The sequence below is a fragment of the Antennarius striatus genome, chromosome 3 (genome assembly GCF_040054535.1).
Source record: "Antennarius striatus isolate MH-2024 chromosome 3, ASM4005453v1, whole genome shotgun sequence".
Taxonomy (NCBI): Eukaryota; Metazoa; Chordata; class Actinopteri; order Lophiiformes; family Antennariidae; genus Antennarius; species Antennarius striatus.
Genome location: NC_090778.1, coordinates 28524053 through 28663991, shown reverse-complemented (window position 1 = coordinate 28663991; position 139939 = coordinate 28524053). Strand labels below are relative to the sequence as shown.

Sequence of the window (139939 nt, the reverse complement as noted above, 5' to 3'; positions counted from 1 at the left end):
AAAAAAATTTTTGTTCGTTTTTCGGTCGGTCTAAAAAATATTTTTTTTCCAGTCAAGCCATCTAAAAAAATTATTTTTTTCGTTTTTCGGCCGGTCTAAAAAAAATTTTTTTTTAGGTTGTTCAGTCTAAAAAATTTATCTTTTTAGGTTGGTCGGTCTAAAAAAAATTTTTTTTTAGGTTGGTCAGTCTAATTTTTTTTTCGTTTTTCGGTCGGTCTAAAAAATATTTTGTTTTAGGTTGGTCAATCTAAAAAAATCGTTTTTTTCATTTTTTGGTCGGTCCAAAAAATATTTTTTTTCTAGTCAGGCCATCTAAAAAAAATTTTTTTTTCGTTTTTCGGCAGGTCTAAAAAAAATTTTTCTTAGGTTGTTCAGTCTAAAAAAATTATCTTTTTAGGTTGGTCAGTCTAAAAAAATTTTTTTTTTTCGTTTTTCGGTCGGTCTAAAAATACATTTTTTTTGAGGTTGGTCACTCAAGAAACAATTTTTTTTCGTTTTTCGGTCGGTCTAAAAAAATTTTTTTTTTCCGGTAGGTGTAAAAAAACGTTTTTTTTTAGGTTGGTCACTCTGCTTTATCACATGAAAATGTGAAATGCTCAAACACACACTTTCTATGTGTGGACGCAGGTGGCTCAGCCTGTTAAGGCGCTGAGCAGGTGTGCAGACAGCATAGGTTCAAATCCCACCATAAAAAATTTTTTTTTGGTCGGTCTAAAAAAAAATTTTTTTCCAGTCGGGCCATCTAAAACATTTTTTTTATGGTCAGTTGGTCAGTCTAAAAGAAATATTTTTTCATTTATCAGTCGATCTAATAAAAAAATTTTTTTAGGTTGGTCAGTCTAAAAACTTTTTTTTTCGTTTTTCAGTCAGTCTAAAAAAAAATTTTTTTTACGTTGGTCTAAAAAATTTTTTTTTTCGTTTTTCGGTCGGTCTAAAAAACATTTTTTTTTAGGCTGGTCACTCTAAAAACTTTTTTTTTTGTTTTTCGGTTGGTCTAAAAAAACTTTTTTTTCCAGTCAGGCCATCTAAGAAAATTTTTTTTTGTCGGTTGGTCAGTCTAAGAAAAATAGTTTTTCATTTTTCAGTCGGTCTAAAAAAAATGTTTTTTTTGGGTTGGTTAGGGTTAGGGTTAGGGTTAGGGTTTTTCAGTCGGTCTAAAAAAAATTTTTTTTTAGGTTGGTCAGTCAAATTTTTTTTCGTTTTTCGGTCGGTCTAAAACAAATTTTTTTTAGGTTGGTCAGTCTAAAAAAAACGTTTTTTTTTTAGGTTGGTCACTCTGCTTTATCACATGAAAATGTGAAATGCTCAAACACACACTTTCTATGTGTGGACGCAGGTGGCTCAGCCTGTTAAGGCGCTGAGCAGGTGTGCAGACAGCATAGGTTCAAATCCCACCATAAAAAATTTTTTTTTGGTCGGTCTAAAAAAAAATTTTTTTCCAGTCGGGCCATCTAAAACATTTTTTTTTTGGTCAGTTGGTCAGTCTAAAAGAAATATTTTTTCATTTATCAGTCGATCTAATAAAAAATTTTTTTTAGGTTGGTCAGTCTAAAAACTTTTTTTTTCGTTTTTCAGTCAGTCTAAAAAAAATTTTTTTTTACGTTGGTCTAAAAAATTTTTTTTTTCGTTTTTCGGTCGGTCTAAAAAACATTTTTTTTTAGGCTGGTCACTCTAAAAACTTTTTTTTTTGTTTTTCGGTTGGTCTAAAAAAACTTTTTTCCAGTCAGGCCATCTAAGAAAATTTTTTTTTGTCGGTTGGTCAGTCTAAGAAAAATAGTTTTTCATTTTTCAGTCGGTCTAAAAAAAATGTTTTTTTTGGGTTGGTTAGGGTTAGGGTTAGGGTTAGGGTTTTTCAGTCGGTCTAAAAAAAATTTTTTTTTAGGTTGGTCAGTCAAATTTTTTTTCGTTTTTCGGTCGGTCTAAAACAAATTTTTTTTAGGTTGGTCAGTCTAAAAAAACGTTTTTTTTTTAGGTTGGTCACTCTGCTTTATCACATGAAAATGTGAAATGCTCAAACACACACTTTCTATGTGTGGACGCAGGTGGCTCAGCCTGTTAAGGTGCTGAGCAGGTGTGCAGACAGCATAAGTTCAAATCCCACCATAAAATTTTTTTTTGGTCGGTCTAAAAAAAAATGTTTTTCCAGTCGAGCCATCTAAAACATTTTTTTTTTGGTCAGTTGGTCAGTCTAAAAGAAATATTTTTTCATTTTTCAGTCGATCTAAAAAAAAATTTTTTTTAGGTTGGTCAGTCAAATTTTTTTTCGTTTTTCGGTCGGTCTGAAAAAAATTTTTTTTAGGTTGGTCAGTCTAAAAAAAATATCTTTTTAGGTTGGTCAGTCTAAAAAAATTTTTTTTTTTCGTTTTTCATTCGGTCTAAAAAAAATGTTTTTTTAGGTTGGTCAGTTTGAAAAAAATTTTTTTTCGTTTTTCGGTCGGTCTAAAAATACATTTTTTTTTAGGTTGGTCACTCTATAAACAATTTTTTTTCGTTTTTCGGTCGGTCTAAAAATTTTTTTTTTTTCCGGACGGTCTAAAAAAACGTTTTTTTTTTAGGTTGGTCACTCTGCTTTATCACATGAAAATGTGAAATGCTCAAACACACACTTTCTATGTGTGGATGCAGGTGGCTCAGCCTGTTAAGGCGCTGAGCAGGTGTGCAGACAGCATAGGTTCAAATCCCACCATAAAAAAATTTTTTTTGGTCGGTCTAAAAAAAAATGTTTTTCCAGTCGAGCCATCTAAAACATTTTTTTTTTGGTCAGTTGGTCAGTCTAAAAGAAATATTTTTTCATTTTTCAGTCGATCTAAAAAAAATTTTTTTTTAGGTTGGTCAGTCTAATTTTTTTTCGTTTTTCGGTCTGTCTAAAAAATTTTATTTTAGGTTGGTCAGTCTAAAAACTTTTTTTATTCGTTTTTCAGTCAGTCTAAAAAAAAATTTTTTTTAGGTCGGTCTAAAAAACATTTTTTTTTTTTAGGCTGGTCACTCTAAAAACTTTTTTTTTTTTGTTTTTCGGTTGGTCTAAAAAAACATTTTTTTTCCAGTCAGGCCATCTAAAAAAAATTTTCTTTGTCGGTTGGTCAGTCTAAGAAAAATAGTTTTTCATTTTTCAGTCGGTCTAAAAAAAAAATTTTGTTTTGGGGTTGGTTAGGGTTAGGGTTAGGGTTAGGGTTAGGGTTTTTCAGTCGGTCTAAAAAAAATTTTTTTTTAGGTTGGTCAGTCAAATTTTTTTTCGTTTTTCGGTCGGTCTGAAAAAAATTTTTTTTAGGTTGGTCAGTCTAAAAAAAATATCTTTTTAGGTCGGTCAGTCTAAAAAAATTTTTTTTTTTCGTTTTTCATTCGGTCTAAAAAAAATGTTTTTTTAGGTTGGTCAGTTTGAAAAAATTTTTTTTTCGTTTTTCGGTTGGTCTAAAAATTTTTTTTTTTCCCGGTCGGTCTAAAAAAACGTTTTTTTTTAGGTTGGTCACTCTGCTTTATCACATGAAAATGTGACATGCTCAAACACACACTTTCTATGTGTGGATGCAGGTGGCTCAGCCTGTTAAGGCGCTGAGCAGGTGTGCAGACAGCATAGGTTCAAATCCCACCATAATAAAAATTTTTTTGGTCGGTCTAAAAAAAAATTTTTTCATTTTTCAGTCGATCTAAAAAAAATTTTTTTCATTTTTCAGTCGATCTAAAAAAAATTTTTTTTTAGGTTGGTCAGTCTAATTTTTTTTCGTTTTTCAGTCAGTCTAAAAAAAATTTTTTTTAGGTTGGTCTAAAAAAATTTTTTTTTTCGTTTTTCGGTCGGTCTAAAAAACATTTTTTTTTAGGCTGGTCACTCTAAAAACTTTTTTTTTTTCGTTTTTCGGTCGGTCTAAAAAACATTTTTTTTAGGTTGGTCAGTCTAAACACTTTTTTTTTTCGTTTTTCAGTCAGTCTAAAAAAAAATTTTTTTAGGTTGGTCTAAAAAAATTTTTTTTTTCGTTTTTCGGTCGGTCTAAAAAACATTTTTTTTTAGGCTGGTCACTCTAAAACATTTTTTTTTTTGGTCAGTTGGTCAGTCTAAAAGAAATATTTTTTCATTTTTCAGTCGATCTAAAAAAAGTTTTTTTTTAGGTTGGTCAGTCTAATTTTTTTTCGTTTTTCGGTCTGTCTGAAAAAATTTTTTTTAGGTTGGTCAGTCTAAAAACATTTTTTCTTTTTTTTTCAGTCAGTCTAAAAAAAAATTTATTTAGGTTGGTCTAAAAAAATTTTTTTTTCGTTTTTCGGTCGGTCTAAAAACATTTTTTTTTAGGCTGGTCACTCTAAAAACTTTTTTTTTTTGTTTTTCAGTTGGTCTAAAAAAACATTTTTTTTCCAGTCAGGCCATCTAAAAAAATTTTTTTTTGTCGGTTGGTCAGTCTAAGAAAAATAGTTTTTCATTTTTCAGTCGGTCTAAAAAAAAAATTTTTTTTTGGGTTGGTTAGGGTTAGGGTTAGGGTTAGGGTTTTTCAGTCAGTCTAAAAAATATTTATTTTCCAGTCAGGCCATCTAAAAAAAAATTTTTTTTTCGTTTTTCGGTCGGTCTAAAACAAAATGTTTTTTCCAGTCAGGTCATCTAAAAAAAATTTTTTTTTTTGTCGGTTTGTCAGTCTAAGAAAAATAGTTTTTCATTTTTCAGTCGGTCTAAAAAAAAATTTTTTTTTAGGTTGGTCAGTCTGAAAACTTTTTTTTTTCGTTTTTCGGTCGGTCTAAAAAACAATTTTTTTTAGGTTGGTCAGTCTAAAAAAAATTTTATTTTCGTTTTTCGGTCAGTTTAAGAAAATGTTTTGCTGGGCGGTCTAAAAAAACTTTTTACATTCGAGCCATCTAAAAAATTTTTTTTTTGTCGGTTGGTCAGTCTAAAAAAATATTTTTTCGTTTTTCGGTCGGTGAAAAAAAATTTTTTTTCCAGTCAAACCATCGAAAAAAATTTTTTAGTTGGTCCAATTATATAAAAAAGTTGGGTCGACTAGAAAAAAATTTTTTTTAGTCGGTCGGTCAGTCTAAGAAAATGTTTTTTTCAATTGGTTGGTCTACAAAAATTTGTCTCAAAAAAGTTGGGTTTTTGTTGTTGGTTGGTCAGTCTAAAACAAAATATGTATTCATTTTTCAGTTGTTCTAGAAACCTTTTTTTTCCAACCGAACCATCAAACAAAATTTTTTTTTAGTTGGTCTGTCAATATAAAAAGTCGGGTCGTCTAAAAAATATATTTTTATTCAGTCGGACAGCCTAAAAAATTTTTTTTGAGATGGACTGTCTAAAAAAAATTTTTTTTTTTGTTTGGTCGGTCTAAAGAAACTTTCTTTAGTCGGTCTTTGGTCAGTCTGAAAAAATGTTTTGTTAGTCAGTCTGAGAAAATTTTGTTTGTAGTTTGGTCAGTCTAAGGAAAAAAAAATTTTTGGTTGGTCGGTCGTCTTTAAAAATTTATTTGGTCGGTGGGTTCCTCTAAAGAATTTTTTTAGTTGGGCAGACAGTCAAAAAATGTTTTTGTTTTATGGTCCGTCAGTCTAAAACATTTTTTTTCGGTTGGTTGGTTTAAAAAAATTTGGGGGGGCCGGCCGGTCAGTCTATGAATATTTTTTTCGGTCTGCTGATCTAAAGTTGTTTTTTTGGTCAATCTGTCTGAAAAAAATTTTTTCCAGTCAAGCCATCTAAAAAAGTTTTTTTTTGATGGTTGGTCTAAGAAAAAAAATCTTTGTGCGGATGGTCTAAAAAAATTTTCTTTAGTCGGTCGGTCAGTCTAAAAAAATGTTTTGTTGGTCGTTCTCCAAAAAAATATGTTTTGTAGGTTTGTCAATGTAAGAAAAAAATTTTAGAGTTGGTCGTTTGCTCTAAAAATGTTTTTTTTTCCAGTCGGGCCATCTTAAAGACATTTATTTGTTTTTGATGATTGGTCAGTCTAAACCATTTCTTTTTTGATTGGTTGGTCTAAAAAAATTTTGGGGAGCCGGTTGGTCAGTCTATGAATATTTTTTTCGGTCGGTCAGTCTAAATATGTTGTCTTTTGGTTGGTCAGTCTAAAAAACAATTTTTTTCCGGTCAATCTGTCTAAAAATTTTTTTTAAATTTCCAGTCGGTCTAAAATTTTCTGGTTGGTCCATCCTAAAAAAAATTTTTCTGTCTCAAAGAAATAGATTTTTTTTTCAGTTGGTCCATCTGAAAGAAATATTTTTTTTCAGTCGGTTGGTCTAAAAAATTTTTTAAATAGGTCTGAAAAAAATGTCTTCGATAAGCTGGTTAGTGTAAAAAAAACTGGTCGATTGGCCTAAAAAACATTTTTTCCTAAAAAAATTTTTTTTCCAGTCAGTCGGTCAAAAATTTTTATTTATTTTTTTGGTCAGTTGGTCAAAAATTTTCTCTGTTTGGTCCATTTAAAACAATTTTTTTCAGTTGGTCCACCTAAAAAAAAACCTAAAAAAACTAAAAAAGACACCTTTTTTTTCGGTCAGTTGGTTGGTCTGAAAATATTTCTTTCAATGGGTCAGTCTAAAATATGTTTTTTTGTTTTTTGATTGGTATAAAAACGTTGTTTTCGGTTGGATATTTGTTGTAAAAAAATGTTTATTTTTTCAGTTGGGCGGTCTAAAATACTTTTTTTTCTGGTCATTCTGTCTAAAAATATTTTTTTGAGGTGGACCGTCTAAAACAATTTTTTTTTTTTTTTCGGTAGGTCTACAAAAATAGTTTTTAAATTTCTTGTAGTCGGTAGGTCTAAAAAAATTTCTTTGTTTTTAGTTCAGTTTCAAAAATAGTTTTCTGTCAAATGGTTGGTGTAAAAAAAATTTTTTGATTTAGGTTGGTCTGTCTAAAAACATATTTTTTTATCAGTTGGTCTAAGAAAAACATTTTTATTGTTTGGTAGGTCTAAAAAAATGTATTTTAGTCGGTCAGTCTAAAAAAGTGTTTTTTTAGGTCAGTGTAAAAAAAATTGTTTTTGTAGGTTGGTGTGTCTATAACAATTTTTTAGTTGGTTTGGTTGATGGGTTCGTCAAAAAACATATTTTTTAGTTGGGTGGACGGTCAAAACATTTTGATTTTTGGTCCGTCAGCAAAAGCATTTTTTTTGACGGTTGTTCAGTCTAAAACATTTTTTTTCAGTCTGTTAATTTAAAAAAGTTGTTTTTTTGGTCAGTCTGTCTGAAAAAAATTTTTCCAGTCAAGCCATCTAAAAATGGTTTTTTTTGACGGTTGGTGTAAAAAAAAATTCTTTTTTCAGATAGTCTAAAACAATTTTCTTTGGTTGGTCAGTCAGTCTAAAAAAATGTTTTGTTGGTCAGTCTAAACATGTTGTCTTTTGGTCGGTCGGTCTAAAAAAATTTTTTTCCCAGTCGGGTTGTCTAAAACAATTTTTTGGACAGTTGGTCAGTCTAAACAACATTTTTTCGTTTTTCAGTCGGTCTAAAAAACTTTTATTTTCCAGTTGAACCATGTCAAAGAATTATTATTTTTTTGCAGTCAGTAGGTCTAAAAAATTTTTTTGTTTTTTGTTTGGTCCAAAAAAGTAATTTTCTATCAAATGGTCAGTGTAAAAAAAAATTTTTTCGGTTGGTCTAAAAGAAATTTTTTTGTAAGTTGGTCAATCTAAGAATAACATTTTTTTTGGTTGGTTGGTCGCTCTGACAAATGTTTTTTTTTCCAGTCAGGCCATCTAAAAATTTGTTTTTTTTTTTGACGGTTGTTCAGTCTAAAATATTTCTTTTTCGATTGGTTGGTCTAAAAACATTTGGGGGGAGCCTGTTGGTCAGTCTATGGATATTTTTTTCGGTCGGTCAGTCTAAAAAAAATTTTCTTTAGTCAGTCGGTCAGTTTCAAATTTTTTTTGTGTTTTGTTTTTTGGTCGGTCTATTACCTTCTTTTGTTCGGTTGGTTGGTCTAAAAAATGCTTGTTCGGTCAGTCCATCTAAAAATGTTTTTTTTGTTTTTCGGTTAGTCTAAAACATTGATTTTGGTTCGACAGTCAGTGTAAAAAAATATATTTTTTGATTGGTTGGTTTTTTTATTTGTCGGTCAGGTGATCCATAAACAATTTTTTGGTCAGTCGATTGGTCTAAAAAAATGTTTTTTAGTCGGGAAGACGATTAAAAATTTATTTTTTGTTTTTTGGTCTGTCAGTCTAAAGCATCTTTTTTTGGTTACATTAAGTTAGAGTTTAGTTAGGGTTAGTTTAGGGTTAACCTAATCCTAACCATAGCTTCAACCCTAACCCTAACCCTAACCCTAAACCTCAGCCCTAACTCTAGCTCCAACCCCAACCTCAGCTCTAACCCTAACACCAAAGGTAAACCTTACCTTAACCCTAACCCTCACTCTAGCTCCAACTCTAACTGCTAACCTTAACTGCAACTCTGACCCTATCTCTAGCGCCAAGCGTAACCTTAAACCTAACCCTAGCCCTAACCCTAACTATCAACCTAACCCTAAACCAATACCATCTCCAACTCTAATCCTAGTCTTAACCCTAATCCGAACTCCAAACCTTTCCCATAACCCTAGCCCTAACGCTAACCATAACCCTAAAGGTAGATTCAGCCCTAACCCCAAACCTAACCCTAACTGCAAATGTAACCATAATCCTAACTCCAATCCTAACCCCAACCAACTCCTCCAGTCCTGGTCCAGAGACATTAAACCCAAACTCTTCTCTTACTGTTGACGCTGAGCTGCACCTCCCGGCTGGCGTAGCCCCCGGGGCTGGTGGCGGTGCAGATATAGATGCCTGCGTCGTCCGCGGTGGGGTGGGGGATGTGGAGGTGCCCGTCCAGGTCTGACCGAGGAGGGGAGGGGTCACTGGGCAGCGGGCGCCGCCCCTGGTGGAGCAGCAGACAGGTGCAACACTCAGGTGGGCATTAGCGTTAGCGCTAGGACAGGAAGTGACAGCGTGGCGACTGCTTGATGACATCACGATGATGCGGTCCTACCTTCGTCCAGATGACGGTCGGCGCGGGAACGCCACCGGCCTCACATGACAGCGTGATGGCCACGCCCTCATTGGCGATGTAGTGGTAGGGGCCGGCGTTGATCTCAGGGGGCACTGTGGGAGAAGTAGGTCTAAGAACACAGCTGTGGGACCGGCCGGGGGGGGGCAGGGGTAAATAGCATTAGCAACAGAGCTAGCCGGCCGGAGGCATTTCTTCATTACAAACCGATGATGAGCGGTAATCTGGCTGTCTGTCATTAGGAACAAAATGCCCTTTCATTAAAGGGGGCAGTAAATGCCCCTGTGATGACAGCAAGAGGTGGGGGGGGGCTAAACCATGCTGAGTCAGCACATAGCTGTCCTCGCTTAAAATACGATCCCACCTGCGATCCCACGTTCGTTTTCTTTGTGAGTCACAGGGGAGGGTGTTTACCCCCTCCCCCCCTCCGGTTAGCTTAGCTTAGCATAGAGGCAGACAACAGCAGGCACTGGGGATGAAAGTTGCCTGTCAGTCAAAGTTTAACTAGCACTGTTAGCTCGTAGCATGAAAAGGACACATGTATGCGCTAATTAGACAGCCATGCTAACAGCGCTAACAAAGTTGGCGCAAAGGGCTGAAGGTAAGTTTGTTAGCTTCAAACAACACTTTTATTTCATGCATTAGCTAGCTGGGATGCTATCCGTTACCAGATTGCTAGCATTAGCAACATTAGCCACGATATTTTTTAAATTTTAATTAATTAATTAAATTTCTTAACTATTTTTTTTTATTTAAATTTTTTTTTAAAATTCTAAATAATAAAAATTAATTAATTAATTAAATTAATTAAATTTTTAATTTTAATGAATAAAGTTTCTATCTATCTATATTGAACGGCGTGTTAGCTTACCGTGGACCTCCAGGCTGACGGTGACGTTGGTGGATCCCGCTACGTTCACCGCCGTGCACATGTATGTCCCAGCATCCTCTGGGGCGGCCCTGTCAAAATACAAACTACCATCGCTCCTGACAAAAACCCTCCCGTTCAGCTGGACCTGCGCAGGACAAAGATGGCCGCCGTCAAGCGTGAACGCCGTTGCGTGTGCGACGCATTGAGAAGCTAAACGTGTTCGTCTCACCGGGTGTCCGTCACGTGACCAGCGTCTCTCCGGAAGCGGGATCCCGTCCAGCAGCATGCAGGGGATACCGAGGGGCTGACCGGCGCCGGCGGTGACCACCGTGGCGCCCTGGGCCAGCAGGGGGGGCTCTGCAGCGGGACGAGGTCAGTCAGGTTTGGAAACACCTTCACGCGACGTTAGCGAGCTTAGCTTAGCTTAGCCTACCCAGTCCGGCGACGCTAACTCTGGCCTCAGCCGTGACGGTTCCAAACGGGTTCCTGGCCTCGCAGACGTAAGGCCCCTCGTCGTCCAGCCACACACCTGCAGGTAGAAACACACCTGAGCTCAGCAGCATCGCCCCCCAGGAGGGAAAAGATCTAGAGGAGCCCAGGCTAACAGCAGCGACGTCCTCCCCTCCAGAACAACTGGAGTCACTGGTGAGACTGGGCTGCAATGAAGAGCTGAAGATAGCAGGAAACGGATTAACGGGGAGGAATCAGCCCTCAGCCTCCGACACGGCGTCCCGACCAATCAGGTTCAGCCTCCGACACGGCGTGTTTAGAACATGTTTAGAACGTGTTTAGAATGTGTTTAGAACATGTTTAGAACGTGTTTAGAACGTGTTTAGAACGTGTTTAGAACATGTTTAGAACGTGTTTAGAACGTGTTTAGAACGTTTTTAGAACATCTGGTCATGTTTTTGGAGACGAGATGTGGAGCTTCTGGATAAAAAATGAGATGGAGACACACAGAGCTGATGGGGGGGGGGGGGCTCCACGCCAAAGGAACATCTGGAGGATCACTGGAGGGGACCGGGGGGGTCAGTTTGGATTCTCGTGTTCAGCAGTGAAGTTGAAGTCGAGTTGAAGTGATGAGGTCAGCAAAAAAGCATCCAGAGGAACCTCCTGACAAATTCATCACAACATCTTTACATGAATTCGTTGACCTGAGCTGTGATTTGTGGAGTTTTTGTGTCTGAACGACGACGCGTGTGTCCGAACGACGACGCGTGTGTCCGAACGACGACGCGTGTGTCCGAACGACGACGCGTGTGTCCGAACGACGACGCGTGTGTCCGAACGACGACGCGTGTGTCCGAACGACGACGCGTGTGTCTGAACGACGACGCGTGTGTCTGAACGTTTAATCAGGTCAAAGTGGGAAAAATCCTGAGAGGCCAAATGATTCAAAAACGATCCAGAAAAATCACAAGAAATAAAACTAAAAAAGATCGCAGGAAATGTTTTCTCTTATTAGTCCGTCTGAACAGGTCAGTGGGTTATATCTATATTTATAGATATTTATATATTGATATTATTTATAATCATGTTTATATTATTTATAATTATGGTTATTTATATATTTTTATATTTACATTTTTATATGTTTATGTATTTATATATGTATATATGTATATATTTATATAAATATATTTGCATGTTTATATATTTATATTTATATATATATTTATGTTTATATTGATCATTATGGTAACATGATACCCCCCCCCGTAACTCACTCTGGATCAGCAGGTGTCCATCCTGCAGCTGTGTCAACCTGCCGTCCGTCCCGGTGCCGACCCCCCCGCCGTCCCGTCGGTACCATGTGACCGTCGGTTCCGGGACCCCCCTGGCGCTGCAGGGGAGGGAGACGTTCTCGCCCACGCTGGCGGTGACGTCCACCGGCGCCTCGGAGAACAGCGGTCCCACTGTGGGGGGGGGAGAGGGGCGCTTGATTCGTGCACATGTTAACTGAAACACAGTTTGGTCGCTCTGGATGGGGGGGGCTGACCTCCGACCTCCAGCGTGACCTCCCCGGCGGAGCTCCCAGCGGAGCTGCTGGCCACACAGCTGTAGCGCCCGGCGTCCACCTCCTGCACCCCCCGGATGAGCAGCGTCCCGCGTCGGACGTCCTGCTGCACAAAGGGGGCGGAGCCAACCTCCAGCTCACCTTTGAACCAGTGCACCAGAGGGGGGGGCACGCCGGAGGCCCGACACTCCAGGGTGGCGTCACCGCCGACCGACACCAGGACGGTCTGCTGGGTCACCGTCAGTCTGGGGGCCTCTGGAGGAGAGAAAGCGTTTTCATTGGGGGGGGGGGCGAGGTGAACACCGGAGCGCCTCAGGAAGAGGCACCGGCGTCGATCTGACGCACCGTGACGGCTTCAGGCCTGAAACTCAGCACAGAACCGGGGGGAGGATCTGCTGCACGACCTGCAGCGGAAATCTATTACCCATCCCCCCACCCCCCACCCCCCCGATGGATTCAGAGTCGACTCGTCCGACAGGTTCTGGTTCTGAGAGGGTAGGGGTCCGCTGGAACGCATGAGAACGTTTAATGTTTGAAACATCAGCTAGCAGAGGCAGGGGGGTGAGATCTGATTGGAGCGCCGATCAGCCCCGCCCAACACGTCAACCTCAGAGCCCCCCCAGTATCGACCTGCTACAGCAGGGAGGAAAGTCACCTTCACTGGGGGCCACATCAGCATCACAGCTGTCCCCAAAGGGCCAGATGTAACTAATAAATGTAACTAAATGTAACTACTCCTTAATGTAACTAATAAATGTAACTAAATGTAACTCAGTGTAATGTAACTAAATGTAACTACTCCTTAATGTAACTAATAAATGTAACTAAATGTAACTACTCCTTAATGTAACTAATAAATGTAACTAAATGTAACTCAGTGTAATGTAACTAAATGTAACTACTCCTTAATGTAACTAATAAATGTAACTAAATGTAACTCAGTGTAATGTAACTAAATGTAACTACTCCTTAATGTAACTAATAAATGTAACTAAATGTAACTCAGTGTAATGTAACTAAATGTAACTACTCCTTAATGTAACTAATAAATGTAACTAAATGTAACTCAGTGTAATGTAACTAAATGTAACTACTCCTTAATGTAACTAATAAATGTAACTAAATGTAACTCAGTGTAATGTAACTAAATGTAACTACTCCTTAATGTTAAATAACTGAATTTCTGACTGATTCTAGTTCCAAACATTACAGTTAGACAGAAAAAACATGTTTGTTTGTTTCTCTGTTCTAACATAAATCCTTTTCATTTGTCAGGTTATTAAACCCACAGAACTCCATCAATCAAGGATCAAACTATCAATCAATAAAGAAAAATAACATCAGACACAAGTTAGGACGTTAACTTTGTTCACTACGTTTAGTCAGAGTTAAGATGAAATTAACTACTGCATTGTGGGAAATGTAGTTTTGGTCAAGGAACACTTTTGACCTATTTATTTTAAACACTCTGACCTTTATGCTCTCAAGGGCCACATAGAATGATGTGGAGGGCCACTTTTGGCCCCCGGGCCTTGAGTTTGACACGTGTGCGCTACAGCAACACTGTTCCACTTTGTTAAGCAGACGACATAAAATTAAATTAATTAATTTTAATGTTAAATGCTAACTGATGGTGGATATTTTAAAAAATCTTGATTTTAATTTTAATTTCAGATTCAAAATATGTGAAAAAAAATTTCAGCTTATTCAGAAAATAAATAAAAATTACCTCCACAAATGAACTTCAAATTCAAAGCGTTTATCATCTGAGCTGCGTTAGCTGGAGCAAACTAGCATGCTAAACCTGGTTGCTCTCGCTAGCTAGTCGGCTAGCAAACTGGAACCAGATACGGATCCCGATCTGGATCCACACCAGATGTAAAGAGGCGTCAAGCCGTGACCAGATGAGATCTCCTCAACCGATTTTCATACTCCTCACCTGCAAACGTCAGCAGCGCCGTCTGGGATGAAGTCCCCGCCTCATTGGCCGCCAGACATGTGTAGTTCCCAGCATCCTCTGGGAGCGCCGCTCTAATCGTCAGCACGCCGTCCTGGTTCAGACTCAACCTGCATCACACAGAACCGTCTGATGAGCGGAGCAGATGTGGACGACATCCTGCAGCTGCTCCTGAGGGGCGGAGCCAGGAATAAAACACTGGAGCTCCGCCTCCAGAGCCCACTCTGAGCCAATCACGCGTGGAGTAAAGTGGACCTCTGGGCCGGGGGTGTGGAGTGGGACGAGCGCTCCCTTACCTCGGCCGATTGGTGAGGAACATGTTTCCGTGGCTCCAGAAGATCTGGGGTGGGGGGGCGCCGGACGCCGAGCAGACGAGTCGGATGTCCTCCCCCCGGGAAAAGGCTCGGTTCTGGGGCCGGACGACCGCAGACGGAGCCACTGCAAATCAAACGCTGTTGATGATGTCATTTCTAGCTTCCTGAACCCCCCCCTCATAACGTCTGATGGGGGGGGGGTCGTTACAGACACGGATGCGACAAAAGAGGCAACACTTTTCAACAGGAATCAATTCTGGCTCGACGTGAGCCTGATGGAAAGCAGATGAGGGGCCCCCGGGGGGCGCCGTGGGGCCCCGGGTCTGCTGAGCGCTCCACCAGACGCCCCGGGATCCGTACCTGGGACCAGGAGCCACACGCTGACTCGGGTGTTTCCGTGGGTGTTGGTGGCCACGCAGTGGTACGCCCCGGCGTCCTGAGGCCGCACGCCGCTCACCTGCAGCGACGCGTCGGGCAGCACCTTGACCCGCCCCACGCGGGCGCGGATGACACGCCCCCCACGCTGCCAGGTCAGGTTGTGGCGTATGGAGCCCTCCACCTGGCAGGACAGCAGGGCGACGCCCCCCACGGAGGAGGTGACGTTAACGGCTGGCTTCAGGACCGGGGGAGGTTCTGTTGAAGCGAGACATCAAAGCGAGACATCAGAGCAGGAAATCAAAGCGACACATCCTGAGACATCAAAGGAAACACAAAGCAGGATATCAAAGCAATACATCAAAGCAATACATTAAAGGAAGACTTCAACGCAAGACATCAAAGGGAGACATCAAAGCAAGACATCACCAAAACATGACATCAAAGCAATACATCAAAGCAAGACTTCAACGCAAGACATGAAAGCGAGACATCACAGCAAGACAGGCTCACCTCTTACGGTGAGCTCCGTCAAGCCCCGCCCCTGTCCGGCGCTGCTCTGAGCGACGCACTCGTACAGGCCCTCGTCCTCCGCCGACGCGTGGGCGATCTCCCATGATGCCGTAGCAGAGGTCCTGAAACAAAGAGGCGCTCGTTTCGTTCGCTGAAGTACGCCAACTACAAAGAGACCCCGATGGACGACAGGTTCGCTCAGCATGTCTCACTCACACACACACACACACTCACACACACACACACACACACACACACACACACACACACACACACACACACACACACACACACACACACACACACACACACACACACACACTCACACACACACACACACACACACACACACACACACACACACACACACACACACACACACACACACACACACACACACACACACACACACACTCACACACACACACACACACACTCACACACACACACACACACACACACACACACACACTGCCAGTCCGCTTCACGCTACCAATGTAATTCGAAGCAGAGCTCTTTGCTCGTTTTTCAGGATGACACCATCGTTTATGTAACGTTCCCCGCTGAGCTGTTTACACCAGCTTCCTGACAGATGAGCCAATAAAAGCGCCCGAACGCTCCGCAGACGCCGTCGCCAGTCGGAGTGGCGAGTGTTTTACAGGAATTAGCTTGCGCACGAAGCGGCGGCGGCCAAACGTCACCAAACAAATAAAGACTCACTGGAAGGACGCCTCCTCGCCGATGGGGACCCCGTTCCTGGCGAATCGCAGCCTGTAGGGGGCGTCGCTCGTCACCGTGCAGCCAATCACGACGGGCTGCATGTAGACGCCGTTCACCACCTCGGGCATGCTCACCACCGGGGGGTCTGCAGCGACAGGATCAGAGGTCACCGAGAGATTGATGAGGTGCGAGAGACGCCGCAGACCGGCCTCGGCTGTGGGGGGGGGTTGTCTCGCCTGGGACGATGTTGGTGTAGGAGACGCTGGACAGTCTCTGGAAGCGGTAGCCCTCCTCGTCTTTGCCCGTCACCTTGATGAAGAAGCTCTGGGAGGGGGTGCGGAACTCCGGGAGCCTCCAGAGTCCCTGCTGGCCGGGGTCGAGGGGAACCGGGGCGGGGAGGGTACGCAAGGAGCGTCCCGATCCGGACACCAGCTCCACCTGGCTCGGCCGACCGGGAGGCTTCAGGCCCGTGCATTTCAACAAAACGTGAGCTGGAAGTCCTGAGAGACAGGAAGTGGTCATGAGGTCACATCCTGCACGTGTTCCCAGTCCGACCAGTTTAGCAGAAACATCTCCAGCACCTTTGACTGGTCGCTCTCTGGTGAGGTTGAACTCAGAAACAGGTTCATTTGAGAAGCCGGCCCTGAAGTCCACATGGCTGACCCCCGTGACCCTTAGGGTATGGCGCCCGCTGCAGTTCACCTTCACAGGGACGGCGTTCAATTAGCGCTTTGTCGTGAAGCTAGCAGAGAAACAGGCGTTCACTAGAGACTACCTTCAGCCCCCACGCCCCAGGTCTGGGGAACCTCAGGTTGACGACCCGAGCCGAGTTGGGAATGTTCAGCAGCTCTTTGAGGCCTTGCTCCTCTCCGACGGGTCGACCTGGAAGAACCAGAACCACAACCAGAACCTCTCAACGCGCTGAAGGCGCAAACAAGCAGGAAGCGGCGTTGACGCGCCTACCCAACGGGTCGCTGAGCTCGATCTGCGGCGCCGGCCCGCTGAGGGACACAGTGACCTCCCGAAGGCTGGGGTCAAAGGGCACCTCCCACCTGTTCTCCTGGGCGCTGTCGTGGTTGGAGGACAGCAGGTGGACCTTCATGGCCTGGACCGTCTCCTCCACCCACTTCAGGACCTGGAAGGAGGAGAGAGACACGCCACACGGCGTTGTTTCATGGGGTCACTGCCGTGAATTCAGTGGCTAAGATACCCGAAAGATACGGGAAGAATAAATCTGCACCAGGATGAGGCCTGTTTCTCTGAGACCTGCGCTGACCCCCCCCCGGGGGCCGAGCGGCCGGCTGCTCCTCGTCTCTGGACTCTTTCATCGAACACGTTTTTCCAGTCTAAACAAAGGAAACCCGACGGCTCGACTGTCAAACTGATAACACGCAGTTTTCCGCACTCTGGAGCGTTTTATTCCCAAAGCGCCGTCTGTCAGGCGGCCCACCGCCTGCGGCGCGGCGTTCCACCGGCGTCGACCTGGCGAACACGCGCAGCATCGCTGACACGCACAAACAGCTGCTCGCCGCGCCGCTCGCTCTCCAGAAGCCGGATGAGGTCAGCGGATGAGTCACGCCAAACCCCCTCGCAGGAAGATTACCCAGCGGTGACATCACGCTCCAACGCTTTGATTACATCTCATTGGATAAAGCAGTCGCCACCTGAGCCAATAACGTCCCCTCGGATGGATCTGAGGGTTTAGAAGGTCGTTTGACCTTCTGGGGAGAAGAATTACCACCGCGTCGAGGAGGAACAGGTTTCCTTTGTTTGCTCTCGCAGGAAACAGAAGCAGAAAAGACGTTGATATTTGAGGGGGGGGGGGGTCTCATCCTCCTTCCGTCTCCCCAACGCTGAACAGACGTCGTCTGTCTGGCGATGGTTTGACCTGGGACACGAAGGCGGCGCCAACAGAAACACGTTCAGACCCGGAGCGAGGGAAACGGGCTTTGATAATTTAATTATGGGTTGTCTGTCGGTCCGACAGCAGCTGGTTTACGCACACAGCTGTAATGTCTGCCACATGTGCAGCCGCCACCGGCGGGGGCAGGAAGCTGCTCCGGGGTCACCCCCATCTGCCCCCGGGAGTCCACCAATCGACCCGGGGATACGGGATCGTAGTCCCGCAAAACCTCATCAGGCGCGTCTCGGTTGGAGGGGCTTTCAGGAAGCACCCCCCCCCCACACACACACACACACACACACCCCTGCCTGTAAGATGGGGGGGGTTTCCCCTCACCTGTTCAGGTGCGAACACGCGGGCGACGAGTTGCAGCTCGACTCAGGACGTCCCACCGGGCCGGAGGTCGACCTGGGTTTAAACACCTCCCAGAACCCAATAAAGATTACGAGAACCCCCCCCCCCGGGGGGGGAGCTTCTCAGCAGGGGTCCTGGCATACCTGCAAAGGATTTGCCCGTCTGTATTTAAGAGCCTGTGATTGGTCCGTCCAGGAACACCAGTCCTGAACGCGGCGTGATGAGGAAAACATCAGGACACCAGGTTCACCCCCCCCCCCCGAGAAGAGTGTTTGGTCTGAATAAAATGTTATCAGGAAGGAAGAAAGTAGAACCCCACATCACGATACAGTAGAGCCTGGAGACACGAGTTTAATCTGTTCCACCCCCTAACCCCCCAAAACCCCCAAAAACCCCCCAAATAATGATAGAGAATGAAAAGAACGAGATCCGGTCTCACTGACGTCGTATCCATCCGCCAATGTGTGGTAAAGAACGAGATGCGGTCTCACTGACGTCGTTTCCATCCACCGACACGCAGTAAAGAACGAGATGCGGTCTCACTGACGTCGTATCCATCCTCCAACACGCCTCGTATCTCAGACTTTCCCTCTACGTCCCACAGAGTTGTGGACGCTGACGGTCGTATCTTAAAACTCGTATCTTGAGGTTTTTCTGTATTTTGGTTTCTTTTAAATCCCTTCTGGGATCCCAGCTTACAGGGACTCAGGGATCGGCTGGAACCTGGTCTAAGTCTGAAGCTGAGCCACACAGTGACCCAATGTGGGTCCACACACAAAGGTGGGTCTGAACCAAACGCTTCAGGTCCACAGAACCAGGAGCCGCTGAGGTGTGAAGGTTCCACTGAATCGGGTCTCCTATTCCCTCCACGCCGCCTCACAGGAGTGACATTCAAATGTGTGATAATGAAGCCACACACACACACACACACACACACACACACACACACACACACACACACACACACACACACACAGGCGCCGTATGTTCAGACACATGCAAGCATGACCTGACAGGAAACAGACCCACACAAACACGTCTGGGTTCAGGGGTTCAGCGGCCCCAGTTCAGCTCTGGTCCAGCCGTGGTCCCGGTTCGGTTCTGGCCCTGGTCCAGCTCTGACCCCGGTCCAGCGCCGCCCGGCCGTCTCCTGCTGACACGCAGGATCGCGGCGCCGCTTCCACAGGAAGCTCTGGCCCGGCTTCCGTCGGCCCGCCTGCTGACTTTGGCCCCGGAGACGGGGCTCCTGCTTCCGCCATGCAGGAGTCGCCCTCCGGTGTCACATGACCAGGAAGTTGAGCGTCAGCTCGGGGATCATTCGATTACAACAAATGAAAAGCCTCTCACGGTCCCAGTGGGCGGGGCTTCACGCTTCACCTGGTTCTGTTTAGGTTCTGCCGGGACGCCGGCCAGGACCCGACAGAACATCAGACAAAGTGATTTTCCACATTTTCCCTCATGACACAAAAAAACACCCGCCTGGTTCCTCAGCAGCCAATCAGACGCGTGGGATCGTCTGACTTTTTTTCCGGATCTCGTTGGATTTTTAGACAGAATCAAACAAACATCCTCCCGCCCCCCCCCTGCAGGAAGCCCCTCACCCCCTCACCTCGTTGACCTGCTGCTTGTCCAGGTGGAAGATCTGGCCGGAGGAGGTGGCGGCGATCTCCTCGTAGGCCCTGTAGCCCGGCTGGGACCGGTCCCCGCAGTCCCCGGTCAGCACGAACACCACCTGGGGGGGCGGGGTTACAGGGATTACCGCTGTTCACCTGAGGCCACGTCCCACCGGCGTTCGGGGGGCGTACCTGCGACTGGCGGAGCTGCACCAGCTGAAGGACGTCCCGTTTGAGCCGGTAGTCTTTGGCTCTGGCGTCGGTGAAGACGTAGATGAAGGACCCGGGGAGGGACACCTCCAGCGCCTTCTTGATGGCCCCCACACTCATCTCAGGACAATCACCCCCACCCTGGTGAGCAAAACAAATGCCCCCGGGGGGGGACGTGAACTCTGGAAGCCTTCTGGAACCTTCTGTTAGATTTGGGTTCAGATGGTCCCACCTGGACAAACAGGTCCTGCAGGTCCTGCTGGAACTTCTGTGGGTCAGTGGTGATGGAGACCGGGCCGATGTCTGCAAGAAGCACAGGTTAGACCGGACCTGATGTTAGACCGGACCTGATGTTAGACCGGACCTGATGTTAGACCAGACCTGATGTTAGACCGGACCTGATGTTAGACCGGACCTGATGTTAGACCAGACCTAACGTTAGACCGGAAACAACGTTCAACCAGACCTGATGTTAAATTAGACCAGACGTTAAACTGAACTTGATGTTAAGCCGGATCCAACATTTAACCGGACCCAACGTTAAACTAGACACAACGTTAAACCGGACCCAACGTTAAACTAGACCCAACGTTAAACTAGACCCAACGTTAAACTAGACACAACGTTAAAACCGGACCCAACGTTAAACTAGACCCAACGTTAAACTAGACACAACGTTAAACTAGACACAACGTTAAAACCGGACCCAACGTTAAACTAGACACAACGTTAAACTGGACCCAACGTTAAACCGGACCCAACGTTAAACCGGACCCAACGTTAAACTAGACACAACGTTAAACTAGACCCAACGTTAAACTAGACCCAACGTTAAACTAGACCCAACGTTAAACTAGACACAACGTTAAACTAGACCCAACGTTAAACTAGACCCAACGTTAAACTAGACACAACGTTAACCGAACTCCAAACTGGGTTTGGAGTCAACGTTAAACCAGGACCAACATTAAACCAGAAACAGCGTTAAACCAGACCCAATGTTGAACCGGATCAACGTTAAACCGGACCCAACGTTAAACCAGACCTGACGTTAACCCGGTTAAACGAGGTTCTGTTCTGCAGTCTAGAAATCCTGACCCGGAGTCTGGGGTCTGCAGATCTAGAGAACCTGAACAAAGGGTTCCGTTGTTTCCTCTCCGCTGCTCCGCGTCTGTAAACAAAGCTTCAACATTCCTCCGAAGCCGCGGTGGGTTTATCAGAACCAGCAATGCCCCGCGGCCCTACGACCCCTGACCGGGACCAGTACTGGGACCCCAACCGGAACCGGGACCGCCTCGCAGGCAGCTCCACAGACAGAGGGAGCGGATCCTATCAGGGTTCAGGTTTCATTTCATCTCTACCATCCAACACAAATTAAGATGCCGGTGGATTGGGGGGTGGCAGGGGGCGGGGCTACGAGCGTCTGGGGGCGGGCGCTCGCTGCGGGGCCTCCTGGGGCCACACGACGGGCCGGTGAAGGAGGAGCGCGTCAGGTCGTCTCCTGCGGTCGTTATCCTGTCACGGCGCCTCTGATGTCACGGCGACCTGATGCAGCAGAGCGTCACACGGGGTCAAAGGTGACCAGTGTGTTCCCCCGGAGCGGTGGCTTTGAGCCCCCGACGGGGGGGGCCGTTACGCCTCTTTGTGATCGGCTGCTCTGCAATCTTGAAAGTTTACAACAAGCCCCCCCTCGGGGCAGGGACGTTAAACACAGACAAACCGGGGGTGTTAACGCTGCCCCCGCCTCTGGCCGGGCAACTGAGGGCTCTCAGGACGACTGGATGCAGAGAGGGAGGGGCTGGGGGGGGGGGGTGATTGGGGTAATTACACACAAGCAGACAGCATATGCTTCTCATCAGGGCTCAGACACCCTCCCCCCCCTTAGAGGACTCTTAGTTTCAGGCTGCAGCTTTCCCATCGAGGAGGTCGGATGCTGGTGGGGGGGTGGGTGTATGGGGGGGGGGTTTACCTGCGCCTCAAACTGTAGAGACGGATTTAACCTGCGGCCTGTTGGAAACGCTGAGTGCGTAAAAATGTTAAATTCAGGCCAGAATTCGTTTTTAATTTGCCCCCCCAACACACACACACACACACACACACACACACACACACACACACACACACACACACACACACACACACACTACCTAAACAGAATGCGCCCCCGGATCCGGTCGGAACCCACCTGGGTCGTGGAACGGCACCAGGACGAAGTTCCGGATGGGGCGCGTCCTCCGGCTGAGCGTCTTCTCCAGGATCCGGGACGCGCCGTCGATCACCTGCTTCAGGTCGTCGTACATGGATCCGGTCACGTCGAACACAAAGGCCAGCGTGGACGCGCTGTCAGCGGACCCATCATGCTCCTCGGCCGCCGGGAGCCGCGCGCCGACGCAGAGCGTCAGCGCGAAGATCCTCCAGAAGCCGCCGCTCATGGCTCACAGCCGCATCGGAAGGAAGTTCCCAAAGTTGTGGAGAAGCTGCAAGGCGTCGGGGAACCGGTCCCGGTCCCGTTAGAGGAGGATCTGCTCGGTAAGCAGCGCGGGGGGGGGAGAACATCCGTGCGTAAAGTTTGGAGGAGCGCGCGGACTGGCTGGGAGGGAGAGCCGCTGCGTGACGCGCCGGCGGGGGCGGGGAGGGGAATTAAAAGGTGTGTGTGTGTGTGTGTGTGTGTGTGTGTGTGTGTGTGTGTGTGTGTGTGTGTGTGTGTGTGTGTGTGTGTGTGTGTGTGTGTGTGTGTGTGTGTGTGTGTGTGTGTGTGTCGACCCCACTTCGACTTCCAGGATTTAACTGATTTAACCGTCCTCCTTTCGGTTCGCGTCCCCGCCGGTGAACCGGGCCCCTGGAACCCAGTTCGGTTGGATCCGGTTCGGTTCGGGCGGGTTTGGAGTCAGCGGACCGAACATAGTCGGAACAACAGCAACAGCTTCTTATAAATAGCCTCGTTTCTATCCAGCTGACACCAGGCTAATTTTATACAGAACCCCCCCACAGATGTCCACATGTCAGCTGGGGGGGGGGCTGCGAACCCAGTCCTCCTTACAGATGAATGTTATTGATTATTAACTATTATTAAAGATTATTAACAATTATCTACTATTATTAATGCTTATTAACTATTTTTAACTATTTTAACGATTATTAACTATTATCAACTATTTTTAGTGATTAACTATTATTACCGCTTATTAACTACTATTAACTATTATTAGCAATTAACTATTAATGCTCATTAACTATTATTAACTATTTTTAATGATCGTTAACCATTATTAACGATTAACGATTAACTATTTTTAGCTATTATCAACTATACTTAATGATTATTAACGATTACTAATGATTATTAACAATTATTAACTATCGTTAATTATTAATGATTATTGCTGATTACCTTAAAGGTTGATGGATGAATCACATTAGGGAGGGGGGGTCCATCAGCATCAGCTTCATTCTTCCTCCTCCAGACGTACCACTGGTCCAGACAACCCAGAAGGTCCATTTTGGTTTGATGGCTCCACAGAACAGCTTCCAGAACCTCCTGGGTCTGGTCTAGATGGTCTTGGGTCTGGTCCAGGTGGTTCTGGGTCTTCTGGGTCTTTGAAGGCCCAGATTCTGATGAGGGACCAGGTGATGCAGGTTTACGGGACGTTCAGAACTTTACGGGTTCTGATCATTAGCCGTGAGCTAAAGGTTCTGCTGGTGTAAATGAAGGGACTCAGCCACGCCATCGGCCACGTGAAGCGTTTATTCTGTGCTCTTATACTGGAAACCAACAGGAAATGACATTTATCGTCTGCATGAGGCAGGAAATCAGTGAAGCTGATAAAACGTGTTGGAGGTGGGACCGACCCCCCCCACAGGACAACACCAGCAAACAAGCTTTACAACCAGGGTGTGTGTGTGTGTGTGTGTGTGTGTGTGTGTGTGTGTGTGTGTGTGTGTGTGTGTGTGTGTGTGTCTGTGTGTGTGTGTGTGTCTGTGTGTGTGTGTGTGTGTGTGTGTGTGCTGAGGGCGGGGCCATCAACAAATCTCAGGAGCCTCAATTCAGAGTCCAGTCCAGGTTGCTTGGCGCTAAGGGGGTGTGCGGGGGGGGGGGTAAACAACAGGATGCAAACACAGTAAAATAAAATGAAGCATAGAAAGAGTTCTCCAGATAAAAGCCCCTCCCACAGGAAACGGCCCCTCCCACAGGAAACAGAATAACTTATATGTACACAGGACCGTCCTCTTCCTCAGCTGATGAAGCTCCTCCAGCGTCTCTGAGGGACAGGAAGTGGCGTCTGTGGGAGGGGGGGGGGCGCGACACAGCTGCAGAAGCACGGAGACATGACTCAGCAGTTTTTTTTGTCCTCACGAGACGCACGGCGACAGAAAGGTTTCCTCCCCCCGGTTACAGGTGGTCGCCGTGACGACGCACGGGAGAGGGATGCTGAGCCGGAGCCGTCTGAGCCGATGACCTCACACCTGGGCGGAGCATGCGAGACAAACAGAGCGGTGGGGCGGGGCAGAGGGAAGGGAGGGATTCTGCACACCGGCGTCCTGAGGGAGGGGGCGGGGCTCACCTGTGGCTCCTCCTACACCAGGCCGTCGTACAGCGACAGCGCCTGGACGATGGACGGGTCGGCCTTGGAGCCCTCCTGGAACTCCTGCAGCGTCAGCTTCCCGTCGGCGTTCTGGAACAGGAAGAGTCGGTGAGGCCACGCCCCCCAGCAAGAGGCGCCGCGGGGGCCGATATGCCGAGACGCTCACCTTGTCCATCATGGCGAAGATGCGGTCCACCCTCTTCTCGGGCGTGTTCTCCTCCTCCGGCAGCTCCACCGTGTTGCCCTGAAACACGCCAGTGTTACGCTTGCGTTACAGCGCCAGGGGGGCGGGGCCGGGGGCGGGGCCAACGTGCGGCGGGATGGAAACTCACCACCATCTGATAAATGGCGTCCACGATGTTCAGCATCTCGTCCCGCGTGATGTAGCCGTCGTTGTCCAGGTCGTACAGCTTGAAGGCCCCTGGGCGGAGACAGGGGCGGGGTTTAGAGGCTGAACAGACTGGGGGGGTTCAGGTGGGGGTCAAAGGGGGCGGGGCTTCTCCTTACATCTCAGCTTCTCATCCAGCGTCCCGCGAGACGTCACCGACAGCGCCTGGATGAACTCGGAGAACTCGATGCGTCCGTCCTGCAGGGCGACAAAAGGGGGCGGGGCCAGGGTGAGAATCTCTGATGATGTCATCATCCTGTTGACTTTCCGTCTGGGGGGGCGTAAAACCGGACACGTCCCGCCTCCGCATCGTTAAACCGCCACTGATGACGAGCGCTCGGAAAACCACCATCAGACAAATTTGATTAAACCAGCGCCGCCCCAGATGAGCCCCGCCCCTAACAAGCCCCGCCCATCCGGGGTCACGAACCTTATTCTCGTCGAACACGTTGAAGACGAAGGAGGCGAACTTGGTGGGATCTCCGAAGGGGAAGAACTGCTTGTAGATCTTCTGGAAGCCGATGGCGTCCAGCTGCCCGCTGGGACAGTCTTTAATGAAGCCTTTGTACCTGCAGGGGGGGGGGGCACAGGTGACGTCAGGAGAGACAGGAGACAGAAGCCCCGCCCCCTACCTGTCTCACTCGCTGATAAGAAGACGGCGAGATACTCCGACGAGCCGCCGGGAACACGGAATTCTCACTTTGGAATGTCTGGATCTTAAAGACCCCGCCCCATCTGACCAATAAGCTCCTCCCCTCACCGGTGCTAGCATCCTGTTAGCTTTCGGTGCTAACATAGTCGTCTAATAATGGATTGTTCTCACTTTTTAAACAAAAAACAAATTTTAAGTTCAAATGTAAAATTTTACTTAGCGTAGGTCAGAGGTCGTCGCTAAGGAGACGCACTGTTACGCTAGCTAACGTTAGCTAACATTGTTGCTTTAACAGGAAGTCGTGTTTATGCTGTTGTTTATCTTTACACGTGTAAACAAACGATGGTTCAAAATATACGCTGTCATCACCAACTTTATGCCCCGCCCTGCTGATGCCCCGCCCTGCTGATGTCCCGCCCCCATCGATGGGTCCGTTTGCAGACAGATCTGCTTCACTGGGGGGGGGGGCGTTGTGCATCAGAGGATGGAGCATTTTGTGGCGGCCGTGCTCTTCTTCTAACAACAGACTTCTTCTTAACACACGGCTAACAAACAGCTAAAAAATGGTTAACAAACGGCTAACAAACGGCTAACAAACGGCTAACAAACGGCTAACAAACGGCGTGAGATGATGATGGTGATGATGGTGATGGTGATGATGATGGTGATGATGGTGATGATGAAGCACACACTCACCACTGCTGCACCTCCTTCTCCGTGACTGGAAGAGAAACAAAAAGCGCCGTTAGAAGGAGGCCCCGCCCCCATCAATAACCCCCCTGCAACAAACCAACACCCCCACACAGCGATCAAGAGGTCTGGAGGCCCCGCCCACACAGGACGTTACATCTAGGGCATGATGATGTCATCCCTGATGTCATCCCTGAAAATAAAAAGTTAAATCACGGAAACCATTTAAATCATGACACGCCGCTGCTTGTGATCCTAATCACTCACTCGGGGCTCCGCCCCCTCGCAGCTCCGCCTCCATTGGAAGAAGAAGCAGAAACAAGATGATGCTAATAAGATGCTAATTATACGATTCCATTCTCTGCTCAAAGAGGGCAATTAGAGGATGGAGGGGGGTTGTGGGGTATGGGGGGGCAACAGGACAGCCAACCAGCACGGAGCCCAATCTTCCTCCACAGTAATTTCCTGCCTGCCGCGGTCGAGTAACGCCATCATTAAGTGCCTGGCGGAGGGCGACGCCCACCCGCACCTGTGCCACAACGAGGGGCGTGGCCAACCAGAGGAGGAGGAAGAGGAGGGGCGTGTACTCACAGTAGGTCTTCCTGGTCAGCTCCTCCACCACCTCCGGCTTCAGCTTGCTGTTTGATTTTCCCATGATGCTCGGCGCTCCTCCTCCACCTGTTAGCCCCTCCCTCCCAGGCTGCTCCTCTGCCAAAAACAAACAAACACACACTGAGGCGGGCTCGCCACGCCGCGGCGAGCGCTCCGACGCGCCGCACGCTTCAGCGCCGGCGTGATCAACGCCCCTTCGGCGCTTCGATGGGGGCGGGCCAGGGGGGGGGCGGCGGCTGAGTGTGAGCGCCTCAGCAGGAGCGTTTGATGCGTTGATGCGGCGCTCCCTCCTCCGTGGATACGAGAGTCGGTGTGAGCGCGCTCACTCCTCCGGTCGTCCTGCTCTGCTCACTCCTCCCACCCCTCCTCTACGCCGCCGCGCTGGGGGGTTACCAGAGAGGAGGCCCCTCCCCCTCCACCACCGGGAGGCGGAGCTTCAACTACAAATCAAACGCTCCCTTCCTGAAGTCACAACTTCCTCCTGGCGATAAAGGAATCTCTCCGCATCGCCGGACCTGGTGACCACGGCAACCGTTACTAGGGGAGGTTATCGCTTCAGCATCACCGCCACGGTGACATCACAGGAAGACGTAGCGGACGACGTAAACCCTCCAATCACATCGCGATGCTTTCACTGACCTCACTCATCGCTGCCCCCTGGTGGACGGTCGGCATCAACGTAAAGAAACCCGCCGGCATCGACGCGTCCACCGGGGGGCAGCGAGGAGTCGAACGCCCACGGTGTGCGGACGCTAACCTCGACCTCTTGACCTATGATGTCATTTAGGGACGGGGAGGCGGTTGCTCCACGGCGTCCTGACGCCGCCCCCTGCTGTTTCTGGTGGTATTGCAATGCGGCTAAACACGTAGAAATTCAAGTAAATTAAAGTGAATCAAAGCGTCCAGTTTGTTTGTTTGTTTACCTGTTAGGCCCCGCCCCCTTCACCCATGGGGAGGGAACAATAAAAATACAGGTGATTTTTACCTTACGAACGGGAACCTGGTGCCGCTAACGTCTGTCCGCGTCCACAGCCGGTGATGTCCTCCTGGGGGGGGACCATCCTGTGTGTTACTGTGGAAATAAACACACAACCTTCAGCTGGGGGGGGGTGAACAATGGCGTGGACACACCCTCCACACCTTCCTCCTGTCTGACGTGAGGTGAGGGGGGAGACCGGAGCCTCCCAGGTGAGACGGTTGGAATCACGCGCGCGCCCTGATGAGGTCACACCTGGGGGGGGATATGTGGGGGGGGGGGGGGGGGGGGGGTCAGCGTGGATCCGCTTCTGACGGGACCGGGGGGAGCAGCAGGTGGATGTTTCCTGCCTCCATAGCAACGCGGTTTGCGGCCGCGGAGACGCGCCGGCGGAGCGGCGGTGGGGGGGGGGTAGTCCTCCCGCCGCTCCTTCCGTCCGCCGCGGCGGGCACCGAGCCGGTCCGACCGAACCGCGGAGCGCTCCCGTTGAAGGGAACCGGTACCGGAACGGGACTTCACCTGCGCCGCAGACGAGGACCGCCGCCGTCCGGGAGCCGTGACGCCGCGCCGCCGCCGTGTTCCTCCGCCGAGCACCGGAGCGACTCGCTGCGGAGCGGATGACCGTCTGCGGTGCCGCCGTCAGGGCGTGACGTCGCTGCTGCCCCGGCCCACTCAGCGCGAGCCAGAGGCGCTGACGTCGACCCGCCGCTGGACCTCCGCGCGCGGCCGCTCCGCCCAGACTCACGCGTCCTCCCGCGTCCGCCGACTGATTCCTCCGGTGCGTCAGCGGGACGACGGTTCCGGTCCGGTTCAGCCCGGAAGCAGGGAAGAGGATTTTAAAAAATTAATTTATTAAATTAATTTAAATGATTAAATTAAATTAAATAAACCAGTTTTTGTAACTAAATTGAATTAATTGAATTAAATAAAACAGTTTTGAATTAAATTAAAGACACCTGGGTTTCTTGTATTAAATTAAATTAAATAATAGAGTTCAGGAAATGGAAGAATGTTTCTGGTCGTAATGGAAAAAGATCCTGGAAATTATTACAACCCTCAAAATAACTAATGAGAGAATGTTCTCAGCATCATGAGAACCTCAGAATTCCGCAGGAATGAGAACATAAGTAATGACTGAAGAGGATGAGATAGTCTTCTAAAAATGATGCAGGAATCTGGAGCAACAGGAAGTGTTGCTTTGGAAGAATTCTGTCATTTTGGGAAGGTCTGGTTTACTGAAAGTGCAAAAAGTCATCACCTATCAAACCAGGAGGAAATTAATAATCACTTGTTTTTTATGTAATGATGAGGTGAGAAGTTCTGGAGATAAAGCAGACTCTGATGTAAAGCGAGTAAAAAACCCTCAAAGTCATGAGAAGCTGAGAAACATCTTCATTATGATTTAAAAGAGTTCATAATGACGCTGCACATCATCATCATCATCATCATCATCATCATCATCATCAAGGCTTTATCCCAATCCATCCTCAGAAACACAGAAGACCCTTTGACCCTTTCACCTTTGACCTCTAGTGTTGGGAATCATGTGTAGCACACACAGCTTGATGACATCATGACGCTGATGGGACTGACAGCTGAAGCTGCAGACATGCTAACGTTAGCCGTGGCGCTACAGGAGAGTCCTTTACGCAACACTTTCCACAGCTGCTGCTGTTAGCATTGATGCTAATTCTTCCTCTGATCCATACCTGCTTTAAATTTACAGGATTAAAAGTGGGATTACCGTGACGGTCCCTGAAGGCATCGCTGCAGCCCACCCCCTGATGAACATGCAGGGCAATTAGACGCAGACATTTAGCCATTTGTCAGGAAGCACACCACATGATCATTAAGTCATCATCAGTGCGGGGGCAGTAATAGATGCCCCATGATGTGCTGACAGATGCTGAAACAGCTGTGGGGGGGGGGGTGTCTCCTGGAAGAAAACCTGCTTCCTGGAACGTATCTGTGTGTTTTGATTTTTAACACCCTCAGCGTTGACTCACAGGCTGGAGACTCATCAGCAGCACATCGGTCTTCATCAGCTGAAGGTTTGTTGGGTCTGAACGTTGATCCAACACCTGATCCGTCATCCTGACAGCTTTATAATCCAGTGAGGCGTGGAGGATCCCTCTCAGGTCCTGGACCTGTTGGGGGACTCAGTCCCATCACTTCCATCAGGCTGATGGAAGAAATTCCAGATCAGAGTGATAACAGAATCGGCCCGCGTGATTGGCCGTCACAAACAAGTGGACATTTATAGATTTTTGCACACATGAATCATTTACACCAATGACAGATGGAGGGGAGGATGAGGAGCAGCAGATGAAGCTCAATCCTGTTATTTACGAGCCGGAGCTGTTCTACATGAACCAGAATCGGGTAAACCGGACCCAAACCGGTTCCGATGGGGGGGGGGTTAAATATAGGATGTGATGGTGTGACTGGAGGAGAAAACATCTCTGGTTCCTCCGTCTCCTCCCACCACGTGCTCCAGGGCCGCTCCAGGCTCCCATATGGTTGGGTATTTATAATTTAGGATCATAAATATACGATTGGTCCTCTGAGGACAGACCAGGATCCAGCACCGCGCGACAGACGGGTGCGTTTGGTAAATCCACCAGGGCTGGAGGTTTTCTGCCGATTCCAGGCGACCGGTGGCAGATGGAGCCGAATCCTGGCTTTAGAGATACACTCTGTCCCGTCAGGAAGGAGGGAAGGAAGGAAGGAAGGAAGGAAGGAAGGAAGGAAGGAAGGAAGGATGGAAGGAGGCCACAGCGAGAGGGTCAGAGCTTCATTCATTTATAAATAAATAAATAAATGTTATATAATATTATATATATGTATATATATATGTTATATATAATATTATACATAAAAAATATTATCATAAAATATTTACCAATAATTTAAATATTTATTTAAAATAAATACACGCGTAGCTTTTGTTTTAAAGCAAACACACTGAACATCACCTCTGTGTGAGCAGCTGAACATCACTTCCTGTCAGGCTGAGTGGAAACGAGTCATTTATCACAGGTTAATTAAATAACAGTCAGTCATTAACACGCCCACCCTCAGGGGTCAGAGGTCACTCTCTTCCCTCACTCATCCTGTGAAGGCTCTTGAACTGAAGCCTGAATGAACACGGGCTTCATGTTAGCTCCAGTTAGCATTAAATCAGATTCCTCTCTGTTCTCCAGCAGCGTCTATGAAATTATCTCTGATGGACATTTGGGTCGTAATAAAACCCCTCCCCCTGATGTTCTGACCCCCCCTCCGTTTGTCAGTTTTACGGCTCTAATGAGTTTTTATCGTCTCCGTTCTGAGTCCTTTGTCTTCCTGATGAGTCGTTGATCTCTAGATGAGCTTTTATGGCCATCATGTGACGCGTCTCCAGGAGAAGCTCCTGCTTCCTGTTGACCGGATCACGTCTGCCCTCTAGTGGCGACAACCAGCAATGACACGCAGGCCTGTCAGCAGCAAACCGTACTAAAGTTATTTTTATTTAGATGAAATTTATTTGAATGTTTGGGGAACTGTTCCTTTAATATAAACTATTGCGGCACGGATTAGTCTTTGTACAAACAAACAAGCGAGCAGCCAATCAGAGCCTGCCTCCTCATAATGATGCGTACCACGTGTCACCTTTGTCCCCGCTGTGCACACAAACACACATTGGTCACCTCGCCGGCTGGGCTGGGGTCGCGTCCCAAACAAGACAGGTCTACGCACAGGAAACATGGTTCTAACGGCTCTGTTCCGTCTGCTGCTGATGCTGTTCGCCGCCGCCGCCGCCGCCGCCGCCACCGCCACAGCACCTTTAATGACCTGTCCATCGGGGGAGGTGGGTGTGAATCGGTTCAGTGAACTCTTCAACTTTAAACTGTTTATCATCTTGTTCAGAAATGGTTCTGTGTTTTCATTGGCTGTCAGAGCTCCATCTAACGTCCAATGGTTGTGTCTCCTTCAAGGTTCCTGGTCCCTCCTCCAATCAGGAGGTTTCTCCTGGTTCTCCTGACTCAGGTACCACATGGCCCGCTTTGGCTCACCAGGTTCCCATTAGCATGCTAGCGTCTCGTGCTAACGGTTTCTCCTGATTGGCAGTGAAACGGCGGGCGCCACGCTCGCCGCCGCGCTCGCCGCCGCCGCCGCTGCCGGACGTGACCCACCTGGAGCTGCTGGTGGTGGTCGGACCCGACGTCCAGCAGGTGCACAAGCAGGACACGGAGCGCTACATCCTCACCAACCTCAACATCGTAAGTCCGACCCGAGTCACATGACCCCGAGTCACACAACCCCGGGTCACATGACCCCGAACCCGCCGCCCCGTTTCCCATCAGGCCTCGGAGCTGCTGAGAGACGCCACGCTGGGCGCCAACATGAGGGTCCACCTGGTGCGCATGATCATCCTGTCTGAGCCGGAGGTGAGCTGGTGGGGTCAGGGGTCACAGGGCTCGTAGGGTCGTAGGGTCATAGGGATGTAGGATCATAGGGTTGTGAGGTCATGTGAGTCCTAGGGTTGTAGGGTATAGGGTCAAAGGGTCGTAAGATCATAGGGTCAAAGGGTCGTAGGGTCGTAGGGTCATAGGGTTTAGGGTTGTAGGGTCAGGGGGTCAAAGGTCGTCTCCTCACTGCTGCTTCTGCTCCTCCAGCCGGAGATCCGCATGTCCTCCAACATCTCGTCGTCCTACAGGAGTGTGTGCGACTGGGGGCGCAGGATAAACCCCCCCAACGACTCGGACCCGCTTCATGCCGACATGCTGCTCTACATCACCAGGTGGGCTCCGCCCACACAGCGGCGAGGTGGGTGTCCGGCGTGAACGAGGTCTGAAGGTCTGCCTCACACACAGGTACGACCTGGTGCTGCCCAACGGGAACAACCAGGTGAGGGGCGTGGCCCAGCTGGGCGGGGCTTGCACCAGGGAGTGGAGCTGCGTGATCACGGAGGACACCGGCTTCGACCTGGGGATCACCATCACTCACGAGATCGGACACAGGTGAGCAGCTGGGACGGAAACACCTGGGGTCGATCCCAGAATTCCTCACCTGCTTTTTTCCCAGTTTTGGGATCGACCACGACGGCGCCGGGAACACCTGCGGCGAGGGACGCTTCATGATGGCCGCCGACGGCGGCTACAGCAGCGTGGACCTGACGTGGTCGCCCTGCAGCCGGCAGCAGCTGCTCACATTCTTCAGGTGAGACCATCAGGTGAGACCATCAGGTGAGACAGGTGAAACAGGTGAGAAAGGTGAGACAGGTGAGACAGGTGACACCATCAGGTGAGACCATCAGGTGAGACAGGTGAGACCATCAGGTGAAACAGGTGAGACCATCAGGTGAGACAGGTGAGACCATCACGTGACACAGGTGAGACCATCAGGTGACACAGGTGAGACCATCAGGTGAGACAGGTGAGACCCTCAGGTGAGACAGGTGGGATCATCAGGTGAGACAGGTGACACCATCAGGTGACACAGGTGAGACCATCAAGTGAGACAGGTGGGACCATCAGGTGAGACAGGTGGGACCATCAGGTGAGACCATCAGGTGAGACTATCAGCTTAGACAGGTGAGACCATCAGGTGAGACAGGTGAGAAAGGTGAGACCATCAGGTGAGACAGGTGAGACCATCAGGTGAGACAGGTGAGACCACCAGGTGAGACAGGTGGGACCATCAGGTGAGACAGGTGAGACCATCAGGGGAAACAGGTGGGACCATCAGGTGAGACCATCAGCTGAGACAGGTGAGACTATCAGGTGAGACAGGTGAGAAAGGTGAGATCATCAGGTGAGACCATCAGGTGAGACAGGTGAGAAAGGTGAGACCATCAGGTGAGACAGGTGAGACAGGTGAGACCATCAGGTGAGACCATCAGGTGAGACAGGTGAGACAGGTCAGACCATCAGGTGAGACCATCAGGTGAGACAGGTGAGACAGGTGAGACCATCAGGTGAGACAGGTGGGACCATCAGGTGAGACAGGTGAGACCATCAGGTGAGACTATCAGGTGAGACCATCAGCTGAGACAGGTGAGAAAGGTGAGACAGGTGAGACCATCAGGTGAGACTATCAGGTGAGACCATCAGGTGAGACCATCAGGTCAGACAGGTGAGACCATCAGGTGAGACAGGTGAGACCATCAGGTGAGACCATCAGGTGAGACAGGTGAGACCATCAGGTGAGACCATCAGGTGAGACCATCAGGTGAGACCATCAGCTGAGACCATCAGGCAATACTGACTGACCCACAGACCGGTACCAGTCCCCGCCCCGGGGGCTGGACCTCTGTTGGTGACCCCCCCCTGTGGTTCCTCCAGTCAGGGGAGGGCTGGTTGTGTGACGGACCTCCCGGTCCTGGGGGGCACGCTGCAGGACTGGAAACCGGGTCTGTACTACGGCGTGGACGACCAGTGCAGGATCGCCTTCGGCAGCAGCGCCAGGGCGTGTTCCTTCACCCCCCCTGACCTGGTGAGTCACCTGTAACGGCGGCCTGACACCACCGGGGGGCGAAACCCGTCCAACGTTGTGGTTCTGCTGCAGCCGGCCTGCCGGGCCCTGTCCTGCCACCTGGACCCCCACGACGACGCCTCCTGCAACCGCCTGCTGGTGCCGCTGCTGGACGGGACGGAGTGCGCCCCCCGCCAGGTAGAGTGAGTCACTGCGGCGCGGCGGGTCCGGACGGGCCCGGGGCTGTTAGTGATTGTGTGTCCTCCCCCAGTGGTGCCTGAAGGGCCGCTGCGTGGCCCCCGAGCAGCCTGGGGGCTCGCTGGTGGTCCATGGGTCCTGGTCCGACTGGTCCGACTTCTCCCCCTGCTCCAGGACGTGTGGTGGGGGGGTCACGCATCGCACGCGCAAATGCAACAACCCCAGGTGAGACACCCGTCGCCCGTCGCCATGGCAACGACAACAAAATCAGTCACTGATTTCTTTCAGGCCCGCTTTTGGGGGGGACGACTGCCACGGGTTGGACGTGGAGGCGGAGCTCTGTCACCGCCGGGTGAGTCGTGTTTACGGACCGGAGGTCACTATTGATCCGTCTGATCAGCTGACCAATGGCTGGTCAGAGTTCACCCCCCCCATAAAAAATAACAGTAGAGGTAAGCCTCAACCTAACAACTACTAGAGTAATGTCATTACTGCTCTAAATACTACAGTAATGTCAATACTACTCTAAATACTACAGTAATGTCATTACTGCTCTAAATACTACAGTAATGTCATTACTGCTCTAAATACTACAGTAATGTCATTAGTACTCTAAATACTAAAGTAATGTCATTACTGCTCTAAATACTACAGTAATGTCATTACTGCTCTAAATACTACAGTAATGTCATTAGTACTCTAAATACTAAAGTAATGTCATTACTGCTCTAAATACTAAAGTTCTGTACCCTCCGACCAGAAATAATTGCAGGACATTAAAACATCCCATAATAATAAAATGCTACTTCTGTAATGTAGTAGTACTGTAAAGTACTGTAATGTAACTTTAACATCTCTACCTCTGCTGAATGGATTTCCTCCTGGGGGGTGTAAGGGGTAAGCCCAGCTTTACTCCACTGAGGTGTTCCACCACACTGACCTGAATGACGCGCTGATGTCACTTCCTGTTCATCAACAGACACGCCCCTTTATGTTTGATGACTGTTTGATTTCATGAAGTTTGTCAGTTAATCCACCAATAGTTAACATCAACTAGTAAAACATTCAGAGTTCAGTGTTAGCGTCAGTTAATGCTTCCTGACAGAAACCTGACCCGGAAACATTGGTTCCTACATCATTTAGTTCCTACAGGAGGACAACATTGGTTCCTACATCATTTAGTTCCTACAGGAGGACAACATTGGTTCCTACATCATTTAGTTCCTACAGGACAACATTGGTTCCTACATCATTTAGTTCCTACAGGACAACATTGGTTCCTACATCATTTAGTTCCTACAGGACAACATTGGTTCCTACATCATTTAGTTCCTACAGGAGGACAACATTGGTTCCTACATCATTTAGTTCCTACTGGAGGACAACATTGGTTCCTACATCATTTAGTTCCTACCGGACAACATTGGTTCCTACATCATTTAGTTCCTACAGGAGGACAACATTGGTTCCTACATCATTTAGTTCCTACAGGAGGACAACATTGGTTCCTACGTCATTTAGTTCCTACAGGAGGACAACATTGGTTCCTACATCATTTAGTTCCTACTGGAGGACAACATTGGTTCCTACATCATTTAGTTCCTACAGGAGGACAACATTGGTTCCTACATCATTTAGTTCCTACAGGAGGACAACATTGGTTCCTACATCATTTAGTTCCTACAGGAGGACAACATTGGTTCCTACATCATTTAGTTCCTACTGGAGGACAACATTGGTTCCTACATCATTTAGTTCCTACCGGAGGACCAAAAAACCACAGGAAGTGACATCAGAGCAAACTGAGATCTGCGGAGTCATGTTAACATGACACATGGAATCTAAACCTATGGGGTGCTGGGGGGGTTCTTGTCTCCGTTGCAGTCATGTGACTCCACCCAGCTGGCCTTCATGGCGGAGCAGTGCTCCCGGACCGACCCGGACCCCCTCTACCTGCAGCCAGGCTCCGCCTCCTTCTACACTTGGATCCCCGCTGTGGGCGTCGCTCAAGGTGGGCCTGAACTAAGCCCCTCCCTGCATGAGTAGACACGCCCTCCTTCCCTAACCTCCTGTTGACCTGTGACCCCCCCACCAGGTGACGACCTGTGCAGGTACATGTGCCAGTCCCAGGGGGAGGACTTCATCGTGAGCCGCGGTGCCCACTTTGTGGACGGGACCCGCTGCGAGCCGGACCCCCCGCCCCCGTTTGGCTCCACGGCGGCTTGTCTGAGGGGGCGGTGCCAGGTAGAGGCGCACATGTGAGTATTAGCTTAGCGTCGCTGATGACGCACCTGACACGTGTTCTTCTGCGTCAGCTGTTTGGCTGCGACGGCGTGCTGGGCTCGGGGACGACGAAGGACGTGTGCGGGGTGTGTGGCGGCGACGGGTCCACCTGCACTTTGACCTCTGACACCTACACAGGTGGTCAGGCACAAGGTAGCGTTCATTAAGCTTCATAAGGCGACGGTATCGCTCTCAACCCGGGAGCTGCACACAGCCGCTGCTAACAGCTAGCATAGCATAGCTAACCGCTAATAAAGACATAATGAAGTATGCATTAGTACATATGTGGTCATAACTGTTCACAGGGTTCTTATGAAGGCTTATGTCACCTCTGTTCCAGAGTACGCCACCTTCCTGTCTCTGCCGGTGAACGCAACCCAGGTCCACGTGGTCAACAGGGCGCCTCTCTTCACGCACCTGGGTGAGCCCCGCCCCTTTGCCGCTGCTGCATTTCCATGGCGACGGGGTTTAAACCTGGTGCTGTGTTTGCAGCTGCGGCGGCGGGCGACCGCTACCTCGTCTCCGGGACGGGCAGCATGGCGCTGAACACGACCCGCCCCTCGCCGCTGGACGACGACCGTCTGGTGTACCGCCTCCACCTGACCCCTGACCTCCTACCTGAGCTGGAGGAGGTGTTCCTGCCCGGACCCCTGCAGGAGGAAATCAACATTCAGGTGAGGGAAGGAAGCTGGACGGCGTCTGGTGTTCCAGGCGTTAGACGGAGCCACTGGTCCGTTTCTCCAGGTGTTTCGCAGGTACGGAAAAGAATACGGCGAGAAAACCGACCCCGACATCAGCTACCGCTTCTACGCTCCCGCCAGGAACTCCACTAGAGGAACATGGGCCGTCTCCACCACGCCATGCTCCGCCTCCTGCGGATCAGGTGGGCGTGTCTCTTTAGCACCCTCCGGTGGCGGTCGGCGTCACGTCCAACAAACGCATTCCTTGTTTCCTCCAGGTGTGCAGACGCATCGGTACGTCTGTGTGGATGAAGACACCAGGAACCAGCTGGAGGAGCACGCGTGTGAAGCTCCGCCCCCGGCCACACCGCCACCCACTTCCTGTCGGCTCCGCCCCTGTCCCCCCAGGTCGGGTTCGTCGTCCGACCTTTCTTTAACGTGGACGTGTGCAAACTAGTGACACCTTCTCTCTTCAGGTGGGTCTCGGGGCCGTTCGGGCCCTGCAGCGCCCCCTGTGGGGGCGGAGAAAGGGTGCGTCCCGTGCGATGCGTTCAGGGACACGGAGCCGACGCATTCGAGGTCCTGGATTCTGAATGTTCGCCTCATTCAGCTCCAAACGCTGCAGAGAAATGTAACCTGCAGGCGTGTCCAGCCAGGTAGGCCCCGCCCCTGCCCCGCCCCTCCACAGGCGGAGCCTTTTTTGACCCGTTCTGTTTACAGATGGAACGTGTCGGATGTGGGGGCGTGTTCGGCCGTGTGCGGTCCGGGGGAGTCCAGACGGGTCGTGAGGTGCATCCGATCTGAGGGGGGGCGGGACGTGGAGGTGGAGCCAAACTTTTGCTCCGCGCAGATCAAACCGGCGGCGTCCGTCCCCTGCGTGGTCGACGTTTGCCCCGTCGGGTGGGAAACTAACAGGGACCTGCCGGTGCTGCCGTCCGGTTGGATGCCCCGGTCCAGACACGCCCCCGTCTACGTCTGGAGTCCAATCATCAGCCGGTGCTCCAAGACCTGTGGCAACGGTAAGACGATAAGCCCCGCCTCCGCCTCGGAGCGCTTCCTGGTCAGGTCAGCCAATTGCAGCCTGGTGCTCCCGTAGGAACCCAACGGGCGTGGTTCTCCTGCGTGGACCACCTGACCCGGCTGGGGGTCCCCGACCTCTACTGTGACGCCACCACCAGGCCGCCGCCCCATTCTGAGGCCTGCAACACGGCGCCCTGCCCCCCCATGTGAGACGGCGTGATTTTTTAATATGCAGTTTTTTGGGGGCGTGTCCATGCAGTAAGGTGTGTCCTCCTCGCCACCAGGTGGCGCTCTAAGCTGGGGGTCTGCAGCGTGACCTGTGGAGGGGGCGTGGCCACCAGGATGCTCTACTGCGCTGCCGAAACAGAAGGGGCGGAGACACCGGTGGAGGACTCGGCGTGCGGCGACGCCCCCAAACCAGCGGCGGTGGTTTCCTGTAACACCCAGAGCTGCCCCGCCAGGTAAACCCCCCCGCCGCCAATGGAACCCCGCCCCCTGCTGAGTGAGTATTTAAACGCTCACCTGTGCAGGTGGAGGGTGGTCAGGACGGCCCCCTGCTCCGTGACCTGTGACCTGGGCGTGGCTCAGAGGACGGTTTCCTGCGTCCAGTCCGCCCACGGCAGAGAGAGCCAGGTGTCGGAGGAAAGGTGCGCCGGCGCCGTCAAGCCCGCCCCCACGGCGCCCTGCCTGGTGCAGGTGTGCACCTTCAGGTGGGAGGTGACGGCGTGGAGCCAGGTAGGTGGGGGGGCGTGGTCAGTGAATGCATCAGGATGTCACGTCCCCCTGGAAGCTCCGCCTCACCGCCGTGCGTCCCCCCCCTCCAGTGTTCGGTCCCGTGTGGGAACGGGATCCAGTCCCGGGGCGTGTCCTGCAGGGGCCCCTCGGGGCCGCGGCCCCTCAGCCCCCTGCTGTGCATGCACATGCCCAAACCAATCACCATCCAGGCCTGCACCGTGGGCGGCTGCGAGGAGGCGGGGCCGACAGAGACGCCGGCGCATCACAAGGCAGCGCCGCCGAGCCCGACAGCGACCACGACCCCAACCGCCGCCACGCCCGAGCCGGGTCAGTATGGCCCCGCCCCTCAGCCCGTCCCACAGGTACAGGGTGATCATGTGACCTTTTGTTGCAGGCGTGTGTGGGCGGCTCCTCCTGGAGGAGGCGGGGACGGTGGACCTGAGTCACGTGACAGGCCGCTGCACGGTGGCCATCGGTCGCCCCCTGGACGAGGTCATCGAGGTCAAAGTGGAGTCCGGATCCCTGGACTGCAGGAAGAGTTGGTTCCACAAACGCCATGGTGATGATGTCATCGCGCTGTGATTGGTCGCTGACCCGTGGGCGTGTCGTGTGTCCACAGGGGAGTACCTGATGTTCTTCGACCGCCTGGCGCTGGTGAGGCAGTGCGAGCAGGTGTCCGGGCGCCGGCGCACCACCAGAACCAACGTCCTGCTGCTGCGCCAGAACCTCCTGACCCCCGGCAACGGCGTGGTGCTCACCTACCGGTCCCAGAAGAACCGCAAGAAGAGCCTGCATCAGGGTGAGGCTCCACTGGGGTAGGCTCTCGTCCAGGAGGTTCTTCTAGAGTAGGTTCTAGTCCAGTAGATTTTAGTCCAGTAGGTTCTAGTACAGTAGGTTCTACTGGAGTTCTAGGTTCTAGTCCAGTAGACTCTAGTCCAGTAGGTTCTAGTCCAGTAGGTTCTAGTCCAGTAGACTCTAGTCCAGTAGGCTCTACTGCACCAGGTTCTACCGGACCCCTGATCTTTCTTGTGGACCCCCCCTCCAGACTGTGATCTCCAGCTCTTCGCCCCCAGCGGCGTCTTTGAGAACCCGACCACGCCCAACTCCAACCACACCTGCCGGGTCCTGATCAACGCCCCCCCATCGGTGAAGATCTCCATCCAGGCGATGCACATAGAACCCGTGACCAACTCCTCCGGGTCCCGGTCTACCTACATCATGGTGGGTCAGGCTCCCCCCACCCCCCACCCCCCCAGGAGCAGAGGACCACCTCTAAACCCGTGCTGTGCTTCCAGATCCGGGACATGGACGTCCTGAAGACCACCGTGTTCCAGGCCCCCCAGCTGTTCCAGTGGCGTTCCTCAGGGAACATGGCCGAGGTCGAGTTCCACGGCGACTTCCTGCGATCCAAAGGGAGCTTCAGGGCGGGGTACCACTTCCTGCCCCCGTCAGACTGAACCACCAAAACAGATCTAGTCCCTGGTTACCATGGAGACAGGAAAGGTCCCACGTTTACAGTAAAATGAACTTTCATTCTTCTGATTGTTAATCCAGATTATTTGTGTGAATCATGTGGAATAATCCAGAAACAAGGTGAAGAATTCTTTCAGTGTTTTTTAAGATTAAAACTATTAAAAACAACAAATTATCTTCACTTAAAATTTACATAACAGAATATATTAAACCAGTCAATCTCCTCCGCGTGGCGTCGGTTACTCCCACCACACGGTGCGTCACGCGTGGCGCTCTGCCGGTGACCCGGGTCAGGGTTGGGTTCTGGGTTGGTTCTAGGTTGGGTTCATGCATGGGGTCACTGCCCCCCCAGCAGCGCCCTCATGTCCAGCAGCGCGTCCTCCACGGCGCGGGCGAAGCGGGCGGCGTTGGTGTCCTCGCAGCTGTTGAACGCCGTGATGGCGATGTTGACGTGCTCCTCCATGGGGTTGTAGCACACGCCGTAGCCGTCCGGCACCATCGGACCCACGCACATCACGCAGTCGGTCCGGGAGCCCACCTGGGACAGAGACGGGATGCGTGAGGAACCCGGTCGCCCCCGGCGATGGCCACGCCCCCCCCCACGCACCTGGCTGGTGAACAGGTTGTAATGCTGCGCCACGGCGAACGAGGTGTCCATGAAGATCTCCGGCATGGAGGTCAGGTCCTCGATGCTCAGCATCTTCAGGCCCAGCAGGTGTCGGTCGATGGCCTGTCCGTGGATCGCCTGAGAGGAAAAAACAGACCAATCAGACGCCGCCAGAGGGGCGTGGTTCCGGTCACACCTCTGAACGGCGTCCTCACGTCGTAGGTGTTGTCCTTGTGCGTCTGGATGGTCTTCTGCAGCAGCGCCAGCCGCTCCGCGTTCTGTGGAGAACATTAACGGTCAGTCAGGCCCCCCCGAACCCCCGCCGCCCGACCCCGGCGGGTCAGACGTACCGGTCTGGACGGGTCCTCCATCCCCCGGATGAAGTTCAGCGAGTCCGTCGTCGTGGAGCGGATCACGTCCGTCCGCCCGTACCTGAACATCCGCAACGACGCGCTCTCATAGGTGGAGCAGCAGCTGCTGTAGATCCTGAGGTCACAAACACACAGCTGGTGACACACAGCCTCTCATTGGTCCAGCCACAGATGTGGGCGGGCCTTGTTTGAAACGGGTGCTAATAATGAGAATAAAATACCCAGAATGCCCCAAAAACACATAGTACAGATGGGCATGTTCACTGTGTGAACCTGGACTGTTTCACTGTGTGGACCTGGACTGTTTCACTGTGTGGACCTGGACTGTTTCACTGCGTGGACCTGGACTGTTTCACTGTGTGAACCTGGACTGTTTCACTGTGTGAACCTGGACTGTTTCACTGTGTGGACCTGGACTGTTTCACTGCGTGGACCTGGACTGTTTCACTGTGTGGACCTGGACTGTTTCACTGTGTGGACCTGGACTGTTTCACTGCGTGGACCTGGACTGTTTCACTGTGTGAACCTGGACTGTTTCACTGTGTGAACCTGGACTGTTTCACTGTGTGGACCTGGACTGTTTCACTGCGTGGACCTGGACTGTTTCACTGCGTGGACCTGGACCCCACCTGAAGTAGGCGAGCTGCAGCGCCGTCTGGACGAAGGCGTCGGGACTCATCTCGTGCTGCTTGGGGACGTTTTTCCCGAAGTGAGCGAAGGCGAGAACTTTGACGTCGAGGTCGTGAACCATCCTGAGGAGGACAGAGGACAGCGGGTCAAACGTGTGCCGGACGCGCCGGGTCGCTCGCTGCAACACGCTACATACATGTTCATGTTCTGCTTGGCCTTCTCGATGTCCCTCTTGACTTCGGGCGTGATGTTGAAGCGCAGCTTCTGAGGCATGGCCAAAGGAATCATGGGAGATGGAAGCGTCTCCGTCCTCTGCCTGCAGAGAAACGCCCATCAGAGCGGCTCTGACAGGACAGAACCAATCACAGAGCGGACACTGACATGTATTTAACCACGTGATCGATGAGGTAGACGATGGGCGGGCCCTCGGCGGGGGCGTGTTCGTACACCAGACCACACGTCCCGTCTTCGCCCACGATGAACTGGAGGGATAAACCCGGTTAGAACCTCAGAACGCTCTGCGTTCTCCCCCCAACGCTCCCACACCGACCTGCAGCGTCTTGTCGAACCAGCGGTTGCCGCTGTTCCAGCGAGCTCCGCCCCCGTGCAGTATCTGCGCCGCCACGCGGCTCAGGTACACGTCCTCCGACACGCGAGGCATCGGCGCGTCCAGGCACACGGTGAAGATGCTCTTCTGGATGGAGCGCACCGACTCCTTGTTGGTTTTATCTGAGGGACAGGAAACGTTATCACCGGGTCGGGGGTTGTTCTCAGGGGTCAGGGGGTTGTTCTCAGGGGTCAGGGGGTTGTTCTCAGGGGTCAGGGGGTTGTTCTCAGGGGTCGGGGGGTTGTTCTCAGGGGTCAGGGGGTTGTTCTCAGGGGTCGGGGGGTTGTTCTCGTGAGTCAGGGGTTGTTCTCGTGAGTCAGGGGTTGTTCTCAGGGGTCAGGGGGTTGTTCTCAGGGGTCAGGGGGTTGTTCTCAGGGGTCGGGGGTTGTTCTCAGGGGTCAGGGGTTTGTTCTCGTGAGTCAGGGGTTGTTCTCGTGGGTCGGGGGTTCCTCTCGTGGGTCGGGGGGGTTCCTCTCGTGGGTCTGCTCACCTTTGATCAGGTGGTTGTAGGCTTTGCCCCAGGTGTTGCGGTGCTGGGACGTCAGGATGCCGACCGGCTCCTTGTTGGTCTGCAGGGAGGAGTTCCAGATCTTCTCCAGCTGCACCTGGAGCTGGTCCACTGTCAGGGGGGCGCCGTCGCTGCCGTACACCTCCAGGACGAAGAACTGGGGACAAGGACCGGGTCAGGAGGGGGTTAGGGTTAGAGGACACGAGGGGCACCGGCGCCACCTAGGTTACCTGGAAGTTGTGGACCACGGTGATGTGGGTGGGCGGGGCTTTCCCCAGGGTGTGGTTGACGACCGTGTCCCTCTTCGGACCCGGGACGCGACACGAGGACAGGATCTGGTGGTACTGGTCCATACACAGGGGCTTCCCACTCAGGTGCTCCACAGGGAGGGCGTCTCTGAGACACAGCCGCGCAAAACACCCGTCAGCCCGGACATGGCTCCGCCCCCAGAGGGGCGGGTCCGTCCGGGGTTCCACTCACCTGTCGATCAGACTCTTAAAGTCCAGAACTCCAGCGATCAATTTGGCAGCGAACCTGCAGAGGAGAAAAAAATCCGGTTGGAGGTTCGACCGCGACGAGACGCAAACCCGGAAGAATTCAGCTAAAAAATAGTTAAAAACTAAAAATAATTTAATCTAGTAGATCCACCTTAAATGACGTAAACCGACGTTTACCTGGATTCATTTCATCATTTCTAGAAACATGAAAGTCCTCAGACACAACGCAGCCACGCCTTCTGCTGCGCTTCTGCTCGAGGCCTCTGTTCACTACATTTCCCATCAGCCCCTGCAGTCACAAACAGCTGAGCGATGCAGCCGGAGGCCTTAAAATAGCCGACATTCGGAGGGAAGTCGGCACAAAGGTCGTCCAGCTCAGAACACCTGGCGTGCCTCTGATTGGTCACCTGACACCGGAGCTCCTCCCCTTTGTGGCGTACAGGTTTGAGCGGAATGGAACGCACCCCGGTTCCTCACCTCATCTGTCCCTGTCGATCCTGGAAGCGCATTCGGGGCAGGACGACCCCCGGGCTGGTGTAGACCGCCACCGGCATGCGGCAGTCCAGGTAGGCCGCCTGCATCCACCACTCCGACAGCTGCAAGACGTCACATGACCGCCGTGAGGGGCGGGGCCACAACCACACCAGCGCGTCCATGCATCCGGACTCCTACCCAGTTGTCCGTCTTGCGTGCCCGGCGCTCCAGGCCCCTCTGCAGCCGCTCGCCGACGCCCCCCCTCAGGAACTCCTCCACCAGCGCCCGGGTGTGGTCCAGCTCCTCCCGGCTCACCAGGGGCTCCAGGGCGGCCAGGTAGCGCTCACACGTCTGCTTCAGGGGGGGCACGGGCAGCTTGGGTAGACCCTCCTGGTGCGCCAGGGTTCTCTCCGGGATGTGCGCCGCCGGTCGGACCCGGACGCACGGCTTCGCCCAGCCGGAGCGCAGCTGGAGGACGAGAGGAGAACATGCATTTGGTTTCCAGGGAAACCAGGAGACGAACCGGATTCAACCGGAAACGTGTTGAAGCTAACGGGAATGGAACCCGAGACGTGTGGACGACATGTAGTCAGTGTAACGGTCGTGTCGTTTACAGGAACGGGCCTCAGAAACGGGCCGAGAGCAGCTGGACCATCTGTTTGGACCCAGCGCTGAAGGTTCCTCCAGTTTATTAATAGACGCTGACACCGTTTGGAATGCGGCCCGAGACAAACACAAGACAGCAGCAGAGAGATGCCTGTCCTCAGGCGGTGACGACCAACTCACACTGGTGTACCATCACAATAATACAATATATTTAAAAGGCACGACGTTCATCAGTGTCGCCTTGAAACGTGAATATTAATTATTACCATCATTATTATTATTATTATTATTACAGCTGCTAACAGATATTTATACTTTTTTTTTTAAATTTAAAATTGTGTTCTAATATGATTAAAAAAACCCTCAAAAGTGTGTTCAAAAAGCAGATTCATGATTTCCTGAATGTGTTGACAGTTGTTAATATTCTGTCCCTAATAATTTATGAGTGAAATACATTCATCATGATCTGAGATACCGAGTCAGACAGACATGAAGGTTCTGGACCGAAGACGCGTGTTGGACCAGAAACTAAAACAAATTGATTCAGTCAAGACCTGATAGAACAATGATGATAATAAAAATAAAAATAATTAGAACGTATTTCATTTAGAAGAAATATTATATATGTGTTGCAAAAATTATTCTTAAAAAAGTAAGAATTGGTTTAAAAATAAATATAATGTAATATTATAACATATTAATATATATTCAATATTATATATTGTACAAACATTTGTTTAAAACGAATATATTACCCATTTCCGGTACTTTTCAAAATAAAATCCTTTTTGGGGCGTTTTTACCGCTCGTTAGCGGACATGCTATTTGAACATAAATATAAAGAGACGTGATTAAAAGTGAGGAGAAAAATAAACCTGATATAATAATGACACTTTGAATGTAAAGCTTTTCCTTCCGGTGTCCTTCTTTAAATCATGCATGTAAGATCATTTTACACTAGGCTTCGAAAACGTTCCAGTAAGGGGTTAATGAATATCTATCAGTATCTATAATTTATTAACATATTCGAAAGTGCTAAAATATCATTAACATTAGGTTTTTGGTAGTATTTGTTTGAAATATGTTAAATTCATTATTATTCGCTATTATCTGAACGTAAATACGGACTTTTTTAGTGATTTCCGGTAAGGATTTCAAAATAAAAGCATTTCCGTGTTGTTTTTTATTGAATCGTCTCATATATAATAATATAACGACATTATTACCGGTGCTCATCTAAAACCAAAGTACTACTGCTGTATTAATTAAAACCACATTTGGGGCTCGTTTCCGGTGCTATTTTACGCAGCACGCGCAGCAGGCTAACGCCATGCTAACGGCTAATCCAGGCCCCCAAAACGTCACAACGGTCCCGGGTAAAAACCGTGTGAACCGTTTCCCGTGCGTCCCGCTGGGGCGGGTTTTTACCGGCAGCCGGTGAAACGACGGTTCAACGTTCACCTCACGCAGTGACATGAGTGCCCCCCCCGCCCCCATTCAGTCTTATTCCGCTTTAACACACACACACACACACACACACACACACACACACACACACACACACACAGACACACACACACACGGACTCACTCACCGCGGATTTGACTAAAACGGCCAACATGTTCTCCAACGGACGCGTTAACGGTTCCAACGGTTCCAACGGTTCCAACTGTCCCGGGAATCCAGGCGGGGAAGCCGCGGGGCTGTCATGTCTCAAGGACGTCCAGCGTCTATTCTCAGCTGTCCGCCCCCCCCACTGGAGCCACCGGGAAACACATCTCCTTCAAAACGTCCGGATTGTCCCGAGTGGAGTGTGTGTGTGTGTGTGTGTGTGTGTGTGTGTGTGTGTGTGTGTGTGTGTGTGTGTGTGTGTGTGTGTGTGTGTGTGTGTGTGTGTGTGTGTGTGTGTGTGTGTGTGTGTGTGCGCGCGCTACGGTTTTATTTTATTTGTGTAAACAATAAAGTCCCAGATCGATCAGAACGAGTGAGAAATTATTTTCGTTTCAGTTATAAATTCCAGATTTTATTCAAGGTCACTGGATCCCGTGTGTGTGTGTGTGTGTGTGTGTGTGTGTGTGTGTGTGTGTGTGTGTGTGTGTGTGTGTGTGTGTGTGTGTGTGATAAACCCACTCGTGAACATCGAACAGGTGATTTATCAGCATCAATATTCTGATTTGAAGCCACACATCCGTGTTTTCAGATGACAATACTTTTATTGATGAGTGAAAGCAGCCCCTGGTATAAATAACTCTATTTACAGGATGACGTTCTGCTGCACAGACCTCTAGTCGCCACATGATGGCGCTCGTCCAACACGTTGAGAGAGACCAGGACCCTCCCCCTCCTCCCTCCCTCTCCCCTACCCCCCCCCCCCCAGCCCATAACAGAGCAGAAAATACGGTTTAAATTAAAGACACAGTTGTTTGATAGAATGTGAAGCCGTTGGCGCCAGAAGTGTAAAATGAGTCACTGGTTCGAATCCCACCGTTCAATGACCGGACAGAGAACCGCGTTCGTGTCAATGTTTATTTCAAAGCAATGAAATACAAACCCCCCCCCAAAAAACAACAACAACAAGGGGTACAAATCAAAAGGCTTCGATGGCCCGGGTCCAGCCGCTGCCCCCCAGCCGTTTGGGCTTCAAGCGGATCGTCTGGGTGAAGATCTGCTCCAGGTCCGAGAGCCCCCCGGAGCCCAGCGCCGAGATCAGGTTGGAGATGTCGCTGCTGTCCAGCGGCTCCGCGTCCGCGTCCGAGGGCGACTCCTCGTCAGCCCGGCTCCGTTTCCACGGCAGCGGCCCGAAATCCGCTAAATAGAAGTCCGGGTCCGCGATGTGGAAACTTGTGTCCAGCTTTCGCTTCTTGTTGTATCCCAGCGTGCCCTGCGGCGGTTTGCTCTGCGCGCAACAGTCCGAGGGGAAGTATCCGTTGGTGACGGTGGTGACCACATGCGTGTCCAGGTCCAGCACCGTCTTCTGGTTGGCCTGCGGGTTCGGGATCAGGATCGGGGACTCCCACGGGGGTTTTTCCGCGCAGCTCCAGCAGGACTCGGGCGGCAGCAGCTCGGGGTCTCCCGGCGGAAGCATCGCGCACGGAGACGCGTCCTGGTGCGCCGCGTCCGCGTCCGCGTCCGCGGGCTGCTGCGCGCCGCAGTGCCAGGTGTCCGACTCCACGCCGGTAAAGTTGCAGTAGAAGTCGTCCGAGAACTCCGTGAAGCTCCCGGTGAGCTCCAGGCGGTCGTGCCGCTGACGCGCCGCCGCCGCGGACGCGTCCTCGTACGGACGCGTCCGCGGCGGCTGCGACAAGTTTTTGCTCACGTAGAACTGGCGGGCGTTCCTCAGCACGTAGGTCACCAGCAAGTTCTTGTGCAGCTTGATGCCCCCGCGCTGCGTCCTGGAGCTCTGGATCTTCCTCAGGGACATGGAGATGAGGTCCTGCGCGTCCAGAGCGCACTCCATCCTGCGCCCCGGTGCGTCCGCGCTCCGCCGCGTCTCAGATCGGTTGTCTCCTAGCGGGACCGGACGTCATGTCTCCGCGCGGATCCGAGCGGACTGGTTCCATTGCGCTCCATGTCTTCCCAGTATGGGCATGGAGTCGCAACTCTCATCTTTCGTGGCCACGCCCTCCCGCGCACACCGTCCAATGGGAGGGAGGCGGTGCTTCCGTTAAACGCAAACATCACCACGAGCCTCATTCAGATGCACGCAGGAGCCGCGCGCCGCGTCTCACCGATCCGGTCCCGGTCCCGGTCCCGGTCCCGGTCCCGGTCCCGGTCCCGGTGTTTCATCCCAGTGCGCACGAAAAGCCTCCGGTTTACCGACCGCGGTGGGAAGTAGAAGACAGGGGGGGGGGGCAGAGGGGGAGGGAGACGTGTGGGGGGGGCAGTAGAATAGAGATGAATAGAAAACAATAAAAACGGTCAAACGGTCCCTGAAAAACTGAAGTTTAATGAGAGGAGCGAAAAGTACAGTAGTAATAGTAACTAGAATAGAGTAATCCCAGGATTACAGTAACTAAAGAACACAATGCAGATTACTGCATCTTGAGGAGTACTAGAGTACTAGAGTAGAACAGGGTTTATAATAGAAACATTCTGGTAGAACAGGAGAGTAAAGTACTGCATCCTGAAGAGTAATGGAGTAACGGAACAGATAGTAATAGAATAGAACGTCATTAGAGTAACCAGAGGGACTACTGAACCGCCACAGAGTAATAGAGTACAACAGGGGTTATAATGGAACATTCTGGTAGAACAGAGAACAGGAGAGTAAAGTACTGCATCCTGAAGAGTAATAGAGTACCACAACACAAAGATGACTCCCACTGAGCACCGGGGTAATAGAGTAACACAACACCAGACCCTACAGAGTAATAGAATAACAGAGTAATAGAACACAACACTGAGTCCTACAGAGTGATAAAGTAACAGAGTAATAGAATACAACAAGGGGTCCTACAGAGTAATAGAGTAACTGAGTAATAAAGTAACAGAGTAACAGAACACTGGGTCCTATAGAGTATTAGAGTAACAGAATACCAGAGTAATCGACCAAAGGAGTAATGGAACAGATAACAGTAGACTACATTGTCTTTAGAGTAACCAGAGGAACTACTGGACTCACTACAGAGTACTAGAGTAGAACAGGGTTTATAATAGAACACTGAAGGTAGAACCATCACTAGAGAACACAGCAGAGTAAAGTACTGCCCCTGAGGAGTAATAGAGTAACACAATACAACAGAGTCTGAAAGAGTAACAGAGTAATAGATTACCAGAGTAACAGAACACAACACTGGGTCCTAGAGAGTAATAGAATCCAGTAGAATACGAACATTCTACTGAGTAATCCATTACAAAGGCGTGACTGAAGAGCAAATCAGAATCTCCCCACCTATATATGTGAATAAACTCACTTGAAAAACTCACGGTGTCACGATTTAACTCCACCCACTACCTGTCAATCAAACGCCCAACCAATCACGGCGCTTCTGTCAGAACCAGAGCTCCTGAGAGCATCGAATTAAAGACAAAAAATAATCTATTTTATGTTTAATGTCCACTGACATGACGTAAACACACAGTACACAAGAAAACAAACGTACACCGTGATTTGAAGAAAAAAACCCCCAAAATAGTCGGATATTGTTGTTTATATTATTGTTTTATTGCGGAATTTCCTCGGGTTCCTACTACTAGAGTAAAATATAGTGAACTAGAATAGAATACAGTAGAATAGAATGGAATATAATAATGTAGAACTGAACATAATAGATCAGAGGCAATGGAATAGAGGATTATAATATAATATAATTTAATCGAATAGAATAGAATGCAATATAATATAATATAATATAATATACTGTAATATAATATAATGTAATATAATATTACAATATAATAATGAGCAAATATAAAATTCCAAATTTCTGAGAGATGACATAAAATAAATGTTAACATAAAGGTTAAAACACTGGAAGTGATGGAGACTCCTGAACATGTGATGAAGATGAGCACACATTGAGGAAGAGGAGTGAGGGAGAGGAGAACCCATCCTCCTGCTGTTGACAAACACACGCTAGCAGCACACGCTAGCAGCACGTCTGCTGCAGGACATGCTCCACATACGTGTTTAACCCTTTGTGTTCTCATAGGAACACAACTCAGCTGCTCACAGGGGGGTTATGGGGACCCCTAGGGGTCCTCTAGGGGGGCTCCGTAGTTGATATGAACACAAGCAGCTAGCATCACATGCTGACTCTGCTAAGCTAATTTAACAACATGTTCAGTTTAAACATCACAGATCACAACTTAACTTGTTGTTTTATGAACTAAAGGATTAATGATATGCGTGATATTTTAACGGTTTCATGATTTAATACTGTAAAATTTTATCTGCTTTAGCATCAAACATGCTTTAAGCTGATTTCCTCAAACTGACCCTGGATCAGTGTGACCTTCAGTTTGACCTTTGCTTCTGTCTCACAGACGGCTGCTTGTTGTTTTCCTCCGCTGATGCTCAATAAAATAGTTATCACAGTTTTTTTTTTGTACTTTGACATTTTCCTCCTTTTAGCACATGGTTACCCATAATGCATTGCTTCCAAAGCCTTAGATTGGAGAGAACAGGGCAACACAAAACAGACTAAACCGCTAAAGTCACAGGTTTTATTATCTGTGTAATCCTTCAAAAATGTTCCTGAAATCTGACGTCAAAGAAATGTTTGTTTTTTAATCTACGTATCCATTCATTTATTTTTATTTAATTTTAATTTTATTATTGGACCAATCAAAGGCCACGGAAAGAACTTATTGAGCAACGGGATGAAAACAGAACCTCCAGGTAACCGTGGAGACGACCTGAACGACCAATGGATGTTCAGAAGGGTTAATAAAGATAAACACAAAAAATTATTACTTTTATTTTCACACGTGTTTGTTTGGATTCCATAAAAACTATTTATTTATATTTATATTATATTTAAGTAAAATACATATCAATGTCAACTTATGTCATTTGGAGTTACGTCATTTTTGATTATTCGTTGTTATTGTTTTTTTAAATTCATGGAAAAATAAAAATCAAGTTTACGTCATTTTAGTCCACTTTAATATTATTAAAATACATTCATGAATGAAGAACCGGAAAAGTTTATCTACAATTTAATCTGGAGACGAGTTCATTCAACTAATGTCGAATTAGTTCTATCAACTAACTAACCAATTAGTTCAGACGATGTTTACCTGTTTACTTATTTCTGTTTGTTTGTGTTTCTGATTGAAAACAAAAAACATTTTTGTTTGTGTTTACAAAATGAAAAAAATTCAAACTTATTTCACCTAAACTGAGATCATCTTAACGGCGGGGGCCAGCAGGAACCCGGTCGTCCCCAGTCCTTCCATGACTTCCTGTTCCTGTCCACAGGAAGAGGAAGTCCCCTTTTGAACGCTGTCCCAGAGAGGAGGAAGCGCCGCGACCGGCTCTGACTCTACGAGCGTCATGGCGACCGTCGTCCCGGTTGCGGGAGGCGGGAACGCACACGCGTCCAGGTGTTCAGAGTGATGTCAGCCATCTGTGTGTGAACACGCAGCAGCTGGAGCCGCCATGACAGATAATCCCTCCACAAAGAGCTTTTACCTCCCACATCTGGCGGCACTGACACGATTCCCGTTACTGGAAGCCGCCGTTATGACATCATCATGGGGGTGCGGGCGTTTACAACACACGGCTCGGCGTTCCCTTTTCAACGCTGGATTGTTTTGACCGTCACTGCGTTCAAAGGAAACCGTAATTATGAATCCCGGCATCTCAGAACGCCACAGACAGACAGGAAGTTGTGTTTCCACACCTTTAAAACGATCGATGGCATCTCCGTGAGGCCCCGAGGGGATGGGCGGGGCCAGAACGGACGCCACGAGGTGTTCCCGTTGCTCCAGGATCGTCGCTTCATCCACTACAGAAGGTTTTCATGCGTGACTTTTCGGTGGTTTATTTCTTAGCAGGGTTACGTAAAAAGCACCACATGGATTTCCATGAAACCTGACGGGTGTGGGGGGGTGGGGGGCACGCCGCTAGAAAGGCCTGATTGTTTCGGCCTCGTCGGAGGGTTCAGCTCCGCTCAGGCCGGTCTGGCGTTAAACGCCTCTCTGCTGTCTTTTCTTCATGTTTTTTAAACCATGTGGACGAAAAAACGTCTTCACACGTTTCAACGCCACATCACCACAATTTGTGCGGCGTGCATTCATCCGCCGAGGCCCGACGAGCCGCAACACGTCCACAAAGAGCAGCCGAAGGCGGGAAAATGTCAAAGAAATGAAAAGTTAAAGGAAAAAGGAAAAAATAAATCCCTTCACTGGGGTGGGTTTTACTGGTTTTATTAGTACAGCGGGGCCTCTACGTACCAAATTAACTGGTTCTGGAAGAAATGTCGTAAGTGGAGACGCGTTTTCTATGCAAATGCCCTAATCCGTTCCGAGCCCCACAAAATTCAGACATAAATGTGTTATAAAGCATAAAAATGAATCAAAACATGTAACAAATACATGTTACGATTAGATTATTACACAATAAATGAGAGTTGTGCATAACGTAAAAAACAAAGACTAGAGACTAAAAATGACGGTCATTTACCTTTTAACTGCTAATAGACACCAATCTAGCTACACACGGAGGTCCCTCTTAGCCAATGGGATGCCAGGATGCTAGGTAATAGCCAATGGCAGAGCAGCTATGAGAATGTTGCGTTCAGGAACCTGTGGGAGCTGCGAGTATCAGTCCAAACTGTATTTTTACCTTCAGTAAGTCGAATTTTCTTTCGTAACTAGAGGCACTATTTTCCTGTTGAGGCGTTTCGCCAGTAGAGGTACATCTGTACTTCCTTGTAAACATATTTATCTCATTTCTGGGGTAGAAAAGTTGGATCTCAACCCGTTCTGCCGCCAGTCGCACTTCGAAACTAGTTTGAAGTAAAAATGTCATGAAATTTGAAGTTTGTTCATCTGGTAAAAATCTCCACCAGGCTCCGCCCCCTCCTCCCGACCCCTCTGCGTACTTTCCAGCGCGACTCCGTAGCGGCGGAGCGTCTTTGTTCGCTCCACGCGGCTTCGAGGGAAGATGCACACAATTACTTGAGAGGCGGGGCGCGTTATTTACATATGCAATATGCATAAGCAAGGTTACTGCCAGGGTGAAATAACCGCGAGATGGAAGCAGAGGGTGGGAGGGGTGTGGCGGGAGATGTGTGTGTGTGGGGGGGGTGGTGGTGGTGGTGGTGGATGGGAGGGTGCAGAAAATTGGTGTTATCAATATTTAAGCAACCCTTCCAGCTTATTTATGGCAGACAATAGAGCCGACCTGCGTGTGAGTGGAAGTATATTTATTATAGCGGCGGTAAAGAGGATGTTCTCTGATATGCCTTCAAGAACACGCAGTCCCTACCAAAATAAAACGTCCTAATTGGACGTCACGACCCCGGAGAGCGTCGCAAATATTCATTAGGGAGATGTTCCTACATGTGGCGAGCAGATGTACGTAATTCAATCAGCGTCGAAAGAACCCCGAAAAGAAACGCTACGAAAAGAAGGAGAAGAAATAAAATGTCTGGGAGCTTTTTTTTTTCTTCTTTTTTCTCTCCTGCGAGCCGCGGCCTCTCCGAAAATGTTTCCATGTGTTGTGTTGGAGCGCTCCGAGGGCAGAGAGGGAAAACATTCTCTCCTCCAAACCACATGCAACAGATTCCTCCCGCAGCCAAATAAATCAACGCTGTGCTTCATATCATGTGACGCTTTTTGTGCTTTGTGTTATGACCAGCGTATCCTGTTTCAACGCCCCCCCCCCCAGCCCCCCCAGCCCCGTCCTCACGCCGCCTCACACACACGCAGAGTTTCCATTTCCTGTGCGTAAGATCACCTGTGCAGACGGGACGGCGTCCGACGACGCTACGAGTTCAGGCAGGAAAACAGGAAGGAGAGTTCAAGGGTGACCGACATGAAATGTTAAGGGTTAGGGGAAAACCCGGCGCCGTGGCAACGCTCCAGGTTCTGCTAGGCAGTGAAGTCTCTAGCGTTAGCGTTAGCGCTGCTAGCCGGCGTTCCACTTTTGCTTCAGCAAGCAGGAAAGTTTCAACATGATATAAACGGCTAACGCTGCATTCAGGACACAGTGGAAATCAAATAAATGTAGCGACAACAACATAAACACAAACATCATCAGCAAACAGGTTATTGTCGGATGTCACAAAAATGTTCTTTACCCGACCAGCAACTCAAGATTTATTGATCAGAATTCTGACCCGATTGATTGATTGATTGATTGATTGATAGAGCCGATAGTCAGGGCCTCAATTACCAGATTGGATAGCAGAGTGTAGCACTATTGATTAACTGATAATAATTAATAATAATTATGAATGGAGACTAGCTTAGCTTAGCTTAGTAACGTTGCAAACAACTACAGTTGTGTTGCTAGGTAACAATTTTAGGAGTCAATGTGTATTTACTTCTAAATGCTAAAGGAAAAATGAAAACTATGCTAATATGCCTTTATTGATCAAACGCTGAAATGTTCTCATCACAGTAAAAATACTTTTTAGTTTCCTGCAGAGTTCAATCAGCTGTAAACGTGACGCTGAGACATCTAGTCAGTTTAGCTTAGCATTAAGGCTGGAAGCGGGCTAATCTAGTCGTATCAGTATTGAAAAGAAGATTGAAGGCAGTGTTTCAGTGCATCAATGCTGTTTGCTAGATGCTAAAGTTAGCATTTTAATATTTTGACTCAACAACGCTAACGTTCACAAGTTAAGCAAAGATTTAAACATCCCCGTTCTCTGTCAGGATGTTTTTTATTACTAAGCTCATCGTTGTTGTCATGTCATGTAGCCCACAAACTATTAGCTTAGCTTAGCAGAAACAAAAAGAAACAGGCACATCTTGAACCTAACAGACACAAACGTACACATCTTGTCTCTTTGTGTCACATGCACAAAAACCAACCGACATTTGAGTACAGGTAGTCCTCAACTTGCAAACATCCAACTTACAAACAGCCGACTTATTATCCGATTCATAGATACAAACAAACGCATATCTGACTACTGTCCTGCAGCTCCCCGTTCTGCCACAACCCCCACCGAACAGCACCGCTAGAATTACACATCTAAAGCTAAGCTACATGCTACAGTACATAGAGTGGATAATGAACAGCAACAGTTGACTCTGAAGGTAGGCTACATGCTACAGTACCATACGGTGGATCATCAACATTAACAGCTGACTCTAAAGGTTAGCTAAACGCTACATGCTAAACTGGTGGACAGTTTCTTGAAGTGTTTTCTTCTTCTCAAGGATTAAATTATCAGGATTAAAATTCTGCATAAACTAATCTGGATTTTAGAGTCCAGTATTTGTGGTGGACAGACGTTAATCCAGAATGGGATGGAATGGGATGTTTTCATGTCCTGTAATTGTTTCTGGTCAGTCTGAGGGAATAAAACTTCAGTATTTAGAGTAGTAATGATATTACTTTAGTAATTTGAGTGGTAATGACATTACTTTAGTATTTAGAGTATTAATGAAATTACTTTAGTATTTATAGTAATGACATTACTTTAGTATTTATATTAATGACATTACTTTAGTATTTATAGTAGATTGAAATGTAATAAAAAAACGACTTATGAACAATCTCTCCCATCTGTGTTCGTATGTTGAGGACTTCCTTGTCTAACATTTTTCTCATTCCTTTAACTCCTGCCTTCCTGCTCTAATCGCCTCCGTAGGTGTTATTAGCAGGCAGCGCTGCACCTTCTCCTGATCAATGGGCCCCGTCCCTGCGGCCCCCGCCCCCCCGGGCCCCCCTCCCTCTCAGGGCCCCCGCCCCCCCTCCCTGACAGCCTTCCCAGCCCATTTCCTGTCAAACGGGCTGCTCTCTCCCCGCCTGAGCTCAGATGCAGATTTATGCCGGAGCGATGCCGGTTCTTGCATATTAGATGAAAGCCTTGTTTGCATATAGTCGCCCCCCCCCCCTGCTGCCCCCACCCCCCCCCACTCTTTCTCTCCCTCTTTTCTGAGGCGTCACTTTAATATGTATGCAAATGTGCTGCGCTGCACAGAGATGTGAGTCCTGTCCTGCAGTCAGGAGGTGGAGGAGAGATTGTGTTTGTATTTATGAGGCATGGGCCCCGGCGCTCCTGGGAGCCCGGCGCCGGTGGGGGCCTGTGGGGGGGTGTCGGGGGGGGGGGGCTCCGCAGTGCAGGCAGAATGCAGATATGCCAATAACAGAGGTCACGCTTGTCACTAATGATAAGAGCACAATTAGACGGCGCTCCTCACGCCTCCTGAGGAGGACCAGCTTCTTCTGGAATGTTCTGCAGCAGCTCCTCCGTCAGGATGGGGGGGTCCGATCGATCCCCCCCACCCCAGCACAGCATCCCTCAGAGGGGCGGGGCTCGCTGTCACGCGGCCGGAGCTGAGGAGGCAAGGTCAGGTCACCTACGAGGGCCACGCCCCTCAACCCTCAGATGCCCCGCCCCCCCTCCTGGAGGGGCCTCAAACTGCACCCCCCCCCCCCCGATCGATGGATAAAATGGAAATGTTCTGATCAATCAGATCCGGTTTCAGCTGTGGAGCGATTGAAACGCCTCGACGACAAAGAACGGCTGGCAACGCGTTCACACACACACACACACTCACACACACACACACACACTCACACACACACACACACACAGACAGACACACACACTCACACACACACACACACACACACACAGACACACACACACACACACACACACACACACAGACAGACACACACACACACACACACACACACAGACAGACACACACACTCACACACTCACACACACACACACACACACACACACACACACACACACACACTCAGAACTGTGTTCAAATCAAATGTCTGTTTCCTCTCTCTCTCACTCACACACATAGACACACACACATAGACACACACACACACACACTCACACACACACACACACACACATAGACACACACACACAGACACACACAGACACACACTCACACACACACACACACACACAGACATAGACACACACACAGACACACACAGACATAGACACACACTCACACACACACACACACACACACACACACACACACACACACATAGACACACACACACACACACACACACTCACACACACACACACACACATAGACACACACACACACACACACACACACACACACACACACACACACACACACACACACACACACACACACACACACACACACACACACACCCTTCCTCCATCATGAATAAACCATACCGTGTCTATGAGTCATGTCCCACCCCCACATCCCTCTCTAACCCCCCCCCCCCATCCGCGGCTGCTGGAGTAAAAACGCTAATTAGCGTGATGGCTAGCCGCGGCTCCTGTCAGCAGCTTGTGGGGCCCCCCCAGCCGGCCGGGGCTCCTCTGCTCTCTGCGCCCCCCCAGCCTCATCTCTGGAGGACCGGGGGCCCCTCATTCATATTCAGCCCCCGTCCCCTGCACCTGGAAGCAGCAGCACCTCCACCAGCAGCCCCCATAGCGCCTATCAGCAGCCCCCCCCCCCCCCCGTCAGGGGCTGGACCCCCCCCACAGAACCCCACCCCGCTCACAATTACCCAATTTTCTTAAATCCAATTGGAAACAAGTGAAAACCTCCATCTAGGAGATGACACCATCCGACTGATGAGGGAGGGGGGAGAGAGAGCGAAGGGGGGGGGGCTGCGTTACCATGACAACACAGCCGGGAGAGCGAGAAACAGGAACATACAGATCTGTTTCTGCTGAGACCTGCACATGTGGCAGCGAGCTGCTTTCCCTCCAAGAGGAGACGGATGGGGGGGGGTTATGAAACATACATGCCCCCCCCCCCCAGACCGGACCGGGTCCTGGTCCCACAGTGACTCACAACACTGGAGACATTCTGCTGCAAAAAAAAAAAAAACAACGCCGAGGAGGGCGAGAAAAGAGAAAAACCACCCCCCCATTCCACCCCTCTGCCCCCTCCCTCCCTCCTCCCTCCACAGCCGTTATTTCTGCCTACCCCCCCGCTCCGCTCCGCTCCGCTCCCCTTCTGCCTGTCTTTTCTCTTCCCTCTCGCTCCCCCCTTCCTTTTTCTACAGGATCAGCCTACCCCCCCTCCCCTGCCCGCCCCCTCCCTCCCCGTTCCTCAAGGGAATAAAGGTCGTAACGCAAATGATTACTCAAACCCGCGTTGCCGTGGAAACGCAGTCACGTGACTCCGGCAGGCATGCACAAGACCACAACAAAGAGGCTGGATGTGGAGCCGCGGCGCTCCGCTGAGTCCGCTCCCATTCAGGCTTAAAAATAGGCAGTGGGGGGGGGCAAGCAGGCCCGGCTGAAACACCCCCGGCTGGAAGGGACGGGGCCGTGAACGCTGCGTTTCCTCCGGCGGTCACCGGCGTGCCGAGGGGCGTGGCCTCCTCATCACGTCCTCCTCGCCAGCGGCGCCACTCGTCTGGAATGTCTGTCGAAACGGCGTCAGACGCAGAAACGTGGAGGAAACGGCAGCTGGGGAGGCTTCAGACGGGTCGGGGGGGGGTGTCGGTGCTAGAGGGTTGAGAGGATGAACACGCCAACAACAAGAAGCAGAAGAAATAAAAGGAGAAGAAGAAGAAGAAGAGCAGCACTCGGCCTTCTGGGAAAAACATCAGCCAAACACAAGGAGTCATGTGACGTTCATTCAGAGCACAGGAGGATTCTGGGATTGTTGGGAGTAGAGTCAGGGGATGATTTCATGTTAAATTTATATGTTATATAAACGGTCGCTGTTTACGCTGGCAAAGCTGGTTTCCATGGAGACGATGAGTTCATGGAACGTTGGGATTTTCGGCGGCGTTTTAAAAGGTTGGAGATAAAAACGCAGAAAAATGATCGATTTGAGAAGAATTTTAGAAAAGTGTGTGGGGGGGGGGGGTTGTTGAGGAGATAGAGAAGAAACGTGGTGAAGCTGAAGTGATTTTGTGTTTTCAGAGGACAAAGAGCTTCAGCCGGACGTCTGAAGCTGAAGCAGCTCATCCGTCAGTCTGTGAGTCAGGAGGAGGAAGCGGCACCTGGGGCAGGAAGCAGCCTGCCCCGACAGGACTCACCCACCCCCCACCAGATTAGTCCCGCTGAACCTGCCGACCCGCGGCCACCCCCCACCTCCACACACACACACACACACCCCCGCTCTAACGCCATCAGGGCTGAAGCCTCTCAGGCTAACGGCTAACAGCGGCTCATGCAGAGCGTTCCATGATCTCACAGCCGCATTGCTCCGACATGAAGTCACCACATCTGTGGTGGGGAACACTGTTCCTGTGTCTGCCCCCCCCCACACAGCTCCAACCGGAGGGCCGCGAACCCGTCAGGCCCAACGGCCCCACACCTCAACTCCCATGAGGCCTCAGGCGGCGTCTACACCGCCACGGTCAGGAACCGACGTCAAACAGCCAATCAGAGCTCAGGAACCCGTCTCAAACATCTTCCCCGGTTCTGTTGGACCCGACCCCCCCCCTCACATGAACAAACATGGCTGACACACGTTATATAAGCACTTGAGCTTCAGTTTGCCGGCGCCAAAACGTCGGGGAATCAAGCGTGTTTCAGACGCCGTTCGGTTGCGTTCGATTCTCGGAGGCGTCTGTGCGGCGACGCGCCGGGCGGCGAGAGAACGGAGCAGGTGTGCTGGGAAAGACCCGTGGGCTTCTGGGAGAGAACAGATCAATAACTAATTTCAGCAGCGAGCTTCACTCGCACAGTTTTCCAATAAAAGGCTGGATGGAGCGCGGCGGCGCCCCCTCCCCCCGCCGTGAGGAGCTGCTGATTGTTGTTGGGTGGATTACGCTCCTACAGCTGGAGGATTGTCTGAATGTAATCCAGCGGCGCTCTTCCCACCGCCGTTCCACCTATCCGCCCCTCCCTCCCCCTGATGGGGCCAGACCGGGTGTTGATCGGGGCGGACGGGAGAGTGAAGCGTGTGTCATGAGGGGCCGCCGCCAATGCTGCTACCGCCACTGCTCCTCAGAGGCTGTGACCTACATAACCAAGAGGAGCTGGAGCGCTAACGCTAACGCTAGCGAGCCTTGGAGCCACTCCAGCTCCAGCAATGTCAGGAAGGGGTTAGTTGTGTAACACAATGTCCTATTTAGTTTGCTCGTCACACACACACACACACACACACACACACACACACACACACACACACCCTATGGTCACAGTGGAGGAGGAGCCGCGTTCGTTTCCCACAGATGGAAACAACCAGCAGAGAAATAAAGCAGATTGAAACTTTCCACGCTCCGCTGCCACGTTTCTTCATATTTTTGGGGGGGTTGAACCGTCTTTACGTTCTCTGACCCGACGGGCGTCGAACGGCCGAGGCTGCAGAAGCCGTTAGCAGGACGCCGATGGTGAGGAGTCCACACCTTCATCATGTGGAGGAGATGAAATATAGATGCAATCTGCTGCTGTGCTTTAACAGGCTGAGAAGATCTGACCTCCACATCTGAGCTGCTGGAGTGCAGGAGCAACACTGCCACCTGCTGGAGGATTCTGGAAGTTCAGCCACAGCCGCCCGGGCGGAGGCTTCGCAAACAAACTCAAAGTGAAAGGATCGTGTTATTTTTAAAACTGGGCCTCATTTAGCAAAAAAAATAGTTTTAAAAATAAAGAAAAGGTGAAATAAAGCTGCTGAATGTCGACTCAAGCATCAGACAGATTAATTTAAAGCCAAACGTAGAAGAATTGTTGATTTATTCACCTGAATATGTGCAGACTGTTTCACAGCTCAGTGGTGACGTCTCTCGCGTCTGAACGGCGTCTCCTATCAAAAACACCCGAGTCCAAACGGAAGAGATCGGATTTCTGTGTTTGCTGCAGTGAAAGGTGAATTATGGGTAAGAAGTGTTTGATTTGGAGGTCACTTCCTGTCTGTCAACAAACATCAGGAAATGAAACGTCTTCTTCTGGTCACCGTTAGCCATTAGCTTGTCCGGTTAGCGCTGGCTTTGGGGCCTGAAGCGGTCCCAGCCGGGTTTGGGGGTGTACGTGCGCTCGGGTAGCAGAAACACCTTCAGCGCGTCGGGTAGAGGGAGGGCCTGGACCCGGGCCCCCAGGGGCCATGGCCGGAGACGGGCCCTGATGAACGTCCTGCAGAGGCACTGCAGCGTGGGGGGGCTGGCTTTCTGCTCCACAGCGCGGTTGTACAGGTCCAACAGGGCCTGGGTGTAGGGGTGGGAGTCTGCCCCGGACAGGGGGAAGTCCAGGGTGGGGGGCAGGTCCAGAACCGGCTGGTCCACCCTCGCCATGTCCAGCAGCGCCTCGGCCTGCTCCAGGATGTCGGCGGCGCGGCTCGGGTCGGAGCACTGCCGCAGCACCGCCTGCAGCCGCTGGAAGAACAGGCTGTCGAACGACCAGCAGGGGGCGCCGTGCTGGGTGCAGACCAGGGGGGCGCCGCTCTGGACCAGTAGCACCGCCAGAGGGAACAGCAGGTCGAAGTGCTCCAGGCCCGTCTGCATCAGTGAGGGCTCGCTGCCGCCGCCATCCTCCGGCGCCAGGCAGCAGCTGGGGTCCTCGCCGTGCGCCAGGAGGAGCCGCGCCGCCGCCACGCAGAAGACGCCAATCCGGGACGCCTCCTCCTCACTGGAGTCCAGAGCCTCCTTCATCAGGAACACCAGCGATGACTCCACCGACTCGCCGCTGGAGGTGACGGCGTTCACGTCGGCGCCTGAAGCGAAGGAAGCGTCACGGACAAAAAGAGGGTCAGGACCAAAGCAGGAGGAGAAGAAGGTCACAAATATTCACCTCGCTGAGGGGGGGGGCTGGTTTACTCCAGTCTGATCTGGATCCAGGTCCAGTTCTGGATCAGAATGTTTAAACTGATCTGAGATCAGATCGATGAAACTGATTGGATCTGGAATCAAAGTTCCTGATCTGGATCCTGAAGGAAACCATCAGTGACGTTCATTTATCTGGAAAACCGTCACAACGAAACCCGATCCAGATTGTAGTTTTCAGGGAGTCACATGATGAGGCTCAGCCCATCAGGGAGCTGCATCTCTCTACTAATCACTGAGGAACCGTTCAGAGTAGATCAGGCTTCTGTTTCCAGTCTGGTTCAGTGTGAAAGCTCAAACTGGTTTCATCTGATCAGCAGCAGGCAGCTGGAGAACAGCAGCGCCACACGGTGGTGACTCTTTATGTGACATGTGGTGTACAGTAATGTCTCATTATTCATGGTTAATGCGTTCCACGATCACCTGTGAAAAACGACAATATAACGACGAACTATTTATCCTATTATTTACGGTAATTTAAATGTTTATGACCCCCCCCCCATACTGATATTAAACCACCTTCTATCTGTTTTACCTTTAAAACACTCTGATAGACTGTTTAAAGCACTTTCGTATTTAAGAAAAATGTTTCTTTAATACACGGAAGTGCGCTGCGTTCCGTGAGTCTCGGAACGCAGCGCACTTATGGATGCTGTCAGCCAATAGCATGCGTGTACGGTATCACGTGACTACCTACTAAAAATATGCGATGTAGTGAAGCTGAGCATCTTGAAGCGCGAATAAACGAGGGGTTGCTGTATTAGGAAACGTTGATGTTCTACTTAAATAATTTCTCCACGTCCTCAAAGCCCTGCGGTTGTTGGTTTGAAGGTTCGGGGTGTGTTCCAGTTCGTACCTCGCTCCAGGAGAAGCTGGATGTTCTCCGTGTTGTGCACGGTGACGCCGTCGCTGCTGGCGAAGGCGTGCAGCAACGCCGTTTTAGCTTTGGACAGAAACAGAAAGAAGGTCATCAGCTTTCAGACGGACTTCAGATGAACGGATGCGTCCGGGCGAACGTGAACGCACCACGTTTGTCAGTGGCGTTCACGTCGGCGCCCATGTCCAGCAGCGCCAGCAGGCAGGGGAGTCTCTCCGACTCCTCCGAGGCCAGGTCCAGAGGACTGCTCTCATGGATCTGCAGGTTGTCATGGAAACAAAGATGAGAAAACAGAGGAGACACAACTCGAACCAGCTGGGCGGCGTCTCACCTTGTCTCTCTTCTCCATGTCGGCTCCGTGGTCGACCAGCAGCCTCACCATACGAGGGCGGTTCCTCAGAACCGCGATGTGCAGAGGGTTGTAGTACGACACCGGGTCTGAGGGTACAAACACACACAGACATGTGAATCCAGTCAGTTACTGGAGATTTACACAGGAAGAGACGAGAAGACGATCACAGAGCTCTAAAAGTCGGACAGATTCAGGCGTTTGATTCAATGTTTGATGCTAGTTCAGGGACAAGTCGGAGAAAAGATGTTGAGATGATGGAGAGGGGAACGGGTGGAGCTTCAATTCAGACCCAGAGAGCTGCTTCAGTGCTACAAGATCTGCTATCGCTGTCACAGCAAAATAAATCACTTGTTGTCCTTTCTCTGCGTTGTTTTTGTTGTTTTATAGAACGCCTCAAACATCTGTTGAGATGTTTATGAGGCGTCACTAAAGATAAAATATTAGCATTAAAGTCTCCGCCCTGATCGACACGCCTCTGAATAAAAAGCTTGTTTCTCTGATTTTGGGTCAAACGAAAACCACCTGATGTTCTAATGCTGATTATTAAAGAAGACAACAAAAATTTCCTGATGAGGGACGTCTGTCAAGAGTTGAGAAAATCATCTCAAAATAAATCCCGCTGAAGCTGAAATGAGCAGAGAACTCCTCACAGCCGAGACGCTGACAGAAACTCTTCGTCTCACCCTCAAAGTTGATGTCCGCGCCGTAGCGCAGCAGGATTTCAGCCACGTCCACCAGCCCCTGCTCGGCCACCTTGAACAGGGCGTAGCTGATGCCCTCCACAAACACGTCGGACTGGGACTCCTGCTCCAGAAGCTCCACCAGAGAACTACAAACCCCAGGATCCTCCTGGGGAGGCCGGACCCTGGACACAAGGACAGAAGACGAGCTGTCAGACTGAACAAAACTCAGCTTCACATCCCACAGTTTAAGTCAGACACCAGTCAAACATTTATATCTTCATCCATCACTCAGGACACCTGTAGCTTCGGGTTACCTGTCCTGGGGGTCAGATCCACCCTGCTCCAGCCCCACCGCCCGCATCACAGCATCCACCAGCGGCTGGTACTCATAGATGATCCTCCGAAACCCGTGGAGGAACGGCATGGCTCCTCCGGTCGCTACCGAGCTGAAGCAGCTGCTGGGAAACACGGAGGAGCTCCGTGAGAGTCCGAAAACACCGAAATAAACCCGGAAACACCGAGATAAACCCGGAAACACCGAGATAAACCCGGAAATACCGAGATAAACCCGGAAACACCGAGATAAACCCGGAAACACCGAGATAAACCCGGAAACACTGAGATAAACCCGGAAGCACTGAGATAAACCCGGAAACACCGAGATAAACCCGCAAACACTGAGATAAACCCGGAAACACTGAGATAAACCCGGAAACACTGAGATACAGCCGCCAGCTCTTATCAGTGGAGTTCAGCTGGCAGAAGCTAAACGGCCGATACTCTCATTTTTATCGTTTGTGTTTCATGAAATTAAATAAAATAAATATAATTACACTAATTTTCAAAATGAATGAATGGAAGAATCTGTCCGTTCCTGGATATTTGCCTTTTCAAACCTTTTAAAGTGAAGCTTTTCTCTGGCTAGCTAACTCACGCTAACTACCAGATTAAAGTTGTGCTACTAGCTGAGAAGCTAACGCTAAACGTAGCTGCTGACGTCAGCGTGACGTCCGTAAAATAAGAGTTCAAATGTTTGAGTTATAACTTGAGTTATAACGGAGAGTTAATAGAAACTCACTCAGACACTCGCTACAGACGGGTTCGGTTTTCCTTCAAAACAGGAAGTTCCCGCCGCTGTCACAGGAGTCCGATGGTGTTTACGTTCCCCCCGGAAGCAAAGCGGTGACAAAGGTTCCGCTCAGCGGAAGTAAACAGAGCTGATGTTTGTTTCTTTGTTTCTTGTTATCAACACCCGATTTTTTAAAAAACGTTTAAATACTAAAAAAAGAGATTTTATTCATGAATTTATTTATAAATGAAAAAAGACAAAGTCTATATAATACCTATTACTAACAAAGTCACACTTCGTACACACAATGGACACCGTCTACAATCATGCTCCTTTGTAGTAATGTGATAACTTTAATAAACAAAAACGAAAAAGATTTTTAAATAACTGATTAAAAGTATGGATAGTCAATAAAAAAGATATAAACTTAAAAAGGTATTGGATGAATATTTTGCCTCTAATAATGTGAAGACAAAGCAGACTTATTTACAGTGCCTTGCGAAAGTATTGCCCCCCCCCTCAAGACCTTTCTGACATTTTGCCACATTTCAGGCTTCAAACCTATAAATAAAAAACTAAAAATATTTTTCAAGAATCAACAACATGTGAGACACAATCGTGAAGTGGAACCAAATGTATTCAACATTTTATATTGTGTTTGCAAATAAAAAAACTAAAAAGTAGGACGTGCAAAAGTATTGGCCCCCTTTCAGTTAATACTTTGTACAACCTCCTTCTGCTGCGATCACAGCCCAAGTTTTTTTGGGTATGTCTCTATAAGTTTTGCACATCTTCAGACACATATTTGCCCATTCCTCCGTACCAAACAGCTCAAGTTCCTTATGGTTTGATGGAGATCGTTTGTGAACAGCAATATCCAGATCTTTCCACAGACGCTCCATTGGATTGAGGTCTGGACTTTGGTTTGGCCATTCTAACACCTTTATATGGTCAATTTTAAACCATTCCATTGTAGATTTGAATTGATGTTTAGGATTATTGTCCTTTTAGAAGGTGAACCTCCGCCCCATCCTCAGGTCTTTTGCAGACTCCAACAGATTTTCTGCCAGAATCGCCCTGTATTGGGCTCCATCCATCTTCACATCAACTCTAAGGATCTTCCCAGTCCCTGATGAAGAAAAGCCCCCCCAGATCATGATGCTGCCCCCACCATGTTTGACAGTGGGGATGGTGTTTTCAGGGATATGTGCAGTGTTACTCTTAAGCCAAATGGAACGTTTCTCATTCACCCTAAAAGTTCCACCTGGTCTCATCTGACCAGAGCACCTTGTTCCTCATGTCACCTGTGTCTCCATGGGGCTTCCTGAGAACTACAAACAGGCCCTTTTATGGTTTTCTTTCAGAAAAGACTTTCTCCTGCCACTCCTCCATAGAGACCAGATGTATGCAGAGTACGACTGACAGGTGTCTTATGGACACGTTGTCCCACCTCAGCTGTGTATGTCTGCAGGTCATCCAGCGTGATCATGGGCCTCTTGGTTCCTTCTCTGCTTAGTTTCCTCCTTGTTTGGGCTGAAAGTTTAGAGGGACGGTCAGGTCTTGGTAGGGTTGCAGTGGTTTTATGCCCCCTCCATGTTGATATTATTGCCCTCACAGTGCTCTAGGAGACGTTTAAATATTGTGAGATCTTCTTGTTTCCCATTCCTGCTTTAAACTTTTCCACAACTTTATCTCAGACCTGCCTGGTGTGTTCTTTGGTTTTCATGATGCTGTTGGTTCTCCAGTGTTCCTTTCTCAGACCTCTGAGACCTTCACAGAGCAGGTGCATTTAAACTGAGACCAAACGACACACAGGTCACTCTGTTGGTCATTGCTGGTCATTCAGGTCAACACTGGATCATCAGAAGTCATCAGGGAACTTCTGGAGTCGGTTAGCTGAGCTGAGAGAACAGGGGGCCGATACTTTAACACGTCCTACTTCTCAGTTTTTTATTCGTAAACACAATATAAAATGTGGAATAAATTTGGTTCCGCTTCACGATTGTGTCTCACATGTTGTTAATTCTTGAAAAATATTTTCAGTTTGTTACCTTTAAGTTTGAAGCCTGAAATGTGGCAAAATGTCAAAAAGTTTTTTGGGGGGGCCAATATTTTCACGAGGCACTGTAAATGTGCAAAATATTTTGGGATAGACGAGTTTTGTTAAAATAAATTAATTGAGGATTAATTTTTTTTGCTTGTTTAAAATCTAAGCAAATCTAAGTAATTATGTTTGGGAAATAATTTGTTTCCAGATTTCCTGTAATTTCGAGACTGGGACGGCTCGCTGAAGTCAGCTCTGGTGTTCAGTAGGAATTTTTGTGCCTCAATAAAATGCTCAGGTGTGAATCACATCAATCAGAACAACTCAACAGTGTTTTAAACAAAACTCGCATCAGCTCAGTTTCAGGGAGAAGCCTGAAGAATTCTGGAGGTTTCCTCCTGGGAAAACCATCCTCTGTTCTCAGCTGTGAACACATGTCAGACAAGACGTCCCCTGTTCGTAATGAGTCATCATGTTTCCTACTGTCCCCAACAACATGACGGTACTTAACAAACCGTATTATGGAGTGTTTTACGTCAGTGACAGTCAGAGCGCGTCCTTCCATCCAGATGGCCGTCAGTCCTGGACCACCGGTTCTCTCATGCTGTCAGCATCTGTTGGTTAAACAAACCCGGCGTTTCTGGGCTGGCGACAGATGGCTCCTCATCACGTCTGTGTGTCTGAATGTGAACACAACACGTGTTCACGACAAAGCGCTTCAACACCACGCGTGTCCCTGCGTAGTTAAACCAACAGATCAGTTGTGATGGAGTGGGACCAGAGGGAACGAATGAAACACCTCCAGCATGGGTGCTGAGCTGAATGAAAACAAGCAGGATGTGTTTATTATGGGATGTTTTGATAGTGTTATTTTTTGAATAAATGAGGGGAGCTACATTTTAATAATAAGGGAAACAAAGCAGAGATTCTGTCTGAAATGTGTTGAAAGAATTTAAACTCACCAGGAACTCCGTGTTGGTTCCATCTGAAAACAGGAAACAACAAAATCACGTAAAAATATTCAGTAACTTTAACCCAAAAAAATCCATCCATCCATCCATCCATCCATCCATCCATCCATCCATCCATCCATCCATCCATCCATCCATCCATCCATCCATCCATCCATCCATCCATCCATCCATCCATCCATCCATCCATCCATCCATCCATCCATCCATCCATCCATCTTCCTCCTCTTATCCGGGGTCGGGTCGTGGGGGCAGCAGCTTAAGCAGGGAAGCCCAGACTTCCCTCTCCCTAGCCACTTCATCCAGCTCCTCCGGGAGAATCCCAAGGCGTTCCCAGGCCAGCCGGGAGACATAGTCTCTCCAGCGTGTCCTGGGTCGTCCCCGGGGCCTCCTCCCGGTAGGACGTGCCCGGAACACCTCACCAGGGGGGCGTCCAGGAGGCATCCTGACCAGATGCCCGAGCCACCTCATCTGGCTCCTCTCGATGCGGAGGAGCAGCGGCTCGACTCTGAGTCCCTCCTGGATGACCGAACTCCTCACCCTATCTCTAAGGGGGAGCCCGGACACCCTGCGGAGGAAACTCATTTCGACCGCTTGTATCCGGGATCTTGTTCTTTGGGTCACGACCCACAGCTCGTGACCATAGGTGAGGGCAGGAACGTAGATCGACCGGTAAATCGAGAGCTTTGCCTTTCGGCTCAGCTCCTTCTTCACCACGACGGACCGATACAGAGTCCACATCACTGCAGACGCTGCACCGATCCACCTGATGATCTCCCGTTCCATTGTACCCCCACTCGTGAACGAGACCCCGAGATACTTGAACTCCTCCACTTGGGGCAGGATCCCATCCCCAACCTGGAGAGGGCACTCTCCACGTTGTCCTTTCAGGCTGCACCCGACCGGGCCCCATGGGTGCAGGCCTGGCCACCAGGCGTTCGCCTTCGAGCCCCACCTCCAGGCCTGGCTCCAGAGGGGGGCCCCAGTGGCCCGCGTCCGGGCAAGGGAAAACGTGTTCCATTATTTTTATTCCTCATGAGGGGTCTGTGAGCCGTCCTTTGCCTGGTCCCTCACCTAGGACCTGTTTGTCACGGGTGACCCTGCCAGGGGCAGAAAGCCCCAGACAACTTAGCTCCTAGGATCACTGGGACACACAAACCCCTCCACCACGATAAGGTGACGACTCAAGGAGGGGTTAACCCAAAAAGATGAAAAATAAAAATTATAACATAAAAATAGAACTACAGTAATCCTTTTAGTTACTACTAATCCTTCTTTAACGTCATTAACCTGTAAAACAAACCCCATAGTTCCATTAGACAGACAGACATGACGTCACAGCTGCTGTAGGCATTCTGCCGTATTTGTTGACCAGTCATGTCCACCTTTGGCCTGTAGGGGGCAGCAGAGACGCGCGCACCGACGCTGCAGCGCATCTGTCGGGACAGAGCGCGTGCACGAGCGCGCGGCTTTGCGCATGCGTGACAGCAAACGTCCCCGGCTGACTGAGAGCTGGAGACCATCATCATCATCATCATCATCATCATCATTTTCACATCAGAGGCGCCCGATCGATGAAGTCCTGCTCCTCTAATGGATCAGAATCCCTCTAATGAGGCCGTCCAATCACACGCAGTTTAACCTCCACCCATAATCCTCTCCTCCATCCTGACACCGCTTCTGAGGCTCCACATCACCGTCAGCTCCTGAGGTCGCTTTCGATGACATCACCGTGGCACGCCGTGGCACGCCGTCCGGAGGCGTTCCAAAGCCTCCGCCGCCGTCGAAAAAGGAAGATTTTGTCGCACAAATCCGAGGAAATACACAACAGAAGCGCCCCATGAGCCTCAAACCCCCCCAGCACCACTGATTCCTCTGTTGAGCATTGAGCGAAACACCTGGGTGGAGCACAGATCTGAAACCGTCACCTGTACGATGTTTGTCTTCTCGCCGCGTCTCATTTTGAGCGGAATTGGAGGGAAAATGCGAGCAGAGAGCAGCGGTTTCATTCTGATGCGCCGCTCACAACTAAATTGGCCTTTTATTACATTTCGGCCTCATCTATCAATACCAGGAACGGGATCGAAACGCCTCTGTTGGGCCACAAATAGATGGAGCCTCTCTTGGAACAAGGCCATCATTTATCTGCTTCACATTCTCACCTGAGGTGAAAGGAAGCGGGGTAGAAAAAGACTTTCATTTGTGTGTCCCCCCCCCAGGTGATGGATGGCGAGGCCTTCAATCTGAGATTAACAGATTACAGCACGTAAAAAAAAAAAAAAAAGGAGAAGAATCTGTTAAACATTTAGTCCGGTTGGGTCCCGTCGGATTTCCTTTCTTTTGAGCAAAACGGGGAGATTTGCAGCGCCGCAAGGCACTCTGGGTCGTCCCGGGGGGGTGATGCATCGAGCAGCAGTTAATTAACGTGAATAAGGAGTATTTTAGGATGCAGTAAAGCAGGACCCACGCGGGTGGGGTTGCTGAAGGTGAAGGTGGATGCGGTGAAACCGGTGAGGAAGCGGAGCGTCCCCCCCCCCCTCCGCAGTGGCAGCTGGATTTATCAGAACCGCCCGGGTCCAACACCCTGTGTGCTGGCAGCGTGTTGTCGAGTGAAGATTGTGGAGGGAAATAATGGGGCCCTCGAAAGGTCAGGAGAAGTTAAGCACCCCCAGAGTAGAGCGTGACACATCCCGGCTGATAACGGGGGAGGAGGAGCGAGGACGGCCCACCTCGAGCCGCCGCGTTATCGCCAGCGCTCAGCCGCCACTCAGCGTTAATGGCACACAGGAAGTCCAGCGGGAACGAGAGCTCCTCCGTCTGACTAGCGCCTCACATTAGCCACAGTTAGCGCGGCGCCGCAGTTTGACATCGTAAGTCTTTCAGCGCGGCGACACAATAAACACCATCGTTAACGAGGCGCCGTAATAATCTGTGAGATTATTACTGCAGTCAGAGCGAGGCTCGGGAGGGAGGGGCCTCCGCCAAGGCTGGGGGGGGCTCACACCGCATGAGAACCAGACAGGACTCCGTGATGACATCACTGCATGAGAACCAGACAGGACTCCGTGATGACATCACTGATGACATCACTGCATGAGAACCAGACAGGATTCCGTGATGACATCACTGCATGAGAACCAGACAGGACTCCGTGATGACATCACTGATGACATCATCCCTCTATGGGGTCAGGAACTCCGTCGCCGCCCCACCTCCACCCGGTCCAGAGGACACGGGGCTGGGACCCGGTCCAGAGCTTCTGGCATCAGACATGAGGGCCTCTCAGTGCTGAGGGTCAGACGAAGGTCAGGCCTCGACCCCCCCCCCCCGCCCCCGGGGGGGGGGCATCAGTCCTGAAAACAGAGCGGCGGCCCCAGAGAGGCAGATAAGTAAATACAGTTTTAATGGGCTGCGAATGGCTGCTGGTAATCTGTGCTGTGGGCGACGGGGGCGACGGGGGGGGCCGGGGCGAGGGGGGGCCGGGGCGAGGGGGGGCCGGGGCTCCGAGGGGGCGCGGCTCTTATTAATGCTCTCATAGATCAGATAGACGGGGGAGGAGGACCAACGGCGCTGATGGATTCGGGCCTCCTGTCGCCCAGATGATGGGAGGACGAGCTGCAGAGGATGTTAAGGTCAGGATGCAGGATGGGGGGGCGGCGGGAGGCGGCGGGGGGGGGGGTTATTATGGATGATGGAGGGACATGATGGAGACACCTGAGGGAACGGCTGAAGGTCACAGGTGACAGAGAGGAACCTCCACAACACCTCCTCCATCTCAGGGTGTTTTAACGGAAACTTCTCCACGCCATCAAACGACCCCCCCCCCCCAGAGGTCGTCACATCCAAACCTCCTGTCGCCACGGCAACACGCTCAGAGATATCTGATCAAACGCCCACTGATGTCACCGCCGGATCGTCTCCAGGTAGATCCTGTGGATGGGACAGTGGGGCACCGTGACCCCCCAGGACACATTGATCTGAGGGGTCACGGTGTTCCGTGGGGGGGCTGAGTGGAGGATGGGGGGGTGAGTCAGACGCTGTCTGGGTTTGAATCACGTCTGTAATTCAACCTGGGAGATGAATCCACCATATGTTCAGCCTGGGGGGGTTAGGAGGGGGTTGGGGGGTCCAGACGATGTAACTTTAGCCTCTGCAGTAGTTCCGAGTGGGCCTCAGTGTGGGGGGGCTCCTGGGGATTGGTGGGCTACCATTGGACGTCTCCCAGCCCCCGTGAGCGATGTTTCCCCGCTGCATTACATCTTGGAAAGTGCCCCCGCCAAAACCCTCCTAACGCCCCCAATAGCCCCAACCCCCCCTTGATGATTTCTGCAGCTGCACCAGATCCAGTCGTTCCCCCCGCTGCACATTCAGGATGGAGGGACGTCTGACGGACGGCAGAGAAACAGAAGAGTCAACCGCGGTGGTGATGAGCCCCCACCAACCAGACAAACGCCACTCTGATGGCGTCCCCCGCAGACACCCCGAAGTGAGACCCCGACGGAGGAACTCGTCTGGGAACGCTCTCAGATGGGGGGGGGAAACCCGAAACTCGACTCACACCTGCTGATGTCATCACCGACCGACTCACACCTGCTGATGTCATCACCGACCGACTCACACCTGCTGATGTCATCACCGACCGACTCACACCTGCTGATGTCATCACCGACCGACTCACACCTGCTGATGTCATCACCAACCGACTCACACCTCCTGATGTCATCACCGACCGACTCACAGCTCATCCGATGTTTTCACGTCGCGTCTCTTCCACCATCTGGCCTCCGCCAGTCGTGTTTAATCAATAATCAATAATCAGAGCCGTAAAGGCCTCAACGAACGACTCCTAACGGAGACGGCGGTTTGATGGCGGCGGAGCCGTAAAGATGACCTCATGAAAACAGCTCGTAACCTTGAAGCAGATTAAAAAACCCACCCAGATGCATGCTGGGACACAGAAGTAGTCCTCCCTGCGTCGGGATCAGGACTGAAGCGTCCACCGCTGATGATGTCATCAGGGAGACGCGTCATTGGTGACTTTTTGTGGCTCACTTCATGATCAGGTGATTTAACGGCGACCCCCCGCGTGACCCCCACGTGACCCCCGGGGGCCGCCGACGTTAATGGGCCATAAAATGACGGGACTGTGTGTGTGTGTGTGTTCAGTGCCCCCACTCACCTCCAGGGGGCAGTAGCCCCCGCCGGGTGGCGCAATCATGCAATCAATCGGACCCGTCCGATTACAACTTCAAGGTGGGGGGGTTCGGGGGGTGTCTGGGGCTGGGGCGCGTTCGGTACCGGACGGTTTGGGTGGAACGCGCCCCCCCGTCCCGGTAGAGAACGCCCCCCTCCCCCTCCCCCATCGACGTGGATTTAAAAGTGACGCGTGGAGCGCTCGCGCCCACTCCACCTGTGACGACCCGTGATGCCGGAGCTCGAGCCGCCGCGCGCGTCTCTCCTCTCCGCGTGGCCACGCGCGTCGGACGGAAGCTCGTGCACACGCCCCACCGACACCGAGGCTCGCGCGCAGCGACGGCCGCGGGGCTCGAACCCGGACATCCGCGGGAGGCTCGAGCCACCTGGTGCGGAGCTGTGACCTCCACCGGACGTCACGGGAGCCGCGCGGGAGTCCGGTGCGTCCGGTTGGACCGGGGCGGGGGGGGCGGTGGAACTTGTTCCCGTCCCCGCGCGTGACGCCGGGCAGCGACCGAACAAGTTCAGGAGCCCGGTGAGGACCGGCCGGCCGGACCGGAGCCGCCCCGCCGGACTCTCCTGTCACCGGGGGGGTGGGGGGTTCTTCCTCTGGACCAGCACCTTTACTCCCCCAGGAGTGAAGCTGCGCGCAAGTTGCGTCCGCGTCTCCGGAGGGACCGGATTATCAGCCCCGGATGAGGCGAGACGCTCCTTCGTCTCCGGTCCCGCACGAAGGATTCCTGTCGCTGAATTTCTGTTGTTGTTGGGTTTCTTTGAGGGAGGGGGGCACTCGGTTCCCTGGGGAGTCAGAAACATGTTGCATCTCCTCACGCTGCAGACGGCGGTCCTACTTTTTGCAGGTAAGATCAATTCTATCCTGTTTACTCTTGAACCTTTATGGGGGGGTGGAATAGGAGATGGGGTAGGGGGGTCTCCTTAAATGAAATCTATTCACATTTATTGTACAACGCGAGAAGAGTTGTTAAATATTTAACCCCCCCCCCCAACACACACACACACCCGGGATTCTGTCAGGTTATTCCTTTCACATTAATCACAGCTGTTTGGGCTCAAGGGCCGGGAGGGGTCGGGGGGGGGGTATTCATTTATTTACAACCTAAAAGATGCACCAGGTGAATTAAATCATTTCTACAGAATGAACCTTAATTGTTTATTAAAGAACTGTTAGAAATAAACTGTTTAAAAGTAATCATGAAGCAAAAGACAGAAAACCTCCAGACACGGTAGAATCCGTTGTGAGTGAATTCATTAGTAAAACATCTAATCATTAAAATAACTACAATCATTTAATCTGTTCCAGCCTGTAAGAAAGCCCCAAACCCCCAAATTATGAAGAAAAAACATGTTTCTACCAACAAATAAAAATGCAGACTTTACCTGTGTGTAATTATACATCATTATTATTATAAATAATTATTTATCATTAATGATAATTAATGATAAATAATGAAAAGAAACGCAAAAGTCACGAGAACACACGATCTACGTCTTTATCCCACCAATGAGAACGAGATCCGGTCTCACTGATGTCGTATCCATCCGCCAGTGGTCTGATGCTAAGGCCATGCTAGCATCCTCGAGTAAATTTCCGCACTGCGTTTGCTAGCTGGTTGGCGTCTCGATGCTGACGGTCGCTGATGAAGAGGAGGAGGGGCTAATGAATGAATGTTTGTGGCAGACGATGATGATGTCATCATTAAGTGTCGTGAAGTCTTTGATGCTTGGACTCGTCAGAAAGATCGTGATTGGTCCTGAGCGACAACCAGATCCACTCCCATGATGTGGCGGCGGCGGCGGCGGCGGCTGATGGTTTGACAAATATTTCCTGTAGAGGGGCCTCGTCTTGTTTCCGGCGATGCCATTCGTCCGTGTTTACTAAAGGGATGTGATGTAACGAGGGGGGGGAAGGAGGGGGCTAACTAGCGGGGGTGCATGTTAGCGTAGCGTCGTAGCATGACGTGGTTTCGGTCTTTAGCCGCTCATGCTGTGAGAGCAGTTTGATTATTTGATTTAAATACGCCGGCACAACTCAACACGCACACAACGGCATGCTAACTTATTCATATCATTAGCCGCTATGCTAACCTCAGCTAGGTGTAGCAGCTGGATGGGTAAAATCATCATCTAGCTAATTCCGTCCAATCAGCGGGAAGCGTCAGGGATGAAAGTAAAGATTAAAAAAAACAGAAAACTTTTCCAGCTTGTGAAATTGGCGGCTGGCGATTAGCATCATCAAGCCCCACCCATCTAGGATGCGCCGAGCTCCTCACCTGGCATCTCAGGTGGAGCCACGCCCCCTGAAGGAAAGTCAATTTAACGGAATAAAATTTTTCTCTGGACACCCGAAACCCACGGAATAATTCTGCTTCGGTTTCGGTTTCCCGTCAAACGGGCGTGACGTGTTCTGGTGCGGGGGTGTAGCTCCGCCCCCTCCTCCTCCCTGTGACCTGACTTAATTTTACCCGGAGACAAAGACTCATCATCTGATTGTACTCGTGTATCAGTTATAATAAAAGCAGAAGAGCCGCGCACGCCGTTTCCCTCCGGGATTGAAGGTCAGGCGTTTCCAGAAAGTCGATGCTAAACGCTCCCCGGCTGCGTCTTGCGCCTGTGCCTCGCTGGCGTCCCGCCTCTGACAGCACGTCTATGATGAGTGCTGACTCACCGGCTTGAAGTGTGCCGTAATGATGTTTGCCATATGCCAAGGCCTTCTCCGTAACCGCGCTGCGTGATGCTAATTGAGCATTGTGTATAATGAAGCGGCGGCGGCGCGCGGCGGCTCGCCGTGGAAACGGATCAGGCTCTCCAGGACAGGTGGGGGAGGACACAGGCGCAGCAGAATGAAGACGTAATTAACGGGAATCTTGTGGAAATGAATCGACGTCTTTCTGTGCGTCACACAGCGGCGGACGCACAGTACAAAGAGGAAACGTGGTCTGTTAGCAGAATGCTAACCTGCTATCTTATGCTAACACAATGCTAACATCGTCAAGTAAATTTCCGCCTGGCGTTTGCTGGCTGGTTGCTGTTGGTCGGCCCTGGAAGCCTTCAGGTACATTAGCATCTGTCATGTGCGTTAGCATCCGGCGCCTCGCCGGGAGTCCTGGAGGAAGGTCCGCCTCTTGGTTTTCTGATCCACAACTTTAACAGAATCAAGCGAGGAGAGTTCAGGCTACACCCCTAAGCCGGCGCCGCCCCCCACGCCCCCCCGTTGGCTGCGGTTCTTTAAATTCTGTGGAATGCCGGCGGTGGGGGGCTCTCCTCAGCGGAGGCTTTATCTGTAATTGTCTTCAGACTGTCCCCCCCCCCCTCGGTGGTCCTTTAAACCCCGAACTCACGTCCTTGAGGAGCGAGGAAGAGGAGAGGATGGGGCGTCTTCAGGGGTGTGTGTGTGTGTGTGTGTGTTGGGGGGGGGTTAACGAGTGTTTGGAATAAGAGCCGAGGCTTCAATAAAGACTATTTTATTCTAACTATAATAATAAACATGAATCCAGTTTGTATCAACTTTATTAGCAGCGTCCTCGTGACGACACACCAGCGTTTGTTTCCTGTTGGTGCTGCTAGCTTGGGAGTTTCAGTTTAGCGCTAATGTATTCTGTGTTAGCGGCCAGAGCGGCCCTTTAAGAAGGTAGTCATGTGACCAAAGCTGGAGCAGCCCCTTTAAGAAGTTAGTCATGTGACCAAAGCTGGAGCAGCCCCTTAAGAAGGTAGTCATGTGACCAAAGCTGGAGCAGCCCCTTAAGAAGGTAGTCATGTGACCAAAGCTGGAGCAGCCCCTTAAGAAGGTAGTCATGTGACCTGAGGCAAGCAACGGGTCACATGACGTCAGAGTGACTCATAGACAGATGTGGAGGACGTCCTGCTTGTTGACAAATACATGTTGATGGTAGTAGCTGCTGTGCTAGCACCTAGCCTCATTAGATCCATTAGCCCCATTAGCCTCATTAGCCTCATTAGCCTCATTAGCCCATGGTTCAGATTGCAAGTGGCTAGTCTCAACTGGACCAGGAGTGTTTTGGCAGAGGCTGCTTCTCCACGCTGGTAGAACAAGGCTGGTTCTTTAGGTTGTTTAGGTTCTTTGGGTTCTTCGAGTTCTTCGAGTTCTTTGGGTTCTTTAGGTTCTTTAGGTTCTTCGGGTTCTTTGGGTTCTTCAGGTTTTTTGGGTTCTTTATGTTCTTCGGGTTCTTTGGGTTCTTCGGGTTCTTTGGGTTCTTCAGGTTCTTCGGGTTCTTTGGGTTCTTCATGTTCTTCGGGTTCTTCGGGTTCTTTGGGCTCTTCAGGTTCTTTGGGTTCTTTGGGTTCTTCGGGTTCTTCAGGTTTTTTGGGTTCTTTGGGTTCTTCAGGCTCTCTCGTCTCAGAGGGAGGTGGGACGAGAGGCTCTCGGCGCCGGCTGCGTTTGAACCTCCCTGCTCTGTAATTACCCGCCATCAGAACCGTTTCACGCCTCAGGTGTGTGTGAACGGGGCACCTTTGTTTATCGAACGTCCGCTCCGTGAGTCGGGGTGAGTGGGCGGGTTCCGATCGCATCACTTCAAGTGTGTGTGGGAGGCGGCGGCGCCCTGACAGGAGTCAGGAGAAGCTTCCTGCCCCCATAAATCCACACATCATGAGTTTAATGCCCTCTAATATTTCCACGCCGCGCATCTGCCCCGTGTTAATTACCTTTTTATAACCGCCGCGATCCCACGTTCAATTTAATCAACTTTCATGATTGGGGAAGGTGAAGGGAGGAAATTGTGTGTGTGTGTGTGTGTGTGTGTGTGTGTGTGTGATAATCGACAAACATGCTGATGCGGTGTTTCTCTCATCGGGGGAGGGTTGCGTCTGGACACCGGACAACTTTCCCATAAATCTGCTGGTGGGGGGAGGGGCTATGGGTGGGTGTGGCTCAGATCCAGACTGTCCAATCACAGTTTATAAAAATAAAACCCCCCCAACAAAATCGGATGTAGAGCTCATGGTTAAAAACACGTCATGATTAGCTGTTAGCGCTACATGGACACGGCCACCAGAGGGCAGTGAGGACTCGACAACGGTAACTATGGCGACGGGAGGAGGGGTTGTAGTAAACAAACTAACAATGACTTTGTTATTGGTTCGGTAAATTTTTTAATATAGAACAGAAAAAACAAATTATTCAATATTTGTGGCAGACAGACGTAAATTGGAGGAAAATGACGTTAAGTTGATTTTTATTTTTCCGTGTAATTTTATTTTTTTTAAACCGATGCAACTCCAAATATCACAAACTGACGTTTACCTGAACACTGTGAGGCTCCGCCCATTTCCACACCTGTCTTTAATGTACGGCGTGAAAGCACAGCTATGCTAGCTGCTCACTTTAAGCTACCTGCTGGCACACCTGCGTTAGCCTGACCAGCTAACACCGTTATCTGACGGCGTGGCCCCGCCCCGGGATCCGAACCCGCGTCTCGGTTCAAATCGGTCCCGACCCGGACGTGACCTGAGAGCGTGTTGGATTCAGGGGACCATGAATAATGTGGGATAATTCAGTGGAAAGCAGCAAACAGGAAGTGCTAACCGCCGGGCTGGACGCGACCACCTCTTGAAGTGGATTCACCCCGGGGGTCACATGAGGCCAGGATCAAATGTCTGCTTCAGACCGCATGACGTAATGTTGGTGCAACACAGGCGCTCCGACTGAGGCGTGAGGAGGAGCTTCATTATTAATGGCCTCAGACGTTCTGCTCGCTGCCCACTGGGCTGTAATACAAACAGTTACATCATTACTATAAAGAACAATTTCAGACAATTTAATTCTTTTCACTGGAGTCTTTCTAAAGTCGACATGAAACTTCTCCGCGTCTCGTCTCCAAATCGTTTGTTCGGCAGGAAACGGGAAGTAGAAGGACGAGGAGATCTTTGATTTAGAGGCGGTCACGTCCCGGCGGGGCGGAGCTTCAGCCTTACCTCCTCCATCCGGATCATATGATCATTTAATTTCTCACTATTATAACTGATGAACTTCTCTTAATCGAGCGTTGGACCATCTCGTCTGTTCGGCCAATCAGCTTACAGCGGCGATTGATCGGTTTTACTCCGAAGGGAAAGACATCGCTCCGACAATAAACATCATTCCCACCTAATTTGTTAATTCTACTTTAATTACTTTGAGATGTTGAGTTTCACATTTAAATATTATTCATCAAGGCCCTCATTACGGTGACCTCATCGCTCAGGGCAACGGTTTCTAATCACGTCGTGATGCCATTAATGGACCGATCCGTTTCCTCCTCCAGCCCCTCGCTAACGATCGGGTATTGATCGCTCTCTTGTTTAAGCGGACGACGACTTCCTGACAGGAAACGCATCGGATGCTTCATTTGTTCTGGAAACACGTTTAGTCTGATTTACAACCTGCATTCTCTAAATGCCCAGCAGGGGGCGACTCCACTGGCTGCAAAAAGGAGTCGATGGGTTTCCGAAGGAATTTCCAGGAAAACGTCAAAATAGCCACCAAACTGCCATCTGAAAACAGGTGGGGTTAGCGTTAGCATCTGTGCTCAACTTCATAGTATATAATCACATTACGTCATAATCGATTGTCGGTTTTCAAAATAAAAATATACGGAAAAATAAAAATGAAGTCTAGATTTTTTTTGTCTGCCCAAATATTGAATAATTAAATCATTAGTAAACCGTTATAACACATAATATAATTTTATCGTACAATAAATCAGAATAAATACATATATTATTTTTTTTAAAAATTAGCCCGTAGGAACCCTCGTGACCCACAATGAGGAAGAAGCAGCTGTGTATTAAAAAATAAAATTTAATTATCATCTTAAAATAGATCCATATTAACTAAATATTCTTAAAATGCATTCATTAATAAAGTTCAGTACAAAACTGGGAATTGTTAATAGTGCTCACCTGATGGTGCTCACCTGGACTCACCTGTACTCTTTTGGCATGAGGCAGATCCCACGAAATGACATCATCATGATGACATCACTGATCCTTCCTTCAGGATTTTATTCTGAATTTTTTTTGTGACGGTTCAGATTTCGGCGTCAATGTTCTGATCAGGTGATGACGATGACGGTTATTTATCTGACGCCCCTGAGCCTCATCAGTCGCCTCCCGTCTATAAAGCTTTATGAGCGCTCACAGCGTTCAGCGTGTTTATGACGGCGCTCATAAGGCCTCCGTGAGGCGGCGCAGGACGTCTTAATCACTCCGCTCGCCGGGATTTCTCCCCTATTATCATTCTTGATGCCTCCCGTCAGCGGAGACAAATCCTTCCCTCCGATTGGCTGAGCAGATTTGATGTGAGTGACGGCGGACAGGCGTCGTCCGACAGCGGATCCACCGGATTGAGAGGCGCTCCTGTTCAGCGTGATGCGAGTCGGATCCTCCTGGATTCCGTCAGACGGGTTCGACGATGATGACGCGAAGGATATCTAAATCGCGATCAATAATTATTACATCCAAACACGATGAGGGAACACGAGCGTTCTTTTACGGGACCGCTCTAATCCTGATTGGAACCTGGACCGTAAATCGTCCCGGCTGATCCCGTCGATCAGACTTATTGGTATTGATGGACGAGTTGGCCAATAAATTATTAGATGATAATAAAATCGGAAGAGCGCTGACAATTTTTATTTTTCAGCCGTAAAAGATATACAAGACGCTCGTAATTTTTTAATCTGCATTATTTGACGTGTGTGTGTGTGTGTGTGTGTCTGATACAGACTCAAATCAAATGTGGAACGATTGGATTCTGTGTCACCAGAACTAAACCAGAACCGGGGTGGAGTCTAAATATCGCTGCTGTCACTTTAAATCCAAAACAACGAGCTCAAAGATCCCAAAACGCCCCGCAGCATGGAACGGGTTCTGTTTGTTCCAGAACCAATCGTCGTCCGTGTGAATAAAACACAGAGTCTTCATCGATTAGGAGACACAGAGCGGATCTGGTTCCTTGGTGCAGGGTTGGGGGTGTCACATGATTGGCGGCGTGGCAGCAGCACGCCATCGCCCCCCCCCCCCCCCGGTGCTCTGCGGCGTCTCCCGCGACAGGAGGCTGCAGGTTTCGCCGGTTCTGATCCGCTATCTGCTCCTGCAGATCCCGCTCTGAACCCAGAGGCCGTCGGTTTCACAGAAACTGGAAAGAGACGCCGAGGAAGAGGAGGATGGTGATGATGATGAAGAGCTGCGCTAAAACACGCCGGTTTAAGCCGTTAAAAACGTTAAAAACGTTCAGCTTCCAGAGAATGAACCCTCCTGACTTCCAACCCATCCCGGCTTTATGCTTCCCAGTCCTCTTTTCTTGGTTGCCACGGCAACCAGCTCCTCCTAATGTCTCATCCGACCGTTGGGCTGCACCTCGGACCACCTGCTACAGGTGCTTCATGTTTTTATCGCTCCGACATCAACAGAAGATTCAACAGTTTCCTTTATGCTCTCCTCCATCACATTTAAACGTCTCCGTTTAAAAGGATGAGCAGAACCACTACGGACCAGAACCACTACGGACCAGAACCACTACGAACCAGAACCACTACGAACCAGAACCACTACGAACCAGAACCACTACGAACCAGAACCACTACGAACCAGAACTAGGTAGAACTAGGTACGGAGGCGGCGTTGGCGTCGGTCCGGAGGCGGCGCTGCCGTTAGCGTCAGTCGGGAGGCGGCGCTGCCGTTAGCGTCGGTACGGAGGCGGCGCTGCCGTTAGCGTCGGTACGGAGGCGGCGCTGCCGTTGGCGTCGGTACGGAGGCGGCGCTGCCGTTGGCGCGGAGCCGTTACCTGGAGGTCAGAAGGTGTCAGAAGTCTCTAACCCAGACCAGAGAACACGACGCGAGCAGCGGGACTGAAGTTTGAACCAGTAACAGTTTACTTCCCGCCACTCCGGAGGGAATGCGCTGAGCGCGATGGGCTGGGGGTTCAGGCGTGTGGGCGGGGGGCAGGTAATTGACGGTGTCAGAGGTGACGGGCGCCACCGGCTGCGGGTCTCTGGATTCATTAACAGCCCAGCAGCCTTTGTGTTCTGCAGCTCGGTGAAGAGGAGCCTGGATGTGATCAAGATGCGTCTCGTCGGCGTAGACGTCCGACATTTGTATCCGTCTTTTGGCGGCGAGGACGCCAGCTAACCCCAGTGAAGAGCAAACGAGGCGTTGCCAAGTTGTTCTTTGCCCTGCCGGGCTGCATTCCATTACGCTGCTGCTGCCGGTTTCACGCTGTTGATGCGGCTTCAGAGGAACGTCGCGAGGTCATCAGATACGATGGATCTAAGGTGGCGTGAAGTGGCGTCGCATAGCACGACTAATTTAGCGCCTTCAGCGGCTGATCAGGAAATCTGTCCACGTTTGGCGTTTCTCCGTCAGGTTGTATTTTTTTTTACGGCCTGTCTGGAACTAACAGAAGCCCTAAAAGGAGGTTTTATCGCTCGGCCAGAGTAGCCCCGCCCCCTTGGGAGGAGGAGACGCGGCCAGAACAGAACGACGTGAAGGGCAGCGGGGCTGTAAATGGAAGAGCACGACTTATCAGAGGTGGTGGTTCATCCAGATTTGACCCCAACGTGGCAGCTTTGGGCAAATAATGTGATCCGACCAACAGAACAGGGACCGGATTCTCCTGATCCGGATCCGGGTTCAAAGTAGTAATTTATTGGTAAACATTTGGTGTTGGCAGTAGATGGCGCTGTGGCGCCCTCAACCTAAGGAGGAGACGGTAGCGTAAGGCGGGGCCGTGAGTCTTTGATGATGTCAGTAGCGGTTAGCAGTTAGCAAAAGAAGACCTGTAATGTCTTCAGACTGATGTTGTCTCAAGTGGTCACTTGACTCAGTGATGGCTGCTCATTGGACGACAGGTGTTCACATTAGCTTCAGATGCAGGTCAGAGGTCGAGGAGGAAGGAGGCCATTCTGGTCATTGTAGGCGTCGCCTTAGAGAAGCTCCCATCATTCAATTCAGTTCATTTTGCATTGGTCAGATCATTAAACAGGATCTCCAGGCGGGTTCCAGGGGGAGAAGGAAAGACCTCCAACAGAACCCAATGTGTCCCACATCAGCAGGACTGGTGGAGGTGAGGAAGGACTTCCTTTACCAGACAGAACCCTTGAGCAGAACCCAAGACTCCAATGGGCCCCAGTTGGTTGCAGAAAGACTATGTGGTTGGGTTGTCTGTTTGGAGGTATAGCGGCATGTCGTCTGCATAGCGACGGTCACACGATCAAGAGAGGTGGAGCCTATCAGGTCACCGATGTGGGAGGAGCTAAAGTTACCACACGCCGTCAGAACTTCTGGTCTCCAGCAGTTCGCTTCAGGAACAAACAAAACGTTCAGCTCTTCCCCCCCAGAACCATAAACAACATTAACTTGGAAGTAGAAGCGCGGCGAGCGGAGGAATTTTATCCATTATTTGATAAGAGAAGAGGAGTTTCACGCTGATTCACAGACGGAAGCTTCACTTTATTTTGGGTAAATCATCTCTCGTCGTATGAAATCCACCGTTTTCACCACGCTCGGAGTTTGCCGACACATTTTAAACACGAGGGAATAAAAGCGCCACGAAGCAGAAACAAGAAGACCTTAAACAATCTTTATTGTTTTCATCTGATCCATTAAAACAAGTTTCACCAGATTTTACGAATACAGGTAAACCTCAGTTTATGTGATCCAGATTCTAGAATCTACAAGCAGGTTTTTTTAGTCCGGGAGTCACATGATGAGGGTCAGCCAATCAGGGGGCGGCTGGTTTCAGGTGTGATGAGCCTCAAAGGGCGGTGCCAGAGCTGCTGGGACGTCTCAGGAATATTCACACACAAATCTTTTATCTTTTATTTGATCAGTTCCACCTAAACAGCAGAGGAAGAGGCTGATTTGTAGAAAAATAAATGGTTGGAATTTAATTGAATTAAAATTAGTTAATTAGTTCCCGAAGTGTCACAAAAAGTTTGATGTAAAAAAAAAATAAAAATGAATGCCTTTATAGCACACAGGAAACAGACATAAACATGTTATTACAGGTGTGAAATAAACTCTTTATTCTCTGGTATCTCAGAGAAAAGCTCTCGGCGTTAGCGTTAGCTTAGCCTGTGGAAGATTAACTCCAGCTGCGAGTGATTTTTCTTTCCGGCTGCAGAGCAGCTCTGCTTCCAAGAGATGTTTGTAGAAGAAGAATTATAATTAGTTTGTGTTTCCTGGCGTCTTTTTCTCGACCCGTCTGAAGCCGTGTCCACGGCGTTGGCTCCTGACGAACTGTCAAGTCGTTCAGATTCTAACCGACTCGTCTCCCAGGGTGTCAAGTGAGTCGCTGTCAGTCATTTAAAGAAAGTGGAGCTTGGCAGCCGGACAGAAAGGCTGTTAAAACTAAATGTGCCCTGCTGGAAATTTTCCTTTAACTCTAAAATATTTTGTGAGCGTGGGCACATCGATTTCCCCACCAACCAGGCCTTGAATAGAAACCTTCCTCTGCCTGAGCTTTTGAGGCGTCCGAACCTGTTAGCAGAATTATCGCGCTGGTTTAAGCTTCATTAATCGTCTTGTAATAAAGATCTAACATTGCGTATAATTTTTAACATTTTTGGACGCATTCCAGACTTCCTTTTGAAATGAATTCTAACCTGTATTTTTTTTTAACATATATATTTAATCGATAAATGAAAAGAGATAAAAGCTTGGAAGAATTCTTCAAGGTCTGTTTGACGTAGAAACGGTGAACTTTTTCTTGTATTTCTCAGCGAGACAAGCGAAATTTTAATTCACATGTGGAAAGAATCTCCGGGTCCTGGTTCTTATGGGGGTTGGCGTTTTGACTCGTGGAGCTGAAAAACGTGAAATCCTGCTTTGGATCAGATTTTGGTGTGTATACATGTGTATCGTCAGCATAGCAGCAGATATTCAGATGGTACTTTACTGTTTTAAAGATGTTTGAGGTTTTTTTTGGGGGACCCAAAAAAAGAAATTAAAATTAAACTTTAAAATTAAAATTTTAATTTAATTTTAAATATTAAATTAAATTAAATTAAATTAAATTAAAATTCATTTCATTTTAAATTTAAATTTAAATTTTAAAATTAAACAGGACAGAGACGGAATCCATGATGTCACTCAAACAGGTTTTCAGGACTTTTTTCCGGCGGCGCGTTGATATTTTTTGGCTGCATCATTTATCATTTCCTCCTCTGCATGTCTGACATGTTTGACTTCAGTTTTAAACGTTGGGGTTGCAGCATTAAAATCCACCTCCCTCACAGATAATACAGCTGTCACACCACAGATGATGGAGATTCAAACCAACACCGGAAAAGATTAAAAAATACGAACTGTTTAATGTAAAACTTTGATGTGTGAACATACAGAATATTTTGCTGAACTTGTTTTTTTTCGCCACAAACAGCAGGAAGATGTTTTAAACAAATTCTGTCTTCATATCTATTCAACTTTATAACAGGAAGTCCCCCCCCCACGTTTCAAAGCAGATTCAGTCTGTTTTGCTCATTATTTTAATATTATTTTAATATATTCATAACTGGGCGTCTAAACTCTGAACACATCCAGATTAATTATTCATCTTATTGTCCAATCAGAGTCGATTATCAGCGTCATTATCTGTGTGTTCATTGGGAGGATTCACATCCGAGCCTCCAGCCTTCGGAGGTTCACCCCCCCTACGTGGGTGACCTTGTGGGGGGGGGTTACCAGTAGATTTGGGGGGGGGTGTTGGATAAACAAGCACTTGAGCGTGAGGAACACGAGTCTCTCGTTTACAGGCTCACGCCTCGCTGGAGAGAAAAGATGTGGAGGAATGTCCCCCCCCCAGCTCACAGAAGCTCCTTTAATTAACTTTATGGATTTGAGGCGTCTTGTCTGCCGGTTCCTCGCTAAAGCCCCCGCCCCCTCGCTAAAGCCCCCGCCCCCTCAGGTTTGGCTTTGGCTAAAACACAGACGTCTGAGCTCTGAGTTGTGTGAAAGTTTCTTCAGACCGAACGTGTCTTCAGTCCATCGTCCTGTCAGGGGGGGTCCAGTGGTTCTGAGCCCCCCCCCCGGTGACGCTGCCTGGCGAAGGCGCCGGTATTTAGCCTGATTTACGATGTGGTTTTGCTCTAAAGGCCCCTGTGAGGGGAGGGCATTCATTAAGGGGCCCGGTCCGTGTGGGGGAGAACACCGGAGGGGCATACTGATGGGGGGGCCACAGATCTGTGCTTGTCTGCCCCCCCGACCCCAGCCGTCAACCCCCCCAGCCATGTGCAGCGGACGGCACAAAGGAGGCGTTGTTCCTGCCCCCCCACGGGGTGCTCCCTCTGCAGAAACATGGGGGCCCCTCCCAGCACCTGTAGGCCCCTGGCAGCGTCGCTTAATGACGTCCCCACTGACCTGGGGGGGGGGGGGCAGTGCGGTGTTTACTCTTCAGCGGTCGATACCCTTTAATCCCAGAGATGATGCTTTCTCTCATGAACTCAAAATACCCCCCCTCACCCCCCTGCCCCCCCCACAGCGCAGCCACCGGCCCATTACTCTTTATTAGCTCTTAGCGTCTTAAATGTGACCATCCATTAGAGGAGAGGGAACAAACATCCCAGCGGGTCCCTGGGTAGTCTCCAACACACACACACACACACACACACACACACACACACCGACACACACACTCACACACACACACACACACACACACACACATCAGTTGCTCTGCATTGAATGCAGCTCATCTGAGTCACCTGAGCTCCAGTTTCCAAACTTATACAGCCCCCCCCCCCTCTAGGACCATTCCTCATCATCATCTGGTCTGGGGGGGGCAGACCTTTATCTCCCTGAATGATTCCTCCCCATGGGGGCCGGCGTGAGGTAAACCAATCGATCGATTCTCCCCCCAGTTTCTCTTCTCTGAATTTCTGGGCGGCTGAAAATCATAAATCCTCCCCAGATGATTGGAAGGAAATAATCTGATTATCATTATAATAATCTATTATTATTATTATTATAATAATCTATTATTATGATCTGATTATTATTACTATTCTAATAATCTGATGATTTTTATTATAATCTATTATTATGATCTGCTTATTATAATAATCTGTTATTATTCTATTAATTGGATTATTCTAATAATCTGAGTATTATTCTAGTAAACATTCTTATTATTCTGGCTGAAGTGTCACCAAACCCAATCGCCTTCATTAATCGGACATGGTGAGAAATATGATGTGGGTAATTCAGCGGGACGGGGGGGCGCCGCTCTCATCCCTCATGTTTAACCAGCGGTCTGTTTGGCATTCATGGAAAAGCTGGGAATGATTCTGGGGTCAGGGGGGGGGTCAACAAGGGTGCCGTTGAAAATTCCAAAAACACGTTTTCTCGTTATGATGGGATGTTTTCTGTTGATGGAAAAAAAAAACCCCCATGTGGGGCGATCAATAAAGGATAAATCTCCGGGGGGGGCTCTTACTGTTGAACTTGATGTCCTTGTTCTTATTTCTCTCCGGTCGTGATGGGTGTGATGAAGCGGAAGGAAATGCATCTGGCCAGCACTCCGCCCGGTGACAGCCAGTATTATCAGGACTGGGGGGCGGGGGGGCAGCAGCGTGGCCCCTCCCTCCCTGGTGGCCTCCATTGTGAAGGCTGCTCAACGCTCCGCCGCTCCTATCCCAGCTCCACACGTCGTAGCGTAGCGCTGATAGCATGACTGAACCGGGTGCTGCTCGGCTAGTTAGCGCCCGTGTGGGACCTGGACCCCCCCACCTCACCCCCCACACCTCACCCCCCCCCACGCTTGGAAGCCCTGCAGATAAAATACCTGCATGAGCGAGAGTGGCGTCAGGTTCAGTGACAGGACGGCTAATTGCATCTGGAACTTTACAGGAAACATGTTCACCGTCACTTGTTCACCGTCACGTGTTCATCGCCACGGGAGGAAGTCAGACACAGATCCATGTCAGGTCGACCCCCCCCCCCCGCAAAATAAAATTATCCTTCAATCATTATCTGCTCGTCCCCATGCTGATGGAAAGTCGGTATTTTATTATTCTGCGAAAAGTTCCTGGAGCTTCACAGATTAATGAGGATTAAGAGAAATTACCCCCCAACAAGTAGATCCTCCACAAACAAGTTCTGGCAGTAATAGATATAGTTATTATACAGTTATAGATGATGTTATAGTTATTATATAGTTACTATATAGTTCTTTGAGTTACAAGTCATCAGTGAGACCGGATCTCGTTCTTTACCGCGTGTTGGCGGATGGATACGACATCAGTGAGACCGGATCTCGTTCTTTACCGCGTGTTGGCGGATGGATACGACATCAGTGGGAGTGTATCTCGTTCTTTACCACGTGTTGGCGGATGGATACGGCATCAGTGAGAGTGTATCTCGTTCTTTACCACGTGTTGGCGGATGGATACGGCATCAGTGAGAGTGTATCTCGTTCTTTACCAGCTCCTGTAGTCGTTATAATTCCTGGTTAGAGGGACACAAACGTCTGCATCTAGTATCATGACGATCCATCCCATAATTGCTCTGTCATTTCTATCCAAACCACACATGTGATTGTCAGGACGGTGCGGCGTAAAGGTCATGTGATCACCTGAATCAATAGCGTAACGGCGGTGCTTTCTGAGCGGCTGAACGATCGACACGCGTCTCCATCCATTAGTGCGCCCTGCAGGTACATCGGCCGCCGTCACCCTCCGTGTTTATCGGAGGTCGGGTCGGCGAAACGCGAGGAGGAGCGGCCAAGAAAAGAAAATCCATTTTTATTAAAATTAGAAGTGAAGAAAGAGATTCAAACATTTGGATTCAGCATAAAGCCGGCGCTGCTTTACAGTTTAATGCCACACAATGGGGGGGTTTAATTATACATGATGTGGATCATAAAGCTGTGCTGAAATAGACATTTTCCTCAGTTGAATTATCATTATTTTTCTTTTGCCTTTGCAGTTCTGTGAGCTGCGACCCCCCCCCCACCACCACCACACACACACACACACACACACACTCCTTATTAAAGGTTCAGCGCCACGTCAGCAGGTTTTTCCGTTAGACCCGCCTATGTGACAGGTATGACACTGGATGTAATCACATCACAGTGTGATTGTAATTTCAAGCGCTTTGAAATGTCTGTTGCCATGATTAAGCGCTCTATGAATAAAACTTGATTGATCATATATAATTTATTGATTACATCAATCATTGAAGCAATTTCCTGAAAAAGCTTTGGGGGCGGGGCTTGGGCCAGGTGAGATAAACGGGTGTAACTTCAGCAGGTGAAACTTACGAATTAGCAAGGCTAGCTTGCTAACTAATGACATGCTAATGAGGGGTCAGCTGGTGGGTTCACAACAAGCTTAGCTGATTAGCTTTTTTGAGTCTTCATGCTAAACTAAGCTAAGCTAAGCTAGCAGCTTCATATTTACAATAAGGACACAAGACGTGTTTCACGTCTGTTACATAAATCTGTTTCCATTACGCTAAATCTCTGCTTACGACGTTTGGAGTTACGTCGTTTTCAATTATACGTCAATATATTACAAATTTTAGGGGAAAAAAATTTTTTTTTAATTAAAATTTTTTTTAAAAATTATAAAAAATGTAATTGTCAGCTTAAATAGATTCATATTAACTAAATATTCTTAAAATACATTCATTAATAAAGAAGTGGAAGCGATTAGCGGCGTTAGCTGAGGTTCACCACTATTGAACAGACACCTTAGCGCCGCAGCGCTAATCATTTTAACGCCCGGTGAAGCGTGAAGGGGGGGCGCCGTCACCGGTGTAAATATTTAATGTCATGTGACACGGGTCACCTGTGACACAATCACTCAGGTGTCTGATTGCATCATGTCAGAGTGCCGGGGGGGAGGTGCCACAGCTGGGGGCGGGGCCACAGCGGTTCTAAAGGAATGATGTTATTAAGACGGAGCGCCTACAGCTCTATTCCCTCCTGGGGGGGGGGGGGGGATCTGAGCTCCACACCCGCTGCACAGAAAAACAAAGAACCGCAGGAGTTGGAGAAGTAGGTTTGTTCTGTGTTTTTCAATTTTGCCCCCCCCCCCAGAATAAAGAAGGCAGCGATTCATCTTCAAATGGCTGCAGTATGATTTATTAATTCCGATCCACCCCCCCCTTCTGATTATTCCCAATGTGGGCTCACCACAGATTTCCCGGCTTTATTTGATTTGAGGGAGGATTATTTTCTGGTTTATGAATGCAGCGTCGGGCCTAAACAACGTTTGCATGTTTATGTTGACACACACACACACACACACACACACACACACACACACACACACACACACACACACACACGCCTACAGGCCTGCATACGTCAGCCTCCAATCCAAACAAAGCGTGGATTAAAGATGCTGAGGAGTTGACTTTGGGATTAGCGCCCGTGTCACCGGCGTGTCCTGATCCGTGTTCTTTGCGTGTTCATCTGGAGCAGCTGTTAGCTGTTAGCTTTTCACGGTGTCGCTAGAAAGTCGTCGCTCTCTCTATTCAGAATCTGTTCTTGCAGGTTTTCTGGAACCGTTAGCTAAGAATGCAAATTAGCGAGGCTACTGGAACAGCTAGCTTGCTAACTAATGATGACGGCAGATTTTTCATGCATTAGCATAAGCTAAGCTAAGCTAAGATAGCAGCTTCATATTCACTTGTTACATAACTCTGTATTTTGTTAATGAACAGACATACAGGAAGTCTGCTGCACCTTAGCATTGTAGCGCCAATAATGCTAACGTGAGGAGGGAACGCCATCACCAGTGTAAATATTTGACGGAGGTGTCATGTGACACGATCACTCGTGATCGATCGAGGATCGAAGATTCTTTCGGACCTTAATTGCTTTGTTTTTCCGTTTCCATGGTTACACGTAGAATGTAGGCGGGGTTTGCCACAGATCAGATTTTAAATTTTATAAATCTATTCATTGTTATACTTTGCATGTTGTTGCAGGGGGTGGAGCCTATCCCAGCTGACTGGTTGGGAGGCGGAGCTTACACTTGATTCATCCAAAATAGCCAATCGCGCTCGGAGGAGTGAGACCACTAGTAAACAAACAAACATCAGCTGACTGATGCGTCGAATGAGCCACCGCTGCTCCAGGGTTGAAGGTTGGATTCCGGGTGGGGGGAGTGGGGGTACGTGGCAGCATCGAGGTCACAAACTCGTGTCTGATTGGTTAACTGTCAGCGCATTGATTTACAGAAGCGATGGGGGCGGGTCGTCTCGCGGCTGAGGGGGGGTAATCACGCAGCAGATTGCTCTTGAGCAGAAGGTCAGAACCCACTCTCCATGTGATTAAAACCCTCCTGACGGGGGCAGCTCCGGAGGCGGCGCCGCCGCATTCCTCAACGCCAAAGGGCAAAACCGCAAATCAGCGTCTGGTTCCTCATTGGACAGGAAGTCAGACGTGGTTGTGCAGAACCTTTATGGATCTGAGGGGGGCTGAGGGAGGCAGGATCCACTTCCTGGACCCGGATCCGTTACAGGACGTGGTTCTGCTGAACGTTTGGTGTCGTCTTACACTTTGTGTTGCTGCTTTTGAACCCGACTCGTCCTCCTTTCTGTCTCCTAGCTACCGACGGCCGGGTCCAGGAGGGGCTGCAGAGGTACTCGTCCATCTCCACCTACCTGCCAGTCAACTACCAGGTGCTCAACGCCGACTCGGCGTTCTTCCTGAAGGAGGCCAACCAGGACTTCATGAGGAACTCCAGCCTGATGTCGAGGACCGAGCCCTTCTTCATCTACCAAGCCAGGAGCCTTCCTTCGGTCAACGCCAGCTACGGGCCCCTGTCGTTGGAGCAGCCGGTCCCCCTGGAGCTCCTCCAGGGCCCCGGCGCCTTCCCGGCCTCCTCCGTCTTCACCTTTAACTGGAAGGTGCAGACCTTCATCATGAACACCAGGATCCACCTGGCCAAGCCCAGGGTCCAAGTGCTGTTCTACGTGGCGGGCAGAGACTGGGACGACTACAGCGCCATCCACAGGCTGCCCTGCGTCCGCATGTTCGCCTTCCACGAGACGCAGGAGGTGCGGGGGACCTGCCAGCTGAAGGGCGAGCTGGGGCTGTGCGTGGCCGAGCTGGAACCCCTGGCCAGCTGGTTCAGCCCCCCCAGCGTGGTCCCGGGGCGCCAGAGGACCCCGGAGGCGTCCGAGGGGACGCCGGTGGAGCTCTACTACACGCTGCAGTCGGCCGAGTCGGGCGAATGCCACTCGGACGAGGCCCGAAAGGAGCAGTTCGTCCGCTCCGGCCAGGAGGGGGCGTTCGGTTCCTACACCTCCACGCCGCTCAGGAGGATCGGCGGGGTGAGGCTGTACCCGGACCCCGCCCCGCCACCCCTGGCTGAACACAGGCTGGATCGTAATTTTGTGGTCATGGTTCCGTCGGTACCCATGAGGCAGCGGGAGACGGTGTCGGCTTTCATCTCGGCGTCGGCCCGCTCCCCCGTGGAGATGTTTACGCTCAGGTAGGAACTGTTTTCTTCTGTTGTTCTGCGAAGCGGCTTTTCCTGTCGGACTCACGCTGGGAAACTCGCTGGACTCCCGCCTCTCCGCCGTCCTGTTGTTGTTTCTCAGAAATACTAAAAACTACGTCCACGATGTTTTTAAAAGATGCGCTGAGACGAGACCGAACCGCGTCCTGTTCCCGTCGACCAGCTGAAGGCCAATGAGAGGAAACGGACAGCTGTCTGTTCGCACCCGCTACACGCCTGTACACGTGTCTACACGCGTGTAGCGCCAGCCCCCCAGTGTTTGAATGTGTTTGTGCTGAAATAACGACGAGGTCGCTGTCGGTCGTATGTTCCTCTACATCCATCATCCATCAGACGGATGGATGGTCGTAGGAAATCGGACTGCCTTCTCTGCGACTCTTCATCGTGATTTGTCGTGACTCGTCATCGTGACTCTTTATCAGTACTCTTTGTCGTGACTCTTTGTCGTGACTCTTCGTCGTGACTCTACATCGGTACTTTTCTTGGTGATTCTTCATGAGTGACTCTTCGTCGTGATTCGATGTCATGACTCGTCGGCGTGACTCGTTGTGACTTGTCAGTAGGATTCATTGTCATGACTCTGTCGTGACTCTTCGCCGTGACTTGTCGGCGTGACTCTTGACTCTCTGTCTTGACTCTTCGTGGTGACTGTGGATCCTGTCTTTGTGAACCCCGTTGGTTGGTTCCGCCCGCCGCTCCGCTCCGCGTCACGTCTCACCTCCTCGCCTCCCATGATGCTCAGCGCTTCCTGCTGGGATAATTGTGATGCAATTAAATCCCATTTCAGCTGCTTTTAGCAGCCAATCAGGCGTCCAATTAATGGCTCTGTGGTTCTCAGCGTGGCGCCGCTCCGCCTCCCCGTCACACGCCGTTCACTCAACGCACGTTGATGGAGGCAAGTTTAATAGTTTTAGTCAACGTGATTCATTTGTAGTTAAAGTCTGAGAACAGACAAATGATTGAGTGGATGAGAAGAAGACAATGTGAGGTCAAAGGTTAAACGAACGTTTAGTCAATAGATCAAATCAATGAGGCTGATTGAAAAAAGACTCCCATGAAGCGTCTGTTAACCCATTAAAGCCCGAATAGCGGCTAAATAATTACCAGAAAAAATTATCTATTGGAAAATAAGGTTTTAAAGTTAAAAAAAAAAAAATATTTTTTATCAGCTTGAATTTGCATAATTTTTGCTAAATCTGGAATTTTTCACAAGTAAAATGCAGGAAGAAAATAACAGAAGTTTTGAAATAAATTTTTTAAAAATCAAATCAAAATGTAAAAAAAAATCAAATGAAATCTAAATATGATGGACTTGGCTTTAAAACTGAATCATTATTTTAAATCAGCGTCAGGCTTTCCATTTATTTTTTTTATCAACCCTGAAGAGTTTTTCCCCGCCGTGCAGAACCGGACGTCCTTTTCCGGTCGGATGGAATCCGGTTTTATTTTCTTCCTCTCCGTGCCGACGGACGGTTTGTGGAATAACGCGCCGCATTAACGTGAGTCTGTTTAATTACATCCTCCTAAACGCTGTCGTCTGGTTTCCTGCGGAGAGTCCAATACAACACCTGCTTCCATTAGCGGCGAGCGCAGCAGCTGTTCATGAAGGACGTGTGAGCGGCGGAGGAAGCGTCTGAGCGCCGTAATGAGTTTAAAAGCATTTGAATCGTGGAATTTATTCCCGTCGGTGTTCAGATGAATTTACAGCCCTGAAGTGTTTTATTTTGAAACTAGAATTTCTTTGTTCCCTTCAGATTGGGATTTTAAATTTGATTTTTTTTTTTAGTGATTTCAAAAAAATCCAAACTCAAATATCCAATATTTTAAATATTTAAATCTGGGATTGGATCATGTGACTGATGGAGTGTAACCTGATTGGCTCTGGTGTTTTATAAATTGTTTTAGAAATTCTGCAATTTTTAAAAATATATTTCCAAAAGGTGGTTTTAAACATTTTTAGTGAAATATAAAAATAAGTAATATATTACAGTATCAGATTATAAGTTCAATCATATATTAATTTACACATTAACAGACGAATCCTGATGGGCAGCGTTCTTCTCCAGAAACATCTCCTCACGGATGAGGTCATGACGCGTCAGTAGAAGGGCGTGTCCATGTGCGATCCTGGTGTCGTGACATCATGTTGAGAGGGGGCGTGTCCTCCTAGGGGAGGAGGAGCCACGCCCTCTGATGTCTGACGACGTTTCTGCAAACCAGCAGAAGCTGCAGGGAAAGAAGTAGAAGTTCAAGGCAATTAAATGTAAGGTGTGTGTGTGTGTGTGTGTGTGTGTGTGTGTGTGTGTGTGTGTGTGTGTGTGTGTGTGTGGTGATAATTAATCATTATCCTCCTTATTGGAGGGAAATGCAAATGCAATGAATGAAGGGACGACTGTAAAGGATGCTCTCCTCCTGCAGCCTCTTCTTCCTGTCCTGGTGCAGCATGAGTCACTGTAAAGGGGGGGGGGGGTCATTAGGGGATGTGCCCCCCCTCCACACCCCCCCCCAGCTGAGCTCAGCCATCGGTTAACAAAAGATCTTTGTGGAGCTGCTCCTCTTAGCGCATCGCTTTTCTCCTGTCTGATGTATTTGGATCATTTACTGGACCAAAGGTTTCCTGTAGAGAAGTCACACACACACACACACACACACACACACACACACACACACACACAGAGCCCACTGTGATTCTGATGCAGCAGAATTCAACGTGAGTCTTTAAAGCTACAGGTTCCTCCTTCGCTCCTGAGTCACATGACCTCATTAAGGATTCGTCTTTAGTCACATGATCCTGGTTTTAGTTCCGTTTCAAACTACAGCGGCGTCGTCGTGTATTTTAATCCGTTTTCTCGGCGGGTTCTTTTAGTCGATCAGTGGAAGCTGATCAATACTTAATGTCTGATTCTGATCAGATTGATTGGATCAGGGGTCACCCGACGACCACGACACACGAGCCGCCTCGGTGGCCACGCCCCATTCATCACGCTCAATCTCAGAAGTAGAAGAAAGAAGTGGAATAAAGAGAAGGAATAAAGAAGTAGAACAAAGATGAGGAATAAGTGGTGGAATAAGGAGGAATAAAGAAGTGGAATAAGAAGGAGAAATAAAGAGGAGGAACAAAGAGGAGGAATAGAGTAGTGGAACAAAGAGGAGGAATAGAGTAGTGGAACAAAGAGGAGGAATCGAGTAGTGGAACAAAGAGGAGGAATAAAGAGGAGGAACCTTTAGGAACATCACATTGCCATCAGCGGCGTGTGGACGCTGTCATTGGTCTCCTAGCAACGGCTGTTTAAGAACATAAATAACAGGCCCCGCCTCCTGGAGCGTGACTCTGAACCTGTAAACTTTCCAAACAAGTAAAAACTGAAGATGTGTCTTTTGCTATTTCAGGATTTCTCTCATTAGTTTTTCCATTTCCATGGTTACAAGTTGGATTTTGGCTCAATTTGCGAGTGGGATTTTATCTCGGATGAGTTTCATAACTCCTGAACCTCATGTGCCCCCGCCCCCGCCCCCTAACCGTGTGTGTGTTCAGAGAGGAGGTAGCATCTCCTCCTGGTTCCTCTCGTCCTCCGGGTCTCATTGAAATCTGTTGTCTAAATAAAACCGGAGGCGAACGGAAACGACGACGTAAAACGTCTTTACGACTCCGATGTTCTTCGTTCTGCTGACGAGGCAGAAATAAAGTTCTCAGAGTCGCCGACAGACGGACGAATCCGTCCCGCATCCCGCCGGCGGATCCACCGACACCTCCTGTTGGATGTGAGCGAATCTGACCAACCGTTGGGTGGGATTAGACCCATCGCCACGCCCTGCTGGGATGCTAATGGATGCTAATGAAAGCTAAGAGACGCTGCTGGCGGCCTAGGCGTCACATGCATCGACAGAACCAGACCATCGGATCACAACACGTTTCCTACATTCTTCACGCCGCGCTGATTATTTCTTTGTAGGATTGAATTAATTAGCATAATTCCAGCTTATTCAGCGCTAATTAAAGCGTCGCTTTATTCAGTCGCCGTCTCTTTAAACGCACTTTTATTTACCCTCTTGCTTTTGTTCCCTTCCGAGCGTAAATGTGATCAAAGCTTCCCCTTCCATTAATTAGCGTCTCTAAGCTACGTGGCGTTAGCGCCTTCCATGTTTAATTTAAGGTCAGTGTTTGTGCCCCCCCCCCCCAACCCCTCCCCAGACTCATTTCAATGGCGTCTGGATTTAAATGGAACCAATCGGCTGTCATTTCAGATGGACGGATTAAATCTGGAATAGGTTTTGGATTAGTTTGGGTTTATTTTCTTGAAGTCCTTCCTGCTCGCATACATTATGTATTTCGTCCAATCCGGGCCCTGCTAATTAGATTTGATAAAAACGTACTTGAGGTCACCCTGACGGCGGCCCGAGCCGCTCTGAGCCCGAATTAAAATTCACAAAGGTCAAGAGAAAGTCTGGAACGTCGTGTTAACTTATAATTCACTGCTGTTTAAAGTCTTTCCTTTCCAGCTCAGGTTGGAGGAGCTCCGTTTGCTCCAGGGGGGTTCTGGGTAATAAAATTATTATTACTATTAAAAAATATAACTTAACTGTCAGCTTAAAATAGATTCATATTAACCAAATATTATTAAAATACATTCACTAATAAAGTTCAGACAAAACACTGATAGACTGTTTAAAGCAGTCCGTGATTTTCGGAATGTAGCGCACTTCCGGATGCTGTCAGCCAATAGCAATGCTGTACGGTATCACGTGACTACCTACTAAAAATCCGCGATCAGGTGAAGCCACGCATCTTGAAGCGCGAACAAGTGAGGGATTACTTTATGTACAAATTCAAAAACAATTTGTGTAGAAATAATTATTTTCGTCCTGTACGACGTATTCCAGAGTGCGTCCGGGTGAAGCAACGCCCCCTTGTGGCGGTCGTCCTGCGTTACTACCAACTATGACAAAACAGGAAGGAGGTTTCTTGATTTAAACAGATTAATTGAACACAAACTCAATTCTAGCCCGATGCTAACAACGGAGCTAACCAGCAACCTGGGATTTCCTGCTAACTAGCCACATGACACTAGCTCTGCATCAAACCGCCCCGCCCCCGGGATGACGTCGACGCCCCCCTGGTCGCCTGCTGCCAGTCGTTACCTACAATATGTCATTGAGACGACCCCCAGACCCGTTTGGCTCCGCCCGGCGCCGGCGTCCCCGTGGACCTTGGATGATTCTGGGCTCATTAGCATCTGAGGAGTAACGAGACGTGATTTAATGCTGGACTTGGACGCGGCGCAGCCAGACTAGATTGAACGGCTCCCTATTAATTTCATGGACTTTAATGCGCCCTTATAACTCCATAATGACGCCGTAACGGCTCTATTTCATCTCCCGCCACACTCGTCCGCTGACAAAGGCCCGTTATTTCAATTAGCGGTGTGTGTTCCTGTTGTGGGAGGTAAATAAAGTCGTCCGTGATTCAGATGAGAATCCTCAGATGAGAGTTCGTGACCCAGATTATCAGTGGATTAAAAGAGTGAAGGATTACAGGTTTGTTTTTTATTTAATTTGATGCACAAACTTCCAACCGCCGTGACTTAATGTTTAGTTTTCTAACTGCAGTTCTTTCTGAAGCTTGTAAATATTAAATTGATTAAATTAACTTTAGTAGTGGAGAAAGTTTCCTAATCCCGCCTCCCAGTTTGTTGGCTGAAGCCCCGCCCCCTCAGACCTGCATCGATCAGTGTTTCCTCATTCAGGACGTCTGCAGCAGAACTGAGTCACTGCAGCAGGATCGCGGATGGATACATCAGTGGGACCGGATCTCGTTCTTTACCACGTGTTGGTGGATGGATACGACATCAGTGAGACCGGATCTCGTTCTTTACCACGTGTTGGTGGATGGATACGACATCAGTGAGACCGGATCTCGTTCTTTACCACGTGTTGGTGGATGGATACGACATCAGTGAGACCGGATCTCGTTCTTTACCACGTGTTGGTGGATGGATACGACATCAGTGAGACCGGATCTCGTTCTTTACCACGTGTTGGCGGATGGATACGACATCAGTGAGACCGGATCTCGTTCTTTACCACGTGTTGGCGGATGGATACGACATCAGTGAGACCGGATCTCGTTCTTTACCACGTGTTGGCGGATGGATACGACATCAGTGAGACCGGATCTCGTTCTTTACCACGTGTTGGCGGATGGATACGACGTCAGTGAGACCGGATCTCGTTCTTTACCACGTGTTGGCGGATGGATACGACGTCAGTGAGACCGGATCTCGTTCTTTACCACGTGTTGGCGGATGGATACGACGTCAGTGTGACCGGATCTCGTTCTTTACCCCCGGTTGGTGGATGGATACGACATCAGTGAGACCGGATCTCGTTCTTTACCCCCGGTTGGTGGATGGATACGACATCAGTGAGACCGGATCTCGTTCTTTACCCCCGGTTGGTGGATGGATACGGTGGATGGACACTCTGGGGGTGCTGGCGCTCAGTCTGTTATTTTCTGTCTGCTGTTCCACCGTCTGACATTTCCAAAGGTCGTGACCTTTGCTGTTCTTCTGGCTGCTTCATGTGTTCAACAGGAGTTTCTTTCAGGTGTCAGAGGTCCGGTTCTTGTCGGTGCTGCTGATTCATTCCCTGTGATCTCTGGGGGGAGCCGTCTGTGAGGGAGGGGTTCAGGCGTAATGTTTTAGCTTTAGCTTCTTAGTCGTCGCCTGTGGTGGAAAGGGGAGGGGCTTATGAGGCGACCTTCCACACAATGGCGGCTGTGGTTTTTGTTTGGGGGGGGGGGGGGGGGCATACGGCGGTGAAGTCCTGCCTGAACAAAAGCAGAGAGACGACCTGTGGTCCTTCATGTCAGTCAGAACGGAGCGCTCTAGAAACCGACGCCGCCTTCAGGCCGGAGGAGGAAATACGTTATGGATTCTTTTTGATCACCTGTCGTCTCAGGTGTTCTTTACTGCAGAAACACGACTCATGTCGGCATTGTGTGTGTGTGTGTGTGTGTGTGTGTGTGTGTGTGTGTGTGTGTGTGTGTGTGTGTGTGTGTGTGTGTGAGGTAATTAAAGCAGAATAAAGAGCTGGGACTGGAGTAAAGGAGGGGTTCTGGTTTTAAGGGGGTGGTAAACCCACTTCCTGTTGAGTAACCGCGTGGTGATTGGTCCTCACTCCAAAATGAGGATGAGCAGAACCATCTGATGACTCAGGTTGGTTCCAGCTCCGCCGCCATTAGCTAACAGGCTAATGTGAGGATTTCAACTGAGAAAGTGCAGAAATATAAAAAAATAATAATAAATAATGATGTTTTTTCGGGGTTTGTTTAAAGCTGATTGTAGATTAACGTCGTTAACTAGTTCCAGGAAGGAACTGGTCTCCAGACTAAACTGTAGATAAATGTTCCCAGTTCTGTTCTGAACTTTATTAATGAATGTATTTTAATAGTATTTGGCTGATATGATCTATTTGAAGCTGACAAACAATTAAATTTTATTTTTTAATATAATACGGAAAAAACTTCCTGGTGAAGCAGATGGAGTAAACCCTGCACGTCGGACACGTTTCCACACGTGTTCTCCTCCTCGCCTCGTCCTGTGTCCTCCTCCTCGTCCAGCAGCTCCTGACATTTTGTGTTCCGTCGCTGTTCAGATGTAAATTTCCCAGGATGCCGTTCTCCCTCTCCTTCTGGTTTTACCGCGTGGCCTCCAACCTCCTGAGTCTCGCTCAAATGCCACCGTATCTGTTTTTGCATGGGTGCAGCGGTCGTGTCGCACCGCCGAGCATGGAGACCGCCACAAAATGGGGGGGTTGGGGGGGTCGACAGTGAACGGAAGCGGTTCCCAGGAGAACGGCAAGCGTCTTTACACCGTTAAGCGTTAGTCAGACGTTAGCGTTCAGTAATGATCATCTCATTAAGTCAGGGGAGTAAACAGCTGCAGCTCAGGTGAAATGAAGCAAATAATGTGCATTTAGCAGTGGGGGGGTCTGTAATGGATGGGGGGGTGGGGGGTTGTTAATGGATGGGGTCAGGCTTTATTACAGCGACACGAGGGAATGATAAATGGAGACCAGAGAGGAGGAGAAACAAACAAGAAGGAAAAGAGAGAGAAGACCCCCCCCACACCCCCCCCAGACTGATCATTAATCATCAATCTTTATTAACACCCTCCTGTCGATCAATAAGCTGCCATGAAACAAGCATTAGTTCATCTGACCTGAATCCATACAGAACACCTGCTAACAGGTAGACGTCAGGTAGGCCCCGCCCACATTCCCATCCCCGCCCCCCCACTGGGATTAAGGGCGACGCCCGGAAATGAAAACTACAGTATAATAGACACGCGTGTTGGTTAGCGTGTTGGTTAGCTGTTGATGAAGATGATACCTCGGTTGCTGTGTGTCTGTGGCCACGCCCATCAGGGGGCGTTACCCGTGTGAAGGTGTCAGGTTCTACTTCATTAGTTTCAAATGAATGACCTTTTGAACTACATGTGTTCTACCTGTCATTACCCAGAATGCATTGCAACAACCACCCCTCCTGTCAGAATGAAGGAGCTTCTGCCGATTCTGATCCGCGATCCTCCAAAGAGTCGTCCTTTGATTTGCCGGTTGTGTTTGAGCGTTTCTGAGCAGCCGGAGGCCAGAAGCTGCTTTAAAGATCGTCTCCGTCGCCACGGCGATAATTACCTTTTTGTCACCGTGTGTGTTATTACACCTTATCTGTTCAAACGACGGCAGCGCGGTTCAACGTCTGCGCCGCCGACTCTGGTGTCGGCCTCAGATGTCTGATCACACGCGCTGTGTGTGTGTGTGTGTGTGTGTGTGTGTGTGTGTGTGTGTGTGTGTGTGTAAAACGGCAGCGATGAGGGGGCGGGGCAGGTGGGAGGAGCCTCGATGCTCTTAAACTGCTTCCTCCGGAGGAAAACATCCCAAACTGACGTGACCTTTCACTTCCCTTCACCGCCGCCGGCACCGATATTTCCTTCCCCAAAGCCCCGCCCCCTTTTCACGAGACGTCCTGCGGCTTTGCCGACGCCCGTTTTTGTCTTCCAGTTAATACCGAGCTGAGGAGAACGTCTTCATCCGTCACCCGGCTCCACTTAGACGCCGGCGCTTCAGCAATCCCAGGACAAATTGGGCGGCGGGAGGATGACGCCGTTAGCGGCGGCGGCGGTGCTTCTTCTCCGTACGCTATCAGCCCATTAGCGGCTCTCTGTGGTTTAGCATGATTTGTAAAGTTGTGTCATTACATTAGCGGCCGGTGTCTCCTTCTAATCCCATTTGCCTCGTGGTTACAAACAAGGTGCCGGCGGAGCGTCTCCGCTGAAGGAGTCCATGCTTTAGCCCTAATTCGATTGACTTAGCGACGGGCGCTAATGGATTTTACCTGGTGAGCCTGCAAATTGAATATGTTAAGGCGCATCAACTCCTCCGGAGGAACCGCCGGGAAAAAGGTGCAATTTTCATTTTGTGAGCGCTCGCTTAAAGAGGCGGAGACAAAAGGGAGATTAGGATCTATTTCCTGAATTGGATTTGATTGGTCCTCAGTGACGCCCGCTCCCCCTCGCCGCTGGTTCAGGCTGTTATCATCCTGAAATCGTCTTCCTCGTTAAATCCGTGTCGTCCTGAAGATAAGAACATCTGGACATGTGAACAAACACGCTTCACCATGTCCCACTATCGTCCTGCAGTTCCCCTTTCTGCCACAACCCCTAAGGGGGCAGCACCGCTGCGTTCACGCAGCTCCAACGCTTGTCTCCCCGTCTTGCTTAAACTAATCTGGATTAAAACGGTCACGTGAATCACGAGTGACGCTTACGGTAGATTGGAGCTATACGTACATATTTTAATATGATACTTTAGTATTTAGAGTAGTAATGATATTACTTTAGTATTTAGAGTAGTACTGACATTACTTTAGTATTTATAGTAGTACTGACATTACTTTAGTATTTACAGTAGTACTGACATTACTTTAGTGTTTAGAGTAAAGACTTCAGATGTAGATTAGAGATTGAGAATTAATAAATAACGACTTATGAACAATTCAACTTACAAACAGCCACTAAGAACAATTTGTGTCCATATGTTGAGGACTTCCTGTACGCGTAATGACGCCTGGTAGTGTGGCACCGGCGCATCGTTCTTCGTCGCCTTTGACTTCTGATGTTGTTGTTTTTTGGCGGTCTCTGACTGGCTCCGCCCGTAAAGGTCAGCGCGCTCCGCGGGGAGGGGGGTTGCGTCCATCAGAGAGACGGCGGTTAATTCCTATCAAAGCGGCCGTGCGTGAGAGCGACCCCCCCCTCGGTACTTATTTAACCGTGTGCTTACCGGAGCGTGTGTGTGTGTGTGTGTGTGTGTGTGTGTGTGTGTGTGTGTGTGTGTGTGTGCAGCCATGTTGAAGCCTCTGCTAGCAGATGGCGCCGCGTGCGTCACGTATTCGCCTCACGTTTCAGGCATTACTTTCGTTTGCGAGCTAAATCCTGCTGTTGTTGAAGCCGTGTCAGTTTCCGCCGCCGCTCCGAGCTGATCTCCTCCTGACTCCCGTAGACCCCTCCCTCACAGGGGGGGGGGGCGTACGGGCGGGGCCTCGGCGGAGAGCAGAAGCGGACAGGAAACTTGCGTAAATAACCCCAAGCTCTGGGGGACAATCAGGAATCACCCAGAATGCCGAGCGTTTTCCCTGGAGGATACAGTTCCTCCTCCTACCTGATGGGGGTCGGCGCCGCCGTGACGCGTCATCCTGTGGATGTGTAAAACGACCAGGAGGTTTTTTCCCAAAGACGTGGATAACTTTTGCAGACGGCAGAGGAATCGTCGCTGCAGCCACGACGTTCGCTTACCCACAATGCACCGCAGCATCGCCTGCTTTGATCCCGATGCGGCCAAACGGGGACTTGAACATATTTGTGCTTCAGTTTGCATGAAAATATAATGAAAGCTAAAATCTGCAGCAGCATCCTGTACGGGACGCGACAGGAGCGTCGCTGCCGTTTCTTTCCCGTCGTTTCCATTTCCTGCCGTCTCTCCGGCGCCGCCGCCGTTTGTTCCCCCGATTTAAAAAAAACTGGAAATGAAAAGGAGCAAAAAAAACCAACAACTAGAAAAAGCCTGAAAACGTTTGCGGGTTAAGCTCTACCTGCCGGCGGCGGCGGCGGCGGCGGTGGCGCGGAGACGTCTGCGTGTTCACACGCTTCAGAACACTAACCTCGGCGTTAGCTGTTAGCTTTGTTCACCTGCATGCGTTGCTTAGCTTCTCCCCTAACGACACACGAGCTAACGGCGCTAGAAGTGATTCAAAGTCACCCCCCCACTTTAAAGCTAAAATATGGCGTCAATGTGCTGAAATAGATGCTAATATTTACAGGGCTATGCGCGGCGAATGCTAACGCGTTCTTATCGTTGGCGTAGCCTCATGAATAATTCATGCTGATGTCAGAACGATAAAGTCGGGATATTATGTTTACCTGCTCACGCCGCGCCATACCACACGCCACACGCTACACGCTACATACAGTCACACCGCTTCAGCGCTTCAAGTGTCCTGTTAGCGTGGCGTGAGTTCACGGTAGTCCTGCAAACGGCGTTCGTGTCAGCACAAAGCGCTGGTGCTGTCCCCCCCTCACCGGTCCATGAAGGGCCGCTCCTGCTCTGCTCCTCATCCTCAGCGCTGAAGCTAACGGATCAGACGGAGGCGGGGCCAAAGCAGCTAGCATCGGTTAGCATCGAGTAGGAGCGTCTGGTCGATGGGGGAGGGGTCGGTACTGTTCCAGTTCTGGATGGAGATGCTTCTTTTTGATTCTGGACTTTACCAACCAATGCCCCCCCCCGACTCATCTGCAGCCCCCACCCCATCTGCAGCGCCCCCCCCCCTCACTGAGCTGCTGCATCACTGCGCTCCAGCAGGACGGCACAAAGACATGGACATCGCTTCCTGATTGTAGATGCATTCAGGATGGGGGGGGGCACACGAGTCTCTGAGGTCACTGGAGTCCAGCCCCCCAGCCTGGAGGGGGGTCCCATCATCATCCAGCCTTGACCTCATTGGATTCCCCCCAGAAATGTTCATTTCTTTCCCCGCTGTAGTATCTCATCACTATTTATCAGGGGGGGCCCTCGAGGTCATCTAAGTACACCAGCAGGACTGGGGGGCGGTGATGGAGGGGCTGCAGCGTGATTTCCTCCTCCGTCCCAGAAAGGGTCAGGATGACATGTAATGGCTTCGGACCCCCCCGCGCCTCTGATTGCCTCTCAACAGCCGCCAGCCTGCCACCCCCCCCCCCCCGGTCCGGCTCGGGGTCGCCGCGGCGCCGACGGAGACTCGTCAACCTCCCTGATTGCTGACACTTTGGAGGATTTGTGTCGATTGTAGCTCCAAACTGTCAGCTGTTGCCTTATTACCCAGCATCCTCTCTGCCTGCTGGGGGCCGTTGTGTGTTATTTACCCTCCAGTTCTGGGGTACTTGGTATTCTGGGTTGTGGCTCTGCCTCCCTAGAGGACTCCGAGTCAAGCAGGGGGGGCCCAGGTGTGATGATATGACGGCTTCCTGCTCCTCCATTTTTCAGGGGGTGTCAGAAGTTCACACACTAAGACGTCCCCCCCCCCCCCCAAATTCACCTGCACTCTGCAGACCCACAAAAATAATGTTTCACTGCGTGAACCTGGACTGTTTCACCGTGTGGACCTGGACTATTCCAGGAGTCGTCACATGATGAATCACATGACCTTTTGTTTTACCATTCAAGGAATAAATAAAAGACGTGTTTTTCAAACTGTTCATTTCTGAGGTGTTTCATTTGGTTGATAACAAACATCTTCTGGTGGGGGCGGCGTCTCCGTCGACACACAGGATGCGAGCGCCGCCCACGCAGACGCGCTCTTTGTGGTTCAAGGTTGGCTTTGGAGAACACGCCGCCGCCGCCGCCGCCGCCGTTCATCCACGGTGAGAATATCCTGTCAGCATCCATAAAATGTAAGCAGAGAGGAGGCGTGTGCTGAAAAGACACACACACACACACACACACACACACACACACACACACACACACACCAACGAAGGGAGACATTTCCTTACATCATACGTGTCGGGAGATGAATCCACAACAGGAAGTGAAGGCGTGGCGACACGATTTGTTATGGGGGTGTCGCTGGGGGAGGGGCTTGCTTTCACACCTGCAAAATTTTCATGATGTCACCTCCAGGTGGAACAAAAAGAAAACGAGCGACGGATACCGAGTGACGGAGACGCCGCGTCGCCGTCTGGAGGCCACGCCCCTTCTCAAACGTGTCTTCTCTCTTCAGGGTGAAGTTGAAAGAGGGCGTGACCTTCCTGGGGGCGCGGCCCAGCAACCCCACCCAGTGGATGGTCAGCCAGGACGTGAGGAGCGAAGGCCACCGGGTCGTGACGCTCCGCTGCCGCAGGAAGGAGTCCGGCTACGACCAAATAAGGTCAGAGCGCTCATTCACTTCAAAGGAAATGTTGGTGGGAGGAGCCAATAGGTGGCCTGTATGACTTCTTGCCCTGCCTCCCAGGGAGACAAAGTGATTGACTTACTATCTTTACATGGGCGTGGCCTAGATGCAGCAAGCCCCACCCCTTTATCCTAACGTGTGATTGGCTGTACCATAGAGAGAGGCGGAGCTTGGCTTTAGGGGTGTGTCAGCTGACTTGTAACTGGTTTATATTAATGTAACTCGATTAGCTTCAGGTTGCTAGCGTTACGCTAACATGGTCCTTCACGACGGCGCTGTCTCTGGGGTCAGTTATTGGTCGACGTGACTCAACGAATGTTTGGTGTGGGGGGGGGGTAATTTGCATATTTGTTCCCCCCGCCGCCATAGCGTTTGCCTGTTGTGGTTGTTTCCGATCTGTATTCACATCCTGACGCTAATCTGGCAGACAGGAAGTGATCGGCGGCGCCGGGGGAAACGGCGTTAATGAAGTGTTGATTGAAAGCTTTTGTGTTTTTAATGGCTTTTCCTTCTCGGAACAGGAAGTAGTTTTATTAGATGCAACTTTCTAGTGACCGGTCTGGGGGCGGTCCTCCTTCCTCCTTTTCCTCATGTGATGTCGTCGGTGATTTGGGCTCTGATTGGTCGGCTAAGTGAGGCAGCTGCGGGCTGACGCCCCCACATTATTCTAATCCTCCTGTTTGTGCCGTACGACGGACCGGTGCTTCATCCTCACAGCTGTCAGAGCGACTTCACAGCGACGGCGGGACACGCCCCCTGATGGCGGTACAATACATGAAGCTCCAATTTTTCTCTCGTCTTGTCCTCCCCGCGCTCAGACGCCTCGCTGAAGCTCTTTGAGCAGCGGGTTAGACGGATCCATCCCGTCTGTCGAGCTGTCATTCAGCCCACTCTCCTCTGCCCCCGCCTCCAGGGGGGGGGGGGTGACAAGGTGCAACAAGACCGCCGGTCCAATAAACCCCCGAAGCAGAAAACGTCTCTATTTAACTCAAATCCACGAGAAGCTAAAGGCTAAGCTAGCTCTGTGAGGAATGCAGGGAGACGGTGTGGATTACTGATCGTCTGCAGATCAAAGCAGTTTTTAACGTGCAGGAACGGATTAACGACATGTCGAAAAACGATGTAAGTCGAAAAACGATGTAAGTCGAAAAACGATGTAAGTCGAAAAACGATGTAAGTCGAAAAACGATGTAAGTCGAAAATAATTTAAGTCAAAAAAACGATGTAAGTTGAATGAACTCGTCTCCAGGCTAAACTGTAGATAACCTTTAACAGTTCTGTACTGAACTTCATCAGATTTTATTTTTTAATATTATTTTAATAATATTTTCTGTTTCTAGTCAACTTGATTTTTTTTTCTGCGTTTTTTTTAAAAACGGACGTATAATTTGAACGATGTAATTCCAGATGACATAAGCCAGGGTTTACCTGTAATGAGCTCACGTCAGATGCAAGATTAGCATCTGACGTGAGCTAGCATAGCAGGGTAACAGGATTAAAATCTAACAAACATGGGATTAATAATCTGGTTTTCAACCACCTGGCGCCGCGTGGAGTGTGTCCTCCTCCGACTCGCTGCATCCGTTGGTTGTGAAGTCACGTCTGCTCTGCTGCAGCATGAGACATCAGCGAGACTCTGATGGCGGGGGCGGGAGCAGGGGGCGGAGCCCGATCAGGTATGCTGGCATCAAAGGGTGGATTAGAGAACAAAGACGCGTCCTTGAACGTGTGAGGCGGGAGGGAGTCATGTGACCCGGCGATGAGAGGCTCCAAAGTGGGAGCTTTTTGTCCAGGCGTCGCCTCCCCTCCCATAATGCATCGTTCTCCCCCCCGTTAACACCTCTGGGGAGGGACGCCGCGTCCTGACCTTTCGGTGGGCCGAACCACGGGGGCCAGTTGACCCTTGAGGTCACGCTTAGGAGCCAAATGGACGCTGGGCACCAGACCCGGATTCAGGGTCGTCGGGTAGCGTCCGCGGCGCCGCTAATGGAAGCCATGATGGCGTTCAGCCTCCCCTCCTCAAGCATGAGAGCGCGGCGCCGCTGATGGGTCAGGTGTGTGTGGCGTTCAGGTGTGTGTGGCGTTCAGGTTCACTCAGCCACTTGAAGCCGCTCACGCCGGCCAGCTGAGCCCTTCCTGTCCTCACACTCACAGCTGATGCTCCCAACGCCGCCGCCTCGCTGCGGATCGCCGTCCAAAAAAAGGAGCGTTTTGCATTAGCCAGCTCTTTGTGCTGCTCAGAGGAAACCTTCAGCCTGACATCTGCTTCACGCCGCAGCAGAACGCCGGGGTTTGTGGGTGTTAGTCGATGGATTTCCTCCAGAGCGACGGCGTCCTTTAAAACCGATCCTCCAGTTTGACTCCGTTCACGCCAGCCGGCGCACTTCCTGTGACCGGAAGGCATCCAGACTAATAAAGCCAGACGGAGGCGACGGTTTCTCATCAGGTTGAGACTGAGAAGAACAGGATTCACCCCGGAGGAGACGCCGGCAAACAGCTGATGTCGCTTCTTTTCAAATTAGCGAGCGAGCTGTCCGAGGTTCGGTTCGCGAGACGTTTTAACGGAAACTCCAGACGGGATCGTCTCGCTGACGGCGAAAGAAACCCGATGAGGTTTCATTACTTTACATTTATTGGATGTTGGTGCTTTTAAAAGATGGAAGCTGATTGGACGGCTGCAGAGGAACTTTGATCCGATACCGGGAAGCAGCGGCTAACGTGGTTAAATAGTTCCAGGAATGAACTCCAGACTGAACTGTAGATAAACATCAACAGTTCTGAACTGAAATTTATTAGTGAATGTATTTTAATAATAGAAGGTTAATATAAATCTATTTGAAGCTGAAAATTAAATTTTATTTTTAAAGATAATACAGAGAAAAAAAGTAAATTTACGAATACAATTTGGCAACATTTACCACACATAAGGAATACTATATTAATAAATGAATGATAAAATAAAAGCCTTATAGTACAGGAATTATTATTATTTATCAATAGTAAAAAGAATATTTTAAATTGACCAATACGTATCCAGTTTGGAGGTTTACATTACAGACATAAATCATCAAGAGCAGCTGACTCTGAGCTACGTGCTATATTAGCATGTAGCATGTGGATCATATGATCTGAGGTATAATTGAGAGCGAGGTCAGCTGATTTTTTACCCGTATTTAGAAAAATAATTTTTTTTACATCTTGAAGAAAGTGGGAGGATTCCTGGATTGGTCCACCCGTCGATTCGTTTCCACCCCTTAACAAGAATCATCCAATCACAGCTCAGCACCTGGAACAGGTGCGACCGGCCCATCAGGTGTAACTGTTCTAGACAATATTCAGAAAAAATGAACGCAGAGACGTTTCCTGGTTCCCCTCAGAAGCGACAACAAAGCGCTTTGATGTGGGTGCAGCTGTGGTGCACTTAAGCAGATTGAAGGACCCCCCCCCCATTAACAGCCGGCCCATTGAAACCAGGATTGGTTCTGCCTCCTCAGCATGTCATCATCCAGAGGTGGAGGTCGGTGCCAGGTCTGCCGAGGCCGTCCGGAGGCGGATGGATGTCTCCTTGGCGACGGCAGGCGCTAAACTTCCTGTCGGCGATTCGGGATGAGAGGCGACAGGAAGATCGGAGGAGGGATACAGTAGAACCTGGAGTGACGAGGTTAATCACTAACTCGTTAAAAAACCGAAAACCCTCTAAATTACCCCTTAAACACGTGGTAAAGAACGAGATACGTCTCACCGATGTATCCACCCGCCAACACGTGGTAAAGAACGAGATCCGGTCTCACTGGTGTCGTATCCACCCGCCAACACGCGGTAAAGAACGAGCTACGTCTCACTGGTGTCTTGTATGTGGAGCAGCTCATATCTGGAGGTTGTGCTGTTTATTTAGTGAAGTGCGTTCTTTAATTGCCCGTGGTGAAGCAGTCCTATCGTGACCGGCTCTACATTGTCTGAATCAAATGTGCATAGAGTTCACATTATGTAATTTAATCCGGCGTACATACGTTCACTCTGAGGACGAGCTTCCCTCTAAAGCAGGCTTGTAAATCTCATCAATATGAATGGAGAGGATCCCCGAGGGGCAGAAATCACACAGCTCTGTAATAATGGGTGAGATTTGGCAGCGACCTCGCAATTTATCTCAATTTCAGAGCCGAGAGAGGCTTTAAGAACATTATTATTTATAGTTTGTGACATTTACTGCAAGACGGCAATGAAACAAAGGACTCAGGATGGCTTTTCCGTCCCCGGGGCCCCTGAGAAATGCCTCATCCTTTTCTTTGATATCTTGGGGAGACTCGTGTGTCGATAGTCTTCGCTCCGGAGCCGCGAAAAAGTCCAGAGTGACTTTAAAAATGAGCCCAATCAGCGCGAGCGGGTCAGCGCTATTTCTGTGATTTCGCTCTTGATTTGTAATGCGTTCCTAAAGCCTGGGGGGGGCGGGGGCCCGGGGCTTTACTGGGTAATGCTGCATAAATCGAGGCTGAAATGAAACAGCCCAATTACGTTGGGGGCAAACAGGAGCGTTCGCTAACACTCTTAATAACGAATTAACCCCGTTCCCACGGCGACACGTTTACCTTTAACTCTCTACGGCGGCCGAGTTTACGGCGCGCGGCGTCGGAGTTGTCATCCTGTTTGTCGGTTAATGATGATCCAAAGCCACATGTGATCGGAATGCGTCGCCGGGTTTCTGTTAGCATAGCCACGTGGCGTTTGGCCCAGATCACATGACCGTTCAGGCAGTTCCATCATTAAGGAAATGCGACGCAGGAATAAGGACTCGGCACATCGCCGTGCTCGTCTGGTTCCGTCCAGACGGTAATGACATCCAGCTGGGGGGGGGGGCAGCTTCCATCCGGCGCCAAGCGCCAACCAGGTGTCATTAGCCTGATCCACACAGCTGTTAGCTCCGCCTCTGCGACGGCGGTGGAGGTAGAGACGTGGTGATTGGCCCGTCTGTGGGGACGTGTGACCGATGCTTGTTGGGTTGTTTTGCAGCAGTAAATGGGTTTGTGACCATCAATCAAACGGGACTCAGAATGAGGCGTTAATGGAGCGGCTCCAGCAGATGGGAGCCGAACCAATCAGAACGAAGAACGGGTCAAAGTGAAGGTCCAGTCGTTTAACGGGTGAACCGTTCACACAGTACGAGGTGTGAACCTGGACTGTTTCACTGCGTGATCCTGGACTGTGTCACCATGTGACCTTTGATGTGGGCGGAGCCCTGTTAGCCGTGATGCAGCGGCTCAGATTAGCTGCTGGATTAGCTGGAGACAGATTGAGGTCTTGGTGTTCAGATCTCTGGGTTGTGAGTGAATATCGTGCTCTCAGTGGTTAATCCCTGCGGATTAGACGGCGCTGCGTTACCACAGTGTTTTATGGTTGCAGTGAAACAGTTTTTTAAACCCTGAACACAACAGGTTGTGTTTTGTAGGTCATTAAATGTGAGGCAGTTTTATAATCCACTGCTGGTTCTGGGTGAACTCTGGTGAGTTGGAGTCGTGTCTCCAATCAAATGTGTCTCGGTCCCGTCCCTTCACTTTTGTCCACCTTAATAAGCAGAGGGGGCGTCGGCCTGTGGTTGGTTAATTGAACCCGGTCCAGCCTGATTGGATCTTACACTTCAGTCCATTCTGGTTAAAGAAACACCTGCAGGCTGGCGTCTCCGCCCGTGAACCTGGACTGTTTCACCGCGTGAACCTGGACTGTTTCACCGTGTGAACCTGGACTGTTTCACCGCGTGAACCTGGACTGTTTCACCGCGTGAACCTGGACTGTTTCACCGTGTGAACCTGGACTGTCGAGGCGTCTGACTCCACTTCCTGTGACGCGTCGGTGTGTCGGTCGGTGTTTGCTCCTCCTCCCCCCTCTGCGTTCCCTCGGGGCAGACGCGATGACTTCACCGCCGTCTTTGCCGAGCCTTCGTTAGCGATTAACCTTTTGCTCGCAGACGCGCGGGCTGATGTCACCCCCCCGGTCTTCGCCGTGTTGGGCGGCCGCCGCTCATGTGGCCTGACGTTGCAGCTCTTGGCGTTCGTCTCCCGCCGTGGGATCCCAGTCAGCTTCCTGCCGCCTCGGGATCAGCCCCCGTCTCAGGCAGTAAACCCGTTAGCGGCGGCGACGGCGGCGGCTCTGGGAGCTGAACATGTAAATGAGGCCATTAAGGCGCTCTGCCTTAATTAGTCTTTAGATTTCATGACTGAACGCTTCCAATTATGGATCAATGTCTGGTTTCTGTGCACAGACCCCAGAGCGCGTGGAGGCACTTCCTCTGGTTAGAGCGCCGCCGCCATCGAGGGAACGCTAAACACGACGGGATCGGACTAATGCGGCATCTGACTCCGGGGCGCCGTTCGCGATTTAGCAGCGAGCTCATTTAAATAATGCATGGCGGCGGCAACCGTCTGCCCGCCGCCGCCGCGCGTGCCTCAGAGGCGAGGAAGTGCTGATGCGGCGCTTTGAGGCTGCTCGTGGCGGCCATCATGGTGCCGGGTTCAACCCGTGATGGCGGCGTCTCGTGGGTTTAACGACTCCAACACGTGATGGAATCTCTCCGGCGTGCGAACGACGCATCATTAACGGCGTCCCCACGCCTCCAGGGCGTTTACGGGCGAGGAATGTTTCCATGGCGACGTCAACCCTCAGTGTTTACTCTTGTTTGTTTGTTTACATCGTTGTTTGAGCGGCGTCGCTCAAAATGTGTCAGGAGTTTATTTTTTATTTTGGGATGTGAAAAAAATAAAAATAAATAAATAAATATAAATGTGAATGAATGGTTTTTTAAGCTCCACCCAGGAAGTCGTGTGTTTATGAATAATTTTTTTATTTTTTTTTACCTGATTTCAGTGAATTTTCTTTTTTTAAATAAGAAAGAATAAATCTAAATAAATAAATCTGTAGATTTACCATCAACTTTGCTTCATAAATTCTAGGAGCTTTGTTTGTGTTCATGATTGGATGACTTCCATCTCATGCTCATTAAATATTCATGAGTTGCGGGCGGAGCCCCGGCCTGACAAACAGCTCCGGGTTCAGAGTGAGGAAGAGGAGCGGCTCCTGATGCGGCGCCGGCACTTTCAAATGGATGAAGAGGCATTAATGCGTCCAGGAGGAAAGGGTTTGTTTGTTTGTTTGTTTGTTTGTTTGTTTGTTTGTTTACGGTGGGCTGAGGTCCAAACACCCGCCCTGCTGTCAGAGGACAGATGATGTGTTTGTCATAACAAGGACAGTGATTGGACGATGACATCAGATCCAGCCCCGATCTGGATCCAACAAGCTCCGCCCCCCCCCGCTGTGAGGTCATCAATGATGAGGATCCAGACTGATCAGATCAGATCACAGCTGGAACCGATCGAGTCAGATCGATCTCCCAAAACATGATCCAGGTGCTAACGGTCTAGGAGTCACATGACCGACATCAGCCAATCAGAGGGCTTGGTTTAATAAGTTAACACGTCTTCATTAAAATGTAGGAGTGGACTGCCCTCATTTACATGTGTGTTCACGCTCCTTTACACGTGTTCATGTGGAGCAGCAGGCGTGTTGGAGTATTTTGGGGCGTGTTGGAGTATGTTGGGGCGTGTTGAGTGTGTAGGGGTGTGTCGGGGCGTGTTGGAGTATGTTGGGGCGTGTTGAGTGTGTCGGGGCGTGTCAGGGCGTGTCACGTCACACGTGTCTCTTCTAGCGTTCCATGTTGATCATGTTTTCTGTCTTTAATCTCCTTAATCTCCTTTGATCCCCTTTGATCTCTGACATCTGGCTTGTCTGTCCTTGTTTACCACCGGTCTGTCTGTAAACAACATGTCGTAAACATGCACACGCTGACCCGTGTGCGGGGCGGGGTCAGGGGTCACACATCTAATGATGAAGAGCGAGGAGCGAAGGTCTGGTTCCACTCCAGCGCCGTTGACTCTGGTGTGCTGTGTTGCCACGGCGACGGCGTTGGGTTTTTAAGGACTTCAGCTGCAGGTGGCACGAACCCAGATGGTCACATGACCATCTGGGTCATGTGTGTGTGTGTGTGTGTGTGTGAGGAAAATTGAGCGTAACCATCAGTTCATTATCTTCCACTTCGCACCGCCGGAAAACAGGAAGTGATGCGTGGAGGTCGGAGGTCACCGCTGATGATAAGTACCGTCATTAGGGGGGGGGTTGTTGCGCCGTTCACCCCCATCCCCTGAGCTGACGGACGTCAACGACACCCCCCCCCCCTGCAGGAAAGCGTTTAGTCTTGATTAGCGGCTGCTGGCGGGGTGCGTTCCATTAACGACTGACGTGAGGAAAGTTTGGGAAGTTTTCTGGACTCCACCGTCCTGTGTGTGTGTGTGTGTGTGTGTGTGTGTGTGTGTGTGTGTGTGTGTGTGTGTGTGTGTAGTTCAGAGCTCCGTTAAGCTAACGGCGTGTTTGATGCCTGGATTGTTTCGTGGGATTGGTCTAATTAATGGAGTCAGCCTCCGCTCTGCGAGGCGTTCCAACAGGACAGAATGATTCCGACGCGTCTGATGTTTATTAAAACGCGCTTTAATTCCAGCTCTGCAGGTTGTTTTGGACGGAGCGACGTTTTAATGGGCTCCTGCAGAACGGTGAACGGCGTGATCGCACATGAAACTGACAGAAACACGTTCCGTGTTCCGTCACTGTTGGGAAGAACAAAGTGGAAGACGTGGAACACCTTCGTGAACGCGCCGGGTTGTAGATGTTTGAATGACTTTAGGAACTTTAGAGGCAGCAGGAGGCGGTGACGTGCTAACAGCAACATGCTAACACCAGGGAGCGTCTTCACGTCTTTATAATGAGGAGATAATTCCTGGATAATAACTTCCTGTAATGAGCTGACATTTGATTTGGTGCAAACAGGAAAAAAGAAGAGGAAAAAGAAAGTTCTTAATTGCGTTGTCGTATTCGTTCCCGAGCAGCAGAACGCCGTCTCGACCTTCTGTTCGTCCTCCACTCTCAGACTCGGGAGGTTTATCCTAAGTGGATCAGACAGGAAGTAGAATCCATCGTCCTCTGACCTGCAGGAAGTGCTCCCTGACTTCAGTTTCCTTCATTTTTCCTAGCTCGCCCTCACATGTCCTCCACCAGGGGGCGCCGTAGAAGAAATTCTATCGCATTTAAGCCCCAAAACCCGACAGGAACTTTTGGAAACCAGAAGAAGTTTAACGCCTTCTTTCTGCTTGAAAAATCGTGTAATTTCAGCTTTGAGTAAACGGCAGAATGTTTTGACCACTAGGGGGAGCCCTGACGCGGTCGCTCTGCCTCGGGAACTCTTTCTCCTTCAGACGTGTCTGCGCCGTGGATTCAAGCAGGTTATTTTACGAGTTTGGAAACTTCTGCCGAAGTTCCGCTGTCCAGACGGCGGACGTGTTCCAGGATTCGTCCTTCCTTTAATTCTGGACTTTATTTTTCCGTTTCCCGCTTTGGTGTTTGTTCTGTTTGTGTCCCGCTCTGTTCAGAATGAGAAAATGAAAATCTCTCGACACGCCATAAATCAAAAGTATTAGTTTGTTAACTTGAAGGAAATGACGGCGACTAGGACGATGCTCCGGCCCAGCCGATGTTATCGCCGCCGTTTTTGCTTTTCCCACTTTTTACCGGACGACCACGAGTTTGGAGAACGGCGAACGCGTTTCGCTCTTCTGTGTCGCCAATTTTGGGAGCGTTATCCTTTCCTGTCAGCCAGCGCCGCTCGTATTTTCTTAAATCGCTCCCAAAGAGCCGGTGGCCGCGGTTTCGCCGAGGGCTCGGTTCTCTTGCGATCGATGCGTATCCGGATACTCGTCGCCGTAGCGACCCTAATGGACTCGCCGTACCCGGTTTGTCTCCATCCATAGCTGGACTCTCGCTCCTCTGTGACAGGAGCCAAATCATAAATATAATAAGGGGTTTCCATGGCAACGCCAGTCAATATGCAGCATTCTTCGCTTTTCAAATTAGCTCTGAATGCGCCGGCGGCGTCTGAACGGGTCGAATCCAAGGCAGCGAGAAATTTTTTTTTTTTTTCCCCTGATTGCGGCGCAGCTAATCAGAACCCGTGGACACGCCGGCGCTGGCGCCGGGTCGCGGCGTCACGCTGGGACTCCACCCAGAAATCAGGCCCGGCAACGGCGTTCCGACCTCGCGGCTGGACGCTCGTTTGGGAGCCATTCACGTCTGATGGAAGTCCATCCTGAGTCGTCCAATCAGGCGGACTCCTGAGACGTGTTCCGGGACACGCTTCCTGGAAGCCGGCGTTCCGCAAACGGACGAGGAGGCGTTTCCTGTCCGCTTCGCTGGAATGCGATGCGTTGGGCGATTCCGAAGTGTACAGAAGCCCCGCCCCTTCATCCTCAGGGCTGGGGGTCACAGGTCAGAGAGATGCATGCTGGTCAGTGAACGCCTCACGGTTCAGACGCTGTTGTTTGCTTTGCTCAGATTGTTATCATTTGGATTAAGTCAGGATTAATTCAGGATTGTTTGAACTTTAGCGATTAGCTTTTAGCTTTTTAAATTTCATCTCCTGAGAAATCTTCAAGATTCCTTCATGTCGGGCTTATTTATTTCGCTTTTGAGGAGCTTTTTTTTCTACGATGAAAACACCAAACATCAAATCCCCGTCTGGAGGCGGAGCCAGAAAATGCATTTGAGCCTTTTTGAATTAATAAAGTTATTTGATGGAAGCGGCGAATAGAAAATGACTTTGTTTCAGCTCCGCCCAGTGAGCCCTCTAACGACGCTAATGATGCTAATGGCTCACGTGATGCATCATCAGGCGAGCTAACCACCTGTGCGGCTGTGTGTTAGCGCCTGTGTGTTAGCGCCTGTGTGTTAGCACCTGTGTGTTAGCGACCGCTCTTCTGTCAGAAGGTGTTTATAATTTGTTTCATCCTGCCGACAAACAAACAAACAAACAAACAAACAAACAAACAAACAGGAAGCATCAGGAGCGACAGACGCCGCTGCAGCTGTTGTGTTTGTGATTTTTCGTTGTATGTGAAACATTTAGCATGCGTGTGCTGGAGCGGGACGTGAACATGCTAACACGTGTAGCCGCCGCGCCGCTAGCTCCCGCCTCTGAGTACAGATGTTTGGAGTGTTTGTCGGCCGCAGCGGATTCACGCATGGAAGCACCGGGCTACAGATCGGGTACACTCATACATGTATGCATAGGTGTGTGTGTGTGTGTGTGTGTGTGTGTGTGTGTGTGTGTGTGTGTGTGTCCTGGCTTCATCTCTGACTGGTTTATTGCCGTTCCAGGTGACGGAGCATGAGAACAGCAGAGTTTCAGGGTGCTGATTTCAGGCACCACTGAAGCTACAAATTTGATTATTTCTTTTTCCTCCACAAGTAGTTTGCATGAGACGACCCCCCCCCCCCCCCACACACACACACACACGTGTGTCTGCTTTTATCAACCCGTGTGGACTTGTGTTTAAGCACTGACTAGGTGGTTCCCCACGGGAACACGACTTTGTAAATGAATTAACGGCCTGGTTACACATACACACACAGACACACACACACACACACACACAGACACACACACAGACACACACACAGACACACACACACACATACACACACACAGACACACATACACACACACACACACACACACACTTGCATTATGCATCCTCATCTGCCATTCCGTTTCCATTCAGCGCGTCTGCTTGAGGTTCGTTCTCCACGACCTGTTCATGGAAACATTCCTCAGTGTGTGTGTGTGTGTGTGTGTGTGTGTGCGTGTGTGTGTGTGTGTGTGTGTGTGTGTGTGTGTGTGTGTGTCACTTTAATGAGGAATGTCACACACAGAGTTTAATAAAGGAGCGATCAGGTCTGTTCTCTCTGGAGGGTGGGACTAGAAGAAAATCCCTCCGATCTTCATCCTGGATTTTGATTGGTTCTGTCACTTTATGCTGGTGTTCCCTCCGTGCTGTGTTAGCTTAGCTTAGCTGCTAGTGGCCGCTACTATAGCCCGGTATCGACTGATTTGCATTTTAAAGTAAAACTAAAGTCGGGTTTGATCGATTCCGTGTTGATAAAGTCTGAATTATTCAAGTCAGGTTAGACTTGATGGGATCTTCATCATGACATCATTTAAAGGGACAGGTGCAGATTTAAAGCCTGTCAACAACGTGATTGGTGTGTTTGTCTGTAAATACCCCGGTGAGCGTGTGGAGGCGTGATGTCACCCGTCGGTGTTGTTGATGTCATCAATCTGCCGCTCACTGACGTCCGGCGCCGTCGCCGCATCTTAAGCGGCTCTTTGCGATGCTAAGCTATTCGCGTCTGTTCGGTGGCGTCAGGCCCACCGTTGTCACGGTGATTAATGGTCGTCCTCGCCGCTGCTCGGCGGCGTCCTCCGCGCCGCTCTGGGCGAGTCGGTCACCGGCCGTCTGGGGCGGAGCCCTGTCACGTCCCATCTTGTCACGGGTCCGGCCTCGCGCTCAGGGGCCCGTTATCTTTGGCTGCCCTCCGGCCGCCTGTCTGGACTGGGATGCGGTGGCGCGGCGTGGGCTTGTGGGTAATTATCAGGCGGGGGCCAGCTGTGTGGCACGCGGCCACGGGCTTTTCGTGGCTAATTGAATTAGACCCGCTGCTGGAAGCGACGGAGAAACCAGCGGTTCCCACGGCGACGCACGAGAGGTGAGGTCAGCTCAGGACGCCGCGACCGTGACTTGGCGTGAGTCATGTGACGCGTGTTGGCCTGACGTGTCATTCAGAACTGACGGGTTCTGTTAGCTCTGATGCTACGTGATTAGCTTCGAGAGTAGAAAGAATGAAACGTGACAACAGGAAGTCCTGACGACTTCGCCCGATCTGATTGGATGACATGTCCTGCTTCCTGCGATCAGCTGCCGTCAGTGTTCATAACGGGCCCTAAGTCAGTCCATGCAGGCTCATAAGAGCCACTTACGATGTGGCATAGATGATGAAGATGACTTAATTACAGGCTTCTCCTACTCTTGTCTGGTGGCTACCGTGACGATTGGTGACATCATCATTATAACGCATTATGAGTGTAGTTATAAAGCATTGTTTATAAATGTAGCTAGAAATCAGGAATATACCGTATAAGTAGTCACAAGGCGCTATGTCCATTCATAAGTGCATTTATAAAGCATTATGAATCTTATTGGTTATAAATCATTATGAATCTATTGTTTTTTTTAAGTCATTATGAATTTATTATTGGTTATGTCATTACGAATCTATTAGTTTTAAGTCATTATGAATGTGTTATTTGTTATAAGTCATTATGAGTGCGGTATTAGTTGTCATTATGAATCTGTTAGTTATAAATCAATATGAATATATTAGTTCTAAGTCATTATGAATCTGTTATAAAGCATTATGAATCTATTAGTTATAAGTCATTATGAATGTATTATAAGGCGTTATGAATGCGGGTCACGCTGCTGCTGTGAATGCTTCATTAACCTGGAACCGTCTCTGGAGGGCAGGTCTTTTATTTTGGCGTCTGCTCTCGGATCTGTTTCCTGTGTGACTCGTCACCGATTGGACGTGACTTCAGATGTTTTCATCTGTTTTTAGCGCCGTGATGTTTTGTAGAGCTTTTTATTGAAGGAAGACGTATAAAATCCACAGCGCTCAGCGCCGCCGTTAAACGCCGCCAACCGGATCAGGCGGGGGGAGCGGGTAACGGTCCACTTCCTGCGTCACGGTCAGGGTGGAAGTTTACTTCCTGTTTTTAATGTTGTACGGTCCAATAAAACCTTCCTGCCGCGCATCACTTCCTGTCTGTCAGCTGGGGGACTTTGTGGAGTTTATCATCTGATAAACCTTCACCCGTTTCCCCGCCGTTACGTAAGCGATGATGTCAAGCGGCGCCTTCAGGTCCTCGCCGCTCTGATTGGTTCCCTGTGATGAGACGTGACACAAGTTGTTTGATTGTCATCTGGATTATTTCTGCTCACCTCTGTCGGATGTGAGAACTGGGTTGTTTTGCTCGGATGCACCCGGAGCAGCGTTTCTGTCGGAACGACGTGGAAACGGCGTGGAAACGGCGTGGAAACGGCGTAGAAACGGCGTGGAAACGTGAAAATGAAACGTTTCCATTATTTATCTCTTTCCTGTTTGTAGTCTGATGCATCATTCAGTCGTTCTTTCAGTTTTTATAACAAGCCTCTGGTTTTTGTTGTATTAAAATTATATTAAATGACTCTTTAAACTCCTCCCCTCTGTGAGGGGCGGTGCCTGAGAGGGGCGGCGCCTTAGTGGGGCGGTGCCTGATGGAGCCGCCATGAGATTCTAGCTTCTGTTAGTTGTTACGTAACCCGTGGAAACAGTTGTCGGGCGCTGCCAGGTCGGATGCCCCCTCCACCCCCCGCCCCCCCAGCCACTTACCCGTTCTCTTTCTCCTGACCCCCGCAGGTCGGAGGCGGAGCTTCTGAAGGTTCTCCAGGTGGACCTGAAGATGGAGAGCTACCCAGAGCCGCTGGGCAGCCGCAGGATGGCCTGGCAGGTAGAGTACCCCGCCGGCCACGCCCCCGTCGGCCACGCCCCCACCGCCGCCGCCACACTGGAGGTGGAGACGGAGATCCGACTGGCGCAGGAGGACCTGGCGGGCATCGTGCCTCTGGCCATGGTGAGTCGCCACGACGACGCGCTGTCGCAGTTAGTCAGAGAATACATCCCATAATGACTGGAGTGAAGGAGGGTGTCATCGCTAGGTTTATACACACCCACAATGCCTTATAAGGGCATGTGTAGTGATCAGTCCAGTTCCTGTTCATGATTGGTGGGAGGATAAGGGGGTGGAGCCACAGGAAGGGGGGGGTGATAGAAGGTAGGATGGAGTGTGTGTGTGTGTGTGTGTGTGTGTGTGTGTGTGTGTGTGTGTGTGTGTGTGTGTGTGAGACTGGTTGAACAGTGCATGGTGGGGGGGGCAGGGGGGGTTAGGTTCTACTTTATCTCTATTTGCTCTCCTGACTTCCCAGAATGCATCTCCACACGGCTTACCACACGACACACACACTTACACATGCAGACACGTTCAGACGTCATTACCTCTGCCCCCCCCCTCACCCGTGCCCCCCCACCCCCCTAGAGTTCTACCTGCTCCGATGTGAGCGGCACACAGACGAGGAAGAGGAGGCTGAATTAGATTACTGGGGATCGCTGTGGCGTGAAGGCCCACAGATACGTTCCTCTGGTTCCTGCCCCCCCCTCCCCCTCACACACTCACACACTGCCCCCCCCACCCCCCAGGCAGGAGGGAGGAAGCCCGTAATGGAGGAGCAGCGTCTTCATCACCTCATCACCTCCGAAGGGAAAACAAACTGAATGGAAGCAGCTTCCGAAGTGATGGAGACGGGGGGGCGGGGCAGAGAGCAGGTAGCACCCCCCCACACTGTGTGCCCCCCCCCCCCCCCCCCGTCAACACATTCCATTTATCAGCCGGTAAAGTTTGAATAAATCAATACAGAAGATGCTGAAGTGTTTGAGGCTCCTCCCTTCACAACCAGCAGCCAATGAGGTTCCTTCTCTGAGCTGCAGGCCGGGCCCCCGGTGGGATCAATAACCCAGACCTGCATTACAACACGGCCTGTACATGTACATTATTGATTAACGGTGCTTTTCAGGAACGTGATTGATCGTTCTGCCTTGTTCCTTCTCAGGATGGTCGTGAAAAAAATTATTATTTCCAGGTGGAAAAAAAAAAGTTTTTACTTTTTTTGTTTAAGTTTAATTTTTTTTTTCTTCCAGAATTGAAGCGTTTAATTGTAATTCCCATTTTGGCCACAAGAGGCAGCGTTGCGTCATCCCTTGTTCTTAAAGCGTTCATTTTTACTTCCTGTTGAAATCTAATGCATGATAGCATCACATGCTAACACATGTGGAGGTCATGAGGTCACTTTTTGTTTAATCGTTTGTTTCCCAGAGGCCTCGGCAACAGCGGCGATGGTTCTGATGCCCTCGCCGCTCGCCGCTCCCCCTGCTGGTTCTTTGTTTCCCTGTGAGTGTTTTTCTGCTCAAGCTGGCGTTAGCGTTAGCGGCGTTCCAGATTAATTGCCTCCCCTCCTCTTCCTCCGCCTCTTCCTCCAACGCCACGGCGTGCCGGGTTTCACCGGGAGCGTCAGGAGGGCGGTGCGGTTCCATTCCAGATGGATCTGAAAGGCGGTAATTGGATGCCTGAGCGGATTCCGTCGCGCGGTGGGACGCCGCTCCATTATCCGCTAGCATGGCGGAGCAATCCGCGCCTGTCCGGGCCGCCGTCATCATCATCATCATCATCACCGCCCTCGCCGTGATGATGGAGCGGGAGCAGGAGGACGGCGCATCCATCATCTCTGGTCTCATCCGTCTTCCTGTTCCGGCCCGGACACCAAACAGGAACGCTAGCCGCCGCCGCGCCGCCGCCGGCGTTTGTATTCACACTCCGCTCCCGGACATCGTTAAACAATACATCATGGCGGCGGCCTCCTCTGGCCACATGTGCTCCGGCGCGATAACGTGATCCATCAACATCCGCCGATGGATGTTTAATTTTACTGCTTTCGGTTCCGTTCCCGCCGCCGCCGCGCTGCCGCCGGCCCGGTGGAATCTGGACGAACATTTATCAAACGCATCGTTACGCGTCCCGACGCTCGCGTGCCGGGTAATCGTGCACATGTGCTGCACAGGTAGCGCCGCCGCGCGTTGTTCATCAAAACGGGATAGCGACGCTGCGCTAACCCATAGCGTTTCCTCGCCGCGCCAACGAGTGGCGGCATTTCTGAAGAGGCTGATGGATGGACCGCCGGCGAGCGATCCGTTAGCGACGGCTGCAGCTCACGGGCTAATGAAGTCGCTCGCGCTAATTGCTCCGGTATGCACGTGCGCTATACGGCATGTAATGCTAATTAGGCTAACAGAGCGCGACAAGCATTGTGGGTCACATGACCCACAATGCAACTAGAGTGGCGCTAACTGCTCTGCTGTCGCCTGAGCGAAAAACATTTAGTAGCCACACACTCACACACACACGCACACACACACACCACACACACACAGGCGGTCATGTGACCCCCATGGCTTTTGATGAATGCGTTCTGATCCGTCGCTGCTTTCTTGTTACCGTGACATCAGAAGATCATCCATCGTCGCGGCAACCTGGTGGCGATGCCGTTGACAGCTCCTGGTGGGGGGGGGGGGTGTCATACAACGTGTCAGCAACCGCGTTCGTGTGAAACGTGGATTTGCATCACCTGGAGGACCGATTGGGCACCGTTTGGGGTCAAAGGTGAACTTCCTGCTCCGCCTCCTCACCTGCTTGAGTCTGACAGGAAGTGGTTTTACCTTTTGTGCCCGCCCTCGTGTCCAGAGGGCGGCTAACACCGACTAATCCGAGCTAAGCTGGTTTATGGATCGCCATCAGAACCGGATGAAGCAGTCGGGGGGTGGGGGGGTCGTCTCCCCCAGGCGTGACAGGAGAACTCGTCATCGATTGGTTAATTGAATCGAGCAGCTGGGGTTGTTTCTGCGACTCAAACAGCGGGGGCAGCAGAGAGCCGTCGCTGTGCGGGGGCTGCTGCCCCCGCGCCCCCCCATCTGACCTTGGTTCCTGTGGAATCCATCAGGGACGCCGCCCCCCCCGAACCAGTGATTTAGATGTATCACAGGTATCACAAGCGGATTTTCATGTTTTATTCATGAGCTGCTGTTCCCAGCTGGAGGCATAAGCCCCGCCCACCGGGCGCCATTGCTCCAGCCCCGCCCCTCGATGACTCACGACTTTACTCCAGAAGTCCACGAGTGTTAAAAACTTGTTTACTGGCGGCGACATGAGTTTTTAGGGGGGGTGGGGGGGTGTAGATGCTCCATCATCGTTTACAGCTGGAAAAACGTCGATACGTCCATGAGCCGTCACCGCCAGTCTCCTGGGGGGGGGGGGGCGTGGCTGATGGGGCGGCGCTGATGAAAAGGAGCGAGGCCCTGACGCTTCATTGGTCGCCCTTCGTTTGGAGTCACTGCAGTGGGGGGTGGGGGGGGGCAGTCAGGTTCACGTCCAGCTGGGATCAGCCCCCCCCCCCGTTCCTGGTTCATCTTTCGTGTTTCTCTGGCTCCGCCCACCTGGGCTGTGATGTCAGCTGTGACATCATCATCCTCCAGATAGACGTGGGTTCTCACTGGGGTCAGGTGGCCGGGGGCGGGTCCATGAGTGACGGATCCACTGGGGGCGGGTCCATCATGGGTGGGTCCATGAGTGACGGATCCATTGGGGGCGGGTCCATCAGGGGCGGGTCCATCGGGTTGCTCCATTGGGGGCGGGTCATTGTAGTCGGGGCCATACGCTCCACACGCTGCAGCCTCCAACCTCTGAGGAGAATAAAGGGGGGAGCGTCTCCTGATGGCGTTGGGGGGGGGAAGCGGCGCTGGAGAGAGGCCCTCATTAGAGGCGGCGCCGCTTCACGAGCGTTCTCCCACTTCAGTCGCTGTCACGCCATGATGTATCGCTCCGCGCGGCGCCGCCGAGGCCTTTATTCCCACTCTCCTCCGGGTTTCTCTCTTCCAGCCAATTAAACGCCCACTGGAACAGAAGAGGGGGGGTAAGGGTGGAGGAGCGAGGAGCTGATCAAAGCACGCCGCTCCTTCAGACCCTCTAATAGCGCCGCGTCCATCTCCAGCTCGCCGGCGAACAGGAAGTGATGTCAGTCGAACGCGAAAACCAGATCCAACATCGAGTTTGAAACGGTTTGATTCCAAACCGACTCTCAGTGGCGCTCGTGTCTGCGGCCTAGTGTTCATAGAGGGAACTGCACCCCAAAGCTACAGGTAGGCAGGGTGTAGGACAGCAGGGGGCGTACGCGTCTCATGGGGGGGTTCAATCCCAACATCTGCAGTCCTATGGGGGCACAAACAGCTGTAGGTCAGGACTAGACTAGTTCAAGACTAGACTAGTCTAGGACTACACAAGTTTAAGACTAACTAGTTTAGGACTACGCTAGTTGAGGACTAGTTCAGGACTAGACTAGTTTAAGACTGTCTAGTTTAGGACTAGATTAGTTCAGGACTAGACTAGTTCAGGACTAGACTAGTCTAGGAGTAGACTAGTTTAGGAGTAGACTAGTTTAGCAGTAGACTAGTTTAGCAGTAGACTAGTTTAACAGTGGACTAGTTTAGCAGTAGACTAGTTTAGGACTATCAACAAATAAAGATTGGATTCGATTGGATTAGATTAGTTTAGGACTAGATTAGTTCAGGACTAGACTAGGACTAGACTTGGGCTAGACTAGTTGAGGACTAGATTAGGTTAGGACTAGACTAGTTGAGGACTAGATTAGGTTAGGACTAGACTAGTTGAGGACTAGACCAGTTCAGGACTAGTTCAGAAGGCTGGAGGGTGTCCAATGGGTGTAAGTCAGAGTTCTTGAGGGGATTGGGGGGGTTGAACCGTTGGTGGGGTCTTGACAGTTTAGGAAATGTGGATCATTATTCCATATCCTCCGCTCCGGCTCCGGTTCCGGTTCAGGCTCCGGTTCCGGTTCTGGTCTCTGGTTTACCTCTGAGGGATGAAAATGTTTATCGGGGCGATGAATATTTCATTTAGCGTAGGTTGGTGCCCATCGACGTGCCTCGAGGCCCCTTTTAATGCTCTCCACATGACATGAAGGCTCATAAATGTTTGATGACAAGTCGTCAATAACGGCGCTAACGGCCCCCGATCGGGCGTCTGCGCCCGTTTTTTACGATCCGCCTCGCGTTCGGGTTCGCTGGACGACTCGTAGCGTTTAGCGTGTGACATGATGAGATGCGTATAGACTGTTTACCGGCCGCGTCATGAATAATGGAACGCTGGGAGTCTCCTCCGCGGCGCCACGCTTGACCCCATCATTTGTTTGGCGGCGGGGGGGTCAGAATGCGGATGCGTTAGCGCCGGGTAGCGCTGCCGGGATGGACGGAGACTCTGGTTCTCATGCTGCCGGCGTCGCCCCGGACGACGCCTTAAATCTCACTTATTTCCAGACTCGGGCAGAAATCGCGGCCCAGAGTGCGTTGGCCGCGGCGGCGGTGAGCTGAATGCTAACGGGTTCCCCCCCAGATCGAACAAAAAGACGGCGATCTGGGAAATTGGGCTGTTACTCACCAACCAATCTCCTCCCCCCTCCCCCAGATAAAGAGCCATCTAATCAGGTAGAATCCTGGACACGGGTCCATGATGATGATAGGCTGCATCTCTCAGGGGGCGGAGTCTGTTACCGGCTGGAAGGGAACGTAACGCTGACCCGACTTGGAAAGGACTTCCTGTCTGGGTTTTCCTACAGGAAGTCCTTCCAAACATTTTGAAACTGAACCTTCAGACCGGGTCTGGACCAGAACCTGGTTCCTGGTGGTGGTGGGGGGGTTCTGCGCTGTGTACTCCCATCATCCTCTCTGCTTCCTGGATAAGGTGCTGAATAAATATAATCAGTTTGACAAGAGGTCGCCTCAAGCCTCTTGGGGGGGTCAGGCTTTGGATTTGGTCTGGAGGGGCTCCAGCTCTGACACTCCAGGCAAACGAGCCAATAGCAAGCCCGTCTGACAGCCGGTGGGCGGGGCCTGTGTGAGGAAAGCCGTCCTCATAAATACGGCTCGCTGGGATATTTTCCAATAAAGTCACGCCCCGGTTCTGATTGATCTTGAAGCGATAGATAATACTTGTGAGCAAACGGCGGCGGCGCCATCAGGCGCCCGTAATGACATCAGGAAATCTGTCGGACGCTTATTCGACACAAACGGAGATTGATTTACGACGAGACACTGGAGCCATTTTTAATTTGCGGCGCGTCGACATCCATCACTCTGACACCGTCATCCCGACGGAGCGTTTCCGTGTTCCCGCCGTTACAACAGGATACTGAGGCGGGGTCAGGTGGATAGGCGTCAGCCAATCAGGCGGTGCTCATGTCAGCTGACGTGGCGGTGGAGCATTTGAGGACAGAAATTAGATCCGTTTTAAAAGCTGTTGACCAGCATTTTGGTTTTTAACCAACTTCTTGTCAGATTTGTAGAAATGAACCTTTGTTAATACAGTAGGAACTGGAGATACAAGCTGACACATCAGTGAGACCGCATCTCGTTCTTTACCGCGTGTTGGCGGATGGATACGACATCAGTGAGACCGCATCTCGTTCTTTACCGCGTGTTGGCGGATGGATACGACATCAGTGAGACCGCATCTCGTTCTTTACCGCGTGTTGGCGGATGGATACGACATCCTTGAGACCGCATCTCGTTCTTTACCGCGTGTTGGTGGATGGATACATCAGTGAGATCGCATCTCGTTCTTTACCACGTGTTGGTGGATGGATACATCAGTGAGACCGGATCTCGTTCTCGTTGGTGGAGTAAAGACGTAACTCGTGTGTTCCCGTGACTTTTGCATTTCTTTTCATTCTTTATCATTGTTTACGTAACTCATATATAATTATTTATTCACAAACAAAGTCTGCGTTTCTATTGGTTGATGAAAATGTTTTTTATAATTTAGGAGGTTGGGTGATTGTTTCAAAGGCTGTAACCCTGTGCTTCCAGCTGTGCTGTAGTTTTAATTTGTTGGTCTTTCTTTCCTGTTGACACCTGAACATCTTATTGATTACTAATTGATTATAGCCGCTGATCTCCTGCCTCAGATCAGATGCTATGCGTCCATCGTGTTCGCCTGAGCGAACCGCCGACACGGCGCACCAGGATCCCGCTGTTGTGGGGGTTGCCCCACCCCCGACCCGTTCGGTCGCCTCCAGCTGCTGTGTGTGTGTGTGTGTGTGTGTGTGTGGGGGGGGGGGCGTTTAGTCCTTCATGTTTTATTGATGAGCATCTGTAGGAGACGAAATCCCAGCAGACGCAGAATTCTTTCATTCAGCGCGTCCACTTTAAGGAAATGAAATGAACGCTGGGGGGGGCCTCCATTGTTATGTAATGCTGTCGTCCATAAAGCTGTAATGAAAAGCCGTTTGGAGTGTTTTTGTGTCTCTTGGCTCCACTAATAATCATTTCCTCCTCTCAGGCTAACGTTATCTCACTGTTCTCCTCTCCTCGCCGGCCGTCAGACGCGACGCGTTGTCACAAAAACACGGACCAGCACAAATCCGCCGCCGCACCCCCCCGTCAGGTGTAACGCTATTACCCCGAGGGGACGGTGACATTCTATTCAACGCGCAGGTGAGACAGGAAATAATAGTCGCACCTGAAAGGAGCGGAGACGCGTCGGGCGTTAGCGGCGCCGCGGCGCCGATGAGGATATGTAAATGAAGGATGTGAGGTCGTTTGTGTGGAACGTCCCGACGGCGGGACGGAGACGCTCACCAGGAGACACTTCTGTCACGCTGGTCGATTACCCAGCAGCCCCCCGGCCTCCAGTAGCACGCCGGCTAATCGCGACCCCTGACCTCACAGGCGGCGGCATCATTTGGTGGACTGGGCTCCTCGCCCCCCCCCCCCCCAGAGATGAACGTCGACTCAGGCTCGTCTTAATTGGCCCCAGTTATCCAGCGTGACATCAAAGCTGGTCGCTAATGAAAGGTTAAGGTGTGTGTGTGTGTGTGTGTGTGTGTGTGTGTGTGTGTGTGTGTGTGTGTGTGTGTGTGTGTGTGTGTGTGTGTGCTGTATGTGTGTGTGTGCTGTATGTGTGTCAGTGTGTGTGTGTGTGTGTGTGTGTGTGTGCTGTATGTGTGTCAGTGAGTGTGTGTGTGTGTCAGTGTGTGTGTGTCGGTGGGAGGAAGCCACGCCCAGAACCAGATCTGTCAGGACCCCAAAGGTCACCCCGGAGATTAGCCATTAGCTCCAACACGCTGAAGCTGATTGGTCGGTGAGAACTTGTTTAACAGAAGGTTCCCGGTCCATCAGCCAATCAGACGACAGAAACCATCTGGACTCACTTTGATGTTTTTTTGGTGAATCCTGACAGGTTTCCTTTCATTTTTATTCCGTTTCTTTTATTTTTTTATCCCTACATTTTAGAATTTTACACCCCCCCCCAGTGTTTTTGTTGTTTGATGCACTTGGAGACCCCCCCCATTAAATAAACGAACCCCAACAACAATTACGTCTCCTTTGGGCTCTGAGCTGACGACAGCCGGTCCTGACTGTAAAGGAGTCGGACGAGGAGCGTCCCACTGTGTGTGTGTGTGTGGGGGGGGCTCCTATTGGTAATTACACATGCAGGGGGAGGGGCAATCACAGCCTCTGCGGGGGGCGCGGAGCGCCTTCAAATTGCTGTGGATCCAGGACGACATGAATAAAAGACGCCGCTCCGGGATTCCGAGCTGCGTTCCTGTTGATGCTCCTGACAGGAAACGACATCAGAGCTGAATCCTAATTCAGGAGGTCAGATCATCTGAATCCTAATTCAGGAGGTCAGATCATCTGAATCCTAATTCAGGAAGTCAGATCATCTGGAATTAGTCCGACTACTGGGACCGTTTCTGGTTCACGTCCCAACGCGACCATCACAGAGATCACAGGAGCTGAGCTGTGATGTCATCACCGTTTCAGCTGCTTCGTCCCTCCTCTTCCTCTCCCCCTCCAGGACTCTGAGATCCTGAACACGGCGGTCCTGACGGGGAGGACGGTGGCGGTGCCGGTGAAGGTGGTGACGGTGGGGGTCGACGCCTCCGTCATCGACGTCTCTGAAGCGGTCAGGTGTCGCTCCACCGACGAGGACGTGGTCAAGGTCAGTCACAGGAAGTCACCCCCCCCTCAGAACCCAGGGGCCGGTTCTGATGCTGCTGAGCCACGAACCCGGAGGGTTCATTCCTTGTGTCGCATCTTTCCGATAAAACGATTTAACTTCCTAAAGAACGATTTATTCTCCTTTAAATCAGAGATTCCGGGTTTTGGTTTTATTCCAGATTAAGAGACGCCTTCAGTTACTTTGTTTTTTATAGACAGTTCTATAAAAATGTTTTATACTTTTATAGATATTGATACTATTTGTTTATAGATACTTATAGATACTTTATATACAACTTCTTTACATTCTTTAATTTTCTGTAAATGTTTTTGCCAGGATGCCCATATTTGGTCATGTCAGAAACAGGGACTTCCTCTTAGATAGCATCAGACAAAATTAACCCCGCCCCCAATCAGGTCAATATTTAGGAATTAAAGAATGTTAGCATAGTGCTAACACAAGACCGTACATGTTAGCTACGACCGGTTAGCAGGATGCTAGCACTAGACTGTACACGTTAGGTGTAAACCCGTTAGCAGGATGCTAACATCAGATTGAATGGGTTGGATGTGATCCCGTTAGCAGGATGCTAACACTTCCAGGTGTTGTTCAGTGTCGTCTGTGGGGGTCCACCTCATTGTGACACCTCGGCGCCCCCCGGTGGCGGTCGGGCCACACGTCGGCCCCGAGCGAAGCGACGACTTCCTGTTAGCATGACTCCAGATGTTCTTCTCATGTTGAGTCGAACGCGGCGTCTTAATCGCTTCTGTCACGCCAGCTCCATGTCGGCGCCAGAGAGAGGGTCACCCCCCTTCATGCCCCATCGCTCATCTCTGCCGTGGATTGCTTCTGTCTGGCGCGGTGTTAATTTCCTGGGACGGCCGCGGCCGTAATGTCCTCTGTGAGCGTTCTCCCGCTCACCGCCTAACGCGTCTGATTAATGCGGCGCCGGATCCTCCCAGACGTTTATGACATTTGGCGAATCGGAATGACGGAGAGCGTGTGATCCCCCCCCTCGACCCCCCTCCCCCCACGCCGCTGATTAATCGAGGATGTCTCTGTGTGTTCAAATATTGATTTGCAGTAGCGGCTGCCAATATGGCGGCGCGGCGGGAGGCGTGATGCGTGACACGGCGGCGGGGGGGTCCTGGGTGTCGCCGTGTGTTCTCCGTAATCGCTTCTGCTCCGATCGATGGGGGCGGGGCAGCAGGGAGTTAATTACCCTGTCAGGAAGCGACCCCTGATAGGATCAACATATTAGCAGCGTTAATGCTATCGATGATGCAGTTAGGTGTGATCAAAGGGCCCCGCCCGGGACCCCCGACCCCCGACCAATCAGGTGTGACCTGGGCAGGTTAGCTTTAGCCCCGTTAGCAGGCTGCTAGCACTAGACTGGACAGGTTAGCTTCAGAAATAGTCTTATTGGTGCATTATTACTGCAACATTGGGGTTTTTTATTTAACATAAATTAAATTAAAGATTAAATTAAAGATCAAATCCACTTTTATTCGTCCACACAATGGGGAAATTATGTTTTTCCTCTCCAATTTTATTTTTTTTTTAAATTAAATATTCTTTATTAACTGACCGTCACTCAGAATCAGCTTCTCTTGTATTTTACTAGTTTAGCTTCAACCGCTAAGAGCGCTGCTGCTAGCATTAGAGAAGCTATCTGTGGCGTTGTGACATCTGGCAGCTAGCCTGAGTGAAACCAAATCAGAATGCATTGTGGGACTCGCAGTTTATGGATGCAGCATTTCCATAATGACACGTGTAATTGCGTGGTGCAGACTGTGATGTCTGCGGCCCTCGGGGGCCCCGTAAAAAGCGGCGCTGGGCGGGTTTGGACGCCGGCCTTTGGTTTTATACGTCTATAAAACCACAAATCAATAACATCACCCGAAAGATGTCACGGAAAATTACAACGCTTTGTAGAACAAATAGCGGCGCCGCCAAGCTTAACAAAATGACATCATCAATTACCTCCATAAACAACTAAAACAGAATTATCGCGACAGAAAACAGGTTTACACACAAAAAGACATAGAAATATTTAAAGAAACGTTAAATTTGGCGCCAAATCAAAAATCAATATTAGCTTTATTCGCGCAAAAGTCACAGAAAATGCTAAATATGTCCAACGTATTTTTTCAGTATTAAAATGAAGAGAAACCTGTGAACACCTGTGTGCCTCCTGATCTGCATATTTTACATAAATAAGAAAAAAATGGCTTCAATCCAACTGAAGAATTAAAATTCTCACCTGAGATTCAAATATTTACCAACGCGTCCAAAAACGCTTTTTATTCCGGCGCGAACGGGGAGCAGTGAACGCAGCGCCACGACCAAGCCTTCCTGAACAGAAGGAGAAATTATTCAACGTTTCATCGCGGCGTCAGCGGCGTTAGCGGCGTTCCCTCTGGTCGCCGTTAGCATCCGTTAGCATCCGTTAGCTCGTTTGAAGTGGGATCGTTCCATCTGGTTCCCGTCGCCGTCGTCCGATCAATCGGACGAAGCGGCCAAGAAAAGAAACCCGCTAAAGACGCGCTGACGAATCGCCTCGGCGGGCGCAGGCTGGACGGGCCCCCCCTGGAGGCCCCCGGGCGCGTTGACGCTCCTGGACGTTAATCAAACGCCTCCCGTCTCTCGACGGCGCAGAAATTGGCGTCTCGTCGCGTTTCTGAAGCAATTTATAAAACAGATGGTTGGAATTCGCTCGTTTTACCGGGGGGGGGGGGGGGGGGTTGACGCTTTCCATCTGCCGCTCCTTTAAGCTGCGGGGGGAGCTCTAATCAGAGCGCCGGCGCGACCTGCTTTCCCTCAGGTTCAAAGATGTCCTCCCCCCGCCCCCCCCCCCCCTCGGTGAGCGGAGCTTTCATGTAGTTCAAAGTGCTTCCAGTGGAAAGCCTCCTAATCAAATCAAGCCCCGCCCCCTGGCCCCCCACTCCGACCCCCCAGCCTCCAGTGTTGTGTAACCCTGATCTCCCCCCCCAGGTGTCGGACAGGTGCGACTACGTGTTTGTGAACGGGAAGGAGATGAAGGGGAGGATGAGGATGGCGGTGAACTTCACCTACGGCTTCCTGGGGGGGCGCCTGGAGCTCAGCGTGTGGATCCCCCGCCTGCCGCTGCAGATCGACGTGTCCGACACGGAGCTGAGCCCCGTCAGAGGCTGGAGGGTCCCCGCCCCGGGCGACGCCCACAGGTAGGGGGGGCGGGGGGTTATGAGACCTCATCGTCATCAGCATCCAGTGCTGCAGCCTCCTGATTGGTCGGAGCGAAGTTTTGTTTCATGTTTTTCTGTGAAGCTCCTGATTATCTTAGCGGTTAGCCGTCGTGTTAGCATACGACTGGATTAAAGTGGATTAAACTGGATTAAACCGCTTTTGTCTCCGTCGTCTGTCGGCGGCGGATTCTCCTTCCAGCGCTCTGATAGTTTCTGCCGCTGAGCCTTCTGGGTAACTATTCCCTGTGTCGCGTGTTTCCATCTGCATCACAGCAGCTAACAGAGGCTAACAGCAGCTAACAGAGGCTAACAGCAGCTAACAGAAGCTAACAGCAGCTAACAGCAGCTAACAGTGGCTAACAGCGGCTAACAGAGGCTAATAGCAGCTAACAGTGGCTAACAGCGGCTAACATAAGCTAACAGTGGAAGTCGGGCTCGTCCCGCTCGTCGCCATGGCGACGCTGATGCTCCTCGCCTCTTATTCAGAGTGACAGCGCAGCAGCGTTCCACAAATGCCACAGCTGGTGAGGGGGGTGGGGGGGTGCCGCTCTGCCAGCCCCCGCCGGCGTTTATCAGCGGCGACAGACGGCGTGCGCTGCCGGCGCCGTGCTTTGTTTCCTGTCCGTCTTCCTTCCGTCTTTGTTTATCAGGGACAACAGGCGTGACCTCACAAAGTGAACGTTTTGGCTTGGGGGGGGGGGGGGTTGACTGGGCATCGATCCACCGTCCACCCGCCCGCGAGAGACGAGTGGCGCCGTCCCCCGGCGGCGAGGCTGGCAGCAATGGAAAAGTTTCTGACTGGCTCACCTTCCAGGAGCAGGATGTGCCGCGGCGTCGACACGTCGTCATGGCAACGGATGTTCAGAGGCCCGTTTCCTCCCCGGGTTTCCTGGTGATGTCAAAGGAATGGCCCCGCCCCATGAGGGGCGATCAGCCCCGCCCCATGAGGAGCGGTCAGCCCCGCCCCTTGAGGATGTTTCTAATGTCTACAGCTAGCCTTAGCTTAGCTCTACGCTGTGATTGGTTGAAGCTTAAAGGCTAACCTGTAGCATTGTAGCTTAGCTCTTTATAGGTGTGGAGCACAGGAACTCATTCTGGGCGAAACTCCATAATTATACAAAATGTACTGAACTGATTGTCTCGAAACCTTTTTTTTTTTGGGTGGGGGGGTGTCTGGATCAAACGGGGGTGTGGCTTTGTGACGCCCCCCCCCCCCCCACTGAGCTGCAGTCACGTCTGGACGGAACCGACAGAGAAACACGGAGATGGATTCTCGTCTCCTCCTGACCTCATCCTCCGCTGGAGCATCAGAGAGACGGCTGAGCGGCCGCCGGCGGTGGGGGGGTCGGATGGGGGTCGGATGGGGGGGGGCAGGTGGAGTTACAGTATCAGCTGCTCTGCCGACAAAGCACTTCTGCGTGCGCGGCTCCGGCGGAGCCTGAAGAGCCACATTTCTTCTCCATCAGCGTCTCGGGGAGCCTCATCTGTTGTTTTTAGGAAGTCGCTAAATGAAGCAAAATAAAAGGAAACGGTTTGAGCCAAATGGAACCACACCGCAGCTGCATGCGGCCATTCAAACGCACTCTGTCATACTGAAAGCAATTTTCCTGGCGAGCCTTCGTCGGCTGATTTGTTGCCTAAAGTAATAAAATGAGATTTGCTGGAGACGGAGCAATCAGGGAGGCTATTAGCGGCGTGAACGTTCACAACGACGACGTCCGCGCGCTAGCCGCTCGCCGCGGTCGTCTGCAACGCTGTGTTGTCATTGGACGGCGTCCCGTCGAGAGCGCGAACTCCAGAGAAATGAAAGACGAACTAGCAGCTAAGATGCTAAATGCTAAAGCATTTGATGACATCACGAGCTGCCAGAGTCTGATTGGTCGGACTGATTCGTTGTTCGCTACCATCAGAAAATGAAGGAGGGGTTTTTGGTCATCCGTGATGCGTGTGACGATTAGCGCGTTTACTGTTGCTAGCGTCTCCATCTAGCCTGTTAGCATCTAGCTTGTTAGCCTGCTAGCACGTGAATGGTTGTTGGTTTTTCTCGCAGGTCGGCGCGGGACAGCGAGGATGACGATGATGAAGACCGGCGGGGGCGGGGCTGCGCGCTGCAGTACCAGCACGCCATGGTCCGGGTCCTGACCCACTTTGTGGCCGAGTCGGCGGATCCGCGGGGCCAGACGGGCTTCATGCTGGGCTCTGATTGGCAGGCGGACATCACTGAGCTGGTGTGGGACTTCCTGAAGGTGGAGGACCCCCGGGTGGCCCAGCTGCTGGACCGGAGGGTCTTGGCGGGGCGGGACGCGGGGATGACCACCATCCAGGTGGGTCGTGATGAGGAGAAGAACCAGGAAGTAGATCCGACTAGAAGTTCAGCTCCTGGGGGAGGAGGTCTTTTGTGGGTTCGGTTCGTGTTTCTGATTTGTTTTTTGTCTGAATTAAACTTTAAATGTTTTTTGGAGGAGTTTAATTCGACGCGCCCCCTCCCCCACGCCCCCCCCACACACACACACACACACACCCGGAGGAGACCGCATCCCGACTCGTCCAGATGTTTCTGCTGCTCCTTCACGTTAGCAGGAAACCATTAAAGTGATGCTTTCAGGGACGCGCGGACATCTGCACACACACACACACACACACACACACACACACACACACACACACGTGTAGAAATGCGTTGGTCCTTCCTGTCTGGAGCAGACGTGCGCTTCCTGTTTCCTGTTTCCTGCTGCCCATCAGATCATCCGTAGGTCGTCAGTTCTTCAGGCTAACTGGACCGGCCTCCTCATGAGATCATGACGCGTGGCGTGGAGGCGTGTCTTTATAAATGTGACGCGTGTTCAGACCAATCAGACGTGTTTTTATCAGGACCCCCCCCCTCCCCCATGGGCGTGGCTACAGGAGTCATGTTTGAACCTCAGGGTGAGACGGGTTTGGTTCTGTGGGCGGTTCTGGTCCTTGAACCACCTGTAGACCTGTCATACATCGTGGGGGCGGAGCCTAAACGCTCACATGATGCTGTCAGGACCCAGTGGCGTTAATCCCTCCCCCCTCCTGGGCCCCCAGGTGCTGTCCCCCCTGTCGGACTCCATCCTGGCGGAGAAGACCATCACGGTGGTGGAGGACAAGGTGAGCATCTCGGAGCTGGGGGTGCAGCTGGTGTCGGGGCTCGCCATGAGCCTGCAGCTGAGCCCCGGGAGCAGCCGGGCCATCCTGGCCACCACCACCACCCAGGAGGTGCTGCGGAGCCCCAAGCAGGTGAGAGCCGCCCCCCAGCGGACGCTCGGCTCCTCCCCCAGGGGGAGGTCCTATAAAAGTGTGACTGATATTCTTTAATGCTTCTTCTATTTGACGTTGAGATAGTCCTCAACATACAAACAGACACGCGGCCATTTCTGACTATCGCCCTGCAGTTCCCCTTTCTGCCACAACCCCCACCGAGCAGCACCAACAACAGTTCCTGGAAGTTTCTTCTCCTCAAGGTTTAAATGATCAGGATTACAGTCTACTGTAAACTAATCTGGATTAAATCACGAGTGACGGTTAACGGTAGAACTACACGTACATATATATATATATGTATGTATATGTATATATATATATGTACATATATATATATGGATATATGCAATTTCCTCCGGGATTAATAAAGTATCTATCTATCTATCATACTTTAATATGACGACATGTTTTATTCTCATTTATTATACAGTAACATGATTTATGAGCTTTTAACGGTTTCTAGTGATTTCTAGAGTCCAGTATTTGTGGTGGACAGACGTTAATCCAGAGAAACGACCTAAACTAGATTTTTATGTTTAAACTGATGTCTAATCAGAACGACTGAAGCTAAACCTGTATTTTATTTATTCTGCTTTTTATGTCCTGGAATTGTTTCTGGTCAGTCTGAGGGAAAAGAACTGTAGTATTTAGAGTAGTAATGAGATTACTTTAGTATTTAGAGTAGTGATGACATTTAAATGACGTCAAATGGTGATTATAGATTAGACTTTAATAAATAATGACTTGCGAACAATTCAACTTATGAACAACCTCTAGGAACCATTCATGTCCATATGTTGAGGACTTCCTGTATGTGGTGTAAACATGAGTTTCATGTTTAACCGTTTGAAATAAAACTAAAACAGATAACTGAGCTTTGCCTTCTGAACGCCCCGACATTGGACCCCTCCCTCATGTAAATGAGTTATTATGATGTCACAGAATCAAAAGCAGAACAGAATCGTAACCGGATGCGTTTTCACTGGAATCAGTTTCTGTTACAACAGATCTAATCTGTGTGTGGTTAATTACCCTCCTCTGAACAAAAGAACAAAGTGTGTGTGTGTGTGTGTGTGTGTGTGTGTGTGTGTGTGTGTGTGTGTGTGTGTGTGTGTGTGCGCTCCACACATGACTAGCCGGTTGAATCACGCTCCTACGCGGCGGCGGCTCTGCGCTCCTTCTGGCCTCTTTGATCCGCCCATCAAACGGCGGCGTCTGCTCCTCCTCTTCCTCCGGTGATGAAGGCCGGCTATCAGCCTCGCCTTCACGCGGCGATAAGCGAGCAGAGCGGCGCTCCGAGTCCTGCGGCGTTAGTAATTAGGGAGCATTAACGGAGCGCTGCGAGGATCCGCCGCCGCGCCTCAGGGGATTCGTCCTTCAGGCGAATCCTCGTCCTCAACGCCGTTTGGTTTCCTCCTATCCGTTAATCTGTTTCCCCTTTTGGCGCCGCGGGGTCCGCCGAAGCAGCGTGACGTGCGGTTGGGACGGCACTTCCTGTTCGGGCCCAAGAACCGGGACCCTGATGCTGTTCCTCGTGTCTCCACAGGAGGCGCTCATCAGCGCCTGGCTGCAGTTCAGCGACGGCTCCGTCGCCCCCCTGGACCTCTACGACCCGGACGCCTTCGTCCTGAGCGCCACCTCCCTGGACCAGGAGGTGGTGTCGGTGCAGCGGAGCGCCTCCTGGCGGTGGCCGGTGGTAGTGACGCAGGCGGAGGGCCAGGGGGCGCTGGTGCGCGTGGAGATGAGCGTCTGCGAGCTCTGCCAGAAGTTCAAGCGCCGCAGCGTCCTGGCGGCGGGGAGCTGCAGCGTGAGGGTCAAGTTCGGTCAGGGCGACGGCTCCAGGGGCGGGGCCAGCGACTACAGCCCCGACGGGGACGAGGCGGACCCCCGGGGGCGGCTGTCCCCCTTCCAGGACCGCACCGGGCAGGACGCCCACTACTACGGCAGCTCCATCGCCGACATGGAGGACGAGGTGTCTCGGGGCGCCACCCCCACCCGGAGCGCCATCGTCCGCCCCGACGGCGGCGGCCGCGGAGCGCCCGTCGACTTTGCGGACTTCCCGGCCCAGGTGGACCTCCCCCACGGGCGGAACGTGGGCGAGGACCTGGTGCGGGCGGCGCGGGGGCTGAGCGACCTGGAGATCGGGATGTACGCCCTGCTGGGCGTCTTCTGCCTCGCCATCCTGGTGTTCCTCATCAACTGCATCTCCTACACCCTGAAGTACCGCCACAAGGAGCTGTCGGTGGAGGGCCAGGAGAACGCCGGCCACGCCCATGACTGGGTGTGGCTGGGGAACGAGGCGGAGCTCCTGGAGAGCCAGAGCAGCCTGTCGCCCCAGGGGGAGGAGCACACGTCCATCGTGGACCTGGAGGAGGGCAGCCACCTGCTGAATGGCGTGGCGGCGCAGAAGAGCGTGCAGGGGCAGGTCCACCGGGGGGCGGCGGCGGCGGCGGACGCGGGCGGCCCCTCCCGGGACACCAAAGCGGACTCGCCCACCACCAAGAGGAAGCGGGTGAAGTTCAGCACCTTCACCACCGTCCCGTCGGGCGACAGCTACCCGACCGTCAACACGCTGACCGGGGGCCACGCCCAGGACATTAAGTGGGTGTGTCAGGACGTGGAGCTGGGCGGGGCCAAGGAGCTGCGCAGCTACATGGAGCGGCTAAACGACAGCGCGCTGAAGGAGGTGGCGTGAGGGGGCGGGGACAAACTCACCTCTATGCCTTCCAGAGGAGCGCCGGACCCGAACTGGACCTGAACCAGAACTGAACTGGACCAGGACCGGATCCAGAACTGGAACCGGACCTGGCAGACTCCCCTAAAGCGCCAGAGGGTCGTTACGTCTCCAGGATTACGTCGAGACGGAAGCTCGTCGGTTTACGGATTGATTATCAGACGATCAGCTTTTTATTATCGTTTTATTACGACACAACCCAGAACCGGTCCGGATCCAGACCGCATGTGGACTAAACCAAGGTGTGTGTGTGGGGGGGGGGGTTTGTACCTTTTGGAAATGGATTTCCTCCTTCAGACGTTGACTGTCAGACTTCCTGCATGGACGAGTCTCCGGTTCATCCTCATCCCCGTCGATTGGGCGGACTTCCTGTTGTAACCGTGGCAACAGCCTCCAAAGCATTGTTCCGTTGCTCTGTATATTGTATTTTCATAACATTTAAAAATACACGATGTGAACGGCGTGTCGGCGCGTTATTGACGGGGGGGGCGTTCCTCCGGCGGAACGCCTGATGGCGTTTGGACCAAAGGGGGTTTCAGGAGCGTCTACTGCTGCTAGCATCGGTGCTAACGTGTGTTAGCATGGTGGTCCCCAGCTGTGGCTGGACGACTTTCCTTCGAAGTTTCGACGTTTTGAAGGAAAAGTTGTTGGCTCCGCCCCCATAACCTCTGAAGAAGGGGGCGGAGTCG

General features: G+C 50.5%; 7 protein-coding genes and 1 long non-coding RNA gene across 11 annotated transcripts in view; 3 read left to right on the top strand and 5 right to left on the bottom strand.

The window, feature by feature from the left end:
• The window catches only part of hmcn2 (hemicentin 2), a 54631-nt gene extending 32321 nt beyond the window's left edge, over positions 1 to 22310 (bottom strand). The window contains exons 1-20 of the mRNA XM_068309903.1: positions 21976 to 22310; positions 20023 to 20093; positions 19773 to 19931; positions 19577 to 19699; positions 16674 to 16845; positions 16486 to 16592; positions 16292 to 16412; positions 15947 to 16210; positions 15711 to 15855; positions 14991 to 15112; positions 14463 to 14735; positions 14085 to 14226; positions 13771 to 13898; positions 11814 to 12086; positions 11542 to 11730; positions 10248 to 10343; positions 10044 to 10171; positions 9815 to 9959; positions 8926 to 9038; positions 8655 to 8814 (exon numbers count right to left, since the gene is read on the bottom strand). Coding sequence (XP_068166004.1) covers positions 8655 to 8814; positions 8926 to 9038; positions 9815 to 9959; positions 10044 to 10171; positions 10248 to 10343; positions 11542 to 11730; positions 11814 to 12086; positions 13771 to 13898; positions 14085 to 14226; positions 14463 to 14735; positions 14991 to 15112; positions 15711 to 15855; positions 15947 to 16210; positions 16292 to 16412; positions 16486 to 16592; positions 16674 to 16845; positions 19577 to 19699; positions 19773 to 19931; positions 20023 to 20093; positions 21976 to 22222 — 3178 coding nt within the window. The 5' untranslated portion in view covers positions 22223 to 22310. The remainder of the gene's footprint in view (positions 1 to 8654; positions 8815 to 8925; positions 9039 to 9814; positions 9960 to 10043; positions 10172 to 10247; positions 10344 to 11541; positions 11731 to 11813; positions 12087 to 13770; positions 13899 to 14084; positions 14227 to 14462; positions 14736 to 14990; positions 15113 to 15710; positions 15856 to 15946; positions 16211 to 16291; positions 16413 to 16485; positions 16593 to 16673; positions 16846 to 19576; positions 19700 to 19772; positions 19932 to 20022; positions 20094 to 21975) is intronic.
• Positions 22311 to 23525: 1215 nt separating this feature from the next.
• Positions 23526 to 28509, bottom strand: LOC137593032 (neuronal calcium sensor 1). 2 transcript variants are annotated; one of them, XM_068311609.1, is made up of 10 exons: positions 28211 to 28508; positions 27701 to 27787; positions 26695 to 26811; positions 26110 to 26134; positions 25192 to 25330; positions 24881 to 24959; positions 24706 to 24794; positions 24540 to 24617; positions 24353 to 24463; positions 23526 to 24254 (listed from the first exon to the last, which is right to left on the bottom strand). In XM_068311609.1, the coding sequence occupies exons 3-9, from the start codon at positions 26756 to 26758 to the stop codon at positions 24365 to 24367; spliced, it is 573 nt and encodes a 190-aa protein (XP_068167710.1). In that variant the 5' UTR covers positions 26759 to 26811; positions 27701 to 27787; positions 28211 to 28508; the 3' UTR covers positions 23526 to 24254; positions 24353 to 24364. The 2 variants fall into 2 exon arrangements, with proteins under 2 accessions (XP_068167710.1, XP_068167708.1); XM_068311607.1 differs by having other exon boundaries at positions 23526 to 24463; positions 28211 to 28509.
• A 2868-nt stretch (positions 28510 to 31377) lies between these two features.
• adamts13 (ADAM metallopeptidase with thrombospondin type 1 motif, 13) lies at positions 31378 to 40530 on the top strand. Its single transcript, XM_068310989.1, has 28 exons — positions 31378 to 31538; positions 31666 to 31717; positions 31799 to 31950; positions 32035 to 32118; positions 32347 to 32471; positions 32545 to 32691; positions 32756 to 32890; positions 34015 to 34165; positions 34238 to 34342; positions 34416 to 34567; positions 34631 to 34694; positions 36227 to 36353; positions 36438 to 36586; positions 36658 to 36778; positions 36966 to 37046; positions 37118 to 37299; positions 37370 to 37508; positions 37584 to 37713; positions 37782 to 37961; positions 38026 to 38324; positions 38402 to 38531; positions 38610 to 38786; positions 38856 to 39060; positions 39150 to 39387; positions 39455 to 39598; positions 39680 to 39859; positions 40106 to 40281; positions 40356 to 40530. The coding sequence occupies exons 1-28, from the start codon at positions 31434 to 31436 to the stop codon at positions 40515 to 40517; spliced, it is 4092 nt and encodes a 1363-aa protein (XP_068167090.1). The 5' UTR covers positions 31378 to 31433; the 3' UTR covers positions 40518 to 40530.
• Positions 40531 to 40661: 131 nt separating this feature from the next.
• LOC137592672 (carnitine O-acetyltransferase-like) lies at positions 40662 to 46646 on the bottom strand. The gene is made up of 14 exons (XM_068310990.1): positions 46428 to 46646; positions 44426 to 44695; positions 44231 to 44349; positions 43737 to 43790; positions 43487 to 43652; positions 43239 to 43413; positions 42692 to 42870; positions 42523 to 42623; positions 42338 to 42457; positions 42141 to 42263; positions 41491 to 41626; positions 41356 to 41418; positions 41141 to 41278; positions 40662 to 41071 (listed from the first exon to the last, which is right to left on the bottom strand). Exons 1-14 carry the CDS (start codon positions 46452 to 46454, stop codon positions 40871 to 40873), a joined length of 1872 nt encoding a protein of 623 aa, XP_068167091.1. The 5' UTR covers positions 46455 to 46646; the 3' UTR covers positions 40662 to 40870.
• A 699-nt stretch (positions 46647 to 47345) lies between these two features.
• LOC137592689 (immediate early response gene 5-like protein) lies at positions 47346 to 48561 on the bottom strand. The gene has a single exon (XM_068311020.1). It carries the CDS (start codon positions 48288 to 48290, stop codon positions 47421 to 47423), a length of 870 nt encoding a protein of 289 aa, XP_068167121.1. The 5' UTR covers positions 48291 to 48561; the 3' UTR covers positions 47346 to 47420.
• A 10176-nt stretch (positions 48562 to 58737) lies between these two features.
• Positions 58738 to 61076, top strand: LOC137593188 (uncharacterized). 2 transcript variants are annotated; one of them, XR_011035095.1, is made up of 3 exons: positions 58738 to 59241; positions 59368 to 60785; positions 60857 to 61076. It is a non-coding gene; the product is annotated as an uncharacterized lncRNA (long non-coding RNA). The 2 variants fall into 2 exon arrangements; XR_011035094.1 differs by having other exon boundaries at positions 59368 to 61076.
• Positions 61077 to 61117: 41 nt separating this feature from the next.
• asb6 (ankyrin repeat and SOCS box containing 6) lies at positions 61118 to 65264 on the bottom strand. Of its 2 annotated transcripts, none has more exons than XM_068311841.1 (7): positions 65201 to 65264; positions 64437 to 64577; positions 64123 to 64304; positions 63419 to 63525; positions 63237 to 63345; positions 63067 to 63153; positions 61118 to 62101 (listed from the first exon to the last, which is right to left on the bottom strand). In XM_068311841.1, exons 2-7 carry the CDS (start codon positions 64544 to 64546, stop codon positions 61371 to 61373), a joined length of 1326 nt encoding a protein of 441 aa, XP_068167942.1. In that variant the 5' UTR covers positions 64547 to 64577; positions 65201 to 65264; the 3' UTR covers positions 61118 to 61370. The 2 variants fall into 2 exon arrangements, with proteins under 2 accessions (XP_068167942.1, XP_068167943.1); XM_068311842.1 differs by having other exon boundaries at positions 64437 to 64580; positions 65201 to 65257.
• Positions 65265 to 73802: 8538 nt separating this feature from the next.
• si:dkeyp-14d3.1 (transmembrane protein 132C) lies at positions 73803 to 139737 on the top strand. The gene is made up of 9 exons (XM_068311639.1): positions 73803 to 74259; positions 91974 to 92862; positions 106196 to 106342; positions 120749 to 120962; positions 129864 to 130007; positions 133002 to 133210; positions 135282 to 135555; positions 136301 to 136492; positions 138063 to 139737. Exons 1-9 carry the CDS (start codon positions 74214 to 74216, stop codon positions 139209 to 139211), a joined length of 3264 nt encoding a protein of 1087 aa, XP_068167740.1. The 5' UTR covers positions 73803 to 74213; the 3' UTR covers positions 139212 to 139737.
• Positions 139738 to 139939: the final 202 nt, after the last annotated feature.

Excerpts from the sequence above, each read along its gene's own strand:
- LOC137593032 (XM_068311607.1), bottom strand. The coding sequence starts at position 26,758 with ATGGGAAAATCAAACAGCAAGCTGAAGCCGGAGGTGGTGGAGGAGCTG. Across the intron at positions 25,331-26,109 it reads GAGAAGGAGGTGCAGCAGTG|GTACAAAGGCTTCATTAAAG; the intron begins GTGAGTGTGTGC and ends CCCCCCCTGCAG. Across the intron at positions 24,960-25,191 it reads ACGTGTTCGACGAGAATAAG|GACGGACGCATCGAGTTCTC; the intron begins GTTCGTGACCCC and ends GTCGCCCTGCAG.
- adamts13 (XM_068310989.1), top strand. The coding sequence starts at position 31,434 with ATGGTTCTAACGGCTCTGTTCCGTCTGCTGCTGATGCTGTTCGCCGCC. Across the intron at positions 37,509-37,583 it reads CTCCGCCTCCTGCGGATCAG|GTGTGCAGACGCATCGGTAC; the intron begins GTGGGCGTGTCT and ends TGTTTCCTCCAG. Across the intron at positions 39,860-40,105 it reads CAAGAAGAGCCTGCATCAGG|ACTGTGATCTCCAGCTCTTC; the intron begins GTGAGGCTCCAC and ends CCCCCCCTCCAG.
- LOC137592672 (XM_068310990.1), bottom strand. The coding sequence starts at position 46,454 with ATGTTGGCCGTTTTAGTCAAATCCGCG. Across the intron at positions 42,458-42,522 it reads GATCACGTGGTTAAATACAT|GCAGAGGACGGAGACGCTTC; the intron begins GTCAGTGTCCGC and ends GTTTCTCTGCAG. Across the intron at positions 41,627-42,140 it reads CTGCAGCTCGCCTACTTCAG|GATCTACAGCAGCTGCTGCT; the intron begins GTGGGGTCCAGG and ends TTGTGACCTCAG.
- LOC137592689 (XM_068311020.1), bottom strand. The coding sequence starts at position 48,290 with ATGGAGTGCGCTCTGGACGCGCAGGACCTCATCTCCATGTCCCTGAGG.
- asb6 (XM_068311841.1), bottom strand. The coding sequence starts at position 64,546 with ATGCCGTTCCTCCACGGGTTTCGGAGGATCATCTATGAGTACCAGCCG. Across the intron at positions 63,154-63,236 it reads GAACGCCACTGACAAACGTG|CTAAAACGGCGTTGCTGCAC; the intron begins GTGCGTTCACGT and ends TTCTGTCCAAAG. Across the intron at positions 62,102-63,066 it reads CCAGCTTCTCCTGGAGCGAG|GCGCCGACGTGAACGCCGTC; the intron begins GTACGAACTGGA and ends CCTTCGCTTCAG.
- si:dkeyp-14d3.1 (XM_068311639.1), top strand. The coding sequence starts at position 74,214 with ATGTTGCATCTCCTCACGCTGCAGACGGCGGTCCTACTTTTTGCAG. Across the intron at positions 120,963-129,863 it reads GCATCGTGCCTCTGGCCATG|GACTCTGAGATCCTGAACAC; the intron begins GTGAGTCGCCAC and ends CTCCCCCTCCAG. Across the intron at positions 130,008-133,001 it reads CCGACGAGGACGTGGTCAAG|GTGTCGGACAGGTGCGACTA; the intron begins GTCAGTCACAGG and ends CTCCCCCCCCAG.